We start from the raw sequence: 144,179 nt of genomic DNA, 5'->3' as shown, positions 1-144,179 counted from the left end.
CTGCAATTTAAAAGTGAACAAATATATACCATATTTAATCACAGTCCTTTCAGTGATATGTTTTGACCTATGGCCGGCCATATGGTCCACAAGGATCATGGTTGACCTATGGCCTTATGGTCCGCAAGGATCCTGGTAGACCTATGGCCATATGGTCCACAAGGATCATGGCTGACCTATGGCTATATGGTCCACAAGGAGCATGGTTGACCTATGGCCATATGGTCCACAAGGAGCATGGTTGACCTATGGCTATATGGTCCACAAGGAGCATGGTTAACCTATGGCCATATGGTCCACAAGGAGCATGGCTGACCTATGGCCAAATGGTCCACAAGGATCATGGCTGACCTATGGCTATATGGTCCACAAGGAGCATGGCTGACCTATGGCCATTTGGTCCACAAGGATCATGGTTAACCTATGGCCATATGGTCCACAAAGATCATCACTGACCTATGGCCAAATGGTCCACAAGGATCCTGGTAGACCTATGGCCATATGGTCCACAAGGAGCATGGTTGACCTATGGCCAAATGGTCCACAAGGATCCTGGCTGAACTATGGCCATATGGTTCACAAGGATCCTGGTAGACCTATGGCCATATGGTCCACAAGAAGCATGGTTGACCTATGGCTATATGGTCCACAAGGAGCATGGTTGACCTATGGCCATATGGTCCACAAGGAGCATTTGACCTATGGCCATATGGTCAACAAGGAGCATGGTTTTCTTGATGATGCTATTGATAATTTTGGAGGATTATTTACAAAAAATGTTGGATAAAAACCAACAGCTGCTGGATTCAAAGCTATCCACCTTAGGACCTATGTTTTAGATCACTTGGTCATGGATGCTTACACCATTGATAGAAGAAAATCTGCCCTCTTACTGGTGCAAAATACTCTGCACACACATTCATATCTATTGCAAATCTAGTTTCCTTACTAAATTCACAAAACTTGTATGCTAGCTATATTCTTTGACTTTTTTGGATCTGGATTTTTAAAAATAATGGAAACACTATTTCAGTGATATTTTAATTCATGTGCTAAAAATACACCCTCCATAGTCTGATCCTAAGAAAAACATTAGATAAGTCTCAGAGTAGCGATGGGCAACTTTTACTCTGACGATGATATTCCTCTGGGGTCAACCTTTCAAACAAATGTTCTCAGAATCAGCAATGCCTAATCACTTGAATCTTGTCAAACTGTCTGGATGTTTTTCATATGTTCTAGCACTTGTTCTGCTGATGCAAAAAATGTTCTTTTTTCTGATGTTTCAATAACCTCAAACAAAGGAACTTCTTCTAGTGCCTGGGGATAAAAGAAAATTAAAATATATTTCTAAACAATTTAATAAACAAAACAAATGCTACTGAACTGAATAACTAGAAGTGTGGAGCCATAACACTGATGGCATCCTTACATAAGTGCAAGTGAAGACAGCTTGGTTCAATATGTAAAGTACTATAACAAAAAGGAGCTATAATACACTTAAGTTTGTAAGAGTTGCAGCCCTTGCTTCACTTTTCAACCAATAACCCAGATGGAATTGAAAAATTTCAAATGAAACATGATCTATGTGTTACTAATATAAAGCTTCATAACTGTTTGGGCTTCAATTAAGTAAAGTTCTGCTCCTGCCTTTATCAATTTTGCACAGGATTAAAAATTTAAAGATAAAAAGTATCCCACTGATATTCAACAGTGGTAATCCTTTTCATGAAAAAAGAAACGTGTAATTATGGGTAGGTCTAAAGAAATTGCATTTTTCTTTATCTTGATATCTGAATGATGGGTTGATTTGGGTTAGAGAGTAGGCCTTACTTCTGATGTGCATCTCATAGAAAATTACTAGCTCTGCATGGTTATTTTCGCTTCCTGGACTTCTGATGTAAATTCTTTTCTTTATAAAAACAAGACCCAATAACTTTTGTTTAGATTTTAATATTTTAAAATTTCATAAGTGCTCTTTCAGAAAACAGTAATGATTACACTGTGAAAATAAGTTTCTGTATTTCAAGGACTGATCAAGTACTTGTACTTTGTGTTATTTCAAGGCCTGGCCAGGTTTGTGTACTTTGTGTTATTTCAAGGACTGGCCATGTGTGTGTACTTTGTCCTATTTCAGTGACTAGCCAAGTTAGTGTACTGTGTCTTATTTCAAGGACTGGCAAAGGTGATGTACTTTGTCTTATTTCAAGGACTGGCCAAGTTTGTGTATTTTGTCCTATATTTCATGGACTGGCCAACTTGGCATACATTTTCATATATTTCAAGGACTAGCCAAGTTGGTGTACTGTGTCCTATTTTAAGAACTGGCCAAGTTGGTGTACTTTGCCTGCTGACTGCAGTGAGGGCAGTTGGTCACATGTTTGGGTGGCATATGGAATTATCATAGTATCGACACGAACATCAAAAAATACTGATAATGAAACTTTATGGACAGTTATATTGATCATGAAAATATGTTTCAATTTCTGCTTGGCCTACTATTTTTTAGCTGTGGTTACTCCATCTGATGTTGAGTACTTGGCTGAAAATATTGTGTTAGGAACTGATATTGTTAAAAGTTTTATTTGTGCTCATACTGGCCACCACCACTGGCATAAATTTCATGTTGGACCAATTACTTACTGCAAGAAATGTTTTAGGGAAAAACCCATTTCAGTATTTGTTCAGGACAAGATGCGATAAAAGACTTTAGAGACGGCTCCAGTGGCAGCCATTTTGCAAAGTCATAACAACGCCACTTTCGTTTCTGAGAAGTTATATTTCATAAGAACAATTTGGATAGAAACCCCATCTTAATATGATCACCTTTTTGGGAGGTCAGCGATCACAACATTTTCAAAATGGCCTCCAATGCAGCTGTTTTGGTGAGGTCTGATCAACATCATTTTCAAATAGGACCCACTACATATAGCAAGAACTGTTACAGTGAAAAGAATGGTAGAAAAGATCATCTTAACTTAACCAAAGTGAAAGTTACTTTCTGCAGGATACCAATCTACTAGACTGCAAACATACCAAGCATACAATATGTCTCTATGGGAGTACATCAGCACTTCAATATAGCCCTTCCATGAAAACAATCATTAGAAGTCATGTCACAAACAACCCACACACAAAAAAACATTGGACTACCCCATTAATGAACACCAAAGAGCTAAGTGTTTACTAACTTCTAACCATTTACATCCCTTTATAAAATGACATAAGAAATCCTATCCAAATATGTCCAGTTACAAATGTAACTATTTCCAACAGTGCAGCCTTGATTCAAAACAGCATCTGGTTTTGAGATCAACTTGTACTCAAGGTTCACGAATTGCCCAGATTTAGAGTCCTTGTGTAACAATATTATACATGAAATTTGAAACTAATTAACCAGTCCATCTTTCACTTGCACACTTAACAGAGGCCTGAAAAACTCTAGGTTTCATGGTTAAATCATTTGCAAAAAAAGTAACACTATTTACAATAAAAAGCAAAAATCTAAAACTTGTACTAGCATTAAATGTACTTCCAAATTAACAGGATTTTTATATTTTATTTACTCACCTGTTACAGACTACATTTTATTTGCTTTTGTGAAAACCTCATGTTGATATAACCATTTATTCAGACAAAGTAGCAAAAACAAAATTTGCAAGATAGCCACAATGGTGGCCATGGTGGAGGCCAGAGCTGAAACATTTGCATTGAATACTTCATCACAGATCACTTGCGGTTTGAGTTACTAAAAGCACAGTATGCACAGGTATTTTACCCTGACTAATACTCACTCTCCTGTGGATTTAAGGCAAGTTCCGTTTCTAACTGACACACTAGTCTATGGATCTTGTCAAGGAGTGAACATTCTCCATTTGTGTTCTCCAGACACAGGGGTGTTACATTAGTATTTTATTTGATATGTGAAGCAAATTCAGTTTTTAATGTCATATTGTGAAATGATGCCTTTACTACTATGCAGATTTGAAACATTGTGAACTTTGGAATTACAAGTTGCTATTAGAGTTTAATTTAGTAGCATGTATCCCTAGATATTAATTCCAAACCTATTAATATGACCAGTTTGGTTTTATTGTAGCTGTTTAGGGATGTCCGTAGCTGTTTAGGGCTGACTGTAGCTGTCTGTATGTTTATACGCATGTCTGTGAGCATGGTGGATCCATGAAGGGTGGGCATGGCCAATACAAGTGTGCCAACCCAATTTAGGAGAACTGTGTGCTGTCGGTGCGTATGTGTATGCAGGTATCTCAGGCTATCTGTCTGTCACTCTGTGTGTAGATAAGGAAGATGATGTAACCATCAAGGCCAAATGAAGACGAAGCTGCTAGTTTGTAAACTTGTGCGCATGGTGGATCCATGAAGGGTGTGTACGGCCAATACAAGTGAGGGCCAACCCAAGAATTTGGGAGAGCTGTGTGGTTTGTCAGTGGAGACATTTGCAAGTTTTACAAATATTTATGAATCATACGGCTGTACAAATGACTGAGTCATGTTTGTTTCAAGTGGTTGTTGTTTCAGTTGAGTGCAATTGAGTCATCTTGATTACATAAGATTTTCTTAATCTTTATTTTGATTACATGAGATTATATGAATCTCACTTTCATTCCAGGAGATTATTTGAATCTCACTTTCATTTGAATCTTTATTTTCATTCCATGAGATTAGTTGAATCTCATTTTCATTACATGAGGTTACATAAGATTATTTGAATCTTAGTCATACATGAGAATACTTGGATAATTTTTGTTTGTTTTCCTATTTGTGAATGTTTGGATAGAGTATATGAATGAGATTATGTCTGGAGCATGAAAGAATCACTGTATTTGTAATATATATATATTTTTATTAATTCATTTTATAAATTTTCATCTTTCATCACACTGTGTTGTGTTGTCATTTGATCCAAGCATCCATTCAGGTCTATCCTGTTACAAGCATAGACGGAGATCTTCTTTTGTGTGAAGTGCTGGCAAATTATAGTATACACTTGATTATAAGTTGAGTCCATCTGCAAACTGCATTGACTCAGATCTGCCATTGTTTTAATTATTATTTCTAAAAATCTTCATTGACCCAGATCTGCGATAGCATTATGTGATGGCATATCGGGGTTTGTGCAAATTGTATTGAAGCCAACTTATAAGTGAGTATATATAGTACCTACTGAAAATAGGGACAATAAAGTTCAGAAATGTGGCAAGTCATCAATATGGTGAAGTGTCACATACAGGAGAGCTTAAAGATATTTTACCTTTCGTCCAACAACCACAATGTATGGAAGTCCCATCTCATTCGCCTTCTTTATTCTTTTGCCAACACTAAGTTGAGTTCGATCATCCAAGACAATTTCATCATGGAGATTTGGCAATGAGTCCAACTTATCATAAAGGTCATTTGCCATTGAGAAAAATTTATCAGCCATATAACCTTCCTGTAACAAATTAAAATGTGCTCAGTGTCAAGAAAATTGAGGTAAAGTATGCAAATAAAACTATTTACATTCCAAAGCACGAATATACTCAAAACGACAGATCACAAATATTCTTATTAAAATAATTTTTATAAATTGCAGCCTGTGTATATTCAAAAACAAGTCAACATTATAGAAATTGTTTTTATGTAAACACTCACTAATCTATATATAACTTACTCAATTTCATCAGGAAAACTACGTCTTTCAAATTTTTGCATTCACTGCATCATACATTGAATAGTTCTGCTCCCATGCTGAATGAAGGCAGGGCATAGGGGTCATCCTCAGTTAGCCAATTTTACCAACCAAAAGCTCCCTGAAACTGAATACCTCAATACAAGCAGAAACAAATAAAATTCCAGAGTACTCTTTGCTAGTAAATATGTAACCAGTAAGTATTTTTCATACATACAGTATAGTCTCCAACAACAGTAGCCTCCCTTCAACAGCCAAATAGCATATGTACTGAATCCCATCTTTTATTCTCCACTTTTATTTCCCTTGAACAGATATTTCCATTAAACAGCCAACTCCTTTAAACAGCCAAATTCTTAAGCAACAGCTAAAAAGAGACTTAACTGCAATCTACTTAATTTCCAATTAAAGTTTTTCGGATGAAACTATGTCTTTAGTAAAATGTTTATTCATAACACTTACCCTATCATCATACCTCACATGTATGTATGACCACTACTTCTCATATCCAGCACACCCAAGTTCATCCATGAAAAAGCTCAAATTTGTCTGCCCTCATCAGTGGGAGTAAAATTATATTGATCTCCCTTGGACATGGGGATTTGTACCAAATCCCACCTATACTTCAGTTACTGCTGAAGTGAAATGCATTCTCTATCAGTAGATGTAGATCGGGTGTGTATATATCACATATCAGTGGTTCCCCCCTCCCCCACAAGGGTGCTACACAAATCAGGGTAGCAAAAACGTTCTGGAGGTTTGTCAAGATTTTGTTGAGGGTGGCAAAAAAATATCAAAGTGTGGAAACAGTGTCATGAAACTCAGATTAACTACATTTTAGGGTTGCAGCCAAAAACTCTTGGAAACCACTTGTGTATGTATGTGCATGTGTGTATGTGTATCTATATATATATATATATATATATATATATAAAAACACACACACACACACACAGTGTGAACCATTATAGAATCCTCAAGACCCATTATAGAATCCTCAATTATAACATGAATTAGGATGAAACACGATTGTGGTCATGGCACCTGAAATTTCAAATGCATGTACTTTTCCCATACATGGAAAATAATTTTTTTCTTTTCCAAAAGTACAAAAAATAATGTGTTACAATTTTTTTTTAAAGGATTGCATTGGGCTTCACCAATTTTGCAAATTGCACTTTGTTCTCTTATTGGCAAAAATTTATACCAACTGGAGATTTTATGTTTTGCAAACATGTTTGGCTGTTTAAACTTTTGGAGTGGAGAAATTCAGAGGCACCATGAAAGCACACCTCAAACTTGATATAAAATGTACTGGAAACTATTTATTATTACATGCGGAAAATCTTTGCTCGTATTGACAAACCATCTTAACAATGCATTGTTAATAATCCACTTATGATGACATCTGGCCTGACTACTGTATATTGTGATAACACTCCAATTGTCATGCTACTGGGACAAGTTACAATCAACCAATCTTTGTAAGCAGGAACAATAACCGCTACAATCAACCAAACAATGACTAATTTTTTTCTTCTAATGTACCCAGAAAAAATAGTTGTGTTGAAACTGCAAGTATATTTTAGAATAGTTTGTCTTCATTTAATCAAAAACACATATTTTTGCACCCGCTTTTATTATCCACCTACACCCTTTCCGGCCATTCTTTTGATACATGCATCATTTTCTTCGGCTAACTGACCTGGTAGGTTATAACATGGGTCATATTTTTTTCATGCTTATAATAATAATGCTTTATTTATAGAGGGTGACTCATTAGTCAAAGACTATTCTCACTTGAGGCCCTCTTAAGGAGAGTATAACAATGCACATTATATGAAGATACCAATAATTAGTGTTTATTTTAACATGTTTAGTATTAAAATACTTAATTCCATTATCTATTAGAAACACATATATGCTCATGATATCTTTTCTTAAATACTCTAATATTTCCAGCAGATTTTACATGTAGTGGAAGCTTTTTCCACAGAAATGTATCAGAGTATTGAAAACTCTTTTTAAATTGCTGTTCTTGGTTTTGGTACTAGAAGGTTTCCATGTGATATTGTTCTCAATTGGTATTGTGTTGAAAAAGGCCTGAATAAGTCCTGAAGATACTCTGGTGCAGTTCCATGTAGACATTTATATCCTTATATTTTCACATGTGAAAAATACATCCTTATATTTTCAGATGTGAAAATACAAGATTTCCCATCATGCCGTGCATTGTATGGTGGTGTACTATAAAAGTTGTAACTGCAACAACAAAAAACACGAGCACATTGTCAATTAGAACAAATAAATAGAAAATGCCATATATTTCAGACATAGAAATTATTCTTCGATATAGAAATCTAACTCTATAGAAATCATGTCTCTCTTAAGTTATTTCTACTTATCTCCTTGACAACAATGAAAACAATGCTGTGCTGCATTGTTGAAGTCTTTTGGTGAAAACCTTCTTTTTCATATCTCCACCAATTCTGGAGGAGTAACATTAATAAGATTTTTCAAGATGGCCACCATAGTTTTCATTCAGGCTTGTCTTTGGCGTTGCTGGGTTTAATGCCATATTTCAACATATGATAGGCTATATATGGCAGCCAGGAGATGTGGTGGTGGAAAGACCTTGTTCGACCTCAGGAAGATCCAATCACCCTAGGGCATCTAATGGCAAGCTTTCTCATTGGTCAAACCAAGACTTAGACTCACCTGAATGAGGTGAGATGTGTGAGGGATGTGCAAAAAAGGGAGCTTAGACCAGGGGCCCTTTTTCATTCAGAACCAAATAGACACCATTAGATGTCTTCAGGTGGAAATCCCATGTCAATAGACTCCATCAAAAAGAAGTAGCAACAAGATTTTCAAAATGGCTGCCATATCTAACAGATTTGACTAAGATTGGCAACACTTTCCTTTGTGACCAACTAGAGACCATAAAAAGTGAAGACTCCATGTTCATAAGACTTTTAACTTTTGAGGAATGAGGACAAGACTTGCGTGATGACTGCCATGGTGCCATAACTTACTGACAGGTCAGCACCTATTTAATTTAGGACCAACTGGACATCATAAGAAGTGTTTTAGCAAAAACCCATGTTTTTATGACCATCCATTCAGGTGGAGTGGCAATACCAAAATGTTCATGCTGGCCATTATTGTGGCCATACTGAATGCCCAGGCAGAATCAAACATCACAAGAAGTCTTTAGGTGAGAACTCCATTATGATATGCCTATCTCTTCCGAAGAAATAAAACTTACACAATTTTCAAAAGTACTTACATAGCAGCCATACTGGACATTGGATTGGCAACCATTTTCATTTAGGACTCGGGGCCCCAGGTGGCTGAGTGGTTTCAGTTTGAGTCTTGGGCTCAGCCAATGTGGGTATGAGAGAAAGCCTGCCAGTAGCTTCCCATGGGTTAGTGGTTCCTACCAGGGTTTTCCTGAGTTATTTCTTCACCAGTTATATTGGCTGCCACGTATAGCCTATCATGTGCTGAAAAAGTGTTAAATCCAAAACAACAACAACAATTAGGATCAACTATATATATATATATATATGTTAATATGATATTCCATTCAGAAGTAATGATAACAAAACATTCAAGATTGCTCCCATGGTGGCCTTATTAGACATCAGATCAGCACCATTTTCATATCTGGCCAAACTAGACATCATAAAAGGTTTTTAAGTTAAAACATGTTGATAGGACCATCTTTTCTGGTGGTAGTGATAACAACATTTTCAAGATTGCTAATGTGGTGATCATATTGGATGTCTGTGCAGCATCGTTTTTCTTTTGACCAGTTAACACTGTTACGAATGTGTCAGATTTCATAGCAATCCTCCAAGTAATTTAGAAGGAGTAGTGATAACAAACTTGTGTTAACAGATGGAAGAAATTAATCAAACAGTGGATGACAGGCAACAGATAACAGGCCAACCCAAAGGTTCTCCTGGTCTATGACCAGTTGAAACAATAAAAATGGAAAGTTTGAAGAATGGACTGACCTTTTGTGGGATGATGCAGACATGATAAGGGGCAATAACCTCTGGCCACCTGATGTTGTCATCTACTGAAAGAACCTCTACGCTGGCCTGTATTATTCTGGTAACTCCCAAGCCAAAACAACCCATCTTTGTCACTCTAAAATGCATTAAATGCCAGCATTAGGAAAACAAATGCCTGACCAATTCTAACTTACCTTAATTTTTTCTGTAAACAGTCACATCACCTTGAATGTAATCGATCAAAAACTTAACAAGAGTCCATGATGCTCTACTGGGTAAAAGAATTTCTTCCTTTTCACTGCTGAGTGTTGAAACTATCTGATATTCTTAAATGATAACAAGATTTTCAAATTAACTGCTGTGGTGGACATATTGGATGTCAGATTAGCATCATTGTTATTTAGGACAAAGTAGACATCATTAGAAGTTTTTCGGTCAAAACTGCATGTCATACATATCATCCAGTTTTGGTGTTGGGGGGCTAGTGACAGATAGCTGCCATGGTGCTATACTGACTGAGAAGTCAGCAACAATTTCATTTATTCCCAACTAGACATCATAAGAAGTGTTTTAATAAAAACCCATGTTTTTATGACCATCCATTCATGTGGAGTGGCAATAACAAGATGTTAATGCTGGCCATTATTGTGGCCATATTAAATTCTATGACAAACAGGATGGATCTATGGCATCATTTAATTTAGAACCAATTAGGTATAATAACAAGTCTGTTGGTAAAAACCCCATCTTGATATACCTATCCATTTGAAAGGAGTAGAAACAACAATATTTTCAAGATGGTGGCCACACTGAGGGTTAGTCATTTTCATTTAGGACTTAGTAGACACCACAAGTCTTCTGATGAAAATCATTTTGTCAAAATGACTTTCCCGTTAAGAGGAGTATCATAAACAAGATTTTCAAGATGGACATACATTGGAAATCATATAACCACCATTTTAATTTAGGACCAACAAAACTTTATACAAAGATTTTTTAGTGCAAACACTATGATGATATGACCATTCTTTCAGGAGATGAGTTTCCAGCTGGCCACTGTCAGTCATATTAGACCCCAGATTAGCACCATTTTCATTCAGGACCAACTAGAAGAAGTCTTTTAAAGAACAATTTTCATTTAAGATCATACAGACATCGTAAGAAGTCATTTAGTGAAAACCCCATGCTGATATGACCATCCATGTAGCCGGAGTAGTAGTAACAAGATTTTCAAGATAACCTATGTGGCACCCACATTGGATGAAAGATTAGAACTATTTTTATTTAAGAATAACTAGACATCATAAAAGGTTTTTTAGTGAAAACCCCATGTTGATATGACCATCCATTCAGGTGGAGTAGCAATGAGATTTTCAAGATGGCCACTGTGGTGGCCATATTGGATGTCCAAGCAGCACCATTTTCATCTAGACCAACTAGACCATGGGATGAATGTGTGTGTACAGTTTCATGGCAATCCTCCAAACAGTTTAGGAGAAGCAGTGATAACAAATTTGTGCTAGCAAACAGACAGACAATGATGTCCATAAATCCTTTTGAATTACATACATTTACTTTGCAATAAACAATTGTGTATCAAGTTAGTTTAACAATAAAATTTTCACGACAACATTGTGGTTTTCAAAATGAATTCATGTTTTAATAACAATCATTATGATAATTGTCTCTGGAAAAGATGTTCTCTGAGAAAATTCTTGGATAGACTTTCACTAGAATTTATAGTGAATTCAAACCTGGAATTATATTACTGTGATTCAACAAAAGACTGGTGACACATCAACACTCTATAAACTACCACAAACACATCATCAACTTCAGTTTTTGGGTTTATTCTGGACTTCTACTTAATTTTATTCAGGACTTTAAATTATTAGGACTTGTGTCTGTAATTCTTGGATTATTTTGGGATTTAATTTGCATTACGTTAAGTTCTTTTTTCTCATTTTCACTTTGCATTCTAGGGAAATAAATTATTTGTTGAATTTTACCAAGCTTGTTGCCTTTCACTCTTTTCTGTTACTTATTTTAAGAGCACAGACTCATAACAGTATGTAAATGAAAGCCAATACAACAGATATATTTTCATGAATGCCTAATTTTCAATGCTTTGTCTGTAAATGAAAGCCAACAAAACATGCATATTTTTATGACATTCTAATTTTGAGAAGAAAGCCAACACAACAGTATATTTTCATGATTGTCTAACTTTCAAGGTTCAAAGCATAGTTTATGAAATGCCACAGTTATCTTCTTTATCACAGTTATCTTCTTTATCTACAGTGACAGTTTAAAATTCCATGTAAGATGACAATAAACAAAAATACCTTCAAATGAACTTCTCTTAACCAATATAGTTTTGCACCAAACCAAATGCCATCTGCTGGCTGAGTGGACATTTTATTGCAGAATTTACAATATCATAGCATAAAGCTCCCTAGGATGCCCTGATTTGTATGACCTTGTGTCCAGGTAAGCTAGACAAATATTTATAATAGTAACAGACAAAAGGTTATGTAGAGCATTCTGATACTTACTGTGTGTTTCCATCTTTGTCTACAAAACAAGCATCTAGAACCTCAGAATATTTGGTTCCCAGTAAAAAAGCATGGCCAACCTGTGAAAAACATGAATACCTTTTTTTTTTACTTACAGATGAACAGTGTACATTCTGATCTGCTGGCAGAGGTGTGTGTGTGTGTGTGTGTGATGGCACATCAGTACAATGATGGTTATATATTGCCAATTAAATGTTCTCCAAATGTAAAGATACCAAATTGCAAAAAAATAAACATAAACATACAGTACCATAAATTAAAAGACAAAAGGAAAAGACGTTACAATTCTTTAAAAGTACATAAAATAAAAAATGAATTATGAAAATATAAACTCCTTAAATATGCCCATGCTGTTCAAATTAAATCTTAACAATCAGAAATGTAAAACTTGATCTGTGGAACATTTTGTGATAGGTTTGGTTTGGTGTTTTATGGCACAGCAGTACATGGAAGTTATTTAGTGCCAATGCAATTCAAATAAACTGTCTTTCCAGAAACCATTCATAAAAGGAAGGATCAATTATACAAAACGGGATGAAAGGGATGATATTATAATGAAAAATAGTGTGAAGGTTTGTAAATTACATCTATATAAATTTTACCAACATCAGGCTCTTACATGCAAGCTGTCTCTTTAGTCCAGGTTGCCTCTATCTTCTTAAGATTTATATGATTACATCATGTATTATGGCACATGACTTCAAATAAGCAGAGTAGAAACTATAAATTTTAACAGACAGAGTGTCTAGATTAACTTAATTATAGTTACAAATAGGTACAACAAACTTAATTATATTTACAAATAGGTAAAATAAAATGTACTCAACTGCCACTACAACAGGCAATTTACTTTACTTCCAAGAACTTCATCTAAAACTGATCAAGACCAAAGTTTTGAATTGTCCTCTTAAACATCTAGACTAAGTATAAATTATGCCAGTGTTACTGCTATTTAATCTGAGGCCCTGACCTTTGTTGTTTGATCCAGAATAGACAATGTTTAAGATTTATCCCAAACCTGAGGAAACCTGTTCCGTGAATCGTATAGTAGCATTACTATCAAAGACTGCCTAAAAAGAAATGTTTTCTATTTCTGGTGTTTGACCTGTTCACTTGAAAATCCGCCAAGATTTTTCATGCTTTCTGATGAAACAATATGAAAATCCTCAGAAATGTTCTGTATTTCCTGACGAATTAAAATGTAAATCCCATGAAATGATCCATGTTTCCTTTTAAATAATAATGAAAATCCTCATAAATATTGTTTTCTGTTGAAATAATATGAAACTTCTCAAAAATGTCCCGCATCCTTTGATGAAAAAACATGAAACTGTATACTTAGAATTGGGGGAGTTATTCAAGAAATATGTACTTATATCTGGCCCAATGGGGAGTAGACACAAGTCTATTGAAAGACTGAAACAACATGAGAAAGATGTACTTAAATGTGACTGGAAAGGAGCAGGCATGGATCCACTGAAAGATTAAAACACAAGGAATATGTACTTAAATCTGACAGGCAAGGAGAAGACAGAAAATTGCATACATGTTTTGTTCTGAGTTGGTGGACAGAAGTTTGATGTGATGTCGAAATATGCCCAAGCTGTCAGGCCAAGGTATATTTATAAGCCACACTGAACAAGTTCTTTCCACTACTCAGACCAAAACACAAATGCAGTTTTGTATTTATTATACACTTGTCCTTTACATTTTCTAAATATTTTTAGCTTTACTGTACAAATTTTAGCTTTACTGTACAAATGCAATGCAGAACGAATTGAAATTTATAAATGTTTGATTCACCGTGTCTAAAACCATGTATGCATGGATGTAAAAGAAGAAATCCAAGTAGTTCAAATCTGGGCGTGCGATAAATACAGATTAAACAGCTTTATTGAATGCCAGACTAAACATGAAAGATTTAATTGGTTGTTGTTGTAGGGTTTAACGCCATTTTTCAGCACACGATAGGCTATACATGGCGGCCAATATTAATGGAGGAGGAAGAACCCAGGAAATCCCCGGAAAGAACCACCGACCCACGAGAAGCTACTGCCAAGCTTTCTCACATACCCAGATTGGCTGAATCCGAGACTCAAACCCACGCAGACAGAGGTGAGATGGCAGTGATCCATAATGGAGAGCACTTTAGACCACTTGGGGCCCCTGATTTAATTGGTATATAACAAAGTTTCAAATGGAACATGGAAAACATACATCAAAGTGATCAAACCTCAGGCCTGCATTTTAAAGAAAAAAGCAAACTATAATGTCATACTTATATAATGATTTGGAAACTTCAATAAAAGACTTAGAGTGGGAAGACAGTATGCCTAAACATGTAGCAGTGATAAGGGGAGATAATCTGTAAAAGGTACTTCCATTTGGCTTTATAAAAATATAGATAGACATTTTTTTATTTCATGAAGGGCTGGAGTCAGAGGTAGTGGAGATTATTTCCTATTGTTAATGTTATTGGATATCTATGGAGAAAGAACACAGTACAGTTATTACATATAACATGCAAATTTTCCATGAGGTGAGAATAAACCATCAAACTTAAAATTTGCCAAATATTTTTTCTAGTTGTCAGGTGTTATAAAAATTTAAGTTTATTTGTCCCAACTAAAATTAAACTTTAGTCCAATGTAATTTTTCCAAAATTTCTAATCATGCTTTAATTCCTAAGAAGCTTTCAAATCTGATACATCTTTTTGGGTTGGTTTCATCTTCTTTATGTTAGCATGGTGATATACAAGTATTTCTTTTAAAGGTAGTGATGGTATTAATGGTAAGATTCTATGTTAAACGTTCTGTGTTCAAGTTTCTGCATTTCAAACTATTACAAATGTATGATTTTAAGCTAAGTAACAGAAAAGAGCAAAAGCCATCAAGTTTTGTAAACTTGAACAAATAATTTATTTCCCCTGAAAATGAAAATGTAAAAAGAACCTACAGTGCTGTGAAATCAAAAATAGTACAAAAAGTTTTATCACAAATCTAAAGCTATGAAGTTTTAACTAAATTCCAGTGGTATTCAAAATATATTTCATTAAATGTGTTGATGTGTGTGTGCCTTTAGTCTTGAATGTGCCAGCAGCCTGTACTGTGGCAATGTGCTAAGAATCTTTTGATGCATCACAATAAAAATTAAAAAATGTCCTTGTCTGAATTCACTATAATTCCAAATTAGTATCTCTGTCTGAGAATATTATTGATAGGCACTTAGTATTTCCAGTGAATAATAATTTGAAGAAATAATTCCACCCAAATGAAATACTGAACACATTAATAAGACCAATTCTGCTAAAGATGTTAATGCAAGAATGATTAATTTCTCAAGTAAATAACATTATATAAAATGCTAAGACACACAAAAAAAGAACAAGAATAAGAGTCAGAAGTTCATTTCTATAATATTCTAAGTTGTCAACAAGATGTGTGTGTGATTTGGATTTTTAATGCAGCTTTTAACAATTTTTCAGTAATATCGCTACGATATCTGCTGTGTGACAGTTTATAGTGATGTCTAGGAACGGGACATCAAGCTGCAGACATGTAGCATGATGTCCCACCCAGTCACATTGTCCTGACATCAGGATGACCAGTCCTAACACTAACCTCTTAATGATGAACACCTAACAAGGCAGCTGTTAGTACCATTCTTATAAGTCTTTGGTATTACTTGGCTGGGGTTCGAACCTGCAAGCTTCCGCATCTGAAGCGGATGCTCTAACCACTAAGCCACATGAGCAGTCATCAACAAAATAATGTCTATTACTAAAATTATAATAAAGAACATAGCAAACATCAAGTACAAGGGGTTTTCCCATGGGGGAATTCCAATGTTCTAGAATCAGATTAAGATAAACATGTTTATCTCCACTGAGAATGATATAATGATCCTAATATTTAATAAATACTCACAGAGAAATATTAGTTATGTATTATGTTGTTTACAAAATCAATGTCCCTAGTCAGGTACAAAGTGGACTTTATTTTGGACTAAGATCAATTACAAATTACAAATATACAATGACAGCTCTGGTGGCCTAGTGGTTAGAGCGTCCGCCTCAGATGCGAGAGGTCACGGGTTCAATCCCCGGTCAAGTCATACCAAAGACTTACAAAAATGGTGCTAACAGATGCCTCGCTTGGCACTCAACATTAACAGGTTAGTGTTAGGACTGGTCAGCCTGGTGTCAGGATAATGTGACTGGGTGGGACATCATGCTACATGTCTGCGACATGATGCTCCAGTGTAAGACATCACTATAAACTGCCACACTGCAGACATCGTAGCAATATGACTGAAAAATTGTTAAAGCTACGTAAATTTGTTTTTAAAAAAAATAAAAAATAAATCCAAATATACAGAACATTTAATCATTAAGAAAAGACAAAAAGTAACACAAATTAAATATAAATAACAAAACTCCTTGACTGCATTCTAAATATTTATGTTATCTTGCAAATCAAATACAGTGGGATAATTGCATGGGATAAAGAGATGACATACTTCTGCATTCAATAAGTGTCAAGAAGTTGACAGAGTAATCAATAGCTGCAGCTGTGTATCATAAAACAAGAAACAAACAAAATTCCCAAAATAAATAATGCTAAAAATATTTCCTTTTTTATGACTAAAAAACCTGGATATTTTACACCCATGATAAATCCAACAACCTGATGAGACTATATGAATTTAAAGTTTGTTTACACTGAATTATGAATAATTATTATTATAAGCATCACATCAAACGCTTCCAATGTCCTTGTGGGCAACTGAATATATCTGCTAAATAACATTCATTTATTATTACCTCTATCCCATTAATTTCTTTGAGGTGGCAATGTTTTCCAAACTCATCATCACCTGTACCTGCAAACATCAGGCAAAATATGTTTGAAACAAGGCAAAGCACTTTCAGAATCTACCAATTTATTTTTCAATAGCACAAAGCACATAGGACAGTTATACAAATGAGATGAAAACAAAATCAAAATATATATTTACTTTACAGAAGCTAAATGATGTTAGGCTATGGATATTTACCAACATGATATAAGAAAATAAAATGAAAAGTGTGCAGCAATAATTGTTATGATATCTCTTAAGTGAGTGCTTGCAAGGAAACAGTACATGGTTGGAAGCAAGGTATTAGTGACATAAGCAAGAAGGTTAGTCATTAAAGTTGTCTGACACCTCTAGGCACAAACACAAACACTAAATATTTTGATTGTATTAATAGTTCAAAATAATAAGACAATTTACATGAATTTGGACAAAAAGAATCTGATTTTATTTTATTTTCAAGTTAAAGAAACTAACAAATGTGTGATACAAAATGGTATAAACATGACTCCTTATTAAAATTTGTGATGAAGATAATTCTAAATTTCCATGCAATGACAGCCATTTTTAAAAAAAAAATTAGAGATTTATCTATCTTTCACTTTCCAATTTTAATTATGACATGTTGAACAAGAGAAGCTATTTTTGTCCTTTTCTATCAGGAATATGGGATCCACACTTATGTCCGTGTCATAAGCAGACTTGTGATGTTAATCATGGGCATTAAATAAGGGAGAGGTGTGATGTTATTCATGGGCATTAAATAAGAGAGAGTTGTGATGTTATTCATGGCATTAAATAAGGAAGAGGTGTGATGTTATTCATGGGCATTAAATAAGGGAGAGGTGTGATGTTATTCATGGCATTAAATAAGGAAGAGGTGTGATGTTATTCATGGGCATTAAATAAGGGAGAGGTGTGATGTTATTTATGGCATTAAATAAGGGAGAGGTGTGATGTTATTTATGGCATTAAATAAGGAAGAGGTGTGATGTTATTCATGGGCATTAAATAAGGGAGAGGTATGATGTTATTTATGGCATTAAATAAGGAAGAGGTGTGATGTTATTTATGGGCATTAAATAAGAGAGAGTTGTGATATTTATGGCATTAAATAAGGGAGAGGTATGATGTTATTCATGGGCATTAAATAAGAGAGAGTAGTGATGTTATTCATGGGCATTAAATAAGAGAGAGTTGTGATGTTATTCATGGGCATTAAATAAGGGAGAGGTGTGATGTTATTCATGGGCATTAAATAAGGGAGAGGTGTGATGTTATTCATGGCATTAAATAAGGAAGAGGTGTGATGTTATTCATGGGCATTAAATAAGAGAGCGTTGTGATGTTATTCATGGGCATTAAATAAGGGAGAGGTGTGATGTTATTCATGGCATTAAATAAGGGAGAGGTGTGATGTTATTTATGGCATTAAATAAGGAAGAGGTGTGATGTTATTCATGGGCATTAAATAAGGGAGAGGTATAATGTTATTTATGGCATTAAATAAGGAAGAGATGTGATGTTATTTATGGGCATTAAATAAGAGAGAGTTGTGATATTTATGGCATTAAATAAGGGAGAGGTATGATGTTATTCATGGGCATTAAATAAGAGAGAGTTGTGATGTTATTCATGGCATTAAATAAGGAAGAGGTGTGATGTTATTCATGGGCATTAAATAAGGGAGAGGTGTGATGTTATTTATGGCATTAAATAAGGAAGAGGTGTGATGTTATTCATGGGCATTAAATAAGAGAGAGTTGTGATGTTATTCATGGGCATTAAATAAGAGAGAGTTGTGATGTTATTCATGGGCATTAAATAAGGGAGAGGTGTGATGTTATTCATGGGCATTAAATAAGGGAGAGGTGTGATGTTATTCATGGCATTAAATAAGGAAGAGGTGTGATGTTATTCATGGGCATTAAATAAGAGAGAGTTGTGATGTTATTCATGGGCATTAAATAAGGGAGAGGTGTGATGTTATTCATGGCATTAAATAAGGGAGAGGTGTGATGTTATTTATGGCATTAAATAAGGAAGAGGTGTGATGTTATTCATGGGCATTAAATAAGGGAGAGGTATGATGTTATTTATGGCATTAAATAAGGAAGAGGTGTGATGTTATTTATGGGCATTAAATAAGAGAGAGTTGTGATATTTATGGCATTAAATAAGGAAAGGTATGATGTTATTCATGGCATTAAATAAGGGAGAGGTATGATGTTATTCATGGGCATTAAATAAGAGAGAGTTGTGATGTTATTCATGGGCATTAAATAAGAGAGAGTTGTGATGTTATTCATGGGCATTAAATAAGGGAGAGGTGTGATGTTATTCATGGGCATTAAATAAGAGAGAGTTGTGATGTTATTCATGGGCATTAAATATGAGTTGTGATGTTATTCATGGGCATTAAATAAGGGAGAGGTGTGATGTTATTCATGGACATTAAATATGAGTTGTGATGTTATTCATGGGCATTAAATAAGAGAGTTGTGATGTTATTCATGGGCATTAAATAAGAGAGTTGTGATGTTATTTATGGCATTAAATAAGGAAGAGGTGTGATGTTATTCATGGACATTAAATACGAGTTGTGATGTTATTCATGGGCATTAAATAAGGGAGAGGTGTAATGTTATTCATGGGCATTAAATAAGAGAGTTGTGATGTTATTTATGGGCATTAAATAAGGGAGAGGTGTGATGTTATTCATGGGCATTAAATAAGGGAAAGGTGTGATGTTATTCATGGGCATTAAATAAGGGAGAGGTGTGATGTTATTCATGGGCATTAAATAAGGGAAAGGTGTGATGTTATTCATGGGCATTAAATAAGAGAGAGTTGTGATGTTATTCATGGGCATTAAATAAGGGAAAGGTGTGATGTTATTCATGGACATTAAATAAGGAAGAGGTGTGATGTTATTCATGGGCATTAAATAAGGGACAGGTGTGATGTTATTCATGGGCATTAAATAAGAGAGAGATGTGATGTTATTCAGGGGCATTAAATATGGGAGAGGAGTATGAACTCAATGCAGGAAAAGTATATAGCATACCTACTAACTCCTTATTTAGTCCAAAGTCACACCTGAAAGATATATCAAAATACTGTGAATTCTCATGGCACTGGAGGCTGAAATAATACAAATTTACCTAAGATCAAATGGAAAGACAAAACTTCAGACATATTGCTATTCAAGATCACTTTCACTATAGTGCATATACTGCTCTAAATAACCTAAATTTGTTTTATAACATACAAGGGAAATAACTTTAATAAGGTCCAACCAGTCAGCTACATTTGAGCTGCCTTCCTTGGCATAAAACTGACATGAGGATCTCTCTTGATCTCTCTCTCTTGATATATATATATATATATATATATATATATATATATATATATACATACACACACATTGTTACTAACTTAAGACTATTTTTTAGCAATACAAACTATAATTGGTATCACACAATGAATGCATCATTTAAATAAAAATCGACTTAAGTTCAAGTCTAATAATTCATATAATTTACCCATCCACAGAAAAATGTTAATTTTGTCCAGTAATTATTTTCAATGACTCATATAACATCACACATACTCTGGTTCTGTACATCATAAAGTAGCTACTTATATGTGACCTCATCATGCACAAGATTCAGAAATACTGATAAAGTCTATTTTTCCAAGCATGGAAAAGCAATGTTTCATGACTCGTGTCATCATCGCAATTTTACTATGGAACTGGTCAAAGAAAAAAATCCTATAAAAATAGAAGAAAGTAAGTTGTACAAACAGAATTTAACTGTGCAAATGTAATACATACTTTTTGCATATTAGAAGCTGATCTTGTCCTATATCAGCAGGTAGATGGTATTCATGAGATAATTTTCCTCCAATATTTCCAGTGGCCCCAGCAACTTAAAGACACACAAAAAAATATCAAACCTTGATGAATGTTCATGACTTTATAGTATTTTCTTACTTTTGAATAAATATTTTAAAATGTTTTCTTCAGTTTGTTGGCAACAGATTTGGGATTATGGCTATCATGTGATATAAAATTAGGCATATTCCCCATAAAAGGTATTAAAATTATGATGTGCAATCCTTCTTGCCATGAATCATCACAATTAAATTGTAATGCCTATAGTCAATTCAGCATGTCACAGGCACTAAAGGGGCCCTAACTGGGTGAGTGGTCTACACATTTGGCCAATTTGGGTTTCAGTCTCTGGCTTGATCAGGGTGGATATGAGAAAGCTTTGCCAGCAGTTTCCCATAGGTTGGTGGTTCTCACCAGGGATTTTGTGTATTCTTCCTCCACCAGTTTTACTTGCCACCATGTATAGTCTATAGCGTGCTGAAAATGGTATTAAATCCACAACAACAACAACAGGCATCAAATTTTTGCAAGTAACTGATGTTTGATACTTTCTGTACCATTTTTGGTATATAAAAAAATACTTTTGCAAATACAACTTCCTCATTACATATACTAAAACTGTTTTGCTCACAGCAAATTTGCAAGTAATGTTTTATTTTTTCCCCAAAGATGCCCAAGATTATCTGTATTTTTCTGAAATAGTATTTTAAAATAAAGGAGTTATTTTTAGCATAATTTTGAGCTAAAGTTGTTTAAGTTTGGTCAGCAAAATTATTGACAAACTGAACAATTTTGATCTGGCAAATTTACATCTATGCAGACTTTCAAAATTCTTGCTTCTGTACCTTTTACAAATGGCAGATTCAGTCTTTTGAAGATTTTATCATATGCATTACAAACAATCTCATAAGTCACTCTCGCATTTTCTTCTGTCGCATCAAATGTGTACATATCTGAAATAATAAATGCAAATATGAACTTTGTTGACATAGCACTGTAAGTAATAAAACTACATATTTAGAAAGAGAAAAATAACAATAATGTATGTAAGCTATCAAGGTTTTCTTCAACTGAAGCTTTAGGACTTACTTTTCTTCCAATCAGAAATTCAAACAATAAATGCATTCAAGGTCAAAGCTTACATGTCCGGCCCATGCTAAAAGCCACACTGATCCTACCGTGACCCCAGACCAAAGGGCAAGCAAATTTAATGCAGAATGAATTGAATTGTCTTTGCTTCATGAAGATTATTCCCAAGTATGAAAAGAATTCATCAAGACGTATCAGAAATATAAGCAAGTGAAAGATTTAAAGGTAGTAACACAAATATTCCAGGACTATGACCTTGACCTCAGGATACAAAGTGCAAATAAGTGTAATGTATAACCACACGACTTTAGTTCATATAATATTACGTACCCTCTAATTTTTCAGGTATCATCTATCCATAAACTATCATAATTAACTGCATATTTTTTCGAACATAGAACTTCATACTTACAGAATGTTTGGCTAAGAAGACTTACATTTATAAAAAAAAAGATGAAAGAGATTAAGAGATTAAACTCTTATACAATTAAGGTATTATTTGTTTGTCTTTCTATTATTGCTTAACCATGCATTTTGATGTGTTATATACGAATCAACAAGAAGCCCACATATCAAACAGCTTCAAAAAATACCCATATGCCATTTAGATACATCAAATGACCCATATGCCATTTAGATACATCAAATGACCCATATACCATTTAGATACATCAATAACAAATGCACTGTTTGATAGTATATTATTTCGATCCAGTCTAATATGAAAAACAAAAATATTTTTAACTTTGGGTAAGTATTTAATGGATGCATCAGACAATAAAACAAGAGATTAAGATATAAAAAATAAACATCCTTTATAATCATGAAGACTGGCCTCTGATCATATAATTTGTTAATTATTTTTAACCTTGTATTTTGATGTTTTAAATTAGAACCAAGAAAAGTTGACGTTTCAAATGGCTTAGAAATACTAATGTACAGCTGATATGTATTTTTTTTGCAGTGTTTAATCAAATCTGATGAAATTAAGAAATAAAGCAAATAATCACCATTGGTATATGTTCAGAAAGGCCTTTGATCATCTCATTTTGAAAGGATAATTGTTTTAGAAATGAGAATCAACTCTTGTTCTTCAACTGACACTTCTATTCTTATCTTTATAGGTGACAGAACAAAACAATTAATGCCCAATATCTCTTACTGTCATTACAATATCTACAGCTGTTCATTAACAGCTGGACAATGTCCTTACAGGCACAGACACCTTTTTTCTCATTAACAGCTGGACAATGTCCTTACAGGCACATACACCTTTTTTCTCATTAACAGCTGGACAATGTCCTTACAGGCACATACACCTTTTTTCTCATTAACAGCTGGACAATGTCCTTACAGGCACATACACCTTTTTTCTCATTAACAACTGGACAATGTCCTTACAGGCACATACACCTTTTTTCTCATTAACAGCTGGACAATGTCCTTACAGGCACAGACACCTTTTTTCTCATTAACAGCTGGACAATGTCCTTACAGGCACAGACACCTTTTTTCTCATTTGAGAAATGGAATTGCACCCAGAAGCAGAACCTCCATATCTTAGAAACTACTGAGACTCAAGGGAAAAGACAGATACTTTTACAAAATATCGGATGCTGTGAGAAGCAAGAATCTGGTGACTATTTATTGGAAACATGAATGAAACACTTATGTACTTTTACTTGGTTATCCAAGAAAATAACTGATAGTCATGATGAGAGAGGTTACAGGTCAGAGGTACTGGTAGTGACCAGCACCATTTAACTTGTCTATTTACATGCCTAGCAACTGGATAATTGTACACATGATTATCCTCTGGGGGAAAAAGAGAATAGAAAAAGGTATAGGTCCCAAAAGAAGTCCAAGTGAAGGTGCAAAAGCCTGGTGGATGTACACCTCATGTTGGATTATACTGATAAGGTGTGTAAAGATAACACAAAGCCCTTGTCTTCACTCCTAGTTTTAGACTCATTCCAAGGCCATTTTAATAATGCAGTTGTTTTTAAAAATCAAAATCAAAAATCAAGAACAATGGCAGTAATCCCCTGTAGATGCACAGCTGAACTGCAGCCATTAGATGTGTACTTGAATAAGTCATTCAAGTGACTGTTGCAGAGAAAATGGTCAGCTTGCTTGAAGGACCAGACTTCCAAAAGAGCTGCAGATCAGGAAACTGGGATGGAGATATAATGAGGAATTTCAGTCACTTATGAGCAGACAATCAAATGGAAATTTTGAAGACTAAAGAAGAAAACAGACATGATCATCAGCAGCTTCAGAATGAGGGACTTTGAAATGCAGTTCAATGACAGGAAGACCACTTTATAAGGAAAGATAATGAACTCCATTGGAAGTCTCTTCAGTGATGACAATCGTGAATGGTTTGAGGACTCTGTACCAGAAGATTTCTGATAAACATTCTAGAACTTTTAAAGATACATTTCTATACTGGAAACTTTGTTGTTAAATATCCAATGAATTCAATGCATATAGGTTTCTCATCATGCAAGGGTTTTCACTGTATGTAGGCTTATCAGCAATTATGGGTTATCATTGTAAATGGGCTTATCACCAAGCAAGGGTTATCACTGTATGTAGTCTTATCAGCAGGCATGGGTTATCATTGTATATAGGTTTATCAGCAGGCATGGGTTATCACTGCATATTTGCTTATCAATTGGCATGATTATTATTGTATGTAGGCTTATCATTAGGAATAAGTTATCACTGTATATAGGCTTATCATCAAGTATGGGTTATCATTGTATGTTGGGTTATCATTTTCTGTAGGCTTATCATCAGGCATGGGTAATCATTTTATTTAGGTTATCATCAAGCATGGGTTATCACTGTATATAGGTTTATCATAAAGCATGAGTTATCACTGTATGTAGGCTTATCATCAAGCATGGGTTTTTACTGTATATAGGCTTATCATCAGGCATGTGTTATCACTGTATATAGGTTTATCATGAAGCATGGGTTATCACTGTATGTAAGTTTATCATCAGGCATAGGTTATCATTTTATGTAGGCTTATCATCAAGCATGGGTTATCATTGTATGTAGGCTTATTATCAAGCATCAGTTATTACAAGATAAAGACAGTACCAGTAATTCGCTTTTATTTGGGGGTAGTTTGTGGATGTCATGGTTGCTATATACAATCAATATAAAGACCTAACCAAAAATAGTCATGTGAGTCATCTTTACACATTTAAAAAATCTTCTGAAAATAAATAAATTCTCAGTAATCCAAGATTATTATGGAAACAGTTCAAACAATCAACTATGTACCCTTACATGTAATTTGGAACATGCAATTAGACATGACAGCCCAGGTGCTAGGCAAGCATGTTACCACTATATTATCAAGGCTCTGTTGCACAGTGGACCTTGTGAAAACAGTCTTGATAAAATCAGTTTTCAACTCAACCCAGAAACTAATTATCTCTAATCAGTGGTAGATATTGTAATGGTACACAATCCTGATACCACATATTATCAACACTTCAAGGAGGGTATAAATCATTTTTTTCTTTTAATTTTTATTTTTTGCTATTATGACTAGTACTCTTTGACAGGAGTATCTGAACCCCAACCTATGGAAGAATCTACTTAAGTGTTGCTAAAATTAGTATAAACGCAATCAATTGACAAGTTATTAAATAAACATCTGTGAATTACAATTTTAAATAATCAATTATATTCCATTTCAATTTAGGAGTTTGCCTCAAAAAGGATGTTTTATTCAGTTACAGTTGTTCTCAATAATGAACAGAATTCTGGGTAACAAATGTAAGTATACACGTTTTATGTTACATTTTAGCTTTTGAAGTTAAGATAAGATAATAATCTAGAATGATTTAAACTGACTCTATAGTCACTAAGAGGCACAGTATAAAAAATTCGAAACTGCAAACACTGTTTACAGATCGATCTCTTTCACACCAGACAGTCACTGTGAAACCTAATTTCTAGATAAAATAGGAATAAATTGACAACACCAGTCAGCTGGTCAACTCTAAATAATTATGCAGTCCCAATCAAGGCCAGTCTTCTCAAGCAGCAATGCGTTCACCTTTCATTTCAAACTCCCTGCCTCTTAAAAGACCATATTTCGGTGCCATCTCATCTCTGAATTTTCTAGAGATCTGAAATACCAGAAGAAAAAAATTAATCACATAATATATCACTGGTATGATGATTCATAAATTCATCTCAAATTTGTTATAATAAGCAAGTTATGTAATGTAATGATACAAATGGGAAGAAATGCATTATAAGCATAACATCCAATAGTAATTAAAAATTTATATAGGTGGTCATGTGACAATAAATGGAATCTTACCTGTGCTCACTTCTTATGAAATTAATACAATTTACTGGAAAGCTTCAGTATTTACACATAAAACATAATTTCAATCAATGTTGCATGACAGGAATACTTCAGTAAGACCCTCTCAGTGTGTATTATCATTATATCAAATGTCCATACCAACCATGCTCCAAGGACATTTCTTTATGTTGACAAAGAAATTTCAAGTTGTAAAAGTAAACAAGGAATGTTTTAACCATACTTTAAAACAGGTGACTAAGTAGATGACCATTGTCAGACTCTGACACTCATGAATTACAGTGTATGTCAATGTGGTCACGTAGGCACATTTACTCATCTTTCAATTAAATATTAATTGTTATTCTAAAATAATAATATATCTAATAATTCCTGCCATGCTGACAGTACAACATTTACATCTGCACACAAATTATATGGACAACGTAAATAATTTTGTTAAAATGTCTTGAAAATGGGATAAATCTCGGATTCACATCAGACTATTATTATGGTAAGCTACATGCAATTTTTTATGTAAATATCATCATGCAAGAAAATTTTAAACTATATTTGACTTTAAAAACAATACTAGAGTTCATAACATCTGAAAAATATCTGCATACACAGACTTTTGACCTTTGAACTCACAGCTAAAACCTGAGGACTGCATCCAGTATCGTTGTTAATTAATTTTTGTGAAAGTCACACCAAATATGATTATCCTTTCTACACAAGTTAAGGAACAGTTCAAATTACAAGGAAAACCACCCACAGACATAAATGAAGAATGACAAAAACAATAATAATATATCTAATAAAAAATATACATTTGTGAGTGATATTGTCTTAACTTTATATATTTTACTAAAGACATATTTTATAAAAATGGTAGAAGCAGAAGACTGGGGATACATAGAAGACTGGGGATGCATTTAAATACCTGATATAACATCAGAGGCAACCTCTTGTAGGAAAGTGGGTGCAACTGTCGTACATAATCTGTAATCAGTTCTTCATGAGTCTGAAACATTAACACATAAATCTTTTAGAAATTATAAAGAAAGACTTCATGAATTTTACATATGGCAGCCCAAGCCAAGTTAAACATTTTGTAGGACAAGTAAAACTTCTGTCACTTGCCTAGAGTTTCATAATGGAGATTTAAGTTGCAGTTTACCATTTTTGAATTTTGGACAAGGAGACGATTTTCATATTTTTTTGCACCTCTAGATCTTGGTTTTATTATAGATCTCACAAGTAAAACTGAATAACAGATGAGACATTATAAAGAATGAATGAAACCTGAGTAACAGATGAGACATTCTAAAGACTGAATGAAAACCAACTAACAGACAAGACATTTTAAAGAAGGGATGAAAACTGAGTAACAGATGAGACATTACAAGAATGTTGAAGAAATAACCTACCATATTTCTGAACTTCCAGTTTTTTTTACAACTGTTCTTTAAAAATGATGTACAACATTAATAATCTTTAATCAACATCCATACATATTTGTTTGAACTGCACAACAGAAAATAGAATTCATTTAAAAACTGACAATTATAGTTGTATGTAACGTGCCCTTTTGAGAAGTATGCAATCATCGTATTCAAATGGAAACTATCACATATAATTCATTGCTGAATGTTTTTATAGTAAAAAGCTTTAATGCAATGGAAACAAAGTAAGCAGTGGAAATTTTTTATTTTATTTTCAAGTGATTTTTTTTAATTAAGGAAGGTAAACAGAAGGATTTCATCATCAGATGTGTATTCAAAGTGTTTTGCATAACAGAACATAATAATGAACAATGGCTCATAACTGACTTACTTAAATAAAATGCTACTTTTAACATTCAGTTTAACTGTAATTCATTTTTTGTTTTAATATGTTTGTGTTGTTATTGTTGTTGATTTGAAAAGAAATTATGTTCACTATTACTCCCAAATTATCTTCTTCTCTATGCTGTTTTTAAAACTTCAATTACAAGTATCTGCACATGGCTATACATATATGCTTTAATATATGATTGTATCCATTGTGTCTAACAATTATCTGTTAATTACTTTATCAAGCATTTTTTTAGGGGATTTAATTGGAAAGTTTGCCATTGGTGATAAATATAATTTTGTTTTGCATTCATTGAATGTTGACCAGTGGCAATACCTACCGGAACTGCTTCTAGTACAACCTCTATAAACTAAAAAGTTCTGAAAAAAAGGGTGGATAATGAGGTTACCAAAAGGAGCTATAGTGTTGATACCTACAGGCACAATCACAACAACAACAAATCTGTCAGAAAACTAATCCTTATGCCATGCCTACACTTCACAGACAACAAACAAAAATACATACTGGACCCAGGCAGTAGTCTACTTCGGCCCTGTCCTTCAGTTTGAATAGCTCAGGTGTGTTCCATCGCTCTGTTAATACAATGAACAAATTTACTCAAACACTACACTATATATCAACAGAAATGCACCATATGCCTACCAGTGCACTTTTTCTTAAGTTATTCATTACCTATCCTTTTGCTTTGGCTGTCGGTCCAAAATGATGCCTCAACCCACCACACTAAAAATTACATATTTTCAAATCTTCTCCAACCCAGTATTCTATAATCTTCTCTGGCTACCAACATTTTATGGAGTGAGAAAGTCAAACTCCATCTCAAAACCTCAATATCTGACTGTTTTTGGAATGATACCTATATGACTGAAATCTAGCATTTAGAAACAGGAACATAAGTTGCAGTAGCTAGTAATAAACAGCTTCAAGTTACAAAAGGTCAAAGTTTAGTACCCAACAGCTTCAAGTTACAGAAGGTCATAGTTTAGTACCTGACAGCTTCAAGTTGCAGAAGGTCATAGTTTAGTACCTGACAGCTTCAAGTTGCAGAAGGTCAAAGTTTAGTACCTGACAGCTTCAAGTTACAGAAGGTCATAGTTTTATTACTCTAGCATTTAGAAACAGGAACATAAGTTGCAGTAGCTAGTAATAAACAGCTTCAAGTTGCAGAAGGTCAAAGTTTAGTACCTGACAGCTTCAAGTTGCAGAAGGTCAAAGTTTAGTACCCAACAGCTTCAAGTGACAGAAGGTCATAATTTAGTACCTGACAGCTTCAAGTTGCAGAAGGTCATAGTTTAGTACCTGACAGCTTCAAGTTGCAGAAGGTCATAGTTTAGTACCTGACAGCTTCAAGTTGCAGAAGGTCAAAGTTTAGTACCTGACAGCTTCAAGTTGCAGAAGGTCAAAGTTTAGTATCCAACAGCTTCAAGTTACAGAAGGTCAAAGTTTAGTACCCAACAGCTTCAAGTTGCAGAAGGTCAAAGTTTAGTACCTGACAGCTTCAAGTTGCAGAAGGTCAAAGTTTAGTACCCAACAGCTTCAAGTTACAGAAGGTCATAGTTTAGTACCCAACAGCTTCAAGTTACAGAATGTCATAGTTTAGTACCTGACAGCTTCAAGTTACAGAAGGTCAAAGTTTAGTACCTGACAGCTTCAAGTTACAGAAGGTCATAGTTTTATTACTCTAACTACTCAAAGTTACATAGTTTTACAAACTACTTAATGTTACAGTAAGCTGAAGTTTTTGGGACTTTGGGCTTGAATCTTGTACTCAGTGTGTTTTGAAAATATGGTCACAAAATCAAATGCTTGAATTTTTAAATGATGGAAGAGGACATGTATGATTGCATATGTACATTAACCCGATCATATAGTCATTAAAATATCTCAGAGTCTTCAAGACCATTATTAAAAACAATAATTTATACTGGAACATGTTCAATGCCAGGGACAACAAAATTAGGCACAGATACTAAGGGAGAAAACTCAAGCATCATTAGTTGGTTAAGATGAACTTCATTTGAAGCTGTATGTAGATGGCAGAAGTTTACCTACTAAAAAACTCATTTTGACAGTTTTCACTGTTCTCCTTAAATTACATTACTTCCATTATTAGAACAGGGAAATGAAGATCTGAAACATGTTTCTTCAATAAACTCATGTAATATATGTAGTATAAACCCTGGTGTCACCCCTTCTAGGTGCAATAAACCTGCATAATATATACAGTGTAAATCATGGTGTCAACCTTTCTAGGTGCAATAAATTTGTATAATATATACAGTGTAATTCCTGGTGTCACCCTTTCTATGTGCAATAAACTTGCATACTAAATAAAGTGTAAACCATGGTGTCGCCCTTTCTAGGTGTAATAAACTTGCATACTAAATAAAGTGTAAACCGTGGTGTCACCCTATCTAGGTGCAATAAATTTGTACAATATATACAGTGTAAGCCCTGGTGTCAACCTTTCTAGGTGCAATAAACTTTTTAATAATTCAGTACTTTGAAGGATAAGATTAAACAATATGAACAAGAACTTGACATAAATTTCATGTTTGTAAATATAACAATTAAATATTATCATTGCCAATGCCCAGTTTCATTTGTCTGTGACAGCATCTATTCTTGATGGATTTGCAAGGATGAGATACTCAGTGGTGGTTACCAATCTTGCAAAGATATTTCTTCCAAATATGGTAATATTCATCAAATGTTTGTTGTTGAACATTCTATTCCAAATGCATGTAGTTCAAAGACCATTAGTGGAATGCACAAAACACCCAATTCTCATAAATTTAGGATATTTCTATGCAATGCTCAGTATACCCAATTCTCATAAATTTAGGAAATTTCTATACTTCAAGAAAATAATTCACAGGAAAAAAGGTCTACAAAACTGTCCTCTTAAACAGTCATTTGGAAACAAGTCACTTGATACATTTTTTAAATGTTTTTCCTGATTAGTTAGACACATTTCAAATATGGGAGTGCCCACATTAAAGGAAATTTTAAGAAGTTGAAACAAAAGGATGCCAACTATGTAGTGATGCCTAAATTACAATAATAATGGCTTCCTCCACCATTAATACTGGCTGCCATGTATAGCCTATCGTGCTGAAAAATGGCGTTAAACCCCACAACAACAACATCAACAACAACAACAATAATAATGGCAAGTACCTTGAAAACAATTTGCTACATGAAAGGATATAGAGATGGATATATCTTACACATCTGAAATGATCTGTTCTACTCCATGTGTCATTTGCTTCATGTAAGTACAGTGTATATTACCACTGCTTCTTTGATGCGTTTAGCATGGGTGATGTTTGTTGCTTTTTTTTCTTCTTCTAATTTAATGCAGAAGATCACTATTTTGTTATGTACATTTGATTTAATTTATATTTGATTTAATTTAATTGTTTTTAAGTTTTAAAATCTTTTTATTTTTATTTCATTAAAAGTTAAGTAATGTAATTTTGTTTACTGGAATTTGATACTTTCCAGAAATTAGTTTAACCTGATTGTTTTGTTGTAAACACTAGACTTTGTATATAAAAGCTGACCTAGTTCCTGGCCTCGATTGAGAATTAAGTAAACAACTACTTTTTTAAAATTTGTTTTTATTGTGGGATACATAGTGTGCAGTCGAATATGTACTGGAATATGTGACCATAGACATGTAAATAGCTTCTAAACTATTCGGAAATTCAAACACCGGAATATTATTGTCTGTGCAACAACAAAGAACTGTAGACACAACAGCACTATAATGGCTACAGTATACATCATTGCCTTCCATTTTCGATTTTTGCTGAGACTCAAACTCAAATTCATTAGAACATTTCATTACTAGGACTTGTAAATTTAATTAGTGGATTATTCTTGGATTATTTTTGGATTTTATTCTTAAAACAGTAAGTTTATTTCCCCATTTTTACCTTGATTTTGTAGAGAAACAGATTAATTGTTAAATTTTTCAAAGCTTATGTTTTCACTTTTCTTTGTTACTGTTTATGAGAGCCTAAGCATGTAACAATTTGACTTTGCTCATTATTATCTGACTATCATTTCCTGAACTTGAACCTTCTGATACATAGACAAAACGAATAGCTGAAAGCCTCAATAGAGATGAGATACCTTTGTATTCTAACTGAACTACCCTTATTAAATAAAGTAAAACAAAATTTCAACACATTTTGCATTTAGTAAAATCAGACTGTTACAATCAGTTCTTTTTCCATGGACCCTTGAAACAAAGCTATCCAAGGATGGCAATATAGATCTTCTTTAAATCCAGACACTAGACGTTCCCTTTCCTGTGAATATTAAACAAAACAAGTCTTCCATGGAATGCATGGTCTCATCTATGAATGGTGCTATCTTGAGACATCCAGAATGATGGTATTTCAGGGTACAAATAAGTCATCTGGAATCATGGTGTATCAGGGTACAAACAAGACATCTGGAATCATAGTATCTTGGTATATTCAGGTACAAACGAGACATCTGGAATCATGGTACGCCAGAATACAAACCAGACGTCAAGAATCATGGTATATCAGGGTTCAAATGAGACATATGCAATTGTGGTATGTCAGGGTACAAATAAGACATTTAGAATCATGGTATGTCAGTGTACAAATGAGACATCAGGAATCACAGTATATCAGAGTATAAATGAGACATCTGGAGTCACAGTATATCACAGTACAAATAAGGCACTGAATCACTGTATTTCAGGGTTGCAAATGAGACATCTGGAATCATGGTATATCACAATACAAATAAAGCACTGAATCATTATATTTCAGGGTGCAAATAAGACACCTGGAATCATGGTATATCAAGATGCAAATGAGACACTTTGAATCATGGTATATCAGGGTGCTAATGAGACACCTTGAATCATGGTATATCAGGGTGCAAATGAGACACCTTGAATCATGGTATATCAAGGTACAAATGAGACACCTTGAATATTGGTATATCAGGGTGCAAATGAGACACCTTGAATCATGGTATATCAGGGTGCAAAAGAGACATGTGGAATCATGGTATATCAAGGTACAAATGAGACAACCGGAATCACTGTATATAAGGGTAAAATGAAGACATCTGGAATCATGGTATATCAAGGTTCAAATGAGACATCTGGAATCATGGTAAATCAGGGTACAACGAGGCTTCTGGAATCATGGTATATCAAGGTTAAAATGCAACATCTCAAATCATGGTATATCAGGATACAAAAGAGACATCTGGAATCATGATATAAAAAAGTACAAATGAAACATTTAGAATCATGGGATATCAGGATACAAAAGAGACATCTGGAATCATGATATAAAAAAGTACAAATGAAACATTTAGAATCATGGGATATCAGGATACAAAAGAGACATCTGAATCATGATATAAAAAAGTACAAATGAAACATCTAGAATCATGGGATATCAGGATACAAAAGAGACATCTGGAATCATGATATAAAAAAGTACAAATGAAACATTTAGAATCATGGGATATCAGGATACAAAAGAGACATCTGGAATCATGATATAAAAAAGTACAAATGAAACATCTAGAATCATGGGATATCAGGATACAAAAGAGACATCTGGAATCATGATATAAAAAGTACAAATGAAACATTTAGAATCATGGGATATCAGGATACAAAAGAGACATCTGGAATCATGATATAAAAAAGTACAAATGAAACATCTAGAATCATGGGATATCAGGATACAAAAGAGACATCTGGAATCATGATATAAAAAAGTACAAATGAAACATCTAGAATCATGGGATATCAGGAAACAAAGAGACATCTGGAATCAGGACATAAATAAAGTACAAATGAAACATTTAGAATCATGATATATCAGGCTACAATGAGAAATCTGGAATCAAGGTATATCAGGGTATAAACTTTGAGTATATAGCAATACTGTAACTTTAACACAGAACTTTAACCTTGGTGATGATTACACTTCAGCTGTCATAAAAGTTATAACTATGGCTCATCATTTAGAAGCAAAATTATACATATATATATATATATATATATATATATATATATATATATTAAACTCAGTTCATTAATTCATCCAAGTGGTCTACCTAATAAATGAGGATGCTTTTTATATGTAGGTATTTCATTTATAAATCACTGACAAATAATGAAAATAATGAAATGGAATCAGTGACCATACCCATCCATAATAAAATGAGTCTTAATCTGAAATGCCTTATTGGGAGAGTACCATGTGTCTGTGAATATCCTCACAGTATCAATTTTGGAGCCCTTACGAACAAATCACAGAATAATTTGCAAACAATGCAAGTATTATTATAAGTTCTTTTTAACTTCGAATCATCATTATACCTGTACCAACATTCAAAACTTAAAACTATTCATTGCTGCAGGCATTTGTTGTGTGACAGTTTATTTATGAGTACTATGTTTTGCTTTCCTTGTTTATAATGTCATATGTTTCAGAGTGGTTGATCACAGCGCCACTTGCAGCCATTGCATAGATGAGAAAAAAATGTACGATCACAGGCAATGACAACAATGGCGATCATTATAATAAATAATCTTAATATGAATCAGTATTTTCTTCTCCTTAACATATATGTTTGTTTTGTTAAAACTTCTTGGTCATAATGATGCAGTTTTCTATCATTCTGAAAATCACAGAAATGGCATGTAATGCATTTACAACACAGATTGGAACATTTAATACTATTTTGTTTCTAAAATTACATAAATGTTAATGTACCAGAATAAAAATATTTATCTTTTTTTAAAAAAATATATATTGATTTCAAAATGTTCGATTACTTTTTTTTTCCTTATTCAATACTGGAAATAAGGAAAGAACAAAAAAAGAAAATGTCATTAAATTCAACAGCAAAAATTTATCTTATAATTATGTCACTAATGGGCTTCTATAAAGAAAACAAAATGTGAAAGGGACAAAGATAAGAAGTCACCTGATTATATTCATTAGACAGTTGAGTACGAACAAGTTGCATCAAGGGTTTCAATTCATGGACATTACCGATAAAGAAAGGCATTCTGAATAAGTATAAAAGTGAATTCGGCAATTTGATGTTTTTTTGGTCATTGTTATGTATAATGTGTACATTTAAGGGATTTAGACAAGCTTGAAGCATTTTTATACTTGCAGCAAAGTGTGACATATCTGTCAAGAAAACTTCTGAAAACTGAGTCATCAGTTTCACGTTATTGCATATCAAAGAAATAAAATAACCATTCCAAAATGCATGATGCTCCAAAACTGAGGTCATGAAAAAATATATATAAATGTCTTTAATATAACACTAACACCTACAATTAATTCTGGAGTCGACAAAGTAGAATTTATTGGATACAAATGAATGCAGTATTTGAATCTTTACATCTGTATTTTTCCAGCCATCTGTTCACCAACACATAACTGCTGCTTCTGTCTTACTTTGATACATTGTGCACCTGACTGGTCTTATTTCTGTTAACATTTTTCATTTCGTTTCCTACAGATTGTCATCATGACAAGAAAAGAATCACACAGATCTATTGAAAATAGGAATCCAGACTAACAGGTTCTGATACTGCAAATAAACTTCCATTCTGTCTTACCAGTCTTCTTCCAAAGTCTGGCTGCGGCCATGGTTGGCATGGAAATCTTTTGACCCCCTATGGCATGTAATTCATCATCAATTACTCTTGTAAGTTTCTCCAGCACCCTCTGTCCAAATGGGAGTAGGTAATATGACCCACTATGGCATGGATAGATGATGTCATTGTCCAACAACAACTATGGTTTAAAAGAGAGAAAAAAATATGCTATACCAGGTGTATTAATTACAAGGATGCTTTGCCTTGGATATTCCACTGCTGTTAGCTCCAAAAAGCTAAAATAGATTGGCTGGGCAAACCACACTTAGTTTACTTTGACAAATTATATTCCTAAATGCCACATTTTTAAAGGCAATTTAATGTGCACATATTTCAATTTCTTTCTTTGTTACTTTTCACCAATGAAAATCTCATGCAAGAATAGTCACTATTATATGAGCTATATTTAATAATAATAATAAATAATAACAATAATAATAATAATAATATTATTATTATTATTATTATTATTGCATGACTGCTGCCTTTCCAATCATTACATGTATTAGCAAACAGGATAATTTAAGTCCACAACATTAGCTGAATGAGGATCATATACCTGTACTGTGATTGGGTAAAGTGACATTAGATTGCTATTTGATGAAAAGATTCCTGTCATGTACCACTGAGAACTAGTTGGCTCTAGAATCTTTCCATCATCTTTCACGCTGCAAATCTCCCTAGCATCAATGCCTCTTTGTAAGATTGTCTCAGCAATGGTGTATCCATATATATTTATCAACCAATCAAACAAATTTCAATGCATGCATTAGAGGGGCCACACATTTCACCCAAAACCTGCCCAAACCCACCACAAACATTATGAAATCAAATGAAACATACCCAAAACCACAAGAAAACATTGGAAAGAGCACCATCTTGTTGAAACTGATGACAGATTATGCTGCATTTAGTATTTACAACAGACGGAAATGACAAAAGGGAGAAAAATGTTAATGGATTCATCCCCAATGCTGGTTATCAAGTCAAAGGCAGACCCAGTCAGTACATTCCAAGTATAAACGACCTCATTGTGAAGTAAATAATGAACCATCAGTGTGCCATACATATCGATGAGGATGACAACAATAACATATGCACGATATTATAAATATGTTTACATGTATTTGTTATTGTCTTTATTAACAATTTCTTGTCGCTAAGGGCTATAGCAATATATTATATTACTTCTTGACATTTTAAATAAAAATAAAATTTTAAAATCATGTAAAGGTACTGATTCTTTACTTTTAAACTGAAGTAAAAATAAGTGCTGATTCATTATTTTCTTTATACTTCACGTCACTGCATTTAAGAATATTATTGTCGTTGCTTAAAATTTAATGCTAATAAAACAGCAGTCTTTTGCGCATGTGATTCATCTGTACAAGGCAGATGGGAAGATCTATAAATACATACATAATAAAATGCTGATATTTATATTCTGCATATACCGTAACTAAAATTGGAGAATATTTTAGCTGCATATCTCTAACATTTTTCGAACTGTGATATCTGCCATCATTATTATTTTTTAAAATGCCATTTATGGCTGCATTAATTGTTATAAAAATACTATCAGAAATGTTTGAATATGTTGGTTCCTTTAAAAAATTACAGTTAGAGTACTTTAGAGGAATATTTGAGCCCTATAGCACCTTCAAATCATGAATGACTGAACTATATCGATTCATTATAACTGTAATTTTACTTGCATGATATATCATTTATAGGCTGCAAGATCAAAAGACAACAAATTACAAAACGCAAAATATAGTCTTCTGTATCGTCTGGCTGTGAGAGTGATTGCTTTCACGATGATGATGCAGCTGATGCCATCAATTATGATGATGGAGACACATAATCACACAAACAACTACCATTAAAAGTTCAACTATCGTGCAATGGGTCCGCAGATGGTGACACTACTTATTATGATGCTGATGGCGATGATGGTATCAGAGATGATGATGACAAATAAGATTAAGATAAATACATAGATACAATAGACAGTGATATTTCTAGCCATAATGGTCTTATGGAGAACAAGAATGATATACATTTTCATGAAAATAAAGTTTAATTATGAAAACATCAAATGTTGCATAAGCAATTGAAGCAAAATGACAGATTGTTAAGCAATGAATACATTTTATCAATTCTCACTAACACCAACAATTGCCCAACTGATGTTCCACAAGGGCCTACAAATAATGTTTATGTTGTAATAGACATAGCTGGTAATAACCATAAAGGCAAACATGAATTTCCCAACGACTGAGGTGTATGGGACACGCATGCGGGAACTACTGTCAACCAGACATTTTTGCTTGAATCGGAAAATAGACTGCGTCTGGTTTATACAAAAAACAATTTAATATGTACGAAACAAGTACAAAATAAGAATATTACATATATTCCAATTGAACCACGACCTGAAGATGTACTTTCATCCCACAGATATTACACAAAGCTTAAAAGAGATTTAAAGTTTAAAAAACGTGTAACAACTATAATTAAGGCACCCAGTCAAATCAATTTTATCTAAAAACATGCTGATGTAGAATACTATGGGGAAAGGTCTTCAAAAATTTACCAACCACATGGAAACAGTGAGCGTAATGAGCACTATCGGCAAACAAATCCAAACTTTCTAAGAGAAGCTGTAAATGGTATTGGGGAGACAAAGACTTCGGAATGATATATATAGATGAATAAGGAGGATTGCTTTACTAAGCCAAAATCTTCAAGGCAAATTCAAGACAAAATTTATAGAGAAAAGAAAATAAAAACATCTAAACCAGGAAATAAAAATCAAGCCGATGATCTAATAAAATTTTTAGGTGAATTTCAAACAAATGACTAGGTCCAGAAAGTGATTCTGACAGAAAGAAAAACCCCAGTCATTGTACTGTTTTCTACAGAACAAATTTCTGACTTGTTCAAAAATTGTTCAGGACAGGATGAAAGCATTATTGGAATAAACCGAACCTTTTACTTGGGTAGGGTTTTTGTAACTGCAATGTCATACAAAAATAGAAGCATTGTAAACAGGATAACTGATCAATACCCTATTTTCTTCGGCCCGCTATGTCTTCATTGGGTGTCAGATGAAAACACCTATTACAAATTCTTTCTGCATATTTGCGAAAAAATTGGATATAAGTTTATATTTGGTACAGACGATGAAAAAGCTCTGTCAAATGCTCTAAGATCCAATTTTTGTAACGCAGAATTTTTATATTGCACTAAGCATATTAAAGACAAAATCTGGCACTCTTGCATAAACATGGATGTGACGATCTTGTCACAAAATCAATACTTCGTATATTCTTCAATGAAGACAGTGGCCTAAAATATTCAGTCAAGATGCCGATGAGTTTGTGAAATGTGAAGACAATCTGGCAATGTATTTTAAATAACATCCCAATTTCGCACAGTACTTCAAAAAGTTTATATGTCAAAAAATTTAAATGTTTTTGTATAAACCACTAAAAACAAAAATATCATGAGTCTTTGGACCAATAGCAACTCAGAATCTATAAATAATAAACTTAAGCAGTATGCTGATTGGAAACAACACAAGATTCCCAAATTAATCAACAGGTTATATAGTGTAACTCAAGCTTAGTTCACAGATTTGTGTCTATATTGCTCTGGCAATATAAATTATTTGGCCCTTCCTCTACATATGTAATAAAGTAAACCATTTGGCACACAAAAACATCAGCAAAAAAGACAAGAATCTTTACAAAACTTTTACAAAAGCAACTAAATTCCAATACTTCAAAGTACATACATTCATCAAATGGAAAATTCCAATGCATCTGGTCAAAAATAGATGGGGGACGAAACCTGGGCAAAGACAGCGTGCAAAGGCAGGATGAACACTGCAAATGAATTGGCAATAATAGTGATCAATGACCTAGGATGTGCAAAATGAACTAGAAATGCACTTGTTTAATGTCGAGAAATGGCTATGCAATTCCACTGTTCCAGTTTTTGAACTGGTTTTATGTGAAAATCTTTGCAATGTTTATAATTTTTGTACAATTTTATGAATTTTTAGTTACCTACAACACAGGTTGCAAACATTACATGTATTATGTTGGTTGTATTAATGCTTTGCCTTAAAATATGCAAAATACAATTGAGTTGAACTTCATTAGTTTACTGTTGATACACTTTATTTCATGTTTTAAAACTGTGATAAGACTTTGAACAATAATCTTAGTACATATTTATACATTTTTACTTAGCGATGAGACATGCCATATTTGATACAAATCTGAAATTGATTATAAAGAAATTATTTGTTACTTTCAGTTGTTTGTTGTATGGTAATGTTGTGTTAATTGCATTGGACAGTTATGCCACTGATAGGCAATTATTTACTTCAGATGATTCTAAAAAGGAGAATTTAAAAACAACGCAACAAAGAAATACAATATATCTCTATTGCCCGTAGTGATAATAAGGACAAGAACATGTACAGTATGGTGTACATATTATTGTTTTCATCCTCTGTTATGTATAATTAATTTAATTGCTGGTCTGATAGTTTGAAATTTTTTTATTACATTACATGCTACTGTGATATAATTTTGTTTACTGTATTTGATTTTGTCCAGAAGAGTTCAGTTCTGACTGGTGATGAATATAGTAACATTTCTCTCCCTTGTTTCAGTGTTTACTTCCAATCTAAAAAAAATAAATGCAACATATTTTGTTGTCTGCTTCTACATAATAACACTGTTTCCAATGTTTTCTTGTGGTTTTGAGTATGCTTAGTTTAATTTGCATCATGTTTGTAGTAGATTTGGGCAGGTTCTATGTGGTTTTGGGCAAGTTTTGGGCAGGATTTTGACGGTTTTGAGTGAACTGTGCGGCCGCGTCAGAGTAAACATTCAAACAGAACAAAAATTGGTCTATACTATGTCGGTTTCATAAGTTGTGTCAGGCATGTTTTTTCCTTCTCCATAATTGCAATAATACGGTTTTGGAATTAACAATCTGAATACCAGAAGTGCTGCAAAAGTCACTCGTTTTAATACAAAATACATTTTAAAAAATCAACTTTTTTAATGAGTATCGTCATATTTCAAAATAATGAACATGATGTTACATAAGATAATATATTTATGGGTTACTACTTTGCGTTTAAATAGTTTTTCTAATTTTTATTGGTTTGTCTGATAATACACATTGACCGATAATACCCCGACTATAGTCTGATAATACAAACCCATTTGTTTGTACCTAACCCACCGATTTAAATAATGGAAACCTTTAATGTGATAAAAAGTGCAAGGAACTTAGTCAATTCATTGATTGATTTATAGTTTCTAACCTGACTCTGAGTAGAGTGGCACTAACACCGTCATCTTATGCGCGTTTCATTCTTAACGGAAGTTTTCAGTGTAATAGGCAGACATGCTCAGATCCATTTCCAGTTTCTTGACAAGTCCATTTTCAGCAAAGGGGTGTATCATGACAGGGCTGAGTGAATTTGTTTTTAAACCACTAGTCCAGGACAAGTGGTTTCAGAAAATTCACTAGTCCCACCTTTCTCTTCACTAGTCCCACCTTATTTTTCATTGGTCACAAAATGGTAATCACTTGCCGAGATATGATGAGACATATGTGCTTAATCCATAGAAAAAACAAACAAAACGATATACAACATAATTATTTCTTAAAAGAATTTAATTTTTCAAAAACATTGTTGTTATACATTTGGCTTCTTCAGGTTCATGTATATCTGTTTTAGCTGATGGATTTGAAAATATGTCCATGTATATGTCTGCCACCTGCACCAGCACTAAGCCAGCAGTTGATAGTTGTGTCTGAGTTAAAGTCTTCAAGCTCTGGTCCATTTGCAGAAATGTTCATTAGCATCTGTAAACTCTTTTGGTTTAAGAAATTTCTTAAAGAAGTCTTGATTAAGTTCATTTAACTAAATCCTCGTTTCACACTCAGAAATAGCTACCGCACACTCAGTATCCGTCTTACGTTTTATCCCTCCATTTTCAAACAAATTTACCTTCGCCGAATCACCGTTATTACCTTACTTGCGAAAATAATTGAGCAAACTCATTTCATCCACAGACTATCAGCTTGCTTGACAACTACTTCTAAAGTGATCATAACATCAATTTTCTCTTTTAAATATGAACTGAAACAGCTCATTAATTAGCGTAATTGTTTCGCTTCAAACACAATATCGCACGTGGAAGTTAATCATCTGTATAATCAATTATAAATTAAAGAATCATTACTGTCATTTAATCAGTTCATAAAGGAAACCAACACTGGTGTCGGTAAAGTACATTTCATTAATTTAATTACACTGACTCGCTGGATTAAAATCATAGTGAGCCGCTCATTATGATCTAGATTGAGTAAACTCATTGCAACAAAACCGCTTACAACACTGCTAATTGATCATACTGGCTTTCTTTTATTTGATGTGTTTTGATTTGCCGATTATTTGGTTGCTTAGCCCAATATGCAGTCAAGCGGTAAAAGGATGTAAATGTATACACGAAGAGGGGTAGAATCAAGTATTCAGTATGCCCAGAGGGCATGATTGGCCAAATAAAGGCAGGTATAGTGATTAAAGCACGAAAATAAGGACTAGCCCGACTTCTTTAAAAAGCACTTGTTCTGGACTAGTGACTTGGAAAATTTTACTTGCCAGTTATCTAAACTTCAATAACTTCAAAAAATTACTAGTCCGGGACGTCGGTCTATGGGATTTGCTCAGCCCTGCATGACTACAGATGTACATATGCTTCCGATATTTACAATGTCGAATCAAGCAAAAAGAAAAATAATGACAACTACAAATTTGCTTTTCATGTGGATTTAACAAGCAGTTTAATTTCTATGTTCATGTATGCAGAGAGATATAATTCCAAACGCTCAACGTTATGTAATTTACGCAATTATTCAGCAGTTGCCAAACAGGATGAACTATGTCATCAAGTTGTCTGATGGAAATAAACTAACCTATAGTATACACAATATGGCGTCGTGTTAGTATGGAAAGTCCGTTCAGCATGAAATGGTGCTGGGGATGCCAGCATTAGTGCCATTCTGGTAACAGTCAGGTTAGAAATTATAAATCAATGATTCAATTGACTTAGTTCTGTGCACTTTTAATCACATTAAACGTTCGCGTTTTTGAAATCCGTAAAGGGTTTAAATAAACGGGTTTGTATTATTAGACTATAACTTTATATATAATATAATGGAAATATTGTTTAAATCGGGCAAGGTACCCTGTGACTCTTGCAGCTATACTCTTCCTTCTGGCTGCTTTTGGCAGGGCTATAATACATGTCACTCAAATATTTTCGCCTCCCGGTGCAATTATGATGCCGTCTGACAACTTGCCTCATGCATGCAGGTAACATTTTCGATTTTAAAAAAGTCTTGCTTACACACCAAGTCATCTTCCTGACCGGTGTGTGTAGTTGTTTCCCTTCACGCCGGCAACGATGGTTTAGGAAAAAGATAAAGATATTCCTAATATGATCAAAGACGGGTAAATAACATAACTGGAAGAAAGGTTTTTACCGGAATAAATACCGGAATACATGTATTAACCGAATAATCGTGTAATACTATAATTTAAAAAAAAAAAAAAAAAAAAAACGAAGATATTTTCTCTTTTCAAGCAGATTTTGGATTAGTTTTATTGCTGCAATGTAAGCGTACAGACGATGTAAATTTAACTAACGATTAAATATACTCTTGGTTTATTTTAATCAAAAGTTACTTATTTCACGGTTACACGAATTATGTGTAGTGTTCGAGATCAGATACCAATCTGTGTTAATTTTATCTAACTTTTGTACACAAAGTTGGAGATAACTTACAAGATTTTAAATCACCAAATGCACATTTAATGAATTTAGATAACTTGTGAAGATGAACATTTTTTCCTTATCCCAGACATACTTTGTAGAAGTTTATATTTGCATTCATTAAAAGACAGAAAGTATTTATTTTCCATCTAATGCTTGGTATAGCGACTTTGTTTTTGTATTGTTATTTCACACCGTTCAACCGATGCTTACTTAGATTGGTACTTTGTTGATATTTCTGAAATTCTCATCTCAAACTTTAAAGGAATTATTGTAGCTACATTTAGTAAAATTTGTCTCAAAATTAGGTTAATAGCCGTACGTGTTACAATATCTCATTACGGACACTTACATGTTTAGAGTATACAAAAAAATCGTATTTTGCTGGGGAAAAAAATCACTTACATGGTACTAATTTATTAAAACAAATAATTTATGTCATAAATATATATAAATTTATATGTTCTTAGCAAAAATATACCTTATTTTATGTGGAATGTTATATCAAAAGCATATGGTGTCTGAAGATTCTTTAAATATTTAGTATACCTATAGTACAGTATGTTGCCCACTTGACAGGTTAGTTCTGTTTGTGGTGTGTGTATTTTTTAATGGTGTATGCCCGTTTATATTTTTCTTATATTTATTGATATTCAGTATAATCTCACATGCCCTAATCCTTCAATGTGTCAACTTAGGGTTGTTTCAATGTAGGCATGTCAAACCGAGACAATAATTGCTTTGACAATAATTTAGAATCACCTTTTTTCACACAAATGTTTTAACGTATTGAGTATGTTTCATAAATATTTGTTAAAGTAATTAACTACAAGCTGAAAAAAAAAGAAATAAGTTTTGTCGCTGTCACGAGAAGAATTATATTCCGCTTAGGCTGTATGCAGTCATATAAGTAAAATTAAATCGACGATTTAACATGAAAAGAAATATTGATCTGATTCAGGATTATACAGCGACTTGTAGGTGATACACTTACCTTGTGTACTTACAAATTAATTCAATTTTACGCGCTTGGTCCTTATTTAAACATAGGTCTTACTATTCCCCACAGTTCAATGCAGAAATGTCCCCTGACGCTTTCAACAGGAAAGTGGTGGTTAGGAATGTAAAAAAAAATAACGGAAAGTATAACAATCATGTGGACGTATAGAACTTCCGCAAAACGATTTCAGACAAACCACTTTGTCTAATGAAAAATATCGACAACACAGGTGTACTAGGCTTGATTAGATTGGACATCGGATACTATTTCAGATGTAGTGGACATTGAATTCCTACCGAACACTAACGTAACCTCCAAAGACGACATCAAATATCGCGTTGCAGCTGAATGCTCTCCGAACAGTACGGCAGTCTTTTCATCCTTCGACGGCGACGGCGAACGTACCTTGAAAACGGGCTGTCCGACAAAAATTACAGCAGTCTCTGTCGATGAATCGAATTCCCAGTCCATTTCAACCGATAATCTAGAGATCGGATATTCAAACAGAGATTTTGTCAAAACTAGCGTCGCTTTTCATATTCTTCAATCTTGCGAAACCCCACTTGGCAAAGTTCTTAATAGTCGCATGGAAAACGTTTGCTACGTCTTTAAAAAAATTATCACAATGCAATAAAATGTCATACAAACGTAGAAGCGATTTTGTTGATGATTGCGGTGTGTTGAAGTGTTCAAGGGTACATCGCCTAAAACGCACTTTCTAATTTTGACTAATGGGAAGTTTAAGCACATTGTTTAAAAATTGAGTTGTAAGGAATGTTCATTAAAAAGGTTAATTTTCCTTTGACTGTTCAACCATTTGAGGAAAAGCGTTACTATGCCACACTTAAAGGTGACCCAGGGTACAATAAACACGTGACGTGGTTGTCATCAGATTCATCTGTTGTTCTTGTTGAATATACTAGGGAGTTTCCTGGACTTTATCGTAATGGGAATGCTAAACATATTCCAGAGGGATGCATTAGGCAGCAGACTAAAATGTTGAAATGACCGAATTTCTAAAAGCAAATTAGCCCAGAAAAGAATTTAGCATACTTGAACTAAAACACTGTGATCTTTCGGACCACACATGTAAGCAACAAATATATGACAAGAAATTCAGAAGTGAAAAGAAAACAGATGATTACTTACACGGGCCATATTTCTCATTTAGAAAGATCAGTAATGCAAAGATATTCATTTATTAAATCGTCTTAACAGCTTTCGGTAAGCCACTGTGTGTGATTTTGCACATTTATGAACGACTACTGGACTCGAAAAGTTGTGCTGTACCGGACAGGCAGACGTTTTTGGAAATGACAAGACATCCATCTTATACGGAACGCATACAGTTGTTACATGCTATATTCAAGTAACAGTGATCAAAACAGAGACAGGAGATTGTCACTTTTCACAGGTCCACTGTTATACATGCCAAGGATGATTATTTAAACATTCATTTCTTTAATGTATTTAAAACTTCAGTTACACAACGTGAACACATGTGACCTATTAATTGGAAGTGACGATGATTAGGCTATAGTGGAAGCCATTACATTTGCATTTCTTGGCTCAGACCATGTACTTTGCACTCGTCATATCCGATAAAACGCAAAACAGATAATGACGGATGAAAATGTCAACACATATTTGTATCAATGTTCGACAGTGTTAAGCTATTGTAATTTTTACATACGAGAACTGAATTATTTTTTAACTGAGCTTACCTTTTGATATATTTAATATTCTTAAGGACTTTTTTACTGAAATGTTTTCTTTTCTTCAATTGTGAGAGACAGCATGAATTAATCTTTCACATACAATATTCCTTTCAGCATCGATGATTCGATGTGAATTTATATTGTGTTATATTGTTTTATATTTAAAGTAAGATGTACAGTTTTTTCTTCTTTTTATAAACGAATTAATATGGTGCAGTGTCTAACATCAAATAATCATGTGTTTGTTTTTTTTTTTTGTTTTTTTTTTCCAGCGGAATTTTGGTGGTAAAATGCGATTAACGTTTTATACTGATGTCTATATAAGATTTAATTTTGGCGGTGAACTAATTTAAAAAAAATAGCGCGTAAATGTATCTGAATCTTTACTGACCAAAGGGTACTTATTCTAGAAATCAGCTTCTTTAAGCTACCTTCTCGATCGTCATTACTGAACACGAAGGTGTAAACAAAATTGGATCGCAATTAAATTAAGCCCACATGACAGATGCATATAATACGACTACTCTTTCTGTGAACAGTTCCGGTTGCGTTTTGATTTTCTTTTCATAGCGCATATAATTTTCTTGCAGAATTTATTTTTTCCGTCAAATACACACAATGCCCGATTTTTGTAAAGCAAGTCTTTATACTGTTACATATCGTAATCAATATCTAACTTACGTTAAATATCGATGCCACCATTGCTGCAAAGTTTTCAGTTTCAAACAAAACCCCGGTTTTGCGTACAAATGCAGAAAATGTAACTCTTAAACCTTCGTTCTATTTTGGTATTACACAATTATTCCGGTAAATACCTTTATTCCAGTATTTATTCCGGTAAATATCATTATTCCGGATAATTTAGTAACCGATTAAAGTCTATTAGACGCGAGTATCTCCTGCTAGAATGGAAGGTCAATATCAGCGGTTTATAAAGCTTGCTTGTTTATAAGCTGTCATCTCTATAGATTTTTTTTTGCATATGATTTAAAGTTGTTCTTGAAATTACACGTTTAATCAGATAATCGGATCATTCCCTCATGCTCTTTTTGGCATGCTTACAACCAGACAACAACTTGTCGGAAGCTTTATATTTTATCACTTAATTTAAAGCAGTTTCCCTCAAGCTAGTACGAGTTTCCTCTGACCCTTGTCACCCCATTTTTGATATTTGGATATTTATGTTGGGGTAGTCACATAACTATGAATGCAATTGGCCAGATACAGGTCAAATTTCAGTAACGATGTACTTTCGTCTCGTCTGTCGGCAGAATAACGACATGAGTGCTATGCTCACAATTTGTTTAGAAAATAAATCGTATTCCTATAGATTTCATGCAGATATATCTCGATGAAAAGTCGTTCAAGTTTGCTGGGCCGTCTAGTAAGCGGCTACCCAATGCCGACGCCAAATGGTGTCGGCGAATTCCAACTTTTCGATAGGGAATGGACTCGGACCCTACACCCCAAAATAAATATCCAAATATTAAAAATGGGGTGGCAAGGGTCAGAGGAAACTCGGACTACCCTCAAGCTACTAATGTCTATTCCTTTAATGTACACATAATGAATGACAGCATTAGAAAACAAAGGCTTTTAAAAAGAAGAGGGTTCTGTCAACCATTCCACACCTTTTCCTGGTCTTAACAGCAAGTAATTCTCTGTCTGGTCATTGGCCTAAGCACCCTCAATCCATTCATTCACACCCCATGGTTCCCACTGGAAACACCACAGTGCATTTTGAATGCTGTCCATGAGAGAGACTTTGACATCACTGTGGACTTGGACACTGCATACTTTCATGTCTCTATTTACAAGGCTCCCAGGACTTTCCTGTGATTCACCTACAACATTGTATACTAATTTGGGGCATTCCAATTGGGGCTCAACATTGGCCCCTGGGTCTTCACTTGTCTAACAAATCTTGTAATGGCACATGTCTGGACCATTTCTATGAAGGCAACATCAAGTTACCTGGATGATATCCTGCAGCAGCATCAGTGAGTTAGCTCTAACAAGACATGATAACCCTTGTTACCAATCTGGACTTCTTATCAGTAAGGAAAGTTCTGACCTAGTACGATCTCAATGATTTGTTCACCTAGGTATGGAGTTCAATACATGGGCAACATATTTAATCTCCCTCTGGATTGGGCATTGAAACCCATGGTAGTACATTACTTTCGAGGAAATTCTATCTGCATTGAAATCCCTTTGCCTACTAGGCTTACTCTATGCAGCATTTGACCTCATAGTCCTATGTTGCCATCTATTGCATTGCTACTGTTTCCTCTGCATGAATGGTTTACAAGTTTGCCCACTGGAGCCTCCTCCCACTGTCGACACCCAGAATTGGGAGCAACCTAATTTGGCTCACGGCAGGTATACATCTGTACGTCCACCTGCTCAAGATTGTAGTCTGTACCAATGCAATTACAGAAGGCTGTGGAGCCCGCATACTACCATCCTTCCAGGACACCAACGGTGCATGCTTTCCCTAGGAATGACTTCTTTATATCAATGATTTTGGAGAGGAAACTCTAAACCTTTGTGTCATGGCGTTCGACTTTCTGAAGCGGTGTGTCATGAACAAAGCCACGTTCATGTTTGCCATATCACAGAATGCCTCAATACTGGCTGATTCTTTGTCACAGGACAATCAACTAGTACAGAAGGAATGGTCTTTCCATCCCTGGGTTCTTACTCAGATCTGTACCCAATGGGACTGACTGTTGGTGGGCCTGTTTGTGACAAGGTGGAATGCCAAACTCCCTTATCTCTCATGGCCTGGACTCAACAGCTTGGGCAGTTGATGCCTATCGTTCAGTTGGACTAGCCTGAAAGCATACACTTACCCTCCAACACCTCTGATTCCAAAAGGGATACAAAAAGCAAGGGAATCAGCCTGTCAACTCATCCTCAATGCACCACTCCGATGGGAGGTGTTGTGGATCTACAATCTCATCAATCTTGCATTACTAGTATTTTTCTCCACATTCTCAAACAGCCACAATGGCAGATGTTTTATCCTTGTCCGGAGCTCTTGAAACTGCACGTCTGGATCATCTCAAACAGGCCTCAGATTTAAACAATTTTCACAACCAGTCGCAGAGAGAAATGCTCAGGCATGACGGCCCTCCACTCTGAAAGCATATAAAGTCAAATGGCACAGTTTCACCCAGTGGTGTGCAAATGAACATATCTTGTCTCTCCAGGCATTGATAACACAGATAGCTAATTTCCTCCTCTGGTTTCTTTGAAGAGAGCAAGTTAGCACCAAGTACATTCGAAGGTTAATGCTTCATGATTGCCGACACCTTTTGTCATCATGGGAGGGTGGATATTGTATAGACCCAGAACTTATCTGACCTCGCCAACTTTGTGCATATATGGCCAAAAATGTTAACCTAATGCCCAAAGAAGAAACTGACTTGGGTATTAACATGGCTTGATAAGACACCTTTTGAACCAATTTCAGGGGCATCTCTGGTGCTCGTTTTTGCTACAGGATCTGCTTCCAGGCATTAGCAACTGCAGGCATAACTTGCAAAATACATGCCCTATCAGCAGACTCGAATTACATGCAAGTTCCAACAAGACAGGTCAGTCTTACTCATAATGGCATCCTTTTTCATCACTGAGAACTGTCTTCCGTCCATGGGTAACTAAACTTTTGTTATGAACACTCTATCTCATCTGGACACATAACTAAAGGCCACCTATAAGACCCAGTCTGGGCTTTCAGGTGATACTTTAATAAGAACAGATCTGTTGCATCGAAGGAAATCATGCCTCTTTCTTCTTCTCATAAAATTACAAGAGGATCTATCCGAAAACACAATTGCATCCTGGAGTAAGGGGGGTTATTCACTCAGCATATAGGGAAATAACCCCAGCTCAATTCAATGAACTTATTGTGCACTTTGTCTCATGAGGTTCAAGTAGTTGCCACCAACCTTGCATCAGACTGGAACTGTTCACTAATCGACATCATTCAGGCTGTGGGATGGAGATCGGAGTCCACATTCTCTAGCTTTTATCTCCGAGATCTGCCATCCCAGAGGGCCCTTTTCGATCTGGAAGAACCTATATCCACAGCTCAACAGGTCACCCTTCCAGATCGATTAACAGCTTCTTAAGAAGTGGCTTCATGACTTCCACTGGATTTACAGGGGTGAGGGGTGGAGTGGGATTTTTCTCTTTTGAAGCTGTGCCCTGACTGAAGAAGTCCTCTCCAGTTTTTTACCTAGAATCTGTCTCAATACCTGGGGACTGGAGATATCTCCAGGGTAAGGGGATGTACCTCCTTTCACCTCTTACCTATTCTCCTATGGTATTATTACTGGTTAATGTATTTGAAGAAGAAACCAATTTTTCCTAGTAAAATATGTTTCTTCAAGAAAACTTACCTGATCATAATACACATACATGCTCCCAGCCTCCCTGCAGTTACATCCATAGGGAGAATGCCTTCCGTGCCATTAGTAATTGAGCTCTTTTTAGCCTTTGGTGCCAAGTCTTGTACCTAAAGGGAGATCACTCTGCCTGATTGCCACATAGGCCAGTAAACAACTTCAAGCTCCCATTAGCTAAACTATTATATGGGAGGGCTGGATTTGCAAGGTAGTAGTAGTTCTCCTAAGGTATTATGATTGGGTAAGTATTCTTGAAGAAACATATTTTACTAGGAAAAATTGGTTTCTTGAGAACTGAGAGTTTATGACACTACATCAAATTAGCATCAAAACAGGACAATACTTATAATTTTGATTTTGATAATTTTCTTTTTAACAGTACAAAAAATCAAATTGGCAAAAATCATAATAGTATTATAGAGACAATACATTAGATAAAGACATATTAGATTTAGGTTATTAATTATGTTTTAAAAATTAATTGACAATGTGGGTATGCAGAACATTTATCTCTTGAGTGCCACCACTACTGCGATAATTCATGGGGGCAGCATGCTAGCTACTTTTGTTGATATACATCAGTTATTATAATCTCATTTGTCCTATGGATGATGGATTATAATGATAATGGATGCCAGAACCTAAGATGCCTAGAAAGTTAATTAATTGATGATAGATTTTTAACTTAAATCAAGTTGACATGCAGTACTTGCAAGTTTGTACATGAGTAAGGTCAGAGTCTCAAATTCATATTCTACTGAGATTCAAGCAACAGTTGTTTGTGCAGTCTTACAACTGCAGTTGTTTGTGCAGTCAAACAGTTGTTTGTGCAGTCTAAGTTGTCTGACCCAGATATTTATGATGTGGGGGTGCAATATCTTACTGGTAGCACAAATGGTGCTGTGTAGCCTGCTCACCTGTCAACTGACCAGGAAACTCGTGGCCAAATTTAGAAGAATATCTAATATACTTGGCAGCCGAAGTTGACACTGTCATAATGGTATATATGCCCAATATATGTACCAGGATTATGTGATATTCATGAGATCCCAGACTCCATGTTTTCAGGCAAAGACTTACTCTGTGTATATGTTTTATAATCTAATTTGCATTATTCTATGTTGGCATTTTCTTTATATATGTTATTGATATTCTGAGTTGCATCTTTACCTCTGCCAATATTTGTTTCTGAATTTGATATTTATGATACTGGAACACAGCAATTCCAGATCTATAATTCAAATAGATTGTGTTCGGAAGTTTTGATTGCTTCAACAGTTTTGGCAATCATTTCCACTAACACAGAAATGAGATAAATGAAAGTAGGATAAAGTTAAGTAGAAAATATGTAATGATCTAGTTTCTTTAAATTGTGATGTTAGCATAAACTTGTAGATTTATTTGGGATTGATGATTTTCTTTGGTCCAGGTAGCCATGGACCAAGTGAGGTGAAAAGGAAGCAGTCAGAGATTGAAACGACCTCAGATTCAGGATCATCATGTGACCTGAATAATTCTACAACTCAGACGGCTAACAAGTGCAGGACAAAGGAAGGCTTCTCATGGTGGACTTGTTTAATGTATGATATGAGTATGGAGAACACAAAACCCCAAAGAATTCCAAATAGCCCAACAACAGAAAACTACATTCCTAAGCAATAGCTCTTTGAAAATTTTTTGGTGATTTTTTAATGTTTTGTGTACTGTTTTAAATTATGAACTTTAAAATATATAAACTAAGTTAATTGCAAGGTTTATTCCTAATATTTAACAATGTTGACTAATTTGCTGAACTTATAATTTTACACCCAAGTCATTGTATATCATTTATTTTCTGACATTATATATGCAATGCATTTTACAATCAAGACAAATTTTTATCCAGTTTTTTACTTAGGCTGATGCATATTTACTTTTAATTTGATTTATACTTACTATATATTCAACAAATGTCAAATGCATTTTCATTGCTTTAAGTGGACTATATTATATCATTAACAAAACATAGCAGATTGTATACATGATATCATTTTATGCATTGTGTCCTTAGAAACAGAAATTTTGATAATAACAAGGTTGTTCAGCAGATGCACCTGATGTAGGATGCAGTGATGGATGGGAACTTTATGAATAATGTGATAGACTTTGAGGATAAGAGTTTGATGAAACCAGTCAAGCCATCACAGAGTGATTGCTGTGGACAGGGTTGTATGCCTTGTGTGTTTGACATCTATGAGCAGGAATTAAAAATATGGGAAGAGGAGTGCAGAAAAATAGCATCAGGGAGAGATTCTGAAAATTCTGAGGTATTTAATTATGTAACTTTCTTCATCGGTTAAAAAATTTAGTGCAGTTTTTATATGCCACTGTTACCTCATTTTAGCATGCCTGTAGAATTTGTGAACCCAACTGTAAAATGGAGAGGCATGTGTGGATCCCAAATTTGCTTCTAGAAAATACCACTGGTTACTGAACTCAAAAAAAATGGCAGTTGAAGTTGGTGAATGAAATCATGATGCTCATTTTACCATTTAAAAAAGACAGTCAATGCATGGAAATATGGATTCAAAGTCATGAAATTCACAACTTTTGATAACAATATGTATGTTAGTTTTTCTTCATAAAAGAACAAAAATCTAAATTCACTCTTAAAAAAAAACGTGGCAAAATATTGATTGATTGATGAAAATATTGATATTTGTGTTAGCACTTTTAAGAATAAATATTAATTAAACAAGTCTTGTCAAGTGAATTCATGCTTCATTTTCATCTTTGGATTTGGTTTCATGGTAAACATAAATATGATATGCTGTATTCCATTAAAAATAAAAAGTATCAAAGTGATGTATGTGAGCCGTTCCATGAGAATAATTTGAGTTTGCTACTTATAGAAATATACGTTTTATATCAAATGTACTGAAAAGAGCATATTATCAGCAAATAAAAGTATTTGTGTTTTAGTGCCAACTGTGTTTTGATCTGTGACTAGCAGAAGTGTTTCTTATATTGTTACAATCAGTTAAAAGTAGTTCTGCTTTGTAATATCATGTTAATTACATATTTTGTGTCAAATCAAGTAAATGGGATAAAGTATATAAAGGTTGAAAGGCTTTCAGATTCTGCCTACATAGTAGCTGGTGGTCATGTGTCAGATCAAATAATTTTGATTGAACAAGTAATACTTTTACATATTTTATTAATATTAACATCATTAAAGTATATAACATTAATCTGTGGTTAATCCCAATCATTTGATTATAGAAAAGAAACCAAGCTTAAGATATGTCTTGATGCATGAAAAGCTTAGAATCATAGATAGGATTCACAATTGAGAAGCAGAATCCAATGTTTGTAGTGATCTCAAAATGTCAAAGTTGGCACTTGAAGGTTTGCTAAAGTGTTAGCAGAATTTTGCTATTATTTGCAATGAAATCATGGCATTAATATTTTACTGACATAGCAATAAAAATAAGAAATAGGAAACAACATAGTTGTGATGTTGATATTTATTGAAATGGAATAAAAGCCCATTTTGTATATAAAAAAGGGATCTGGCTATGTTCGTAACCAACAATAAAAATAGAATGTACTCAAATTTACATGGAAAAACAATAACATAATACACTGTTGTTTGCTGGTACACTTGTAAGGTTTATTGAGACATCTTCGAGAGTAATGTTTTTCTTGAAAATAAAGGTAATTTATGAATAAAGGAGACAAGCATCATTAGAAAAAGCTATTTATTTGACATTTATTCCCATTGTGGTTTTAAAGTGAGTATTTAGTCCTTTAAGCCCCCCACCACAACCTGCTCCCATTTATCTGTCGATTTTTATCCCTTTCTAAAATTTTCAGAGGTACCTTGATAACTCATACCCACACTTTTGCTGCTGTCTTTATTTGTGGACCCCGTTGTGTGCGAGCTAAAAAGGAAAGGTTTGTTATGTTACAATATATGTTTGTCTGGTTTTTGTCCATCCATCTCTGTTACCAAGTTTGTTTCTGCACATTAACTTGACTTGTCCACCATCTACAAATTAGCAAACTTTGGTCAATGGCAAGCACATGGGGTAAGGAAGAAGCCTTTTGATTTCAGATTGAAAAGGTCAGAAGTAAAGATAACAGTGACTGAAAGACAAACAAATAATTTGTCCAACATAATCTAACTTCTCCACCATCAAAACTGTTAATGATTTTCACCTGGGGTAAGGAAGAAGCCAATTTAATTGGCAGTGAAAAAGTCGGAGGCCAAGGTAACATTAGTTCTACATCACAGACCTAAACATTGTGAATGCAGGCCACAGCTTTGGTGATGGCATGTGAATGGGTAAGGAAGTAACCTATTGTTTTGGGGGTTGAAGATTAATGTCACTGTTTCTGAAGAAAAATGTTTTCTGTATGAAAGTTTCAGTCATCAACCATGTACATGTATCTTGACCCAACTTTGTGGGAATGACTCACATGTTGGGTAAGAAAGTAGCCTGCTGGTTTGGAGTCATAATTTGAATGGTCAGGGTCAGTAACTGAATGAGAAAAATGGTTTCTGTGCAATAACTGTTGTCCTTGACCTTGTGGAAGGCTTGTATTTCAGGATACAGAAGAGGCCTACTGAATTTGGAGTCAAAAGATTTAACATCAGGGTCATTGTTGCTCTAAGAAAAAAATGGGTCTTGCAGAACAACTTTTGTTTTTGAGTACTTTCCTTAACCCAACTTTGTGGCTGGCTGATCTTAAAATAGTAAAAAAGACATAGATTATGGAGTCTAATGGTACAGGTCATGATCGTAGTAAAGCTTAAAAGAAAATAGTTTCTGTAAACTAGGTTTAGTTCAGTACTACAAACCTTGACCAAAATGTCGAGGTTATGGGGACCGGTTGGTCAGTAATCACCAAGTCAAACATATCCAAATAGGACTGACACAGATAACAATTAAACATGTGGTAGGCATATAATGTACAGTTCATGATACTCTTGTTATAGTTAATGGATACATTCTTGTCATTAGAAAAGAAAGAGCATTCTATTTTTAACTCACTGGACAGTAAGGCCAAGGAGCTTTATATATGGCACTGCATCAGTGCTGTGTTGTTCATCATCCATCCACCAGCAGTTGCTTTGCTTATTATCAGTGTGGAGGCATATTTCTGATTCAGTTTTGATCAAACTTGAAATGTAATCTTATATCAACAAGCTCTTAGATGTATGTGAAAATGAGAGCCATGTATCCTAATGAAATCTTGCATCTGATTGGTTGACCTTATTACCACTTTGGAGGCCATATTTCTAATCTGATTCTGATGAACCACTGACTAAAGGCTTATATCAACATCAGGGCTTTCAACAGAATTTCAGGATGAGGAGTCCTGGACTCTTCACTTGTGGAACTCAGGAGTCCAAAGCCAAAATCTGAGAGTTCCTGTCATACTCTCAGGAGCCCCTCTCTATCAAAAGGATAGAAATGAAAATGAAAAGCGCATATTCACTATTTTAAATATCAGGATTGAATTCTTAGTCATTTATAATAGCACACTAAAAGTAGAATGTTATGTTTAAACATTATACAGATAAATTTACACTTTCTTACGCTTACAATGATAATAAAAACAAAAAATAAACCACAGCAATAAGATTGTCATCAGTTAGTTTCAATCCTACAAATGATCGTTTAAAATGCTTTGTAATAAAATAGCATCTGCATTCTCACCAAAGAAACTTACAGGAGCCAACACCTGGCATTACAGTCTGAAGAAAAAAAAAACAGCAACAGCATATGTGCAAAAGACAACTAATTCAGAATAAATCTGTTAATTAGTAAATAGTGTTAAATACCTTATGAGTTGACCCAAAGGAATAAAGTGGGATATAATGTGGGTGTCTACAGAAAAAGATGAATAAATCTTGGCACCTGTATGGTACATAAATAAATGTAGCTTGAGACCTTAATTGTTGTTAGGCTTTAGGTACTAAAACTCAAATATCGCCATCTTTTTCACCTTCCATTTGTTGGCTCATTTTAATCTAAAGTCCATTTACCAAAAAATGAAAACATATCTTGCCAACTCATTTTTACAAGTCAATGTACTTTCTTGCACTCTTTTAAAAAGGTTTTATTGATACTGTAATGACTTATAGAAGTCACAGGTACTTAAATAGCAGTTACTATTATTATTATTATTGCATACTGATGATGTGACAATATCATCCAAATCAGACTATGATAAAATGTTGATTATATTCATGATTTATATTCATGTTGTCACCAGTTGAATTTAAACACAGTTACAACAAAATGCAGGTGCTTACATATACATTAATTAGAATATGGTTTCTATGAAGTATGTCAGAGTGGCAATCAGAGGGGCAGTCATTTCCACAAGATAATTGCAGTGATAAGGATTGGTTGTTAATTAGTCACACTAGCATTCGAGGGTACTCTGAGCTGATCCCAGCTTAATGTATGCTATGCACTAAGCTGATCTCAGCATAATAGTGTATTCTGGTGGGCTGATCTCATCTTCAAGTAAATTAATGCTATGCTGATCCCAGCATTATAGTGTATTCTAGCCTGAACCGGGCTCAAGTATAATTGGTGCTAAGCTGATCCCAGCATTAAAGTGTATTCTGGGCTGATCCCAGCTTCCAGAGACTGCTAGGCTGATCCCAGCGTAAGTAGACTATGTGTTAGACTGATTCCATCATTCATGTGTATTATGGGCTGGTCCTATCTCAACTAAATCTATGCAAGGCTTATCCCTGCTTAGTGGAATAGATCTAGGCTGATCCCAGCATGAAGAAAGTATTCTTATTTTTTTCCTATTTAAAACTGTAAAAGAAATGTATTAAATGATCGTGACCTTTACATTCTTAGTATAGCATATGAGTAATGGATTGGGGGAAAATGCCAAATTGAATTTCATATTAAAATATATCAAATGAGAGCCCTCAGGAGGATGCCAGTTCGAATGTGACAGTCCATTTGGAAGGAATGGTGTCCAATGCACCTGACACTAAATGTATGTACACAACTGTTCTTGCGCAGAAAGAAGTCTGCTGACTCCAATACTGCTCCATACAGGATACGGGACACACCACGAGTTCTGAAAGAATGAAATGTTAACACAAGCATGAAATGGGTCCATTGTTTAAGATAATCAAGGTGAGTATAAACATAGATTTGTCCATTGGAAATGTCACATCTTGAATTCTCAGGTAGTTGCTGTAGGAAATGTTCTGCAATGATTGAACCATGAATTCAGCACATCACAAGAATCAAAACAATTCCACCAGACATGTGCACTGCAGCAATAAGTCCACAGCCAGTGAAAAACTCCTTCATGTAACATAACAGATAACTGCACCACCATATGGTATGTAAAAGGAAATATGGGCCTCCTGTTTGGAATGTTGTTCCTTTTTATCCCACGAAGTATACACTGTAGCTTCTCAGACTCCTGAAAATGGTTACTATGACTAGCCTGTTGGTCATGAAATCTAATTCCTGCAAGGTACAGCTTAATTATGGAGTACTGCAGCTGCAGCTTGGTGTGACAGTATGTGACGAAATAAATCAAAATATCTTCTGAGAGTACAGGTAAAGAGGAAGCATGAGCAACAATGCCTGACATGACCAAAACTTCAACAAACACTGGAAGCCAGTTCTGTATACTGACCTAGTATTATTGGACACAGATAAACACAGCAGTTCTGCATGTGTCAAAATGGCACACAATATCAGAAATATTTTTGTATTCCATTCCACAGAAGGCAGTGGAAGAATGATGTGTTGTAAGATGGTCACACCTTTAATGAACTCATATGAAGTTCTCTACAATAAACTATATGAAGTGCAGTGCCATATGATGTGGATGGCTGTATCGGTCTGTGCACCCACGAAACTGCTAAGCTGTGCACACACTGTCCAAAAATGTTTGCATTCCATGTCACAGAATGCCAGTGAAAAAATGATGTGTTGTAAGATGGTCACGTCTTCCATGAACCCATATGGAGTGAAGTGCTCTCCAATGAATCCATATGAAGTGCAGTATCCAGATGATGTGGACAGCTGTATCGGTCTGTGCACCCGCGAGATCTGAAAGAAGAAAAATTGGAAAGCAGAACCAGGCAGTAGGAAGTATGGTGATGTGCAAAATGACCGAAGTCAGCACAAAATTACAAACTGGAAATCCTATAGCTCAGAGGGTTATATTTCTTAAAGGGATATGACTGCCACCTACCCAAGATCACCCCATTGCCCTCATTAACATATTTTGTCTTAATGCATAGTATAAACAAAAGCATGTGGCTCAAGATGCTCAGCACAATACTTCCAACACAAAACAATTATAACTTTTTTCTCGATTTTTTTCTCCCCATTTCTAAGAGTGGCATATATAGCTAGATTCCACTTAGTTAAATTTTCAGATTTTCATAGAAGAGTACAAGACATGATGTCTTTTAGTCTTTTACAGAGAGTAAGGGAAAATAATAGTTCTTGATGAATACTGTGTTTCGAAACTGCTATCTAAATTGCAGGGGTGCAGGGTATTTTTAATTTAGTTGGAAAAAATTGGGTGAGAAAAATAATCTATGTCGTTGTTTTTACCTAGACAAGGAAATTCCAAGTCACAGGGTTACATTATTTGCCTCCCCACTTAGCATAGCCTCGTGGGCAGACATATAATATATCCCCTAGACTGTGATTTCCTTGTCTTGGTCCAAACCCTTAAATAGATTCTGTTAATATTATTGAGGTGATCTTGCATCTCATTTGCTGAGCTAGTGATCATTCTTGCCCTTTTGTTTCTGAACTGATTTTAACTACATTTGGTAAATAGGCTTATGTCATCAAGATGTAAAATACCAGTAAGCATAATTGCAAGGAAGATATATGCATATTAATGAGTGATCATGCATCTGATTGACCAGGCTTCTTACCACACGAGAGACAGTATTTCTCACCTGATTTTGATCAAATGTGGTAAATAGGCTGATATTCTCAAGATGTTGGAGGAGTCTTAATACAAGTGAGACCTATATGTATTAATGAAGTGATAAAACTGAGTTTGTTATCACCCTAGAATGTGTATTTTTAATAGGATTTTGATAATACTACAGGCATATATCTTCAAGATGTTGAATAAATTTGAATATGTGCAAGATCTTTCCATATTTATGACATAGTCTTGTATTTGATTGGCTAAGCTTGTTACTGTTCTGGAGACCAAATTCCAGTTGGACTTTGTTCAAGTTTGTTAATTAAGAGGGCAGTATTCCATTCTGCAAGTTGCACTTGCATATTAAGTGGGTGTGATCATGGCAATGTTGAGTTGTAGCATGGGAAAATGGTCTGGCATTCCTTAAAGGTATGATATAGTAAGCCCAAATTTGGACAGGCCTACAAGGTCGAATGCCTGAGCTAAGCATCAGTACCAAATTTATTACACAGTTGCAGGACGTGAGCTTGAAGTTGAAGAAAAAGCAATAATCTGAAGGAAAAATTAATATCGAGTGATAAAATTACCTCAGATTAGCCCCATGATCCATTCTGACATAAAACCCTGTGATTTATTACACTATGCCATGCAAAATCTAGTTTGAAATATCAGTGATGATTCTTAAATAGGTTGCATGATAAAGGAGAGAAGTTTCCTCCCTGGTATTGTTATACAGTATAGTACATGTTTGACAGATAAATTGTAAGCAATGATATGAGCCCCTGTGACAAGGAATAAATGCGCACATGACACAAGCCTTGAAATGTAATTGTTATTCTGTGTCTCGATCTGAACTTGGAAACATTTTTTAATAGGAGTACACAGTTGTCTATTTTATTACCCATGTTATTATCAGGGGGTGAGTACCTGGGTACCCGTTGGTATCTTTAATGATCTTCCATTAATAAAGAGCTGTTTAAGTGGGAATGGTACATGCACCATCTGACAGTGGCCTGGTATAAGTGCTGTCAATCATACAAGTTTAGGAAAACAGCTTCATTTCAGAAATGTTAGTCACATAAATGGCAAGAAATTTATGTAACACATGTCAAGCTAATGAACAAATGGCAAAACTTCAGTGATGCTAATAATCTGAATTTACTGAAATCACTAAAATTTTATCACACGAAAATATTATGACTTAAAGTAGATCATTCTTACTCAAGAGATTTCTCCCTTTGCCATTTTTTAGTTAACATTATGATGGTATGATCTGTAAAACTAAGGAAAAAAAAGTAGCATTTAGTGACAGAATCAGAATTTCAACTTTGACACCATTATGACATAAGAAAACTGCATTTTATTAAAATAATCGAAAACTCTCATAGCCAGAAATTTTACAAAATAAGCAAACACTCTTATAGTGACAAATCTTGCATAAGAATCACATGTATTGACTTGAGCATTAGTGGGTAAACAAAACAACATACTGCAATATATATTTCAGGAGCTGAATCAGATATGTTAGTATACTTGCACAGGCCCAGGTTTTAAAAACATTGTCATGCTTTTCTTTCAGATTCAGACCTTATATTATTTAGCTTATGATACTCAGAAGGAGATACAATTTCTTCAGAGGCATTGTTTGTTAAACAGAAGAAAATTAACCTCAGAACAGCTGATCATAATGTGCCTATTAAATTTCCCTCTTGACCCCTGCCAAAAATTAAACCTACAGACTTTGCTCAACTGCAAAAACCAGTTGACTATCATTTGAGGCCAGTCGACCACCATTAACATAATGTCACACTGAACACAATAGAAAATGATGCTACGCTGAGTGCAGTGTGGTTTTATATCACAATTGCCACAATATAGAATTATGTTACTCTGAGCAGTGTTACAGTGAGCACAATGTGGCATGATGTTTCACTGAATATAGAGTAGAATGATGTCACGCTGAGCACAGTAATCATGATGTTACACTGAATATAGAGTGAATGCCACACTGAGCACAAAAATCATGATGTTAGACTGAGTTCATTGTGGCATAATGTCACACTGAGCACAGCCATGTTACAGTGACATGATTTAGTACCAATCACAAAGTGTTATGCTTACAAGAGTATTAACATTTCACATTGAAAACTGCCAGATGTAAAATAAATTGTTCTTATGCTGCTACTTTTCTATAATATTCACATATTTTATCCTTTCTATCAGGTGATAGAAGTTGGTCCAGTCCTAAAGCAAATGGAATACAGTGTATTTGTGGTTCAGAGTATAAAGCAGGAAACAATGGATAGTTATAGGTTCAGAATTAGCCTTCCTCCTGGTGCAACACTTGGCATGGCCATAGGGCAGCATCTCGTCATCAGGTTGGTACATCATTAATTGCATTTGTAGCAGTTAAAACATGTGAGATTGACCACAAGCCTATTAGAGTTGGAAGTTTTAGTGTTTTGCTCCTTTTTTACCTTTGGATGTTACATAAAAATAATTTTCAGTTTATTTACTTTTGACATCAAGTCTTTGAATTTTATTATGTAGGGATCTGCAATTTTTGCTTGTGCAAGGATAGAGCTGCATGATGGGTACCAGAAAGAACAAAATGAGCAACAACAATACATGTACTGCTTAAAACAGATATGCAGCAGTTTTGTAGTTTCAAGTGTAGATCGAAACACTCAGTTAACTTTAATCAATGATGGTGTTGGTTAACTACATTATGTGAGTGAATATTCATTGTAGAAGTAACTGTTATATGACAAGATAGAGACAAGATGGCCGCTATCACTTAACAGGCTTAAAGCAGCTGTTCCGTTTTTTAGTGCCGTTTTCATGATATTTGTGCTTGTTGCCTGTTTTCATCTTCGTTATTGTGTTCAGTATGTATTGGCTGTTAAATTCGTATGTGTTTCTTCATCAACTTGTTTTGGAAATGAGAACAATTAGACTTTTTCTCAGCTGTCTTGCTCCACTGTTTTTGAACAAACCGCCATCACGTGATACTAGCCAGTCAACCCGTTTATGCTACGATGGACCCTCATTAATTGCTTTAAAGGATCACTCCTTGGCTCTCCACACTACATTGTGCTCTAGACTAAACAAACTGGGACTACATTCATCATTACCTAAATGTAAACAGAAGCGAAAAAAGAAACGTTGTTTCAGAGCTGGCCAGCGTAGAACAGGAAGAAGAATCCCAGTTATCTCCCTTATTTCGGCACAACCATTTAAAAAAAATTTCGACCATTAATTTTGATAACCTAATTCAAATCCCTATTAATTTGTCAACCTTTGTGTCAACTATCCAAGAAATACCTCTGTGCATTGCATTATTCAATGCCCAGTCAGTAGGACCACCGGAAAAGTGCACAGAAATAGTTAATTTTATCAAGGACCAGAATGTTTACATATTTTTCCTGACAGAAACATGGCTAAAAACATCAGGCAATGAGCCCAAGTGTGCAGATCTAATACCCACTGGTTACTCCATTAAGTCATTCCCCCGTAATTCTCAGGGAGGTGGAATTGCTGTCATCACAAAGAACTCCATGATAAAACGTCTTAACCACACCACAACATTCAATTTCGACCACACATCGTTTGAACTAGTCCAAACCACACTCACACTGGAGCATAGGTCAATCCATTTTTTCTGCCTATACTGCCATCCTCCTAGTAGAAAAAAACAAGCTGGCTGACTCTCTCTTTTTGGAGCAGTTTCCGAATCTCCTGGACTATGGAAATTTGATAGGTGGAAACCTGATTATTCTTGGAGATTTCAACTTTCACTTTGACTGTCCCTGAAACTCAAATACATCAAAACTCAGATCATGTTTTCAACCTCAAACAGTCAGTTAACCAACCCGCCCATAAACATGGTCACATTTTAGACTGGATTCTTCATAGACCTGATGATAACATTCTACAGTCCTCCCTGCTATCCCATGACCTTGCATCAGATCACCTCTGCATTATATGCCATCTTGACGTATCAGTCCCTATTGTTGACACATCTTAGCTCCTTCCCAGCATATATAGCTGGTTAGAACTTAGAAGTGACACCCTGATTATATCTAAAAGTGTATTTTATTGTGGGTTGACCCTGTCCTCCCATAAATTATCTGTGTATGTTCATTGTATAAAAACAATAATGTTGATTTTGAATTTTGCAGGGTTAATTTCTTTTTTATCATCATATTTGTAAGTTTTTTTAAATCCCATGAAGTCCAAATTGTATGTACTTTCCGACCCCGTTAGGACTTTTTGGGGTCTGAGTTCCATAAGTTTGGACTTCCGATTTAGGGTCGTACTATTGTCCCAGTGACGTATTAACGTCATGGGCCAAATTCCTCCCCCTTGTTTTCTTTATATTGTTTTCCTATATAGTTGACTTTGCCATAGTCATTTATTCCCTGTTATTCATATATTTATTTTGTGCATATATGTACCTATATATGTACATGGGTACATATATATACATATATCCTTTTTTTTTTTTTTAAGTATGTTCACGTATGTTTTTTTTTTTTTTGTATTGGCTTATCTATGTCAAACGGTTCCAGTCTTCCTCTTAGGTAAGTAAATAAGAATAATAAAGTGTGTATATATGTTTGTGTGTTTGTGTATCTTGTGGGGGGTTGTATTGCGTCTTCGCATATTATATAGATTTTAGCAGGTTGTTGGTTTTTCGTATAGTTTAATTTTGCCACTTTTTAGTGCGTATATCTTAATTCGGTGTAGTTCTCTTTCCCTGTTTGTTAAACAGGGAGATGAGAGCTTTATTAGGTTTTAATTGATGTACCGTGGTATTCTTGTATTTCTAATCATTATGTGGACTTAGTTTCTTATTTGGCTGGGTCAAATTGTTTATTTTGTAGGTCTTATGTACCTTTGGTAGATCTTAATGTGTTACTCGAGTGTGTATATTATTTGCTCAAAGCTGGTTTCATGACATCTCGCTGAAGAATTTGCCCGGGGTCATTCTTCATGAAATGATCCGTGGGCAAATTGACCTCCTGGCGCTCTATGTCAATTGGGTGTTGAGGCAAGCATTTTCCTGCCATCAAGCAGCGGGATGCTCTGTAGTGGGTATTTCTGGGTCTGTCTGGAGGTTTTTCTGCTCGTCCATTAGGCTTGTTCATGTATATATAATTATTTCCTTATTCTTTAATTTCGAATAAGATGGTTATATGACTGTGGCATAGATTCCAGCGTCAGCAACTTTAATAACCGTCTGAGGTGGAACCCCTGCCACATTCATCGTTCATCTAGTAAGTTACGTCCGAAATTTTAATGTTCAGTTAGTACTGTATTATTTCTTTATTAAAGTATAATTCTTATTTTGGTGTTCAATTTTATTTGAATTGTTTATAAAGAAGAGGTTTGCGAAAAAATCCCGCCCCGTCTTTATTTGATAGATATCTTCATATTGACCTAAATATTTACTAGTTTATATTTATGAAAAGAGAAACATAAGGGAGGGTGAGCCGATGTGAGTCCCTTTTCGGGTGTCAATTATGATTTCTCACATGGCATCCCGCCCTTATTTGTAGATGGATTTTTTGAATTTTGAATATTGATTTGAATTATCACATCTTTTAATTTATTATATATATTGGTAGGGTCATTTGTTTTGTTGGGTCATATTTGTATTGCTTGGTTTTGATGTGGAGGAGCTCTGTGGGGTCTTGTTAAAGAATCAAGTATGATCTGTCCCTCATGGAGCCCCGCCACAGCTTGTTGGTTGTGGGTCAAATCCGTTATACATGGTTGTTTATTTATTCTGTGCTGGTCAATGAAGCTACAATGGCGGACAGATTTTATCAGTCCCTAACCCTCCACCTTTATCTGCTACTAAGAGAAACCTTCGTATGATAAATAGAACCAAACTAATGCACAACATCCAAGCTAACCTGACAACTTGCTTACCACCTACCGCAGAACAACTCGATAACTGTCTGCATTCATTGCTTGACAAACATGCCCCAACTACCAAGTGCAGAGTATCAATTCAAAAGTGTTCTTCATGGTATAGCAGTATTAGGGACCAGCTTCGCACTGCTAAAAGAGACTGCCGTAAAGCTGAGAGGCTCTGGCTTTCCACCAGACTCAATATTCATAAGCAAATCTATGAAGTCGCTAAGAAGAATGTCACAAATATAGTCCATTCAGCGAAATCAGCCCACTACACTACTAAGGTCATGGAAAGTTCCAGCTGCAAAGAGCTCTTCGAGATTACTAACAAGCTAATGTCAAGGAACAAATCAACACCACTTCCAACTACCTTCTCTCCAGTCGACCTTCCGGACATGTTTGCAGATTTCTTCCATGACAAAGCACAAACCATTAGAGATAAGCTTGACACCACAATTTCAATTGACTCATCGTCACCACACAGTTGGGATACAAAATTTGAGTGGCAACCATTAGCAGCATTTGAACCTGTCTCTATGGATTTTGTACATACAATCCTGATGAAGAGTGCACCAAAGTCATGTGAACTTGATCCAATTCCAACATCACTGCTCCTTGAGTGCTTAGATCCAGTATTGCCTTCACTAACTGATGTTATTAATACCTCTCTCTCATCCGGGGAATTCCCATCATTTTTCAAAACTGCCATTGTAAAGCCTCTGCTGAAGAAACCAACACTAGACCATAACGATTTAAAGAACTACCGCCCAGTTTCTAATCTCCCATTCATATAAAAAATCTTAGAAAAGATTGTTCTATCCCAACTTGTATCTCATTTAAATTCAAACAGTCTTTTTAGCAATGTACAATCTGCATATCGCCCTTGCCACAGTACTGAAACTACTCTTCTAAAAGTAGTTAATGACATTCTTTCTGCATTGGATAGCGGAAAGATTACAGTCCTCACCCTCCTTGATTTGTCTGCAGCATTTGACACAATAGACCATGATATATTACTTCACCATCTCCAGCATGTATTTGGCATTCATGATACAGCCTTACTGTGGTTCAAGTCCTACTTGGTCTACAGGACACAAATTGTATCTGCAAAGGGAATACAATCCAGCCCAGTTGATCTATGTTGTGGTGTTCCACAGGGGTCTGTTCTTGGACTTGTTCTCTACATTCTGTACACTCAGTCGCTCTTAAGTGAATAGATCATCCTCCAGTGTCTCACCAAATGTACGCTGATGACACCCAAATATACAAGTCTAGCCACCCAACTGAAGTTGATGCTACCATCCAAGGTGTAGAGAGGTGCTTTTCTGATGTGAAATCATGGATGACATGTAACAAGCTGCAGATGAATGATGATAAAACTGAGGCCATTCTGATCACAACACAAAGACTTTCTCATTCACATCCTTTACCTAAAACAATAAATACCAGCAACGCCAACATTAAATTCACACAATCAGTACGAAACCTAGGTGTTACTCTGGACAGTACTCTCACATTGCACCAACATGTCATGAACATATGCTAGGCTGCATATCTTGAGCTGAGATGCATCAGCTCCATTCACAAATATCTTTCAGTTGATACCACTAAAACACTTGTGTGTTCATTAGTACTTTCAAGACTGGACTATTGTAACTCAATTTTGTCTGGTTCATCTCAGTATCTACTCCACTAACTTCAAAAAGTTAAAAAAAACAATGCTCGGATCATACTTAGAGTACCACGATCAGAGCACACCTTCCCGCTGCTCTGTACCCTACACTGGCTATCCATTCGATCCAGAATCAAACACGAAATTTGTTCTCTGTGCTACGTTTCACTGTCGGACTCCATTCCAACATACCTATCTGACCTCACCCATGTGTACACACAAGCAAGATACTTATGCTCCTCTTCTGACAATCGTATGCTCATTATTCCCACAATGAAAACAAAGTCATATGGTGTAATAATATTATTATATGTTTTTTATCTTACAGGTGTTGTCTAATGTAAAGCACTTAGAGCTTCTAAAGATTAGGTGCTATACAAAGTCCTCATTATTATTATTATTATTATTATTATTATTATTATTATTATGTAGTTGTTTTATATGTTGTTGTTTTAGATAGAGTAACAGTATAGTATAGTTGTATGCAGTTTCTTCACCCCATTTTGAATTATGATGCAATTTATTTTGATTTTTTTAGAGGTATGGTTGGTGGAGAACTTGTGACTAGACAGTATACTCCAGTCACAAATGTAAATCAGAAGTCATACTTTGACCTTCTTATCAAGGTATGATACACTTTCACATATTTTTAACATAGCTTCTAAAAAGGGTGCCATACTTGTTTGTTTATTATTTTCTAATATTCAGGGTTCAGGAAAACCACTAATCTTTTTGTCCTGAGCAGTTAGTGATTTTTGGGGCTTAGTAAAACTTAACTACATACTTGTCCCAGAGCAGAGGATATGCAGATTTGCACTTTGAGAATGCATTCTTTACCCATAACAAGTACCGGAGTTCAGCATCGCTTAACATTTGGCATGCATCAATTATAAAAAACAACTTTGCTTATATTTGCCTATTTTTGTTGGTTTAGAATATGTCACAAAGGAAAAGACTTCATTTTATTGTTATTACGCAAATATCCATTGTAAGCTTGAAACTGAAATGGATAAATATTAGGAACATATTATGTTGCAGTTTAATGTCTAGCCCTTGATTTCTTAATGCTGTAATGCATGTATTATGACGCTTTTAAGTAATTTAGGCATCATTTTAATGTGGAGAAAGTTTATCGTTCAACAAATTGTACACATCTTTCTAAGTCAGATATATGAAAAGTTAACAGACACAGAATGTCAAAATTATTTTTAATTTTTTATCTGGTCAGGCACTGTTATGTTTGCCCCAGGACAGCAGTATTTCCAGGACTGAATCTTTACTGATACATTGTCATGTCAAAGGGAAAATGCAGGCAGATGTTTCTACAAGTATGTAATTACTTTTCAAAAGAAAATTTTGCCAATTTACATTCAAAATTAATATTTTAATTGTATCAGCCGATTCCCACCAATTTTCACACAATATATACCATTATAATCTATTTTCAAAGCAGGCAATTTCAAGATAACAGCTGATTGGTCAAAATCTAGTTGGGATACTGACCTAGAAATGATTTTGGCAAATAATCAGTTTTCTTTTTATGGCACTCATGTGTATCTCAATAGAATTGAGGTTGAACTAAAATGGATCATTTAGTACACAAGTTGGTAGAAATTGAGATGGAATTCGTCATTAATATGCTTATTAGTAACAATTTTTCTTGTGAAAAATACAAACATAATTATATAAATATCTGCTAGTGACATTACTCTCATTAACAAAGTTAACACAGTTTTGAAAACAGAGGTGATCTGGGATAAGCATAACAATTTCTGACCAAATGGAAGTCATAAGATTTTTATATTTTCCCATATGAAACTCAAAATAATGGGCAATAGCTCATTAAAAAGTGAAATTATGACACCTAGGTTAATGTAGGGTTTCACTGTAAATGTGAATATCAATAAAAAAAACAATCAAAAGTTATGTGTGCAAAAGCAATTTCTTGAGCTACAAGCTTTGCCTCTTATTATGTTTATCTAAGGAGCCATGTATTAAAAAATAATATTTTCATGGTTGTGACCCATTTTAGTATCCAACTTGCAAGAGATGCATGTGGTTCTGTAGCTGTATTGTGTATAATAAGGACATGGACATGTAGCTCTTGCAACTCGTCCCAAGGATGAGTGCTGGAGAATTTTTTTCCGAGCCCTGATATTGTATACTTCTAAGAAAGAAATGAGTGTCTTTAATTAACAAGGATTATAGGATGATATTGATTGATGTACCCATAGTGTTTCCTTTCATATTATTTTATGATCATGCAGCACCATGCAGTTCTCTCCAAGCCTGGTCTTTTTTCAGAATAGCTTGCCCTTTATTCAGCTTCAGAATACTCCTTTTCATTTCTCAGCTTAATGTCAGCATGGTAATAAGTGTCAGTCTACTTCAAGGGAGATTAGACTAGATAGACTTGTCTAGGCTAGATATGATCTGATGAGATAAATATTCAAGGGAGATTAGATTAGACAGACAGACTTGTCTAGACTAGATATGATTTGATGAGAAAAATATTCAAGGGAGATTAGATTAGATAGACAGACTTGTCTAGGCTAGATATGATGTGATTAGATTAATATTCAATTTTTTTTCTAGATTTGACCAGTTGTAATAGAAATTCATGAATTATTATTCTTCAAATTTAAAATTCTGCTGCATCTCAAATGGCAGTTGCATATATAATTTGTTGTAACTCTGTGGTCTTAAACTAAGTAAAAGAAAAAAAAAACTCAACAAGTTTTTTAAAATTCAACACATAATTTTTTTCTTCTAGAATACAAAGTGAAAATTTTAAAATATTGAGAACTTAGGATTGGCATGGTTTATCACATTCAGGTGTTCATTCCAGGTGAGCGTGCAGTGTTGTAATTATTTGATCAAATTATTAACTTCCTGGTCATATTAGTTGGGTAGAACATAAGCTAAAATCATCAGATGAGTATACAGTTACAGGTTGTAATCTATAATAACAGAGCAATCTTTGGTTTAGTAGGTTGTGAAACATGGGAATACAAAAGTAAATGATGGTTTCTCTAGATTTATAATCAGTAGAATGGGATGCTTGTTGGACTTGATTTTACTGCCTGTGTTTTGTTTTATAAGGAAGTACCATTTCCAGTAAGCAGTTTGTAACCTGTTTATAACAAACTTATTGTAAATAAAATCATATCAATCAAAATAGCATTAAATCCAAGCAATTATTTTAATCACTCATTATAAAAATTATTGTAAAAGTGTGTTGCAGGATTACAGTTTGAGCAAGGCTTTTTAATTATAGTATTTTACATTTAAAAAAATAAGATAATGTATTTTTTGTTATAGGTAATTATATTAACTTATAATTAACCAAAAACTAAATATAGGTGATGTATTATATTCAGTAGCAATTTTTTGCCCCACTTTCAGTGTGAATAGGCATCCAGTGTTATGTTTGTCCATTCTACTGTCTGCCCATTTGGTTGAGTTTTGTGTTTGGGTCAGTTTTCAGTTTTATGTCTAGGTAATTTTTTCAGTTTTGTGTTAGTGTTTCCATGTTGCATAAAAACATTTATTGAGTTTGAAAAATATTCCCAATAGAATCGATTCCATATACATATTTTACTTAGGTGTTCTGTTGTGTCAGTCATAAACTGTATGGTCTTCCTTTATCCCAAGCTATCACCATAAATAGGATTTGTTTTCTTTCACTTGCAAAACTAAATAATGGGAGACAGCTATCATTTTTCTGGCAAGGACAGCAGTGTCGTTACTGTCTTTGTTAATGTTAACATTTGTTAGTTAGAATTTCATGTTTAAGTGTCTGAAAATCACATAATACCTGTGCTTTTTCTGCAGTATGCTGGTGAAAGTGTTTGTCGAACCTTGGCATTGTATATCATTTCTGCATTTTCCAGGTGTACGCAAAAGGGAAGATGTCCAGGTATGTTAACACCTGGCAGGTGGGCACAAAGGTGGAAATGAGAGGTCCTTATGGTAACTTTACCTACAGACCAAACCAGGTATGATCTTTATGGTTCACTGGGAAAATAAAATATTTTTTCACGGAACAAGTATCTTTTCTAAAAGGCTTGTCTTTTGGAAAAGTGGCTTATAAAATGACAAGATGAATCCATAATAAACATGAATGCTCAGAACTGTCATTTCTAAACTGAATATATTACCTGATCGTATTAAAATCAGAAATTTAATGTCTGCTAATCCCTACTCAACCCACTGTATCAAATCCAGCCCACTATAAATAGATGAAAATTTTGATTTTCCTGTGGTCACACCCAATAAAAGTTAAACATTATACCTTTATACCTTTAGGACAGAACTCGTCCAATATACCATTATAATTAACACACTCCCCCCCACCTTTTTCTTTTAGGTGGCTACCTGTATACTAGATGTTGATTAGTTTAAACTCTAGCTTTGTGCTGCTATGCTTTACGATGTCAAATAAACCTTGAACAAGTAACTTTGTATCTGTTGGCCCAAAATTGGCTGGATTTCTTTAGCTTTTCATAGCCACCTATTCTCAGACTATATTTATCATTTTTTATATATTTTCTTGGCTTCGACTGCCTCATATTCTTCTAATTTTCCAAAAAGGTGGATATACTATATGAGAAATTTTTAGATAAGGTACTTTATTTAACATGTGTTCAGGTAGGTAGTTTTGACCTCATTTTGCAGACTGAGGAAAGTTTCACTTTAACAAAATAATGATGAACATTCTTAATGGACATCTGTCATGACAAGGATATTCATTCTTAAAGAATGGTCTCCATGCCAGTTGGTAACAGATAGTCTTTTTCAGCTGCGGGGAAGGTCATTGGTAGATTTGTTTACAATGATGCCCAACAGCAAACCACCGCTGTATATCTCCTCATTGCCATATCAGAATGCATGAGCAATGGAAAATTTCAGTCTGTTGAACTGTTTGCCTACACCTTTCTGCCATTTGGAATACTGTGGTTTCATGTTTTGCTTTGGGTACAAAACTTTACTGTTTAAAATATTTTAAAAGAAATGACATTTTTGTGGGTACTTAAATTCATGTTTTTGCCTCTGTCAGGGCTTGCATACTTGTATTTCATTTTATGAGTTAACCCCTACAAATGCCCCCAAATAGAACAAAAAGAAAAGAAATATGCCAACAGCAAATGGAGGTTACTGGAATGGTTAAAATAATCCTGCTATCAGTATGAGCACAAATTAAATACCAGTCAAGATCAGTCTATTACACAATATTATTTTTGTCAGAGAGCATTGCAATAAATATAAATCATCACAGCTAACAGCACTAAGCCAAGTACTGCAGTTATTAAAACACAGCTATATATTATATTTTACTTAAACAAATGTCAGTGAAGTTGTATGGTATGTTCTGATGATCATTTTCTGTGAATAATGTCATCAATCCATACGTGAACTGAACTTGTAACCAATAATCCCTTGTTCAGTGCAGTCAGTGGGCTGTGGCAACCTTTGATGTGTAGTGGAGGAAAGTGGTTCATCATAAATGCATGAGATTGGTCCTTATTATCAGTGACTTTCAGAAAGCTGGACTTATTTGTGTGTTCCTCTATATTAAAAATGTATCAATGAATGATATATACTTTCAAGAAATTTAAATTTTAACATAAATATTTTCTACCTGTAATTTAAAGATTGCTTGTTTCCGTTTATTTATGCATTATGTAGATCATTAATTCAGATAGATTATGTGTTAAATCTTAAATCACAGAGAATAGCAGAGAATAATGTAAGTGCAGTTTTGTCATAAATGTATTTTCAACAAATTTCATTTGAATGATGGATTGATGTTAATAAGTATTCAATCTAATTTTTGTAAATGATTTTGTTGTTCTTTCTTTCATTTTTGGTAATACTAGTTCAGTGGTCCCCCTTCTTGTATGGCCACCCCTTCTGCACCTAGAAAGTGGCCGTATAAGATGGGTGACCTTTCCAGAGGGGGGCTATATTTGTGAGATGTTTATGTATGTGTGTGTGTATATATATATATATATATATATATATATATATATATATATATATATATATATATATCTGTGTGTGTGTGTGTGTGTGTGTAGTAAGAAAAACTTTATAAAACTTCAAGTAGTTAATAGCTTCATTTAACAGTAGCATTAATTATTAACATGTTCTTCTTGTCTTAAAAACCGAGATATTTCAAGTAACATAAATTAATAACTCTTATTCTTAGGCATGAATTGTGAGTGGGGTAGTATTGGCTTGCCCATTGCAAGGGCATTGAGAAATGTTATTTAAATCTTGTTACATACATTGCTTCAGATATAAATTAATTCTCTTTACATTTACTTCATTTTCCCACTGCTACAGAATATTATCCTTATCTGTTATGATTTTGTTTATTTGAGTCTTCCCAACATAACATTTTCAGCAAGTGAACTCACCCCATTTTCATCAAGTCGAATAACTTTTACTTTTGTTCTAAAGTATTATTTCTTTGTTTACATTATGGCATATTAAAGTTTTTTAACGATTTATTCCTATGTTGCTAATTGTACAGAACTACAGTTTAATTATGCGGCCAAAACTTTTGTAGAATTAACGAAATGCCTTGTTTATAAAGGAGGTGATGCATGTACTGTCACATGACTTTTCGGTCTTTGTCTGGTACTCTGTTTTTTTTCAAGGTTAATTCCTTTGTGTGTTAATCCACAAAATCTATATTTAGCCTATGCTGACTATGTTATGATCCTGATAAATTATGTCCAGTCATAATCATCTAAAAAAAATAAAATCTGCTATGTAAAGTCCAAAACTCTATCAACACATTGCTGATCCCGTTGTCTGTAAATGTCGGTCTTAATGATATAATACCATAACCTTTGAAGTAAATCATACTTTATCCAACACTTTTTTCGGTAACGAAAACCTGATATCTGGAAACAGACATCAGGAAAGATAATCAGATTACTTACCTTACCGTAATTAAATACTGGTTCTGATAAAATGTGGCCGCTTGTTAGGGGTAAATTTTATATTTATGCACTAATTTTGTTGGCGACTGGTCGTATTAGAGGGGTAACCTTTCTTGTGGGGTACTTTTGGACACAAACTCATTGGTGCCAAGGGATTCTGGCTGTAAAAAGGGTATGGCCTTTTGTCGGGGGTGGGGGCCATTCATGGGGGGACCACTGTATTTTGTCTTTTCTCTCTATCCTTGCTGATCTTACATCACATATCAGTTTAAAACAGTGATTGGAAAAAACAGCTTACCTATACAAACATGTGCACTGAAACTGCTTTTTTTCTCAAAATGGATTCAAACCACAAAAACACTTGTAATAGACAATATTTCTGTCCAGTATTGAAGTTTAATCATCATATAGCTAGACATTCTTGATCACTAGTGAATGTATCAGATGGGGAGTTTGGGGGGGGGGGCTTTCTGCATCACTTGGAGCACATTTTTCATTGGGCATTTAAATTCTTAGTTTGGAGCAACCATGAAATTCAGGAAATCCTTATAATGGCTCACTCTAATAGCCCGACCCAGCTCTCCCTCCCTCCCCCCCACCCCCCGTGCCAACAGTAGTGCAGTAGTGGTTCAGTGGTTTTCTTGATATTTGGTGAACGTTCACAGCGAGTTCCAAATGGATATTCTGTCACAACAGAGAGGATCCCTCTGTCACAACAATCCACAGATCCTACACCTTCACACATGAAATGATTTATCTGGCAGACTGTATTGCTCAGTCTAGGAGGCGGTGGACATCCACATTAATAGTGACAAATGGAGAGTCGTCAAGAACTGGTGCATTTGGTAGAGCATTGATCTGCCCCTCTTTAACTAAGGTTGTAGTTTTTCTTCTCTTTTTAATGAAAATGATTGTTCATTTTCCATGATTAATACTCTCAAGTTTTCCATGGATTCCACCATTGTGTTAGATCCTCATGTCTAAAAGCTTATTAGGTCTTTTGAGATCCAGAGACAAGTTTTATGCTCATTCATACTTTAGTGGAACTTTTCTTGTGTTCTTTGGTAATTGTCTAAACCTTCTTATGATGTTTTGAGTGTGGTTTCTTTTGAGAATCTCACATTAAAGATAGTTTTCATTCTTTCATTTGCATTGTCTAGTGAATTTTGTGTCTGTGGAACAAGCTTGCCTTTTCAATGGCAACTACAATTTTGTCTATCTTCCATGCCAACCCTGTCTTTGGTAGCTTTTGAACCTACTCAAGTCCCAAGTTTCAGTTGCATTTATGTTAGGGATGATTGAGATACCTTGTGTTTCTATTTGGCTAAATCAAAATGAAAAGAATGATAGGAGACATCTGTTTATCCCTCTCAAAAATACTTCTGACATCTCGGTGACCATATCTAGGTGGATTAATTTGACTATCAATCTCTTTGGATGATTTTGTGAAAGCCACTTTATGGCATATACATTTTACTTCCTCCTCATTCTACCTTTGTTTGATTTCACACCAGAACAAGGTTATGTATACTTTAGGCCCAATTGTGTCAACACAGCAAATTGTCCACAAGTCATATTCCAGTCAGCAGTAGAATTTGATTGAATGAAAAAGGTAAGTTTGCATGACAGCTATTTTTTAAGCCATCAGCCTTTCTAGTCTCTAACAAATTTATTGAAGTGACAATGGCAGGTATACTAATGTAGTACTGCTATTAAAATGTACCTATTAATTGGAGGAGGAAACTTTCTGGGGGCTAAAACTAATTTTAATTAGGTAATATACCTACTTTATTCATGGATTTCCTCCTGCCTCGGAGTCCCCACTCTGATATCCTGTAGTCTTGTAGTCAGGTTTAAAAAACGATATTTCAAATGAATGGAAGTGATTAAGACATATTTATAGTACTGTGTTGTTTTTTAGTTTTACAACTCAAGTTACTAATTGGAGGAGGAAACTTTCATCTTAAACTGGGGACTGTTGCCAGGATGAAAGGTAATGAAATAGCAGGTAGATATTGACTAACTATAATCAGTTTTATGCCCTAAATGTTTTTGTTTATTAAATATATTAACCCAGAGAGAGTGGCTGTAGAGATGAAAATAGCCATGTCACTTCTTACAGAATATTTCACATCTATTTTACAGCATAGACACCTGTTCATGCTGGCTGCAGGGACAGGAATTACACCAATGGCCCAAGTTGTGCAAGGAATTCTTGATAATCCAGATGATGAGACCTTTATCCATCTGTTGTACTCCTGTGTCACCTACAGTAGTGTCCTGCTCAAGCCGGAGATTGATGAGTGGGAAAAATTTTGGAATTTCTCTGTACTGTTTTGTTTGAGCCATGTAAGTTGCAACTGAGTTGGGTAAAGTGGTTCCCGGTTATGAGGTCACTCTTTCATTGTTACAAAGTTAGTATAATAAGAGGGGTATTCTTTAATAAAGAAGACATAATGATAAAGATTTACATGTGATAGTCAAACCAGCATATAACAACCACTTTGGACCATCAAGAAGTGGTCTTTAAAAGCAGAAGCTCTCTATATACAGATAAATCTGTATACATTTATTATAATTGGGAAATATAAAACTTGGCCTTGATATTCAGATGGTTCTTATAAGCAGGCAGTCATTATAACAGCTTTGTCTGCATCGACAGGACCGATTTAGCGTCACATAACTGAGCTTTTAGGTAAAAACCAGTTTAAGCTAGATAAAGTACTATTGTTTAGCATTTGTTTGTAGAAACATGTAAGCTAAAGACTTTTTAACTGTATTGCCTAGTACAATAGTCTATATCAAGCATATCTATATCTATTTTTGTGTTCATTACAGCCCAGTACAGAATCTCAAATCACTGATTTTCATAATTAAAAAAATCATAAAATAAAAGTCTCTTAACACAAGCAAACATTAGCACTGAAATTGCAGTAATTATAGAGGTCCAGCTTTATCAAACCTGCGGATAATTAGGTCCTCTCTTGCTGAGTTTCTCATGGGGAATCTAACTTGAATGCTGCGACTCCTATTGTATTAAACATGCTGATGATACAACTTTATCAACAAGGTCATATGTATATGTGCTTCAATAACCACATAAACAGGTGTTTTGCTTAGTTGGCTCCCTTTGATATTGAGCACTCAGACAATAATACAGTGTAAGGGATTGATTTTGACAGGTGTTTGATTTGTGCTTATACTGGTTGAAGTATTGTTTTAACTATGCAAGCAGCCATCCATTTTTCATGATTTTATGTGCATTGTGTGGTGCACCATAAAATTGGTAAACTCTTGCATGGGTTTTGTTGCCAGTACTTGACATCATTATTAGCTCACTTGTACAAAGCGGATTGTACCACAGATTGGGTGGGTTTCATAGCACCTTCCCTCAGGGGGTTGGGGCTTGGAGGCATATGTACATTATGTACATTAGTTTTAGGTTCTTTGTTCAGTTTTTGTGTTCAACTGAGAATTTTGCACACTGTTAACTTACTTTTTTAGCTGGAATTATATAATTTTGTGAGAGGATGCATCTAGATGAGTAGTACAGTGTTATAATCAAAGTAGGTCACTGCAGCCTGCTTTTCTTTCTTTGGTAAATTTTTTAAGTTATTTTCTCATATACTGTTCATACTAAGAGTAAAAAACTGGATTATAGTTTATATATGTTAGTACCTTACTTCCCAACGGAGACCTAAATTTCACATCCTGTTTTCTTCTGTTCAATTTTTATATTTAGCTCATTATTAAAGTTTTGTAATGAGTACTACTCTTATAGCAAAAGTAGGTCACTGTGACCGATATTTCATGCTTCATTGACTTTGCTTACATTTTTTAAAGCTGTTTATGCTTGACTCATTGAACTAGATGATTCTATATATATATATATATATATATATATACTATTATTTAAGGTGGGTCGTGGGCAGTTTTGTCGTCCTCAGACGGTTTCGTGGGCAGATAAAAGTTCGTGGGCAGATTTCCATCTGCCCACGAAGCACGTCGTCCTTTTCTGCACTCTTGCCACAAATATCAATAAAATAAATGCATATTTATGCTGCTGAATGTTAAATATTCGATAAATATTCACCTGCAAAATAAATAATTGCCTTTTTACCTATTTATTTCCATTTTTTCATTAATGAATTGAATTGAATAGCACAACTTGAGTTACCTCCCATTATGTACTAGTATATATTGCACCTTAAAAATAGATTGACCCGGAAGTAGTATGTTTCAAATTTACTGCCCATGATGACAGGGGGTCGTTACAAAGAAAATCAAGGGATGGGGTTCTAACCTGTAACAATATAATATGTTAATAGTGTTACAGGTTAGAACCCAAATCTGTTGATTTTCTTTGTAACGAGCCACTATGCCCGTGATTATTATTGTGAGAGATCAAAACTGCCCGGGAACCAGGATGTGGAGTGAATAATCTGCCAATGTCGCCAACAAGCACCATACATATATACTATTTATTTTGATATCTAAGAAGTTTTCAATAATGCTAATTAGTAACATTATAATGAGTGAGCTGTTATATGTCTTTCGAAATACCTCTATTCACTATTGCTGGTCTTGAGCCCAAACTAAGAGGATTGTGGCTGTCATTAGAAATACAAGTGATACCATTTATTTAAATCCAGGCTTAGTAAGTTCATAACTTCACTTAAGTTCATATTATATGCTGCTGCATTTTCTTCTCTCAGTCTACCATTAACAACGACAACAAAAGAAAAATGGTGTTTACTCAGAATTTGTTCCTATATTTATCAAAAAATTTGTTTTGGAACAGATATTTTGTTGGAAAAGCTGAAAGAATAAAATTGGGGGAAAATCATGATGGTATAATAATACAATTGTTTACTTATAATAAAAGAATACTGGATTTAGTGTACAACATCCTTGCAATAATTAAATGGCATTGTGAATATGCAGAACCCCAATTCTTTAATGTACATGTACTGTTTAAGGTACAAAACTGTTTTGCATACTTCATAACTTATTTCTCTAATAGTGCAAATAATAGGAGACAGAAGACATTTAGAAAGAATTAATTTGTCAAAATAAGTTAAATATCAAGATTAGTTTAATGGACGTTTGAAAATTTACTATTAAAGTAAAATTGCCTATTTTTGAGAGAAACATCCTAATAGTAATACACGTAATTTTATTTAAATTAGCAGTAATGTAGAGGATGCTGATTTATTTATGAAATATACCATAAACGTGTGTTTCATGTTCATTACTCCAAAGTAAAATACCCAAGAACCACCTCAGAAAATCAGTAATGACATATTCACGTAAAACACAAAACACAATTCTAAAAAGGTGATGGAGATGCAGTTATCAGCTGTGAGTCACATAGCTAACACATGTTGAGTAGCAGACTGGATGATTGGTATGGAACGAATTGTATTTGCCTTGTCAGAATAGTTGGTAAAGATTTTAAGAGGACTTCCTGGTTGGAAAAAAGTGAATTGGAGAAATGTATTATTTTTTTCATCGTATGTGTCCTTGTTTCACTTCATTAATAATAATGATATGACTTTTGACAAATCTTTTTGTCCGAGTGACTCAATGCTGATAAGTGTAAAAAAATGTCGAGGCTGCGACAGATGTGTCCTCTGTAGAAATGGGTGTTTATTAAACTAGGTCAAAATTAGGTAGTGTAAAAATAGGAAGTGGAACAATACACAATATGGAAAACGCTCGCTGTGGAAGACATTGGGCGGACATACAGACACATCAAGATGTATTTAATAAGATTCATACACATATTATATACTGTTGTATAGCTCTCCTTGTATGCTTCAGATTTGTACTATAAACATTGAAGTGTGTGATACCGAGACAAACGGCAATGGAAGATGCACGTATCAAGGTTATGAAGATTGTTAAATTCACAAGCGATACAGAGTCAAATATACCAAAACTTTCATATTGCATTTTCTTACATTTCTACTATCACAGATCGATTTAGACTGATGCGAAACCTATCAATTTATATCAAATTTGTCAAAATCGGGGTTTATTTACTATTGTTATGAGTTATTCACCTGTATGGAAAACGATCGTATAGGAAGACATTAGGCGAAATGACAGACAAAGGAAGATATACTTAATAAGATACATACACATACTATTTACAGTTGTACGGCTTTAATTATATGCTTTAGATATATAGCAATAGCATCGAAATATGTAGTACGATCGCAAAACGGCAATGGTAGATTCACGTAGCAAGGATATGCAGATCGGTAAAGTCGCACCCGATATTCAGTAAAAAGAACAAAACCTTCTATTTTGCATTTTCACACATGTCTATTGGCACAGATCGATTTAGTATGATTAGAAACATATCAATTAAAATCAAATTTGTCATCTGATATCAAATGTGTCAAAACCGTTGTTTTTGCGATTGTTATGACTTATTCGCCCATATGAAAAACTTTCGTATAGGTCGGATCTAGGCGCACGGACAGACAAATAAAGACGTGCTTATTAAGATATATACACACATTTTATAATATTGTATAGTTTTAATTCTATACTTCAGATCTCTAATATTAGCATCGAAGTATGTGCTACAATCACAAAACGGGAAGGGTGTATTAAAGTAGCAAGCATATGAAGATCGGTAAAGTCGCACCCGATATTCCGTAAAAAGTGGAACTTTTTTATTTTGTATTTTCACACACGTCTATTGGCACAAATCGATTTAGGCAGATGAGAACCTATATATTAATATGAAATTTGTCAAAAGCTGTGTTTGTTTACTATTGGTATAAATTATTCACCTATATGGAAACCGTTCGGATAGGAAGGCATCGGGTGCACAAACAGACATATGAAACCGTACTTAATAAGATACATACACATATTATTTAATGTTGTACATCTTAAATTATATGCTTCAAATCTATAGTATTAGCATCCAAGTATGTGCTACTATCGCAAAACGGGAAGGGTAGATCAAGGATATGAAGATCGGTAAAGTCGCAAGCAATAATGAGTCATAAATACCAACTTTTTTATTATTAATTTTCTCGACTTTTTTTGGCACAGATCGATTTAAACTGATGAGGAACCTATACATTGATATTATATATGTCGAAATATATGGTTGTTTAAGATTGGTACAACTAATTTACCTATATGGAAAATCTTTGTGTTGGAAGGTATTTGGCGCACGGAAAGACAAATGAAGACGTACTTAATAATATATGTAAACATGTTATATGCTGTTGTTTAGCTTTAATTTTATGCTTGAAATCAGTAGTATTAGCATCGAAGTATGTTGTAACCCCCCTCCCCTTAGTACGCTACTGCAAGCAGACTTTGTTAAATGCTAAGAGACACTAATTGCTCGAAAATTATAATTTAAAAATATTTATGTATTTATGGACTCGTATATTATAACCTTATAATGCGCCTTCATTTTCCATCAGGTAGGTCTCCAGGTCGAGTTGTCATGAAAAACAGGAACCAGTATCGTACATTCTTTACTAAGCAACTTCTCCGATGGTGCAATGTGTCTATAGAGCGTCCGCCTCGGATGCGAGGGGTCGCGTATTCAAACCCCGGCTGAATCATACTAAAGACATAAAAATGGTACTAGCAGCTGCCTCTTTTGGTGCCGATCATTAAGAGGTTAGTGTTCGGATTAGTCGACCTGGTGTCAGGATAGTGTGACTGGGTGGGACAAGTTTGTCTTATGTCCGCTAAAATGCAAAAGCCTACTGAACCAAGTCGAACAGGTTACGTATTATACAACTTATTTTCGAGGTTTCAGCGCCCCCCCCCCCTTAAATGCGTACATATATTATCAGTATACCTCCATGCTCAAGCCTATGCATTTGGGTTACCCCCCCACCCCCCACCCCTCTATGCGTACATACTAAATGGACGGCCCCTAACCATTCATGAGATGGTATTGATTCAAATTTACGAGTGCGATTGTGATGTACGCATTTCCCTACACAAACACGGGATGGTATTATTCAACCGTACATGTCCACAAAACTATATATATTTATAGATATATGTATACAACCATGGTACATCAATTAGGTATCTAATTACATAATGACAGTGTAGTGGTTAGCAAATTTGAGAAATATACTTTTTTATTCAGACACCATGCCAAAAGGAAAGAACTAACTTACAGTTTACGCTGAACTAAATTAAATTTACTATTTTTGTTTCCAGCATGGTCGGAATATGTTTACATGTTTCATATTAGGAAACAATTTGCATTATGGCTAAGTATATCTAAGAAGGAAATAAGATGTTCTTACAAACTCTTATTTTGTTGGTGTATTGGTTACCTCTCAACATATGAACCATTCTTTGCCATCTCACGATTATAATCCGTATGTACTTAAGCGTTGTCTCATTTGTAGTGTTAATTTTTAAATGTATACTTTGCTTGTAAAATGATCCCACTTTATATAAATGTACAAACACCGCAATCGTGATGTGCTTACAGGAATACATTCTTCTGAGTTCTACTGAAGTCAGTTATTCAGTATAATTTGTAAAACGATATGGACTGATTGATAAAAGTGACTGTTTTCTTTACTTTGGTTTGTCGCAATATTTTTCTAACACAGTACTAATATACACTGGTCACACATGACGCCCCAAAGAAGCAGTTGTAGTTAATTCTTTTTTACCTGTAGTAATGGGATTTTTACAATATATGGCTGTGGCAGATGTACGTCGATTATCAGACAATGGTCGGCTTTTGCACTATTCGCTTATTTCCCTACTTCGAGTGCGGACTGATTGACCGTTAAGCAAAATCTCAATTAATCTCTGCGATTTATGTGCAACGTACGATATTGTCCCCAGTGTTTATTTAATTCCATCATCGTTTAACAAAACTTCTTTTCTTATCCTCTCTAAATCAACTTTTGTTGACCAAAGACAATACATTTTATAAGCAAGGCAGAACGCAAAATCACATTACCCATCCACGAGTACAATGAAAATATGTAAACAAAAATAGTTAATAAAATTCCAAGGTATGTATAATATTGTAATATATTTTGGAGTATGCGCATTTGTTTACCGCTCTCCATTTTAAGGATTCCTTATATACTTGCTTGAATATGGGAAGTCGGTGCTGGGATTATAGTCTTTAGACCAAAATAATTAGCCAATTACTAGGGGCAAACGTTACGGAGTGAAGTGTAAGTGAGTTTCAAGATGACATGGTTTACTTTTGGTGAATTCAGGTAAGAGCCGCATGAGTATCCCTGTCACTCAGTAGTCCCTATTCAAATCTAATTGCGTGAATTGATCGTGTGACTCCAGGTGCAGTATTTATGACTGGAGATTGGTAAATTATACAATGGAATCAACAGAAAAGGACTGTTCCGCCGTCGGCGGGCGCCATTTATTGTTGCTGTGGTGGTAAATATGTTACAAAGTTACAGGCGAAATGAAGCTAAAAATCATGATTTAAAAGGCCTAAGGTGGCGTAGTAAAAACGGTTCCCTGTATTAGGTTGTTGAGTTGTATAGTTTCACGGCGTGAAATACTGGCGGTAAGTTACGGAAAGTTAACGAAGAGAAGCTTTGCAGTTGTGACATTGACATACAATTGGGAAGTTGGGATTTGTGGTCATGTATTAATTAGAGTAACATTACTGATAGATTGGACGCGTTGGACTTTCCAGTTTGCAGAAGTAGTTGTACAGGATTCCTTTGAATCGGGGAAACCTATGACTCGTAGCGGGATTCGCGCAAGGGCTTGACATCGCTCGGTCAAGAAACCCATTTGGTTGATACAATATTTCTTGCGTGAGCATAATGCAAATGTGTATATTGGCTTGCACTGTTTGCAGCTATGATGTACGATGTTAAGATCTCAGTCGGTCAGGATATTCTTTAACAACGGTATCTTTTATCCTAACACGTCTTTCAATACGGTACCATTTACCCCTTGCAATAAAGTATATCAGTTGGAGGTTGAGGATGAACTAATCGATATTGAATTTCTCTAAGTACTGTTTGGTCAATGTTCGGATCTCATTATCTTGTTATTGCAAAAAATATATATTGGTTATAATCAATTACACCTTTAGTTTTATGATTATTTAGACATTCTATATAAATCCAGCATGGTATCAGTTAATATTTCGACGATATTGTTATATGTGACCAGTACATTTGAACATGTATGATTATAAACAGTAAAATTAGGCATTTAAACTGTAGGAAAAAAAATTCTACTGAAAAATGTTTCATCAGCATAAAAAACTAAGGCTTGTCAAATCCGAGACTAGCAATATTTTATAGTACCTATATTTGCTCTTTTCAGGCCAAGTTCTCACGTAATGGCTTGTTTTAGTAAATTGCTTGTTTTTGTGTGGGTTTTTTTTTTGGTGCTCCCACACAAAATGCGCATGCGCGGAATTTATTTTCCGTTGCCATGACGTATAAAAGTTACCGGCCATGCACCAACATTTTTCTTTATACATCAGATTTGCATAACATGATTAAAAGTAGTTATACTTGAACAAAAAGAACCAAAAAAAACCTATAAAGTGTACAGAAAAAATAATTTAATTTCTCGAAATAAAAGTATACATCACTGTTACTTAGATACGATTTTCCACCTATAGAGGACGCCAGCAGGAAATGACGTACATTTATCCCCACAAGACGAAGTACTGGGGGGGGGGGGGCCGGCACCAGACAGACCCCCCACTCCACTTTTCCAAAAAATTATAGTGTTTTATGTGTATTTATCCCCCCCCCCCATGTGTTGTATGTTTTATATTATGCAAAAGAATTTAGGTCAAAAAAATTTAATTCTCCTTTTTAACGGGGTATTTCTTTTAAAACCTAGTTTTATCTATAGGGTTGTTTTTCCGAATAGGTTTCCATCTTTCCATCACCTGACTTGAAATCCCTTCCCTATACTCTTGGTTGACCTTGGCTAGAGGTCGCCTATATCCCGTGTGTGCTATATATATATATATGCTATAGTTTGTGTATGCTATATTTTGCTTCCATGTTGGGATAGCCTTTATTTTTTCCCAAATCTCCCCAGTAATCTTAGGACCTTATAATCGGATCAAGAAAAGGTTTATTTTTATTTATTTAATATATTTTTGAATTTTGGCTAAGTAACGGTGTATTATAATTTAATTAAGAAAAAAAAACTTAATGTGTTCTGTGTGCAAATATATTGTGTCATTATTCACATATTGGATTTGTAAATTGAAATCCGCTGTACTCGAGTTGGAGTCCATACACTTTTTTATTTGCTTGTATTTCTCCCACCTAGAGTTAGGCCGTCTCAAATTATTTATTGGATTTCTGCCAAAATCTCTAAAAATGGTTGTTCTTCCCACACACACACACACACACACACACATACACACACATAGTGGGGATTTACCGTGCAGTGCGACAGCTGCACATTTTGAGCAAATAGAATTAGAAGAGAGACTTATTAGATCCTTTGTTTTCGTGTATGTATGTAAAGTTTCCTATATGAGGTGTTTTTCCCGACTCTTTCATAGCCCCATGACGTCATTATCTCGTTCTTTTCCCATATAGTTTCTCTGTCCCGATAATTAGGATTTGTGATAGTTTACGTAATATAATTAAAGTCTATTTAATTATTTAATTTTAATTGTAATGGATAATAAAAAGAAACTGAAGCTGTTTAGGAAAATTTATAAGAATCTAAAAGGGTGGCGGCTACAGCAGATTCCAATCCGGGGTGGGGGTATGAGGGCAAGGGTTCACTTTGTGATGGTCCCCTTTAAGGGGAGATTATCCATTGCCCCATCTCCCTCCCCTTCTTTTCACCCTTTGCAGCCCCGTCCCTCCCATTCACAAATCTTCCTAGAAGTTCTTTTTTCTAATTAATTTGAAAGGATTACAAAAAAATTTGCCTATTCGTTTTTTTTATGTTTATGACTTGGTCACACGCCATCATGGTTTTAGTTATGTTATCTGTTATTTTTCCTATTAAAGTTTTGTTAAAGTTGCCGTCTTGATATAAAACTTGGTTTCTTCTGTATTTTTATTTCTTGGATATCTCCATAATTAATTGTATCCTGTCTTGTTTCCTAAACTCGCACTGTGCCATCGCATGATATTTTGTGAAGTTCGCACATTTGCACATGAGATAATTTACATGTATGCATATGTCGTGTAGATATTTGAATATCAAGTTTTGTATTTTTGGAGAGCCGATGTTGGTCCAGTACCTCTAAGGTCTGTCCCAATTAACCGAGATATTTCCTCCTCTACTTTATTTTTAATTTTAGAGGTTAAATTTTCCCTTATCCAATTATATGTTTCCTTAGTTTCAATTCCCCAAAGTTCCTCATTTTCCCTATATTTACATAAAAGTTCCTTTATACTTCTAAAGGTCCTTGTTGTTTCTAGTCTTTTTACCAGTTTATTATTTTTGTAGATGTCACTTATGTTTTTCATGCTAAAACCAAACCAGTAAATGTATAAAGCTTCCTAAGGGGTTTTGGGTTGGATATTTACTTCTTTTACATTATAAATTAAATACTAGAGAGGAGGCCTAACTCGAATCGGGAGAAACACAAATAAATAAAGAAAGAAAGTGCGGACCCTGACTCGAATACAGCCTACCTCATTTTGAAAATAGACTTTAATGTGAGAAACACCACACCATAGTCAATCACATAAAACAAAAGGTTTTATTTTAATTTCAAATGGTAGTATACCGTTCATCTCGCCGGAATTCTAAATTGCAAATTAATTCAAAAGCAACTAAATTTATACCAGGACAAACAAATAAATTTGAAAAGTCCATAGAAAAATATATATTAAGACAACAGAGACAAATTTGACATAGTATTGCTGTCCCTACACACAGACTATATAGCATACACACACCATAGCATTGATACACATAGCATACACGGAACATAGAAAATTCTTGACAAAGATCACTAAAAATCAAGGATATGAAATCTGAAAATGGGAATAAGACCCATGTTTCAGACTACTACCCTTTAGAAAACACTAGGACTAATTATAAACTAAAAGTTTGATCAAAATTCCTTTTTTAAACTTTAAACAAGCACACACATCTTGGGGTATACAAGAGTACATGAAAACACTTTATTTTTTATGTGGTGGGGGTCATCTGTCTGGTGCCCCCCCCCCCCATGATACTTTCGTAACTCATACCTGCGAAAGATTATCATTTGCACTCACATTGTATGTTCTTTAAAATAATGATTTTTTTTTTTTTTGCGAGATATCGTCGTATAGTTAACCTGGATACAATATAATCTTGGTCCGTTTGCACCTTGAAACTTATCATGCGTTAATGGCAGGCGCCTTCAAGCAATCTGGTGATATTTTCGTCTCTTTTGCGATATTTTTTTTATCTGACATTAGCGATACACACACAGTAAGGATGCATACGCATGCCGGCATCCGCTACATTTACGGAGTTCGTTGATATATTTTGTTCTGTAAATTTCGCATGATGAAAAAAGAAGGAATACATTATAACAATGCAAGGTTAGTTTCTTTTATTTTATTTTCAATCAAGTGTTTGTTTATTGTACCGTGCCGGGGCGGGGTGGGATGGGGGGGGGGGGCACAAATTCAACACAAAATTAGTTCCTTTCTTATCTGCATGGAATAATGGAGCAAATATGATTGACGATATTGACTGGTAATAACAAGCTTTCAATTTACGCGCGCACACACGAAGACAACTTGAAAAATAGAAACAAACAATAAAATTAACTGGTAACTTCGCACTTGCTCAAGGCTTTGTAGTTACAATGGGGGGGGGGGGTCTGTGCTATTATCTGGTTAGGCATGACTATTTCGCAGAAATACAAACAAATCTTTTGAGATGAGCATAAAATACAATTATTTCTTTTCCTCCATACATTTACGATGCTCTCAAAGGACCCACATATTTAGGTAAAAGTATGACCGTTACCAGGCGTTACCGAGTTGAAAATATGCAGAGTAAACTTACGAATTACGCCACGTACAATGTATAAACAACACTTGGCAACTTTTAATGATAAAAGATGGTGTTTTTATTTATTTACTTATTTATTTAGTTATCAGAACTCTTTCAGAATAACAATGTAACTGCCGATTATACAGCTCGCCTCTAAGAAGATTTTCGTAGTTTCCAACTGCCATGCATAAAATAAGTTTATGCCAAAGTGATCGTGACCTACAAAATGTTGGCCATTGTCACAGGGCATAAAATTCATAAAACAATAAAGAACATTCCTTTTTGTTCTACCAAAGCAGCGGAACCATAATGAGTTGATAAAACACAAGGATATTTGTTGTTATTTTGCAAACCATTGCTAATAAAATCAGCTTCAGAAACTATTATTATTGTCCGCCCTAGAGGAAAGATTTTACAAGGTGGAAATCACTGACTGTCAGTATCCCTGGAATGACAACCAGTATGACAACTATAACTAGTTTGTGCATCAGTAAATAATCTTGAGTAGCCACTGCACCTGAAATGCGTGCAGTCCATTCATCGAATACCTCCTATTCATTCATTGTATAATACACATTTTACTTACTAAGAATACCCTATCACAGTATAAATGTTTAGTCATAAATCGGGAAAGTTTACAACTGTATATGCATATTTATTTCTATTTTAACCGTACTGTCATAAAGGTACTTCTGTGGAGGCTAGTGTGTATATGTCATGATGAAAGCTTATGTCATTAATAGTTTTCTTTCTTTGCTCTTTACAAAAAATCAAAATAATAAGACTTTCGTTATCTTTTGTCAGATTTCATATTTTCTTGAGAATTTTTTTAAAAATGTATCTGGAAAGTAAACATAAAAAATACGATAATTTAAAAAATGAAATTTGGGTCTCCATCTAAAGAATTTATATATTCTTAGTTACTACTCAGTAATTTTTAATTATTCATAAATGATTGTAAGATAAATTAGTTTTACAGTGTAAAAGTGCGAGTTTGCTCCATTTACAGAAGGGTTTACTTGCTATTCTCTTTGTATAATTCTCCCAGCTTTAAACTACAGATACAGAACATTACATAAGACAGCGAATTTCAGTCTTAACCTAAAGCTCGAGGCTGGAGAAGAGGTCACTAAATTACCGTTTCCATAGTTACACACTGGTCAGATAGAGCAGTCTCCCGCAGGTATCATTCCCTATAGATGAATTAGAGGCCAAGTAAACTGCCTTCATTTCATGAGCTATACTAGTGTAGTATAGATGAAATAAGTTTTAAATTGCAAAAGTTGTCTCTTTTGTAACCAAAGTGCAAATCAATAAAGAAATATAATGACATGTAAAATTACATGAACAGCAATGAAGGATCTTTTCACGAGAGTCGCAAAAGATTGAAACTATTTAACGAATTTCATAAATTTCATTTTAAATAAACTTAAATGTAAGATTATGTTATGTGTATCACATGACAGAAATGATATTCAATAAAAAGCATAAAAATAGGTTACATAATTGACTTTAAATTGCATTCGTCATTACACCTTCAATTCATATGTCGTCATGCCGGCATTTGCTGAGTTACTGGGTGTTATTAAACGTATCATATAGTTACGTATGATACTGGAAAATATCATATGGGTATATTAATCTTAAGAGGAGCAACATTGGCTCAGTGGTTAGCGTCTCAGACCTGCGACCGAAAGGATGCAGGTTCAACCCCTGCCATCGGATCAAATCCTCGACCTTATTGGAAAATAATGAGATAACAAGTACATTCTACAAAGACATGGAACCTATTACCTCCACTGAAACGTACGAAATGATCATCTAAATTTGCAACAAGTGATCAGGAGAAGTGCGACCTGTTGAACTCGGAAGTTTGATATGTTACACGTTTAAAAAATTATGATAAACAGTTACCGCATTTTGAAGTTAGAAATGAAACTTTTATTTCTGCCATCATTATATATAAACAAGAAATTATAGATGTAGTAACTAGTCTTGACCTAAACAAAACCGCTGGAACCAATCCAATAAGTAATAAACTTGTACAAGTATAGTTGAAGAAATGTATGTTCCATTGCAAATACATTTAAATAAATCACTCCCAGCCAGCGTGTTCCTAACACAGTGCAAGCTAGCGTATGACATACCGATGTATAAGAAAGGAGATAAAACACTACCGTCTAAATGCAGACTAATTGTTGACTTCAGCTAAATTATATACACTATTCATAAGTCCAACCTTAGAATATACTTCTGGAGTCTGGGATAATTGTTCTATTGAAGATTCGGAAAGATCAGAATAAAGGGGGGAAAATCAGATGGAAGATGCACGGATCGTTCCAGATCTATACCCATTAATTCTTCTAGATAGTCTCTTTATGTGGAAACTGCTTAGTTTGCACAACGAAGGAAAAGGAAGAGATTATGCATTATGTATTCGATTATAAATACTCAAGTACCTAACTATTTAAACGAACTTCTTCCACAAAGGAGATATGAGGCATCTAATTATCGTCTACGTTACTCTCAAAGTATCACACCAATCTCAACCAAACTTTATATTTTCACACGACCTTTTACCATATACGATTCGTCTTTAGAACTCTCTGCCTGATGATATCCGAAATCCTCCAAATCTTTCTATTTTTAAGAAACGTTTCTCTAATTTAACTAACGGGTCATCACACAAGCAGAAAGACATCTTATTGTAGGTGAGTAGTCACGTCACTTTTCAATGATAAATCTAGACTTAACCAAGAAGTGTATTGAAAGGTAGAGCGAAAGAGCTGGGATCTTTGGCATTAGGTAAGGGGCAATAGACAAAGTGTTCAACTTCTTCATTATCATAAGCACATGCACACGTGAAAGAGTTAACTAAATTCACCATGTAAAGGTCGGATTTCAGGAGACTACCTGCTTGTCTAAGTTTAGTATGTAGGATATTAAGGTGACATTTGTCAGTAGCGTAATTTTAGCGTGATGACCCGTTAGTTGAATTAGAAAAACGTTTCTTAAAAACAGAAAGATTTGGAGGATGAGAAACCTATAAACTAATATCAAATGTGTTAACATCGGTGGTTCTTTACAATTGGCATGACTTATTTGGTTATATACAAACCATCAAAAAACGGCAAGGGTAGAAGCGGGTAGCAAAGATATGAAGATCGGTAAGTCGCAAGCAATACCGAGACAAAAAAGGCAACTTTCAAGGTAGCATTTTCACACATTTATATTGACACGGGTCGTTTTAGACTAATGAGAAACCAATGACTGGATATCAAATAGGTCCAAATCTTTGTAGCTTTTTTTACGATTAACATGACATATTTAGCCTTATAGAAAACGATCATGTTGCAAGGATATAGGCGCACGGACAGAGAAATGAAGATGTACTTAATAAGATACATACACATAATTTTTTACTGTTTTATTGCTTAAGTATATGCTTCATATCACTAGTATCAGCATCGAGGTATGTGATACCATCGCAAAACAGCAATACTAGAGGCACGTAACAAGGATATGAAGATTGGTAATGGTAAAGTCGCAAAGGATACTGGGTAAAATATATAAACTTTTCTAGGTTGCATTTTCACACATTTCTGTAGGCATAGATCAATTTAGACTGATGAGAAACCTACCAAATAATACCAGATTTGTCAAAATCTGTGTGTGCTTACGATTGGTATGACTTATTCGACTCTAAGATAAACGTTCGTGTTGTAAAGATCTAGGAGCACTAACATTCAAATGATTATCATCGAATTATATGGTACCATCTCAAAGCGGCAAGGGTAGAGGCACGTAGGTAGAATATAGAATATGATGATCCGTTGATGATCCGTAATATCGTAAGCGACACCAAGTAAAAAATATCAACTTTTTTACTTGCATTTTCACACATTTATATATTTCACAGATCAATTTAGACTGATGAGAAACCTATCAATTGATATCAAATTCGTCTAAATCGCGTTTTTAAAAAATTACTAATGTTATAACTTATTTGCCTATATGGAAAACGCTCATTGAGGAAGACATTGAGCGGACATACAGACACACAAAGATGTACTTTATAAGATGCATACACATATTATATATTGTTGTATAGCTTTCCTTATATGTTTGAGATCTATAATATTAAAATTGAAATATGTGGTACCGTGGCAAACTGCAATGGTAGAGGCACGTATAAGTCGCAACCGATATCGAGTCAAAAATACAAACTATTTTGTTTTCATTTTCACACATTTCTGTTGGCACATATCGATTTAGACTGACGAGAAACCTAACAATTGATATCAAATTTTGCTAAATCGGTGTTTATTACTATTGTAATGACTTATTCACCTGTTTGTTAAACGATCGTATAGAAGACATTAGGAGAAAAGACAGACAAATGAAGACGTACTTAATAAGATACACACACATATTATTTACTGTTGTACAGCTTTAATTATATTCTTCAAATTTGTAGTATTAGTATCGAAATATGTGGTACAATCGCAAAACGGCAATGGTAGTTTCACGTACCAAGGATATGAAGATCGGTAATGTCGCACCCGATATTCAGTAAAAAGAACAATCTTTTTTATTTTGCATTTTCACACATGTCTATTGGCAGAGATCGACTTAGAATCATGAGAAACGTATCAATTGATATCAAACTTGTCAACATCGTTGGTTGTTTGCGATTGGTATGACTTATTCGTCTATATGGAAAATATTCGGTTAGGAAGGCACTAAACGCAAGGACGTACAAATGAAGACGTACTTCATAAGACGCATACACATTATTTACCGTTGAACAGCTTTTATTATATGTGTCAGGTTTATAGAATTAGCATCGAAAAAATGTGATACGATCGCAAAACGGGAATGGCAGATGGACGTAGCAAGGATACGATGATCGGTAACGTTGCAAGCGATACTGAGTGAAAAATACCAACTTTTCTATTTTGCATTTTCACCCATTTATATTGGCACAGATCTATTTAGACTGATAAAAATTTATCAACTGATATCAAACGTGTCAAAATCGTTCTTTGCGATTGGTATGACTTATTCGCCCATATGGAAAACTTTCGTATAGGTCAGATGTAGGCACACGGAAAGACAGATAAAGACGTGCTTAATAAGATACATACACATATTTTATAATTATGTACAGCTTTAATTCTATGCTTCAGATCTATAGTATTAGCATGGACGTATGTGCTACCATCGCAGAACGGGAACGGTATATGAACGTAGCAAGGATATGAAGATCAGTAAAGTCGAACCCAATATTCAGTAAAAAGTACACTTTTTTGTATTCTGCATGTTCACACATGTCTGTTGGCACAGATCGAGTTAGACAGATGAGAAACCTATATATTAATATGAAATTTGTCAAAATCGGTGTTTATTTACTATTGGTATGACTTATTCGTGTATATCGAAACCGTTTGTAGAGGAAGGCATTGGGCGCACGAACATACATTATGAAGACGTACTTAATAAGAAGATACATAAACATATTATTTACTGTTGTACAGCTTTAATTATATGCTTCAAATCTATAGTATTAGCATCCAAGTAGGTGCTACCATCCCTAAACGGGAAGGATGGAAGCATCAAGGATACGAAGATCGGTAAAGTCGCAAGCGACAATGAGTCGCAAATAGCAACTTTTTTATTATTCATTTTCACACATTTTTTTTAATTATTTTTTTTTTTTTTTTTTTTTTTGCACAGATCGATTTAAACTGATGAGAAACCTATAAATTGATATCATATATGTCGAAATCGGTGGTTGTTTACGATTGGTACAACTTATTTACCTATATGGAACATGTTCGTGTAGGAAGGCATTTTGGCGCACGGAAAGACAAATGAAGACGTATTTAATAAGATATATAAACATGTTATGCTGTTGTTTAGTTTTAATTTTATGCTTCAAATCAGTAGTCAGCATCGAAGTATGTTGTAAACTCCCCCTCCCCTTAGTATGCAACTGCAAGCACACTTTGTCAAATGCTAAAAGGCACTAACTTTCTTGAAAATTATAATAATCAAAAAAAATTCCGGATTCATATATTATAACGTTATAATGCGCTTTCATTTTCCGTCAGGTGGGTCTCCAGGTCGAGTTGTTATGAACAACAGGAAACAGTATCGTACATTCTTTGCTAAGCGATCGCTCAGGTGGTGCAGTGTCTGTACAGAACGTCCGCCTTGGATGCGAGAGGTCGCGGATTCAAACCCCTGCCGAATCACACTAAAGACATAAAAATGGTACTAGCAGCTGCCTCTTTTGGCGCCCATCATTAAGATATTGGTGTGAGGATAATGTGACTGGGTGGGACAAAATGCTGTATGTTTGTGGCATGATGCCACATTGCTAGACATCATTATAAACTGTCACAATGCAGACATGGTAGCGATATGATTGCATCTTTTTTTAAAGCTACGTTAAAAATTACACACACACACACACACACTTTGCTTAGTTATTTGCTATTTGAAGAGATGGAATATTGTTCATATTTCAACCGCTTTTTATTAATGATCATCGATGTGACCAACATATACGATAATAATACTCCCGATGATGATGATGATGGTTGTTGTTCTGATTTCTGTATTACTACTGCTCCATGGGTATATTATATATCGAACTTGAAAACAGAAGCACTACCAGCAATAAAGCAGCTTTGAAAACAAATCGCACTTAATCGATATCAATATATATTGACATCAAAATGAACGTCAAATGCTCTGTGCAACTGTATCGAAATGAACTATTACATGCTGGGTTTTTTTCTTTTTTTTTTTTGGGACAGTTTTAGACCGAAAAAAGTAGTACTTCAAGGCTCTGTCTATGGTATAAATATGTTCATGTACACTTTTCCATTGTAACTTTAAGTGTATAGACTGCAAATACGATGAAGCACAAATCGAGGACGTCGAGTGTTAGCATTGGAACAATGTTACTACTTCGGTCGAGAAGGATAACGACCTATATATGTATTCCTGCCCACTACCATGTAGGATGTATCAAACTGTATATTACTCAAGCGCTCTTTGTCGAGCGTGCTGGTGTGTGTGTACAAAAACAAATGGAATATAATAACTTTAACTGAAATATATACAATTAAATTCTTTATAAAAGTGATGCGGCACCTGGGAGTAAAGCAAAAATGGAAGAAACAAATTTCCGGATCGCTACTATCAACAGCAATGGGATAGACAAAGCGAAAGCAGACAAAGTAGCCAAAGAAACAAACTTTGGTGTAATAATGATACAAGAAACACACTATAGAATTAAGCCAGAGTTCGAAATTTTAGTAGAAGACAAACTTAACGCAATAAAGATATGCAACAATTTTGCAAATAATGATATTAGAGTTGGTTGCAACAATAATATTTTTAAAAAGCTGGGAAAGGTTTGAGGAGGGGGGAATTTTTTAAGGGACGGTTGCTACGTGTTAAAATGTTTAATTGGCATATTATAAATGTGTACATGCCAGCTAATAGAAATAAGAAACTAATTTAAAAGAAAACTTATACACCTACCTACAACAATATTCGATGGAAAATCTAATCATAGGGGGAGATTTCAACTGGGTAACTATAAATTAAACCAGTCTAGCAGGATTGATAAATTTTACGGAAATTTTTATGATCCATTAATATATATTAATACTGCAATAACCAACCAAAAGCTATCAGACCATTTCATGCTCACTATTGACCTAAAAATGAAAAAAATAGAAAAATGTGGGTCAGGACTATGGAAACTAAATAATAAGATTTTAAATGACAAAGAATATGTCGAAATAATAATTAAAAAAAGAAATTGAAACCGTCAAAAATGAAGAAAATATTAATATAATAATTGATTGGGATGTTTTAAAAAACAAAATAAAAGGAATAAATATTCAGTACTCAAATAGAGGGCGGAAAAACCCCAGAAAAAAAAGACAAACACGAACTCAAATTAGAACTAAGCAAAACAACAAACGACGATGGAGAAAGAAAAAAAAAAACGATTGACAGACAAAATTAAAATCGTTGAAGAAGACGAAAATCAGGGGAGAATAATAAGGGCGGGAAAATTTACAGAGATCTACAACGAGGCAAAAAACGTATATAAGCGAGAAGAATTTAGAAAAGGGGGTGATACACTTTTAAACAATATCAAAATAAACAATGTAACCCATACTGTAAAAGAAGATATCCTAAATAATATTTCCAAATATTATAAAGAACTATACACCACACACCACACAGAACATATACTTCAGCACAATCGACAGCTACTTAAAAAATGTCGACTGTGAGATGACATCAGCAGTACATAGAGACCAATGTGATGATGTCATCTCAGATGAAGAAATCACAAAAAGTATATCAACACTCACAAAAGTCACCAGGGAAAGATGGACTCATCGTGGAATTCTACCAAAAGTTCCACGGTGAACTGACGCCGATCTTAAACGCTTTGTATAATAATATAGTTTTAAGTAAAAATAAAATGACTAAATCTATGAGGGAGGGAGTTATCACAATTATATACAAAGGGAAAGGGAATAGAGACGAGATTAAAAACTGGAGGCCTATATCACTTTTAAACACGGACTATAAGATTTTAAGTAGGATTTTAACAAATACAGTAAAGGGTAGGATAAACAAGATAATTAATGTAAATCAAACTTGTGGGGGAGGGATATACAAAACAATATTTTAAACATTAAAACTATAATTAACTACATAAATGAAACTGGTATGATGAGTGCTATGGTACTCTTCGACCAGGAGAAAGCTTTCGACTGATTTGAACAAAACTGTATAAAGAATGTTTTTAAAAAATTTGATTTCGGACCCAATTTCCAAAATGGACCAAAATCCTACACACTGGGATAATTAAACGGGAAATGCACGAAAGAATTTGAAATACAACGATCAGTGATACAAGGATGTCCACTATCAATGCTAGAATACGTAATGGCAATATAAATCCTACGTCACACGATAAGAAACAACCCAGATGTGCAAGCAGGGGCGTATTAACCATTAAGCAGACTAAGCACGTGCATAGGACACCAGGGCCAAAGGGGGCACCACAAAGTTGAGAAAAGGGTGAAAAGAAAGAAAGAAAAAAGAATGAAGATTTGTAAAAAAAAACTGATACAACTAGTGCAAATTGATCATGATGTTCTGTTTCTTGATCATGGTACACCCTAGGGTTATCTTCTCAGGTGTACGTGGAAAAGAGGGGCGCGCCAAGATTTGTCAGTGCTTAGGGCACCAGTGAGCCTTAATCCGCCCCTGATTATACAAGGCATACAAATACCAAACCTAAAAAAGAATTAAAAAATGCTCTAACATGCATATGATTGCAACATCTTTATAAGAGAGGGGAAATGCTATAAGCGTCGGGTTCCAAAATAAACCACAACAAGCACGAAATCTTAAAAATAGTTAACTGGAGGGGCAACCACCCTGGATTATCGCCCCCCCACACACACACACACACTTACTGAGAGACACTGTAAAGGCTCTAGGGGTTTACTTTGGTAATAAAAAAAAGAAGCTGTAGAAAATTATGAACATATTATCAATAAAATAAGAGAAAATGTGAAAATCTGGCCATGGCGCCATTACCTATCATGGAGCGGGCCCAAGTGGCCAAGACTTATTTATACTCAAATATTAACTACATAATTAAATCCATAGATATGGATAATACAATTTTAAACAAAACAGACAACGAAATAATAGATTATATATGGAATCATAAAATGCATCATGTAAAAAAAGAGACATTATATAGGGCCAAAAGTAGAGGGGGCTTGGGGTTGCCGAGCCCTCTACTACTATAATTAACTAACATAATCAATAGATTAAAAAAAAAATGCACTCAGACCCGGCTACAGCGTGAGAAGCACCGTACATCTACTGGTTCGGCTTCACCTTGAGAAACCGACCAGAGATATACAAAAATAACAAATTAATATAAAAAAATCGAAGTGCCACGCAAACATATGAGAACTAATTTTAAAATATAGAGACAAAACAGATTTATGCAAAATTTAATAAGTAAAAGTCACGCTTGGATTAGGGAGGAGGTAACCAAAAATATAAAATGTAGAGTAGAGCAGGACAACTGAGGGGGTAAATTGGACAAAAAATTGGAAATATTGGGGAAAATAAGATCTGTCAAAACACAAAGTATAATTTTTAAATACCTGCACAACACCTGGCTAACAGGCGAAGAAACAATCAAACATCGTATGCTGAGGATAATGCCGAAATGCCCTTTATGTAAAACAGCGAACTTCACCAAACTACATACGATTGTCCAATGTGATAAAACTAAACATAATAGGATAAAGTTAATAATGAAAATTTGCAAAAAATATAAGTATAACAAAAATAACATTTTATTCATAGATTTAGACTACGAAAACAAAATCGTTCTAAAATGTATAGACTATATAGCAACTACGATGATATCCTGTGGACAGGTGATAAAGATTTTTAAATAAGATACGTGGTAAAAATAAGAATATTAACCACAACAAGAACTCAATACGTCTTACGACGAATAGATACTTACCGTCAGGTTGATATAACGCAATTGATGTTGGAATTGGGGGAGAGAGGGGGAGGGAGGAATAGGTATTACAGACCGAAGGGTCGCGTAGCGCAATTGCAAGCTGATGCCATACCCATACCCCCTCCTTGCACCCCACAACAGCCATATTTCAAAGAAAATTTCAAATTCTATTTCAAATATTTCAAAGAAACCCATATAACTTTTTTTTTTAAAAGAGAAAAGGGAAGAAAGGAAGAAAGAAAAAAATAAAAGAATTTTGTAATTTAATTTTTTTTTCTTCTTTCTCTGAAAGAAAATTCTAAAGACATATATAGGAAGGGATACAGGGAAAATATAAGGGGGAAGTAAATGGCGATGACATCATGGGGCTAAGTCACAGGGCTCAGTGAAGTGCACAGGCCCATCATGAGTCTTTGAAAACACCCAATGTAGAACATAAACAGACAAAATAAAGACACAAATACATACTGTATAACACTTAGTTTAAAACCCTACTAACTTCTCCCGCACTGCATGGTTGACCACTATAGAATAATGTGGTCTCATAAATACGTTTGGATCTTTCAATAAAGCATAATCAGATAAACTAAATAAAGGAGGCCTAACGCGACCCAGGAAAAACACATAGAGAATAAAGAAGCGTGAACCTTGGATCGAGCGTAACCTACCTATCAACATCTTTAAAGACTATTATGAGGAACGACACATATTATCACTCGAATAATAAAATAGGAAATTATTTTTTTTAAACAAAGTCTAAATAGTACACCATTCCATCGTCAAAATTAGAAAACCATAAAACAAATTAAAATATACAATATAACATCATAAAGGAAGAAATACAACTGGGAAAGATATTTGATCTATACTTGCTGTCTCAAACATAAAGAAAATATAGCATACACACAATATAACACCATTACATATAGCAAACACTGAGACCTAGGCGACATATAGCAAAGGTTACAAAACATTTCAAGGGAATGAACTTCGAGCAAGGTGAGGGAAACCAGACTCGGACGAACAACCCTTTAGATAACACTATGGAAACATAAATACCCCATCAAAAATTCTAAAAACTAAATTTTTTATATAAAATTTTGTTTTAATAAAACGTAGAACACATCTGAGGGGGAAATACACAAATATAAAATACTTTTTATTTTTTTTGGGAAATGGGGGCATCTGTCCGTTGCCCCCCCCCCACTCCCAAAAAAGTGTGTGTGTGTGTGTGTGTGTGTGTGTGTTATTATACCCATTACATTACTTGCAAAATATATATGGTGCTGACATTTTCGGCAAGAGGGAGACCTACCGATATTCTGCATATAATTATTTTAATGTTTTTCAGAGCGAGAGTATTGGGGCCTGATCTGTTCAATATATTTCTCAACTGATACAGCAGGTATAATCAGAGGCGTAGCGGGGGGGGGGGGGGGGGGAAGGGGAGTACATATGTCCCCGGGCGCCAAGGTACAGGGGCGCCAAAATGAGGCTTACAACGTTACATTATAATAAGTAAACAAGGGTAATATTCAAAAATGTGATTAAACGGGGAGGGGGCTGGGGCGCCAATTTTATAGTTCGTCCCCGGGCGCAAAATATCATAGCTACGCCTCTGGGTATAATAGAGACCCCCCCCCCCGAGTTTGCCACAGAGCGCTCGTGTAATATACGGTTTAATACAAAATACATGATTGTGGGCAGGAATATACAAAATTTGGTCGATATACATGATCGTTGGTATCTATTCAAACGAGGGCCATGAAATACATTAGCAAATTCCTACAGTATTTTAAGGCAGGCGATTACGAATTATTTAAACCACGTTTTTCATCTGTCACAGATTTTATAATCATTTTGAAGTGGCTGCTTTATCTCGAGGAAAACGAGCGGTAAGTGTTATACAAAACAAAATCTTAATAGCAATTTGATCACTTTTGCGTCATTTGACAGTAAGAATAGTAATAAATATAGGATAATTTCTTTTCCTACGTTAGGCCTAATACCTGGTATGTTTTTTAGTGTGGTACACACACAAAAAACAACCCCAAAACAACACTAACAACATTTTAAAAAACCCACAAAAACGAGTGCCGTGCCGAAGCCACGGGCTAAAATGCTTTATTATCATTTTTTTTTATTTATAGCATCAATCACAAATTGAAATATATACAGTATTAGCGTTGGAAAAGAAAGTTTTCTTTTTGTTATATTTTTTTTTCTCACCCTAGCGAAACACTTTCTGCAAATGACCTTAATAAAGAAAAATAATAAATTAACCTAAACCACTTTGAATGTCGACCGTATCTTTTATTTACACGGCATCATGCGCGGAAGAAAATACCAACTGAACCGGGATTTCAGACAGCAGATGAATTGAAGTTGATTCATTGAACATCATTAGCAATTGTACAATCAAACAGATGCAACAATGAAAAGCGGAACTATGAAAAATCGAGAATGTTAGATTTGCGAAGGATTTATTCCGAATCATTGTCTGCTAATAGAGAATTCATGTCAGTTGCTGTGTCGGCGATGCCCACACAGCGCGCCGTCCAAATGTGAAGTTGCGTTTTGCTGACAGACATAACACTGTGCCATAATTTATCTGATGGCATGTAAAGAAGCTGCTTAAATTATAGTATTTAAAAGTTTCTTCATTTTGTAAGAGCTCAAGAAATTAATTCTGGTTTGAAAGACAAGATGACGGTAAAACTCAGAAGACGTAGCTGTACAGTACCGTTGGCGTTGGAGACGTCATAATAAAGGTAACTGCGTTAACTTCGCTTTTTGTTTGTAATTTGTTGGATATTATCTTTTGCTGATCTTCTTTGAGCTTGGAGTAAATTTTACATTCTGAACATTTTTATTTGCACTTATCTGCTTAATATGTATTGCTGGGATATCATATAGAATATGAAGTCAGTATAATGGTACTATATTACATATTTGAATGATAAAAGACTGGTAAATGATATAATGATAAACTACAAAATAAATAATTTGCCCAATATCCCAAATATGTTAATTAAAACAAACATTGAATGTAAATTCAGATATAATGAGCAGTTGTAAGAAGTAAGAAATAACATTTTATCCATTGAACCTGTTATGTGTTATCATCATCAGTTTTAAAATAAACACATGGAGACAAGTTTGCTTAAATTCTAAAATTAACACACACACACACACACACACACACATATGGTATTTTAATCTAATACAGAAATGGTGACATTGATATATGCAGACCAATAGTTTTTTTCTTCTACAGATATAAATTAAAAAGCCTAATTCTGAGAGTTTCACCTACAACATTCATGATGGGAAAGGGCCACTAATTAAGAGCTGACATATGTGGAAGAAAAATACCATCCATGTTGAAAAGGGCTAGAGGTAATGTGAGAAAACATAATTTATCAATCTTATTTAACATTATTGTTGATATTTTATCTCAACTGGTCAAAAGGCTAAGTGGGTTTATGTAATGGTCCAGAGTGTTATTTATTTCACATCCCCTTCTGTCTTTCAACAGTAAGAAATTAGCTACTTTGGAGTCCATAGTTCTGATCAATTTGTTTATATAAAACTTGGTTTTGGGCTTAAATCAACATCTTGGATAAATCTAATAATGAGCAAAATCCAAGTATATACATGTGATCATGTATAAGATTAGTTGAGTTTTTTAACCAGCCTAAAAGCCATACTTCCACAATATAGGCTAAAATCATTAAGTTGTCCTTGAAGTTTGATGAGTGTTAACCATTAATAATAATAAGGTGATCTTTCATCTGAGTATGTTACCACCGCATGCAATATTTATACATGTAGTGCAGTTTTTACTAAACGTAGAATACATGCTTATATAAATGAGATCTAGATTGAAGAAGTGAAGATGCATACAAATACATGAGGTTATAACCACTACTGCTGATTCAAGTTTGATCATGCTTGGCCATTGGGCTTATAGAGTCAAGTTTCACAATGATGCTTATTATGAGTGTGATAAAGGTATGGTAGTGAAGTGACCTTGCATCTGATTGGCAGAGTTTCTTATGATTTGCACAACAGTGTTTATGATCCAATTTAGATCTGACTTGTTTAATTATTTGCTTGTATGTCTGAGGCTATAAGCAAAATCTATGCATATAATGTGGTGGTTCTACATCTCACTAGCCATTCTTGCTACTGCTCTTAAAACTATTTCTCATTAATTTCATCAGACTTGGTGAATAGATTTATCTCATCAAGATATAGCAAAAGAGCAATTTTGTAAAAAAAATATTCATTCATATTAAACTCAAATTCTGCATCTGATTGGTTGACCTTGCAAATACTATAAGGGCTCTATTTCTGACAAAAAGATTATTTTGATCTAATGTAGCAGAAATGCTTATATGATCAAAACATTGAACATATTTGATGACAAATAAGAAATAGTTTTTCATGCAAATTTGATAAACATTGATAAATCGGTTCATATCATTAAAAGCTTGGAAGAGTTTGATTACATGTGAGACCATCACATATTAATCATTCTTTATTTAGAGAATTATTTTTGTCAGGATTTAGTAAAATATGTAAAATCAATATGGACTGGTTTTGTTATGTACAGCAACACTAGTTGTTTACTGAGTACTGAGGGAATTGGAGTAAGGCAAGGGTACATTGCAGTAGGTAACCTGGTTGACTTGATAACAGGATTTTAACACAAACATTTTTATCAGGAGTCTAGCATACTAACCATTGATTCACTGCAGATCCTGCCCCCATTAGTTACCTTTTAATACATAAAGCATTTGGGTTTTTTATGTCACAAATCCCATAGGGATTAAAATTAACATCATAGGTCTCACTGGATAGTTTCGTATTTTGACATCCCTCTAATTTTTAAGGTAGAAGGCATGAACCTAATTATCACAAGCCTAGCATTTATAAATTTACACATAAGCTAAATCTATAATGTGGTTCAGATTTACTTTGAGTTAGGCAGCGAAATAGGTTGGCTTGTTGGTGACTGCCTGTCACAGTTAGATGAGCATTGGAGATCATATGCGTAACTTAGTCTGCAAATGAGCTGCCGACTTTTATTTGTGTCTGCTACAGAGGTAAATATAAAAAAATCTTGATGGTAGAGGGGTGATGAAAAGTATGCTAATTTGTTATAGTACTAGTGAACTTTATTCATGCATAAGGCGCATACTGATTCTTTTAGTTGCCTTGTCACAGAAAAATATTGAAAATAGCTATTTCTAGTAAAAAATGAATGTAAAATGTACCTGCATCCTTTGACCCTACCAGAACCAAACTAAAAGCTCAAATTTGTGCAGCTGCTTTTGCTCATCACAAACATAATTGGGAGTATAACTGCTAACCCTACCCTCTAGCACACATTTCATTCATTCATTGGATTAAAGTCACGTGCACCTTTCGGTATGTGCGACTGTTTAGTTTGTACACGTTTGTGTACTTTTTGAATTTAGCGATTAACTTATACAATGCCCCCAAGCAAGCAAGCCGAAGCCCAGGTGCCCCAAAAGGTCCCGCCCAGGCTCTCATCGCTGCAACCTTCTCCATCGTTGTACTCCGTTGGTGGTCTGTTTCTGCATCCTGCATCTCCTTCCTCTCTCATTTCAGGCAGTAACCGAAGCACACCAGCAGCAGTATTATGAAATTTTCGTTGCAATCAATGCCCAGTTCCCTATATTTATTGGGCTATTCCTGTACTATCTTGCCAAACATGTGATTGTCACATACGCTTCAGATATTCCTGAGTTGTGAATTTTCCTATCTTTTGTAAGGTCTATTAAATTTTGTGTACTTTGCGTACTTGAATTTTCCGAAAATTTTTTCACATCTAGTAGGCTTTTAGTAGCCCTTTATTTTGTTTTGGAGATCTCAATTTGGTTAAGTATTTCGTACGTGTGGCTTTAAACCAATCAGTGTGTTTCAGGGCCAGTAAGTTGTTGGTCAAAAGAGGGCTTTCGTGGGTCAGAATGAAAGCCCTATGTGGTAAAATTTGTTTGTAAAAAAGAAAAAAAAAAAGAAAAGAAAAGAAAAAAAAGGTGGGTAGGGAGTGTGTATGCTATATTTGTGTGATGGCTATAGACATTTTTGTTCGTTTTTCTGCTTTTCCCACATATCCCGACAACACACATTCACGCTCACTTTCTCATTCACACTTATAAGTAGATGTGGGGGGCGTGGCCTTATTTCTTTTGTTTGATTTCGGGAAGGCAATTCTTTTCATACTGGGGGGTGGGGGTGGTTTGATTATTTGAGGCATACTCTTTTCATTGTTTCTGCCTTCATTCCCCAAGGTCTGCAAGTGTCCTGTTCTTTCTTCTTTTACTGCCTTAGGACGTTTAACTTCATCCTGTGCCTTTTCCTGCTCTTCTTTATTTCAGCTCTTTCTGCCTTATCCCGTGTCCGTTTCTATTTTGGTCTTCTCGTCCTTTTGATACTGCCATGTTCGCCGTGAGATGTTTTCTTCGAGGGAGGTGGTTTGATTGCCTTTGTTTCCCTTCGCTTTGACCACTTGGCTATTTACCTGTTATTTTTGTTTAGCTTAGCTATTTGTGATTTATTTTAATGTATATTTTTTTTATTTTTATTTTTTTATATTTTTTTAAATTTTTTTTGATCCTACGGGACCTAGCATGCCGTTATAATTCCGAAACAGTGATTTTGTAATATTTTGTCCTTATCTGGTTTTTATTGTTCGGGTTATGATCGGCTGTGCCAGTCTGTGAACCCACGATACCGAGCCGGCCGTCACAATTCCCAAACAGTGATTTGTAATATTTTGACTGGTCTTTGATTTACTTTTTAATATTTTTTTTTTGTTTTATTGTTTTTTTTTTTTTTTTTCCTTTTTTTTTTTTGTTTTTTTTTTGAACCTACGGGGCCTAGCATGCCATTATAATTCCAAAACAGTGATTTTGTAATATTCGTCCTTATCTGGTTTTTATTGTTCGGGTTATGAGCGGCGGTGTCAGTCTGTGAACCCACTAGCCCGAGCCGGCCGTCACAATTCCCAAACAGTGATTTGTAATATTTTGATTGGTTTTTTTCTTTTTTGGTTCGATCTTTTAGGTTTATTGGTTTTAATTTCTTTACATGGTCTCTCTTTATACCCAACCCTTCATTCGGTTTAGATTTGTCCCCTTTTGCCTATTTTGTTAATGAATGTCATGATGTTATTATAGGTCATTCCTATGTTATTGTTTTTTGCCACAAGTAACTCCGGGTATGTCCACCGTTCTCCTATTTGTTCCTGTTGAGATTTTAGTTCGGCCCTTTCCTGGTTGTATTTGGGGCATATATTTATTAAGTGTGCGATTGTTTCTGGAGTTGGGCAATAGGGGCAGTTTTCGGTTGGTCCCCTTTTTATGTGTTTCCCTGCGCATCCTGCCAATAGTGTTTTACCTGTTCTTATTCTATTTATTATTGTTATATCGTATGGATTTTTGAAGGTCGGACTTTCGACTTTTCTACTTACTTTTTTCATCATCATGTGTATTAGACTGTTTGCATCCGATTTTTCCCATAGCTCTTGCCACATGTCATTGATCTTGTCCCATGTTATTGATTTCAGTGACGCTGTATGCTATATTTTGGGCTTTTGGTTCGTTTGTGGCGTTTTTTGCTTCTGCATCTGCTTTGTCATTGCCTGGGATTATGGATGTGAGAGGGTATCCATACGAATTCAACGTGTTTGTTGTTTTTTTCAATCTCTTTAAGTAGCGATCTTGCATGATTAATCATATTAGGTCTGCTCTTGGATTGGTCTGTTGCTAATGATTGTAGTACACTGTAAGAGTCGCTTAGAATGACTGCCTTAGTTGTGGGGTATGTTTTGACGTATGTTAATGCCATTAGTATTGCCATGAATTCTACCGTGTATATAGCGCATTGGTCTGGGAGTCTTTTTCCAACGGCGACATCTAATTTTGGGATCACTATCCCTGCTGCAGTTTTATTTGGATTTTTGGTTTTTGATCCATCTGCGAAGATTTGCGTGTATGTCTCGTATTTGTTGTCAATGTACGTTAGTATTGATGCTCTTAGTCCTATCGGGTCATTTTGTTTTTGTCCTAGTTTACGTAAGCTAAGATCTATTTGTGGTGTGGGACAGGTCCACGGGGGGTCTGGGTAGTACCTTATTTTTTCTGGGTTGATATTTGCGATTTGAAATTTCCTTTTTAATTCTATAATTATTTTCCCACTAGGTATTTTTTTATTTTTTCCTTTTGTATCGAATGGTTTGTCGCATGCTAAGAGGGCTTGTAGCGTGAGGTGGTTGGGTTGGTGTATTGATATTCGAGTCGAGTATCGCAGCATCAATTCCTTCCGCCTTAGGTCTAGCGGGGGTTCTCCTACTATTATTAAGATATCTTGTGTGGGGGTACCATTTAGGATGCCGGTGCATACCCTTAGCGCTTTTGATTGGACTGTGTCTAGTTTCTTTAGTAACGTGGCGTTCGCCGCTCCATATACCTGGCAACCGTAGTCCAATTTTGCTCTTATAAGTGCTCTATATAGGGTAACGAGTGTTTTTTGATCAACCCCCCAATTCACCCCTCTGAGGTTTCTGTGGAGGTTGATGTCTCGTTTGCACTTCGTTACGAGTTCTTGGATATGAGCTGCCCACGTGAGTTCGTGGTCGAATACCATACCTAGGAGTGTCGCTTGTTTTTCGAATTTGATGGGTACCCCCTTTAGGGTTAAGTTTGGAGTGGGTGGGGGGTGGCCACCTCCCGGATTGAAAACTATGCCTACTGTTTTTAGAGGTGACAATTTAAATCCCCATTTATCTGTCCAATTTCCTATATCGTTTAGTCCTTTTTGTAAGTGCTTGGTCGTTTCTCTGCTGGCTGGGTTGCCAGTTTTCCATATGGCGCTGTCATCGGCGAATTGGGATAAGTCAAGGTGGTTGGGTTTTACCGCTGTTTCCAGGTCGTTTATCATTATATTAAATAAAGTTGGGCTGATTACGCTTCATTGTGGCGTGCCATTTTCCAGTTTGTATTGTTCGGAGTAGTCTTGTCCTAGTCTGACTTGTATCTTTCTATCGGTTAGGAAGTTAGCAATAAATTTGTATATATTGCCAGTTATTCCGTATGGTTTAAGTTTACTTATCAGTCCCTTAGTCCACATTAGATCATATGCTTTTTCCATGTCTAAGAAGATGGCTGTAACATATCTGGATTTTTAAAATTTTTCTCTAGATGCTAATTTGACAGCGGTTTCTAGTCTCATGAGTTGGTCTATTGTGCTTCGGTAGTTGTTTACCATAGTTTCCATTATTTTACATATATTGTCTGTTAGTGATATGGGCCTGTATGATTTTATATCGCTTGAGGGTTTTCCAGGCTTAAGAATCGGGACCACTACTGCCTTTTTCCATCTTATAGGTATGGTACCGGTTTCCCATATTTTATTAATGAGGTTAAGTGCAATTGTGACAAGTTTTTTGGGTAGGTTCTTGTACATTTCATACCCCAAAGTATCCTCCCCGGGGGATGTGGTCTTTTTGCCGGCGAGGGCCTTTCTCCATTCGGCTTCTGTAAACGGAAGGTTTAGTGGGCCGTCATTATTTCCTGCTTCCTTTATGTTGTCAGAGTTGCTTTCCTCAAATTGCCTTTTATGATTTTTAAACTTATCCTCTAAGTTGGTATTGCTACACATGTTGGCGAAATAGTTTGCGAATAATTCTGCCTTATGTTTGTTGTTTTGTCCAGGTATGTTGGGGGTTATTGATTTAGTTTTGCCTCTCATTTTTTTAATTCTTTGCCACACCTCCTTCGATTTTGTGTTAATATCTAGTTTTGAGCAGAATTCTCTCCATGAGTTTTGTTTAGCTGTCATAATAGTTTGTTTGGCAGTTTTTTCCTTTTCCTTGTAGTAGTTAAAGTCCCTATTATTTTTAGTTCTTTTGAATTTGTTTAGAGCTCTTTTTTTCTCTTTAATTGCTATTTTACATTCATTATTCCACCAGGGCACCGTGGGTTTGGGTGCTACTCCTTTAGTTTTAGGAATTGTTTCTTGGGCCATTGTGTTAATGGTTTCTATTAATTTGTCATTAAAGGTGTCAATGTCCCGGTGATATATGGTTTCTGGGTCGATTGAGTCACCTATCTGTTTGAACCTAATCCAGTTGGCCTGTTCGTATTTCCATCTTGGTGTGAAGGACGCTTTATTTTGAGGTATTCTAATTTGTATTTCTATATTTATAAGGTAATGGTCACTTCCCATAGGGTCGCTTTCATCAACTTGCCAATCAGAAATGCATGTTAATCTTGGTGTGCATAGAGATAGGTCTATTGCTGATGTGTGGCCTGTTCTGTCATCTATCCGGGTGTGCATTCCGTTGTTTAGAAAAACTAAGTTGCATTTTTGTGCCCATTTTTCTACAATTTTTCCTTTAATGTCCGTCTTTTGACTCCCCCATAGTTCATTGTGCGCATTGAAGTCCCCGCATATTACCACCCATTCTCCACAGTCTTTAATCATTTTGATTGTTTCGTCTGCACTTAAATTGCGCTGCTCATTTGTTTCATAGAGGTTAACGATTAGTACCTGCTTAGTTTGAGCGGTTATTTTGACTATCTGTATTTCGAAGTCATTGGGCGGTCTACTATCTGTTAATTTATGCATTTCTGATGTAATTCCATCTCTAACAAAGGTTGCTAACCCCCCTCCTCTTGCTGTGGGGGATCGATGCTTTAGGTATTTGGTGTTGTAGCCTATGATGTTTGGGATACGTGAGGTATCATTTAGGTGGGTTTCCTGTATGCATATAACATCTGGTTTTCTTTCCTGTTCAAGTATTTTGTTATTTAGTTGGTCAGCGTGGGCCCTAAGGCCGCGTGCATTCCATTGCCATATTTTGATTTCTGCTCTGGAATCCATCTCTAGTGCAAAAAGTCTTAATAGTTTGTTTAATTTACTGTTGTTTTCGTTTTATGCGTGTTTCCTACCAGTGAGGGTGCTACCTATTTATTTTGTTTTTGGTATCCTGATTTTTGTTTTGGCCTGCTTATAGTTTACCCCATGGGAGATCATATATTCGACTATTAGGGCTTCTCTAAGAGCCCTGGGGCATTCTGCGTGGTTTGGTTTGTGGTTACCACTACAGTTAGCGCAGTGCTGATTGGTGGCGCTACATGTTTTCCGGTCTGGGTGGTGAAGACCACATTGATTGCACCGGAATAGGTTTCCGCAACTCTTAGAGTAATGCACCCAATTGTTGCAGTTGCCACAGAACCGTGGTTTGTTTTTGAAAGCAAAAATTTTTTTAGCCTCGAGTTTTTCGGCTATTTTGATAGTTTCTGGGGTGGCGCCCTTAAAAAAGAGTACCACTGCAGTGCTATCCTTTCCCCTTCTTGTTTTTAGGCGGATTGCTTTCTCTACTTCCTGTCCTTTACTCCTTATGTAGTCTACTATTTCATTGGTTTTATTTTGAGTTGATACGTATATGACTCCTTTGTTGTGTGTTTTTGTGGGGTTTGGGTCTATGTGTTGTTTTGTTCTGTTGTGTCTAGTGACCTGAACATTTATTTGGTCTATTCTTTCAATTTCCATATATTTGGCAATCTGTTGTTCAGTGGTGCATTTGATTATCAGCAAGTCGTCTCTAGTGCTTTTAAGCGTGAATTCTCCTTGGTGATGTTTGTTCAATTGCCATGCTATGGTTTTAAAGGCTAACTTCGTTATTTTGGAATTTACTCCCTTGACGAAGAGAGTCAGTTCAGCGGGGTGTTTCTTGTTTTGGATATTTTGCAGACTGGTCTTTTTTCCCCTGGTGTTTGTCTCTTTAGCTGACTTTGTTTCGTTGTCCATAACCGGCTTGCTGGGTCTTGTATTCTGACAGTTAGTGTGTTCCTTATTCTTTCTAACTGGTATTTGGGATTTGGTTTTCCTATTATTCTTACCTTTTGTTGAGTCGTGTGTGACTGCTTTATTTGTGGTAGGGTGAGGGCGTTCTGTTTCATCTAGTAGGTTCTCAGTTTGAGTCCCCTGGCTGCTAGTGTTTTTAACCAGCGTGGTCTGGGTTGTTTTTGTGCTTGTTGAGTATTGTTCCTCAGTTTGGGTACTCATGTCGGATGTAGTTTTGCGGTTACTCGGTAGATTGTCCACATTCTCGTTTACGCTTGGTGACAGGTAGAGTCTACTCATCGAGTCAGTTGGGGTCGAGTTGAAAATTGGCGTTAAGAACTGTATCTGTCGTTTTTCTCTTAGGGGGGATGAGACTGCTTCGGAGTAAGTTTGCCTTAGTTTATCTGCCTTGAGGTTGACCAGGCAGCTGAGATAACTATTTGATGATGTGACATTAATTTTGTTGTTATCCATCTTGAGTTTCTTTATTTGATGTAAGGTATATATGACAGGATATTTCTTTAGTTTTAATCCTGGGTTTGTTTTGATTTCTTGCAATTTATTTGAGTTTAATTCTAGCTTAAAGCTATCTGTCTTAACTATACTTTATTCTACTTAGTACTATGAAAAAGCAACAGCTGTAAGGGGATATGCAAATAGCTTTTATTCTGATTTGTGTAATTAATTATTATATTACTATTATCCAATTTAAACTTATTGAAAATTATTTTCTAGCCAAATGGTCAAAGTAAAAGGTTTTACTTACCCTGATCCGATTTTCTTTTTAAGATCTTTAGAGTTTTTAAATACAGCCTTCTAATTATACAAGTTTCATTACATTGGTCAATAATTAGTCACATGTGATGACACTTGTAACTAATCAAACCACAGCAACTGAGAGCAGACTAAGCACTGATATTTATATGGTACAGTGGCAATATACAGTCTGTCTGCCGCAACACATGAAACAAACTGGACAAATCTGAAAGCCTTGAATTTGACTTTATTTATCTGTATGGTAGAACAGAACCTGAGTTGAAAAGCTTTTAAAGAAAGACCTTGATATCAAACCTAATAATAACTGCAGGAGTTATATTATGGATAATTAACCATTCTCTCAGTTTCAAACTGGGCATTCCATCCCATGGGGTTCTAAATGTAAACCAAGTGTAACTGATATCCTAATGAACTGTAAAGACCATAGCAGCACAACAGCAGGGGACCAGGTATGTCCAGATCCAGAAATCACAGACCAGTTTCAAACTGATGATGAACCACATAAAAATTACACATCTGCTAGAACTTATGTTATGAAGATAACTTAAATTGCATTATTATTAATCCTCCTCCTCACATTCATCATAATTGAGATGCATCATATATGTTTTATTGTAAAATAGTTTATGCAACATAATTCAGTGAAGACCTTTGCTGCCAATTTACCAGTGAACCATTTGTTTCAATGAACATATTTTATGTTGTAACAAGGAGCATCATTTAAACATTATGATACACTTATCATACCTGTATATGAAATCTTAATACTAACACTTATACTTGCAATACTACTACTAATAAAAACACCTGCATTGATAATTTGATTATGTTCAATTGGACTTGTATCTAAATGATCACCAGCTGTATGAAAAGACATATTTTAATATATAGATATTGGATGGAATACTAGTTACCACAATTGAATAGTCATATGATAAATGATATATTATTTTAAACAATTTATATTTGCAGTGAAACATACTTTTACATTATTTTCACTTAAATTTCATTTATAGAGCAGTATACTCTGCATTCATTAAATTACTGAAATGGTTATAATACAACAACAAATACTGCAACTTCCAGAATCACAAAAATCAAAAGATATAAACAAAAACTTCCCTACATGTATCAACAGTTGTCACTCAATAGACAGAACTCTGAAGATTTAGAATAGGATGTTAACAAATTAGGTATTCAAGTTAAAAAGAAAAAAATACCAAGTAAGCTTACTACCAAAAAATCAAACAATAACAGTGAATTTTAGTACATTCCCAGGAAACAGAATATATGATTTTTCTTAACTTGATCTGATACATCTTAAATCTATAGAAAATGATTCATATTGTATGACTAAAATATTATGTAAACAAAAATTCCATCACTTTTTTCAGATGCAACATGCATACCCCAACCCATCCTTCTTGATCATAAAGTATACCAGCATTCCACTATAAGATGGGGAGCTGTAGTGGCTCAGTGGTTAGCTTTCTGGACCTGTGAAATAAGGTAGGTTCAAATTCTACCATCAGACCAACCTGGGTTAGCTACCATGGTGTGTCCTTGGGCAAGGCACTATACTTAAAGTGCCTTGGCACTAAATAACTTACTTGTGTTGGTTTACCATAAAAGGCCAAACCAAACACAAAAAAACAACAACTTTAAAATATGAGTTTTGTCAATACTAAGTAATTGAAAATCATACTGAAGAAATGTTTTTGTTAATACAGATTAATGGATCTAAAAAATCTCTTTCTTCTGCAGGAGTTTAAAATGTTAAATTAAAAAGGTCATGGTACACATTGCTTTGTTCGTACACATCAGGCTCCGTAACCCATATCCAACTAAAAATTTTAGTAGAGTCTGAATAAAACATATTTTAATCTGGATGATAATATTCTTTCTCCATTCATATATTACACCACCAAGATTGATCCAAATAAGATTACATTTTACTATAACACTGAGGATGAGTATGCCTCTTAACAACTTACAAATGTGGAGAGAATGGAGTTAAACTGAACTTTGATTTCTTTTCAACCATAGCACAAGATGATCATTTATTATGAAAAAACCTGAATAAAGTTGGAGTTCATAACCATGACAGTCTTGATACAATATAAATTCAATATATTATTGTTGTCTTGAGGTATAGTTCTGTATATTACAATCTCACACAAGATCAGGGTATATTTTAGTACCATACAGTTAATTCGGGATTGTATTAATACCTATTCTGGTGAATGAACATTAAATAAGATTTACTATTTTGGAACCAGTTGCAATAAAGTTTACTAAACAAGAGAAAATATGACTTTACTATAATATCTAAAATGTAAAATCTGCAAACAGAATACTTGCTTGACTTTACACTTCAACTATATCATAATATTTATTTGAAATGAATTTATACAAATGGCATTAAATTTGGTTTCAGGCTGGTAATGACAATGGTAGTAGTGAATAGGGACGGTCTAGGGACTAGGGAACTTCCATGTTAAAAAGGGTATATCCACTCTGGGGACTATGTAATTTAACATGGGAGAAAAAAAAAAAATATCCATTCTAGGGACAAGGGGAATTTAACATGGGAGAAAGAAAAAAAACTATTCACTCTAGGGACAAGGGAAATTGAACATGGGGAATAAATCGTGGGACTGTCTTGGGACTAGGGGAAATGGAACAGGGTCGGGACCCTATTTTAATAAGGTCCCGACCTGATGGGTCTATGAAAATGGAACAGGCAAAAATTGAAACAGGGAGGGGTCTCTATTTTTTTATTATTTTTTTAAACAAAAAAATAAAAAAAGGGGTAGGCAATTGAAAGTCAAGATCTTTTCGAGAGATAGGAATGGCCCTGAAAAGGGCCTTTGGTTTTATGTTAATATACCCTTAACATAAAGGGCATCTGTGACATCTTCTTCTTGACCTTAGGCTATGCCTGACTGCAGGACCATAGATTAAGACTCTTTTGAGGCATCCTTGATGCTCCACATAAGATTCTTCGCATCCACAGGCTGGTGTCTGTCCTGTGGATAACTGTCCAGTTGGATCGGACATACATTGATATGTCCGTCCGGAACATCATCGAAGACACAAGCGTTGAAGATTGTACATCGGTCCACATGTTGGGGTGCTGAGTAACAGGTGAAGGAATGCAGTGAACTGTACTTATTTATAGGGGGAGGAAGGATTGAAACGGATTGAGTTTGTTGACCAATCCAAACACGCGTTACAAAATTCAGTCAGCCCACGTCCAATCCGAAGAGAGCAGTCTGTGACGTCACATAGTCTATATAGATTCGCTAGCGCCTGTGCGTAGTCAATCTAAGCGACAGTTTTTCAACATGACGGAAACTCAGAAAACGATCAGTTTGGGTGCACTGATGGTGGAGACTACCCAAGGGAACCCAGACTTACTTTCAGAAGAGGTGAATTGGGATTTTGTGGATTTTTTTACCTTGCAAGAATTTGTTCCTGAACCTTCGTCACCTTCTCCTTCATTACCGCACATGGAAAATTTTAGACAGAGACAGAAAGAAGAATTGGAGAAATTTATACAACAGCAAAAGGAAGCGGAACAAGCTTTTCTCCTACAGCAACAGCAGCAAGAAGAAGAGGTAAGAAAAAAACAAGAAGAAGAAGACGCAGCAGCAAAGAAACAAGGGTGTCAAAATCAAACGGTCACGGTACTGTTAGACATTTTAGTTAAGAAGTCTGAAACAGATGTATCAGACTTCTTTATTACGGCTGAAGAGAATACGACCTTCCCAAGCTAAACACTCCAACCCTGTGACTACGCCTACTGCACCATCCTTAGTGATTTCAACGAAATCATCATCAACAGTACGCAGTCCAGAAGTAGGCCTTGGCCATGGCAAAGGCTTAAGACAGTTAAAGTTGATTGTTTAAACTCACCCCTTACACCAAAAAAGGCCCTTTTCAGGGCCATCCACGTCTCTCGAAAAGAGATAGGCTTTCAATTGCCAATAACTAAAAAAAAACATTTTACCCAATAGTACCTGTCTGTGTATGAGTGTGCGTGAGTGTAGGTTCTTATTTTAAAATCAAAACCCAAAGACACTTACCTTTTATAATTAATTTATTCTTTTATAAATATTTACAATTCACAATTCACAACAGAGCACTTTAAAAAGTTCATAGACTTATTCTGTCTCATTGTTCACTCTCTGTTTTTTTAATTTCTTCACCGTCATAGTCTTTTCCTCCTCTTCCTCCTCACTTTCTTCCCTTCTTTTCTTCTCCTGTTTCTTTTTCTTCACCTGTCTGTTTTCTTCCTCTTCTTCTTCCTCTTCCTCTGAAGAATCCCTCTCTTCTTCTGACTCCTCTTGTTTCTTTTTTGGGCAGTCTGGTGACCAATGTCCTTTTTCTTGACAATAATAACAGGTATCTTGACTTTTGTCTCTTCTAACCCCTTTTTTTTCTTTTTTGACGGTCTGGACACTCTGAAGACCAATGCCCTTTCTTCTGACAGATATAGCAAGTATCTTGACTTTTATCTTGAAAGGAAGGAGAGTAGTCCCTCGGCTGGTCTGAAGAGAATTTTCTAATGACCCCTCGCAAAGCTCTGATGAAACGTTCAATCTTGGTAGTCTCTTCCATTGTTGTGCTCAGTTTGAGAGTGAAATGAATAGTGAAAGGACAAGACACATACCCTTTATATACGCTGGTCTGCTATGACTATAAATTAATCCATGGTGTTTAAACTTTAGTCATTTGACTTTTTGCTATCGAGATGAAATGATCCAATTCATTTGAGAAGAAAGAAGAAGAAAGTAAGAGGCAGAAACGTGATCTATCGCCTCGTACTAGGGCTGAAGTCTTGGCACAAATTCATGCCAGTGATTTTGAAGAGGACATGAGTGAACCAGAATCCAAACCCTCTAAACAAAGTTTACCACCCTTAGTCAACCCTGAAAAGTACTATGACATTCGAGAGACGGAAAAGCGTCCCTCTAGAAAATTTAGAACTACGGCTTACAAATACACAGTGAAGTTTAAAGATTTCAAGTCTGAAGTACTGTTAGAGAAAGCAAAAGGGTTCATCACCGACATGTGGGATTCTTTGCTCACCACACTCAAGCGACAATGTCAACCCAAAGAAGATGATCGCTTGAGACTTTCCATACAACATGACGGCTTGAAATCCCCTGTTTGGATCGAGTTTAGCAGCCCTGCAGAATTGACCACATCCAAAGTCATGGACAAGATTCAACACGTGCAACAATCTAATGACCAGTTTGACATCACCGATGGAAAAGCCACACTGGACATGACCCACGTCTCTCCTCCTCAAGGGACCGGACAATGCAGAAAGACCTTATTGGTCAACAACCTTCGCATTACCAAAACAAGTCTTGTCCAAATTAACAATTTTCAAGACCACATGTGTTTAGCCCGAGCCATCGTGGTGGGATGAACCTATGCCGACAAGAACGACACGGTAGAATGGAAAAGAGCCTGGGAGAACATTCGAAAATCGAACCGAGCCAAACAACGAAATGAAGCAGAACTTCTGTTACAACAAGCATGCCTGTCCAAAGACACATCCTGTGGCATTCCTGAGATGCAAAAATTGCAAGATGCCCTAGCTCCACGATACACCTTGAAAGTGTACCCTCAAGAAGTGCGCGGGTCTCTGTTGTTTCGAGGGAAAGACTTTAAGGATGGAAAATACATTCACCTCTATCATCACGATGACCATTTCGATACCATTACCACTATCACTGGATTCCTGGGATACAAATATTACTGTGAGAAATGTGACTTATGATGGTTATAATAATCGAGAGCAACACAAACATTGTGGATCGAAATGCTCAGGATGTTTGGCCTCTCAACCCTGTCTGAGCGAAGGGCAAGAACCAGTGCATTGTCCTGCTTGTCTGCGCACATTTGTCAGCCCTGCCTGTTACCAACAACATCTGAAGATGCAAGGTTCACAGAAGAAATGTGCTTGTCAACTCCTGAGATTGTGCCCAATGTGTGGACAAGGTCTATGTATCAACAGTACCAAGGCACACGTATGTTCAGGAAAGAAAAAATGTCACATTTGTCACTGCATTGTGGACTTGGAACACCAATGCTACATACAAAAATACCAATCCCAACCAGAGAAAGAGGATGGTCACAAGAAGAAGAAAGGCAATTTCATCTTTTTCGATTTCGAATGCATGCAAGAGATCAGTATTCACATTCCTAATTTCTGCGTGGCTCATCGAGCGTGCGAGAAGTGATTCAAGAACCTATCTTGAGTTATTGCCCTCACTGCAGTAAGATTCCTGGAGGGCGTGAAAAAATCTTTCAAGGACCGAACACACTAGCCGATTTCACACAATGGGTCTTAGACCCCATCGACAAGACGTGGAGCCAAGAGGACATCGAACATTATTATAGAGATTGTCATTGTCATGCCACGGTGATGGCTCACAATTTCTCCGGATATGATGGACAGTTTCTTTTGAGATGTTATACGGAACGTGGCATCGAGCGTCCTAAAATCACTTTGAACGGAGCCAAAATCATTTTCATGCAAGTGGGACAAGTGCAGTTTAAAGATTCGATGAGCTACTTAGCCATGCCTTTGAGTCGAATGCCTAAAATGTTTGGAATGACAGAAATGGCTAAAGGGTACTTTCCACACTTTTTCAATACAGAAGCCAATCAACACGCCGTTCTACCCCATTTGCCTCAGGCTCACTATTACGACCCTGACAACATGCGTACCGAACGAGAAACTTTCTACGCTTGGTACCAGGCTCACGCCTCCGACCCTTTCGACTTTCAGGAAGAAATGCTAAAGTATCGTCGTTCCGACATGGACATTTTACGGCGATGCTGTGGAAAATTTCGAGAACTGTTCATGGAACACGGAGGGGTTGATCATTTAAAAGAGGCTTGCACCATTGCCAAAGCGTGTTCCTTAGTCTACCGACAACGATTCATGCTTGAAAACACTGTGGCTGTCATCAGTCCTCAAACGACCAACTATGTCAAACGTCAATACTCGGTCAAAGCCCCATGCTGGTTGCATTACTTGTGCGACAAGGAAGACAAATGGATTCAGCATGCCCGCAACGGACAGGGCGAAAGATCATCGGAATGCATTCGGTCAATGGCTGGGACTTAGAAAACCCCAAGATCATGTACGAGTTTAACGGTTGCTTATTTCACGGATGTCCCGTCTGTTACCCTGACCGCGGCACTAAAAATCAGTTCTTACAACGAACCATGGAAGACTTGTACCAGGCCATTTGTCAGCCATGCCTAAAGTTAGAACAGGAAGGATACCAAGTGGTGGAAATGTGGGAACACAAATACAATCACCGTTTGAACACCGATCCCGAGTTTAAACGCCTCATGGAAAGTTACCAGTTCATGGACCCCCTGAACCCAAGTAATAGTTTGTACGGAGGAAGGACCAATGCCACCTGTTTGCTGTACCAAGCTGACGAAGAGAAAGGAGAAGAAATCATATACTTGGACGTGTGTTCACTGTATCCCTACGTGTGCAAATATTGTTGCTTTCCTGCAGGGCACCCACAATTGTTCACCGAACACATCGACCTAAAAAACATTCGACAATACGAAGGCTTGATCAAGTGCAAAGTTTTGCCTCCCACGAACCTATACCATCCCGTCTTACCTCGCCATTGCCAAAGCAAACTTGTGCTGAAACGTGCAACCAAGATCAACCTTGTCATCACACCCAGGAAGAACGGGCCTTGACAGGGACATGGGTCAGCGTAGAATTGTTCAAAGCTCTGAACATGGGATACCAACTGTTAGAAGTGTACGAAATTTGCCACTTTCCCAAGACACAATAATTCCACAAGGGTGACCCCACGCAGAAAGGCATTTTCGCAGACTACGTGGATGCCTTTTTGAAACTGAGCAAGAAGCCAGTGGCTATCTGTCCTGGTGTCACACTCCCGAAGACCAAAAGACATTCAGAGAGAAATTCTGGGCACAAGAAGGCATTACTTCAGATCACATTGAGAAAAACGAAGGCAGGCGATCGTTTGCCAAAGTGATGTTAAATTGCTTGTGGGGTAAAATGGCACAATGACCGTGTTTACCCAAGACGGAGTATTTGACCGAACCTTCCCGCTACTTTCAGATGATTCACGACAAAGCCAAATTCATGAAACACGTGGACGTCGTTCGTGAGGATTTGATCTTGGTGAATTACGAAGAAGATCTGAACTTTGTAGAAGATGACCCCTTTGGAAATGTCATCATTGCAGCTTACATGACAGCTCATGCTCGCTTAAAATTGTACGAAGCTTTAGAACTGTTAGGGGAACGTGTCTTGTACTTTGACATGGACAGTTGCATTTATATCGATCACCCGAGTCAACAGCACCCTGACATCGAAGGAGACCGTTTAGGAGCCTGGACAGACAAGCACCCCGATGACAAGATTCTAAGTTTCGTTAGTGGTGGTCCCAAAAATTACGGCTACGAATACTGGGCCAAACAAGGAGAAGTGCACACGAAATGTAAAGTGAAAGGACTTACTCTGAATTATCGTACCAGTCGAGTGGTCAACTTTGGCATATTGAAAGAAGCCTTGCAGTCTAGAGATAGTGACCACCTATCAACCCAACAAGATTGTACGTTTACCCACACACCACATCGTCAGTCGACCCTTGGAAAAAGTCTATCAAATCGTGTAGCAGAAGCGAGTGCGGCTTCCCACCCACTTTACTTTGCCGTATGGACATGTCGGTATAAAACATTGGTTGTAAGAGGATAGCCACCCACCAGAAGGATGACTTCGCCGCAGCAAGAATCGAGTGAGAAATCCAGTGAGAACTCCAAGTTCAAACCCTACCATTTTCCAGTCTTCTTACCTGACTATTGTGATTGTGCCCGTCGATTGGACATGTTTCAAAAATGGCCTACGGATAGGGAAGGATTACCTTCTTCGTATGTTTTAGCTAGAACAGGATTTGTCTACTTCGGACCCGAGTCAGGATTGGGATACGAAGTACAGTGTTTCGCTTGCGGACTGAAGTTACGAATGGATCTATGTATCTACAAAGATTCAGCTATTCTGGAACATACTCGATGGTCTCCGCACTGCCCTTACCTTTCAATGGCCTTTCCACCCATTAAACTACGGTACAATTATGACGGTACCTTAGAGACGGTACCTTCCAAAACTAGACGTAAACACATTGCATCCTATTTCATTGTTGTTTCTTTTCCACATAATAGCTTATTTTTTATAAAATGTTAAACTTTACTAATCTTTTTTCAAGATCACTTTAGTTTGCAAAAATACATCTTGTCATTTATTGGCATTCTACATTGAATTTTGTAAACTAGCTATAAACCTGACCTAATTACTCAACTTAACTGCTGACAGAAACAGTCTACAGTAAATGTATTTCATCTATAGCTCGATGGATAAACATTACATCTTTTAAAGCTGTGCACAGAATAGGCCGACATATCACGAGTCAGGAAAACATGGGGGTGGTATCCCCTGTGTCCAAAATTAATATCATTTTGAATAGAATATTCTAGTGACAATTGCCTCTTTTCAAATGGTAAGCATTGCTTTTTTTTATTTTCATCAATCTGTCAAATTCGGTATGCATTTTGCTTTAATATTTGAGATGGAAACCTTAGGTGCATAGAAATGTCAGACAGCATTGTACATCATGGATGGTGTCCAACATACTTTTATGATCATAAAACAAAATCCCATTTTTTAGTTATGGCCACTGATTTAAAAAATATTCATCCAAGCTAAATATAATAATAATAATAATGAGGACTTTGTATAGCGCCTAATCTTTAGAAGCTCTAAGCGCTTTGCAACATTAGACAACATAAAAACATACACAATGATATGATTACAAAAACAAACACCATGAAATTAGAAAACATAAAAAACATGCTGAGAATATTTAAGGTAGTTAACATTATTAAGTCATTAAGTTTGTTTTTGTAGTCAGAATAAGTAGTTTTGAGAGCACTCTTGAATGGGATCACTGCGTCTTTGTGTCTAAGTTCAGTGGGCAATTCATTCCATGTTGCTGGGCCCTGGTATGCAAAAGAATGCTGTCCATGTGACTTTGTTTTCATAGTGAGAATAATGAGTATATGATTGTCGGAAGAGGAGTGTAAGTATCTTGCTTGTGTGTACACATAGGTGAGGTCAGATAGGTATGTTGGACTAGAGTCTGTCAGTGAAACGTAGCACAGAGAACTAATGTTGTGTTTGATTCTGGATCGAATGGATAGCCAGTGTTGGGTACAGAGCAGCGGGGAGGTGTACTCTGATTGTGGTACTCTAAGTATGATCCAAGCAGCTATGTTTTGAACTTTTTGAAGTCTCTGCAGTAGATATTAAGATGAACCAGACAGAATTGAGTTACCATAGTCCAGTCTTGAAAGCAGTAATGAACACACAAGTGTTTTAGTGGCATCAACTGAAAGATATCTGAGAATGGAGCTGATGCGTCTCAGCTCAAGATACGCAGCCTTGCATATGTTCATGACATGTTGGTGCAATGTGAGAGTACTGTCCAGAGTAACACCTAGGTTTTGTACTGATTGTGTGAATTTAATGTTGGTGTTGCTGATATTTATTGTGTGAGGTAAAGGATGTGAATGAGAAAGTCTTTGATAAGTAAGTATGGCTTGATTTAAATTGTGTTTTTCATGTGACTTGCCAGAGATTTTTAAATAAATTGATAAAGTAACTTGAGACACATTTCAAAGTACATGTTTTAAAAATATTCCATTGATTATTGCTGGCATTTAGAAAAATGCAATGCATCCTTTGTTGTGAAACTTATTTTAAAACATTGTATTACTCATGCAGAAGCCTGCTTGAAAACTAATGGCAAAGCAAAGGCAAATGGAATGGAAGAGACCATATCAGAGACCCTCAAATATGCACCCAACCAACGCAGAATGATAAAAAACAAGGTAATCCAAATGACTCTTATTTCATCAATATTGGATTCAGTTTCGTCTTTTAAAGCATAGTATTTGCAAAGCGGATGCATTTCTAAACTGATAACAAAATCAGCTTATCCTATTGCCCAGGACTATCAGAGCTAGAGTCCAGCTAACTACAATATGCATATATCTTGTCTGATCGGACAAGTGCCTCCATTTGGAATTTTTATTCACATGAAATATTTGGATGAAATAAATTCATCTTTGTGCAAATTGATTGCACCATCCACTTGCCAGAAATGACAAGTAAGTGCAAAGTTATCTTGTATCATGGCTTAACGATAGTAAGGGAAGCACAAGTGCAGTGAAGAAAATTTCATACATTTTTATAATGCTGATTAACATGACTTCTGCATATGTAACTAGTGCTGAGATGATATGACTTTATTTAAGCATTACAATTTTGTTTTAATTTGCAGGTGCCTGAGCAGAAGAAGTAATAGATAAACTTTACAGTGGAGTTGGAGACTGATTCTGATTCATAATCTTAATTAAATCTAGAAAATAAACATTAAAGTCATATTAAAATATCTGTTGTATTGTTTCCTTCTTTCATTTTTTCTTAAAAACAAATGTCTGAACCTTTAGTCTGTAAATTCAGTGGATTCCTTATCAGCCCATCTACTTTTACTTTACACCATGCTACTTTAAAAAAAAAATGAATTATCCCCATTGGGGTAGGTCCCCCCAACCCCCCACCCTACTTTGTCAACTTACCTGCCACATTTAAATCTAATGGAAGGCCCTGCTGTAAAGCCTGTTAGTAAAACTACCCAACAAGAGGATTTCATACATTTGCAACTCCTAGATGGATGGTAATGTTTTCATTTTTGTAATGTAGATTTGGACATTCTTGCCACCAGTATGGAATATGTGTTTCAGAAACACAAGCAGCTTTCATCAGATTTGCATATAGGTTTTATATGTTGTGAGTATGTTGTAGGAAGTTTTTTTAAATAACATCATATGAGATGATGCCAGTGGAAATGGCAGAAAAGTGTCTGTATTGTTCACCAACTACACCTTGTTCTTACAAAATGTGGCTGTTACACATTCCCATGATGATGTCACTGACAGCCATCAGTGAGGAATGCCCCAACAAGCATAATACAAATTGCTTCCATTGTAATTGTTACAATTCCATTCTGACCACTCCGGTGTCCTAGTGGTTAGAGCGTCCGCCTCAGAAGCGGGAGGTCATGGGTTCAAACCCCAGCCAAGTCATACCAAAGACTTACAAAAATGGTATTAACAGCTACCTCGCTAGACGCTCAGCATTAAGAGGTTAGTGTTAGGACTGATCGGCCTGGTGTCAGGATAATGTGACTGGGTGCAACATCATACTACATGTTTGCAGCATGATGCCCCAGTGCTATACATCACTATAAACTGCCACACTGCAGACATCGTAGCAATATGACTGAAAAATTATTCAAGCTACGTTAAAAATCCAATCACACACACACAATTCCATTCTACGATCCAGAACCAACACTAATTCCGTACTACAGTTCTTGCATTTCAATCCAATTTTGCTTTTGAAATGTAGTGCCACTCAATTCATAATGAACCCATTCATTTCAAACACTCGCAAATACTTATTATTCCTGTCTACAACTGAAAAATATCTATATAAAAAAACGTGTAACTGTGTTTTATGCAAGGGCATGGAGATGCACAAAAACTTGCACCTGAAGCTTGAATAAAACCCCGACTGTGGATAAGACTTTACCCATCGATTACCCCAGCTTGGGGATAAATTCCGACCGTGGCGATTTATTATATATCCTATGACTGCTCCAGCTTGAGGGCAAAATCCAAGCACATCCCTAAAAAGATAACAAGTATAGCGGCTCTTTACCTTCTGTAAATGCCACTTGAGCTTCCTGATGCTGTTGTATCTGCCATTTGACAGAATCACGAATGTGGATATATTTCTTAATTGCCTCTAGTTGTTGAGCTAGTTTAGCTGTATGAAATTCCTTTGTGCAGACTCACTCATTATTAATATTACAACAGTGATTTAATTACACATCACCTGTCAGCACACCGATGATAAGTCAGTTATTTTATAACACACCAACAAGCTTGCCCCTTGCACCCCCCCCCCTTTTTTTTTTATTTGGGCACCTGTGGACATGAATCTGCAAGGCTCAAATTGTCATTTTTAATATAAGATCTCAACATTTTTAAGGCCTTAATTTTAAAGACATCCTTAAAACCCCCAAAAGGTTATCAACTGGATCACCAGCCTTCGTTTAGAGTAACAGCAAGTATATATATATATTTAGGTCTAAGGAAACACGATAAAAATGTTTGATTTAACAATGACATATTTGCCTCAGGTCTGTGATCCTGAAGTGAATATTAACTGTCCATTTATTTTCTTGGCTTTTCTTTACTAAGAAATTGATTATAGAGATTTCTGCAATGGTGAAGGCAATGTAAAAATTGGTTACTATAACATACTTTTTACGCCATGTTTGAAAAAATAAATCCAATGGAAAGGTTATAGTCTGAAAATCTTCATTAAATTAAGTTAATATAGGGGAAAAAACTTTAAGAGTTCATAAATATTTTTCAGTGCTGAATAAAGATATAACATAACACTTTCTGCTGTGATTTTAATAGTTTCTGAGAGCATGAAAAATTTCTAGAACTATAATGTATAAATGTTTTCAAAAGATTATATTAATATGAGGGAAAAATCTGTTATGAAATAAACTGACAAGATCTTGTATGAATTCATGTTATCTTTAAATATGATATTTGTGTGAAAATATCTGGAAGAAAAAACAAGATGGTGCCACTCACACATACAATGTGGTTGCCACAGTAGCCATATTAAGAAACTTTTTATCGCTACTTCTGAATGGATAATTGTGTCAGCGTGTCAACATGTGTACAAAATACTTATGTTGATGTCTAGCAGGTCCTGAATGAGAATTATGGTGCTGTACAGACATCCTATAAGGCCACCAATGTGGCCATCCTGAAAATCTTGGTGTAACTACTTCTCCTGAATGAATCGTCATATCAGTGAAAGACTTCTTATGTCTAGTTGGACGTAAATGAAAATAGTGCCAATCTAACCTCCAATATGGCTGTTTTAATGGGCATCTGGAAAACCCCTTCCTTGCTACTTCTCCTAGATGGCTGGTCATTTTGACATTGTGCTTTCACTAGATGACCTATTTGATGTCTGGTTGGCCGTAAATGGAACTATGCATATGGTTTTGATGTCTAGTTGGTCCTAAATGTGGTTTTTGCTGCTCATAAACTTCTAATGGTATTATAGTTGGTTCCTTAATGAAACTGCTGTACAAAATTAAAAGGCCTTCTCACTTTCTGTCAAGTTGGATACAATTATCTTTACCAGCTAGGATTTCTTGATCCTCTTTTTTATACATCAACCCTTCGCATATGTAGTTAGCTAAAACAGTATTTTGAACAATTAATTGCCCTCTTGCAAATACAATCCCAATTGCATGCTTTTACCAGTGTGAGAGCTCCTTATATAAGTAGCTAAGTATTCAGTAACTGAATTTCCACATCCACATGCATCAACTCAGAATTAAAAGTTGCAAAACATATACAAATTTGAAAATCTTGAGACATGTGTCACTTTGCATGGTGGGTGTTATGATTTAAATGCAACAAGGAAATTGAATTAGGGTTAATTTCTTTAAGCTGTATTCAATCATGGGGCCCTGGATTATAGAATGGTCTAGGCATACACATCACTAATCAACTCTCTCTAGTCCAACCAATGTGTGTATATGAGAAAGCTTGCCAGTAGCGTTATGTGTGTTGATTTCTTCCAATAAATATGTTGGCTGCCATGTAAAGTCTATGATGTCCTGAAAAATGGTGTTAAGCTCCATACAAGCAAGCTAAACAATCAATGATATAATGGAACAGTAGACACCATTTTAGCTAAATATGCCAAGAATTGATTTAGAGACTTGGTTAGTGATGATGACTTAAAATTGGCAAGGGATTAAAAAGATAAAAGAAATGACCTATCATGGCACTGTAATATAACAAATGAGGAAAAACAAAAGTTTATTGCATTTGAACCTTTTGTTTTTTCACAGTTTCAATTTAAGTCATAAGGCCCCTTATTTTGCCTTACCAAACATATAGCAAGTTATTACCTCAAGCCCTAGCACTAATAATGCCTCACAAGTAAGCAGTCTTTTATGAAGTCTCAGGTCTGAGTATATGTCTAGCAATACTTATGTCCAGTTTGTTTATAAAATTCTTTCTCACATGGTACAGTTTTCAGAGAGACACGATAAATTCAACAAGTGTGGTAATGAAGGGACAGGCATTCTTTATTTATGCACACATCCCAAAGGGACATTGCTATGTTTGAATCAACACTGAACTGAAGAATGGAGCATCAGCTGCATCAATTAAAATATTGTGGCCCACACAAAATACTGCAAGGACTATAATCAATTTATGAGTGCAATGGGCATGAATTACTGTAGCAGACTGGAGGAAGTAATCCGAATTTATTAATATCTTGAAGCTAAATATAGTAAAGTTTTCATCTATAATCTGTGGAATCATTTTTGCACACAGTTTGCAGGATTTGTCTTTGGGTCATCGTTTTTCTTTTTCTTCATCTTTCTAGCTTATGGTATCTTGATAAGTCTTATGGTGCCGTGCAACTGCACTTGATGATTACCACAGCCAGTGACATTGTATCAAATCTTCTGGGATCAGATGATTCAATGCAAATTCCACATAACCTATCACCATCCTCATGTTTGCCATCTGACTTACTAAGTTATTTTGCCTAAATAATAATAAAAACAATCTGGTCTGATGTATTGATAGCGTTCTGAATGACCATAATATATTCTCTGTATCTATCCTAGAAAATCCTGAGTGGATTGCTGTTTGGTTTTAATAAACCAAAGTAATCCAATGAAAGGCATTTTACAGACACAAGTGTCTGTTTCCTGTATGCAGTGATTAAATGATAGTATTATGTCTTTATTTTTTTAAAACTGATGATACATATGATCACCTTCAATGTGCAATATTAGTTATGTTAATTAACGAGTGGGCAATATTTGAATTTCAAAGATAAAAGTGTATGCCATGATCACTTTAGTAGGATGATTTGTCAAGTGAGGTTATCTTTTCTGTTTGAATAAATATTGTTAACTAAACTATTTTCGCAAGTTATGACATAAGAATGATTCAAAGAAAGAAAATTCATTAAATTGAACATATAAAATGTAATACTGCAACAGAGTCTAGATGAACTATTTCTTCAGAGACACAATCCAGACTCTGTGGCAGCAAAATTATCAAATAGGACACAACTAAGAGACAATCACATTTTCAGTCACAATGGTTTGACAATTATCAATGGCTTGAATTCATTGACTGTGAAGGCAAAGTGATTTGCAGTTACTGCAAAAAAAGTTCCCAAACTGTCACAGATTTTAAATTCTACCAGTGGACTTGTAAGTGTAACTGACAAATTCAGGATTTAATCAAGCAAGTCTCATGATAGTATTATACCTAATAAAGCAAAATGTAGCACAGTATATTCATGACACTTAGGCCAGCATGTACAAAATATTCCTCAAGTTACAGTTGCTAGCACTCCACTAAGAAATGTCATTTTATAATAAATAAAAATGTAATGGAAAAAAAAATCGATAAAGTGATTGCACTCTTTAACATAGCCTACTACCTAACTCAATAATGAAAATGATTTGGTTCATTATATCTTTGTGTTTTATGGAATAAATGCATACATCTGATTAAAGTTTAGGCAAGAGACTGAACTTTTGGGTTAAGTTAAAATGTATGTGGAACAAATGCATTTTCTAAAACTACTTGTATCAGTGTGCATTGTGACTTTTCTTTAAGATAACTCTAAATGGTACTGGGTATATATCATTTTCTTCAACTGCACACTGTTGTCTTCCATTTGATTTGATGACTTACAGCTATACTGTCTACACAGTAGGCCTCAACGTCAGGAAAAATTCTGTATACTTCAGTTACAGCTGAAATAAGTTTTGCATTAGTACCTGAATCAGACAAAAAAGGTTGTGTTCTGGTGTGTGAATAGAAATGGCTAAAAGTAATATAGACAAAAGCCATAAAAGTACACAAGTTACATATGAAAACCACCAATTCACTTGCATGTGTGGCATACAAGTTCAAAGATTTGCTTCATGTTTATTTCTGTACACACATTGTTCAACTCATAAGATATTTTAAGAGCTATTTCTCTATTGTATGCATAATTCATTTACAAATGTGATTAGTGGGCCACACCGAAGGCCATACTATTAGTTCACTTGGCAATATGGTAACGTCAGCTGAAAAGCATAATCATCCATTAAAAGAGCATTATGATATGAACATTAGGTATTTAGGACATATAGATTTTTCTTTTCCAAATGGAGTCCAAGTAATTATTGCCCAATCCAGGTATAATTTTGTACACAAGTAAAGAACAAAATAAGATAAATCTTCATTTATTTGCAATTGACAATACACTTCTTAATGAATATACACTTTTGCATCTATTTTGTATCACTTGAATAAACAATATTTCTTTCAGTTCATTTTAAACTTTTATTTTATATCACTTGAGTAAACAATATCTCTTTCGTTTCATTTAACACTTAGAAACAGGTTCTTCCAGTTACAATAATCAACTCTGGAAACAATAAACAAACTGGAACTTTTGACCTAATTATATTACATTTACTAGGGTTAAAACAATAAATTCCTTAACATAATAAATTAACAGTTCCAGTTAATCAAACACAAAATCACCTTTTATACAGGGTGTGAACTGTTAATATTTACAGGATAAAGCTTATAGTTTCCAAATTGATTGAAGCTTACATGTTGCAGTTGCTGGCACATATCTATTTCCAGCATGGTTTGCATACATTCCACCTTTAATAATTTTGTTACTTCCCTACCCCACCCCATTCAGTAACAAGTATCAAAAATCAGGCTCATTCTAAGGCAAAGTCTGTAACTTGTGTACCACAGTCATCAGAGAGACAAAGATGCAAAACTTTATGATGCCTGTCAAAGGAAGAAAACAGTTTGTTGTTTACCCAAGTTTTGAACCAGTTAACTTGAATTCTCAGACCATCAATTGCTACAGCCCCACTAATTACAATTGTTAGGGAATAATGAGAACTCACCTTCAGTTATCTGTGTATATATATAATTTTAATAACCAAGAATACCGGATGTCTGGGAACATTATAGCATTCAATGGTAACGTCAGAACTGAGATGAGAGAATTAAACAAGCATAGTACATGACATAATATATCCATAAACTATTGACTGGGAAAAATACTACAGAACACCATTTCTGCTGGCAGTAAGATGTTGAACCTATATGTCATAAATATCAGGTTGGACATCTAGGACCAGTAATATTCATAATGGGCAGTACCACCCCCCACCCCCCCAAGTGAGAAGGGCCTGATTTGTAATCTAAGCCACCCAACCTATCACAGCCTTTATAGTACTTGAAACAAATATTGAGTAATAGTAAAACAAACTCTGAAAGTTATTAAAACCAATTTGTTATATTTCCATAACTCTGCATAGTTAACTGTGCAAGCAGACTTAAACATATCAGTGTATGACAGTTAAATTGAGCTATAGCATCGATTAACAGAAGCTACGAATTCATCAACAAGCAGTGAACAATCATCTTCACAATAAATGTCAAACATCAGCATCCATAAGCTGTCAAGACAAGTTGTTACACTGGATATATAATCATCCATTTATTTCAAACAAGCTGTGAAAAACGAACCTCACGTCCGCTATATGTACGCTGGCCATTGCAAAGGATGCTTTAATAGATTAATGTTTATCGTCGTGTCTTGACAACCATTTTGCGCGCGCACACCGGAAAGTCATGCTATATATTTGTTACTTGTGAACGTATTCGTGGGCAGTACGCTATATATTGTTCCCGTGACCGTATTCACGGGCAGAATGCTATATGTTTGTTCTTCGTGAACGTATTTTTGGGCAGTTACTTTGTCATCTTCAACCTAAAGGTCAAAACTGCCCATGAAATATATATATCTGCCCACGAACCGAAAACATGAATAGGACTATAACATAAGTGTATATACTTATTTTCAACATATACATAATTACTATGTAAGAAATACAACCTATGTATATGTATTTTGATTTGAAATGTAAACTATATCATGTCCTTCCCGTAAACCCACTTTCGGGATGACTGCCCACAACGCACCTAAAACGTGTATATATATATATATATATATATATATATATATATATATATATATATATATATATCTATCTATCTATCTTAGTACCACACCAAGTCATTGTACCATACATTTCACATTTTACTGGCTTGGGTGAAGTTAAGGAATTTAGCTAATGACCACATGGGTTTTGGTTTACCGTGTTCGTAATATCCTAACTAGAGTCAATAATCATGGGGAGAGGATGCATTTTCATGAGCATAACTTCCTTATTTCAGTAGTAGGTCATTATGGCCCATATTTTATACCTCACTGACTTGGGTTAAATTTTGTGTTTGATGTTCATTTCTGAGGAACAGTTCATGCCTATAATCATGAAATTGATGATATGCATCTCAGTACCACACCCTTACAACAAATACTTAATCAGGGTTTGGTTAAGTTTTTGCATTTAGCATGGGACCACATGAGTTTGGGGGCATGCTGTCCTACCTAGAATCTTGAAACTCAGTCCTTGTCCTTGTATGTTCACAAATTTTAAGCATTTGGATCAATCCCTTTGTATTTATAGTTTGTCAGATTCAAGTCCTCTTGAAGGCATCTACTGTAATTTGAGTCGACCCTCTGTTACACGGACTGGTTCTATTTATGCCAGGTACCTTTAGTTACACATTATTAGCAATTATTATGTTTTATCTAGAAATGTAGTACTTGTCAAATTGTTTGGTTTCTGAATGAATGAATTTTCTCATTTGTTGCTGATGGCAGGATTACACATCAGACAGTATATAGCGATTTCATGGAAGGTCATTTAGGACTTTTGGAAGATGAAGTTGCATGGTGGGTGGGTTGGTGTTAATGGGAGGACATTCATTAGTAGTTCAGAAAAGCATTAGGATACAATTCTTAGTTGCAGTATTATAGATTCCATTGTGTTGATCATTTGTTTCAGAATTGGTGACATTTTTGGCACAGGAGACAATTATGGATTTTTAGCACAAGTAGCTTTTAATTTGAACTATTGGACTATTTTATTTCTTATTAAAGAATGAATTAAACTTAGTTCTTTGTTAATAATGATAAAACTAAGGCCATTCTGATCACAACACAAAGACTTTCTCATTCACATCCTTTACCTCAAACAATAAATATCAGCAACACCAACATTAAATTCACACAGTCAGTACGAAATCTAGGTGTTACACTGGTAACTGCTCTCACATTGCTAGACATGTCATGAACATATGCAAGGCTGCATATCTTGAGCTGAGATGCATCAGCTCTATTTGCAAATATCTTTCAGTTGATGCCACTAAAACACTTGTGTGTTCACTAGTACTTTCAAGACTGGAATATTGTAACTCAATTCTGTCTGGTTCATCTCAATATCTGCTCCAGAAACTTCAAAAAGTTCAAAACACAGCTGCTCGGATCATACTTAGAGTACCACGATCAGAGCACACCTCTCCGCTGCTCTGTACCCTACACTGGCTATCCATTTGATCCAGAATCAAACATAAAATGTGTTTTGTTCTGTGCTATGTTTCACTGTCGGACTCCAGTCCAATATACCTATCCGACCTCACCCATGTGTACACACCGGCAAGATACTTATGCTCCTCTTCTGACAATCGTATACTCATTATTCCCACTATGAAAATGAAGTCATATGGACAACGTTCTTTTGCATACCAGGGCCCAGCAACATGGAATGAATTGCCCACTGAACTTAGACACAAAGACACAGTGATCCCATTCAAGAGTGCTCTTAAAACTCACTTATTTTGACTGCAAGAACAAACTTAAAGACCTAATAATGTTTCCTACCCTAAATATTTTCAGCATGTTTTTTTATGTTTTCTAATTTCGTGGTGTTTGTTTTTTGTAATCATATTATTATATATGTTTCTGATGTTATAGGTGTTGTCTAATGTTGTAAAGTGCTAGAGCTTCTAAAGATTAGGCTCTATACAAAGTCCTCATTATTATTATTATTTCGACTAATAAATGTCACTAGAGATTGACCAATTCACTTTTTTTGTCATGATTTTCATCATGCCAGTAATAAATACAGTAAACTTTACAAATTCATTTAAGCTTGAATAAAGTCAACATAAATATTATATTACTGAAATAAATCAATGTCAGTTCTAAGCCTATTTCCATATGTATTTGGATTATTCATAGTTGATTGTATTTTTTAGTTTATGTATCCAGATACTGATGACATTTAATGGCAATCAATGCATTCTAATACCATACTTAACAGGCAGTAGCAACCCAGATTTAAAAAAATAATGTACAACCAGATCGAGGTCTACAAGATCAAGGTCTACAATGATCATTCTGCAAATGATTTCAAGTAAAGCAGATTGACACAGACCTGCTAGTACATTGTGTGACAGTAGATCTGGGTATACACAGATTGCAATATGATGTCTATTATATACCAGTATGCTTAAGTATGGTAGGTTTTACATCGTATTATTTGATTATTTTTTACAGGAGCAGGACACAGGCAATTACAAATACAAGTATGGAGAAAGAATTCACCAGGGCAGACTGGACCTTCCTTGTATTCAGAAAGAAATGGGACAGTTTGTTGACCACTGTTTTGTACTCATATGTGGCACACAGTCATTTGAAGAAGACATGATCAGACATGTCACTAATTTGAAAGTTCCAAAAAGTAATATTTTTACATTTTAAAGCTGTGATATAAGTTTCCATGACAGGGAAGGTTTTAATATAAAACGTATGGTTTTAATTTTTCTTCTCAGTAATTGATTGATATCCAAACAGATAATCGTTTTGTTCTCTTACCTGGGGTACACATGTGTTGCATTTACTTTACCTCTGGTTTACATGGGGTTGTCTCCTTTCCTTCTGTTGCAATACCAGATATATATTATGTCATGACAACCTATGAAATATCCTCAGAATCACTTATAATACCAGAGAAGAAAAAAAATATGATAGACCACACAACATCAAATGACCATCCCTTGAGTGTTTAAACATAGGAAGATACAGGCATATTCATTTTCATTTGATAAGGACCAGTAGAACTGAACCCATTATTAGCAATCAAAGAATGTTGTGTAGTAATCCTTAACAAGCTAGCAGTTAATTTATTAACTGTTCAGGGAAGTTTGTATTTGATTTCTGTCAGCAGAACATAAACTGCAGTGGCACCAGGTAATCTGAGCAAGGGTTCAATTTCCTACCAGAATAAATAAGCATCGTTGGTGTATATGTCTAGTTGTGAACACATCAAGGTACCATGTAAAATGGCAGATGCAACTGTTGATTTAGGTGATGTGTATTTGAATTTTTTAACTGCTGTTGGGGCCTTGTCTTTTACTGAGGAATGAAAAGAATGAAAATGGTTGTAGATGAAGGTAGAAAAGAGGGCAATACCATTGAAATGAAGGAAGAAAAAGACAGAAGATTTTAAAAAATTCACAGTGGATCAAATTGAAAGTATTGAAGTCCAGAGAGCTGCTTAAAAAGACACAGAAGAAAAAAAGGGGCGTAAGAGTCTTCAAGGTACTCAGCTCAGTTATGTAGGAAAAGTCTACAGTACAAGTATTTTATTTTGAATTATATCTGATAATTTTTATTATTTTGTATTTGCACAAAATATGAAAAACTCAATAAAAAAGAAAGAAAAAAATTAATTTTAGCACATAAAACAATCATATTTTCCTTTTTTTATTATTATTGAGCTATATTGGGGTTTTATAGATTGTTTATGTGCTATTTAATTTTTTAAATAAAATTTTTCTTTTGTTCCAATACAGAGTTGATATATAGATAATGTTTTTATTGAGTGAATAAAGGATATATTTTATTGTTTGGGTGAAAAAATACTGCAATATAAGCTGTTTATATTCTTCTGTATTTTGTGTTTGTTCATCAGAAAATAAGTATTATAATTTTCCTTCCTAATTCAAGGAAAATAAATCACATTAAAAACACACACTCCAAAAAGAGCTTTTTTGCGGGACTAGAACCTTGTGTTCCTTCATGCCAGGTTATCATACTTATCACTAGACCATGCAGTTGTCAATAAGATATATGAAATTCTTTGGTCATACACTTATTGATGTCCATTGGATTGAAACAAGTGAATTATCAAAATAATTCCTCGTGGAAAATCCAACAATTATGTACCAACATAAAATATAAACACATAAATTAATATTATTATTGTATTATGATGGCTTATGATTATTGGTTTTAATTCTTTAGTTGACTTCAGAATTTATGATATAAATTAAATGTAAACAGCTATAAATAATAAACAAAGAAATTAATTACTTCTCAGAAAGAATGTTAGAAAATGATAGAAAGAAGTTGATTTTTTTTCTACCAAAATGGCTGAGCCTCTTAGCGAAAAACTGCAAAGGTTTGATACCAAAGAGCATCCTAGGAAACATGGAGAAAAGGGTCCAGGTAATAACCACTAGACAGGCAGCCTAGGTAACATGGAAAAAAGGGTCCAGGTAATACCCACTAGACAGGCAGCCTAGGTAACATGGAGAAAAGGGTCCAGGTAATACCCACTAGACAGGCAGCCTAGGAAACGTGGAGAAAAGGGTCCAGGTAATAACCACTAGATAGGCAGCTTAGGTAACATGGAGAAAAGGGTCCAGGTAATGCCCACTAGTCAGGCAGTCTAAGTAACATGGAGAAAAGGGTCCAGGTAATACCTACTATACAGGCAGCCTAGGAAATTTGGAGAAAAGGGTCCAGGTAATACCCACTAGCCAGGCAGCTTTGGAAACATGGAGAAAAGGGTCCAGGTAATACCCACTAGACAGGCAGCTTTGGAAACATGGAGAAAAGGGTCCAGGTAATACCCACTAGACAGGCAGCCTAGGAAACATGGAGAAAAGGGTCCAGGTAATACCCACTAGACAGGCAGCCTTGGAAACATGGAGAAAATGGTCCAGATAGTACTCACTAGACACGCAGCCAAGTATCATAAAACACTTTCGGAAATGTTACATCCACAATCAACAGATATTTGCAATACCTTGAAGAGATGCGGACATTAACAGAAACAAAATATTCAGATTGGCAAATAATATGTTAGGTGTAAAATTAAAATGTAGTCTGTATGAGAGGTTATCAAGACTGACTAAAACCAAAGAAATTATAGAACTATGTGACTTGGTAAAATCTATACTTACCTTCATTCTACAAATAATCCTGTAATCCTAAGATTTAGAGTGTGGTATGACCTCTCAATCCACTTTGTTAGTCATGGTCTAGAGTTTAATATGCAACTGAATCCTAGTTCCAGTTTTGAAAACATCATTGAAAATGAATCACTTAGACATAGAAGAGCAAACAACTGGGCAGGGGGTTCTTGATAGTCAAGATGTACCTTCAGTGAAGCATATATGTGCCACAAATAATGAGTGCTATCCATTGTTAGTTGAAAAAACTGATCCCAGTGCACAAGCACTTTTAACTCACTGATCAAAACATGCTCTGGCTTGTCATGGAACGGAACAATATTTGATACACTTCAAAATCTGTACAGGACTATTGCTTTATCCAGCTCATGTCAGCATCAGTTGCAATTCAAAATATAGCATCTACCAGCTTCCAGCATCAAACCAACTTGTGTACTGATGACACCCAGCAAACTTTAATTTGATACATATATCAATTAGGTGGAAAATTATTAATAATAATAATTAACATTAATTATGTTAATATATATATATATATATATATATATATATATATATATATATATATATATATATACCACAGCCTCGATAACTCAGTCTGATAACTCGTGAACCAACTTAAAATGTGGGGTCAAGTGTGGATCCAATTTTCTTCACCAGAAAATACCCAAATATTCATCAATATTTGTTGAAGACAATAGCAATCAAAATTGGTAACTGAAATGTTTATATATCGCTTGTTTTATGGTTAAAAATGGTAGATAGGGCCTGTAAATTTTAATCAGCATTATGAAATTATCAGCTTTTAATAAGAAATCATATAATTTGTCACATTTTCTTTCCAAGCCACATTCTTAGTACACCATAATTTAAGATATTCAAGGAAATTTTGATCAATGAAAATGTCATGTCTAGTGTAGGCAGTAGTTTAATATTTAAATACCAAATAAATAATTTTTTATTAAGTAAAATTTGTGTTTTAGTTCTATCTTTTAGTTCCTTTTAAGTGAAATCATCATAAATGCATCATGTATTTAAACGTAAAATCTGTCAATCTACCTTAGCAGCTATGTCCATGAGCGTTTGCCAGACGTGTTTTGATAACTGACTTGCATAAGTAGTTTTTGTAATGTTTCATTGAATTAAAAGCTGGCCTCCTTTGTATTATCACATCTAAAGGTGGTGGAATAAAAGAAAAGTTAAAAGTCATGTAAATCCTACATGCTTAAAATCTAGCAGCTCTAGTCATATGTCGGATGAAGTCACTTCATTTGATCAATCAAACACTGTCATAAATGTTAATATAATTAAACTACCTTAAATCAACTGAATCATAACTGATCAAAGATAGCAAGGCAACCAAGCAAAATGACTAGTTTGTAAAATAAAGAGCTTGGTTTCACAGAATGATGCAGACCATTGTGGGCAAATGAGTTTCAGAGAATTCCTGAACTGGAGATATCCTCAAGGATGATAAGTTTCAATAATATTTTCACTATTACTTCCAGTGAAAACCTGACATCAGTATTGTGCTAATTGAACAATAAAAAAATCAAGTTTCAGTGTAGACGATTGTTTCATGAAATCAATGTCGCTAGTTTTTTATAAAAAGGAGTCTTGTTTGGTGGTCTATCAACAGTTAATCTGGTTCCCTGCTTCATTTACATCCTACTTAGCACTATACTATTAATTACCACTCCAGGAACCAGACTAATCAACAAAACAAAAAGCAGTGACATAATACACAGATGTTTTCACATACATGTGATGGTTGTTGAAATCAGTTGGAATAATGTTAATGATCTTTCTCACGTGGGACATTTTTTAAAAATAAATATAATTTATAAAGTATAATGAACAACTTCATTAGAAAAGTGTGTTATTGACAATTACTGTTGATGTGATTGTAAAACAAGGATTCGGTCATTAAACAGCCCAGTGGGCCCCCCCCCTCCCCCGTGGTTTTCTTGATGTCTAGAGGATTTTTTGGAGGTCCCTTGGTTACTTGTGCCTCCGCTTATTGTTCGGTCTATGTTTGTGGACCCCATTGTGCATGAAAAATCGAGGAAGAAGATATATATATATTGTGTGATTCAAAGTTTTATATTGTGTGCTATTTAATGAAATTCAAAATATTATTAAATTGAATGTTAATAAACTAAGAGTTTTATTTCATTATTCATGTGTTGAGTTTTATTTTAAGGATTGACTGTTTATTTTATTTTGTTCATTGTATGAACTGAAAAAGCATGAGTGTTTTAGTATGATCCTCTTTGCAGATGCATTTTATGCTTCACTGAATTTAAAATACATACATACATACATACACACACACACACACAAATACATGCATACATACATGGTACATACATGGGACCTCTCTGATGGCCTAATGGTTAGAATGTCTGCCCTGGATGCGGGAGGTTGTGGGTTTGAACCCCAGCTGAGTCATACCAAAGACTTCTAAAAATGGTACTAACAGCTGCCTCGCTAGGTGCTCAGCATTACGAGGTTAGTGTTAGGACTAGTTGGCCTGATGTCAGGATAATGTGACTGGGTGGGACATCATGCTACATGTCTGTGGCATGATGCCCCAGTGCTAGACATCACTTTAAACTGCCACACTGCAGACATCATAGCAATATGACTGGAAAATTGTTAAAGCTACGTTAAAAATCTAAATCACACACGCACACATGCATGCATGCATACATAACAGTCATTTCTCATTACAGTGACATTCTTTACACAGAAATATTTGGATATGAATAGAACATTGATGGGAACAAACATGTTCAGTAATAAATTTTCATCTTCATAAATTCTTCCTAATTTCCCTGTAACAACTATTCTTATTTGACATTGTCATTCTTTGTGATTTTACTTTTTGAAAATATGGTTGAAGATTTAAATATTTTATTTCAGAAAAATGAGTTTGAAATGTAGGAAAATATTACAAGACTTTAAAGATAATTACAATAAGATTAGGAATGACATATAGATATGTATATTTCTGACTTTTCTCATTGATACAAGCTGGTTTAATAAAAATAAAACAAGAATAATAATCCTAAAGTTAGGCATGATGTTTGCAAGAACAGTTTTGTTACTTCTACAAGGCATCTGGAAACTATATATATATATATATATATATATATATATATATTACATAATATACATCACATAATCTGAGCTACCAGAGATCAGTCATTAGAGTTCTCAAAAGTCATTTATAAACTTGTTTTTAATTTTTGTATCCATTATTCACGGCTGCGCTTTTCATTTCACTCAAGCACTGTGGAGAAATGTTCAAGAAAAAGGACTTATGGTACTAATCAGGTACTATTTTATATTATGTAATGTTAATCAACATTTCATAAGAAAAAATGAATTTATGACTTTTTAAAAATAATAATATATATTAAATGTTTTAATTTATCCACATTCTAAATTTACTTTTACTCAGTGACTTGCTTGCTTGCACATGCTTATGTTATGCATTTGTTTTGTCCAATGTGTATTTATGTATGGTCTTTTTATGTCTTACTAATCATGTTTTATTGTAATGCATCGTTTTATGTAATGTTGGTAAAAAGCACATTATAACTTGTTAAATTTGTTTTATAAATCATGCCAACATTAAATTTTATATTTGTCTTAGGTGCATTATACCCTAGTACATTAATAAATAATTTCGAAATAAGTAACATGGCAATAAAGTTCATCTTTAACTAGATATTATTTTTTTTCTTTTGAAAACAAAAACAGACAATTCATGTTGATATTTTTCAGGTGGCGTACAAGAGGGGGGATGATGTCCACAAGTTCCTGAGGAAAGTATTTGGATTACCATTCCTTCCGGCGGAGGATATTGCACCGCTTTTGACCAGCTACTTCAGAATGGAACTGTATCAGAGGACCTTGTGAAGTAAATGGACTATGTGCATGATCAGTGAATCACCAGCAGCATATGGGATGTGACATCGTTGAGTGTTTATGGTCGAAGCATCAGAACCAGCAATGATGTTAGGGGGTGGCAACACCATATTAACAGGCGTGCCAAGAAAGGCAACTTGCCTTTCTACGTGCTGATACTGCTTTTGTACAAGGAAGCCACCCTTCTGCCTCTGCAAGTTAAGATGATATCCAAGGGTAAACTAAGGAGATGACAACGTAAGCAAACTATCAAATGCCAGGGACAGTTGATGGCACTGTGCAAGTCCTATGATGAGAAACGGATCTCCTCCAGTCAGCTACTACTAACAAAAATAGTACTAACAGCTGCCTCGTTTGGCGCTCAGCATTAAGAGGTTAGTGTTAGGACTGGTCGGCCCGGTGTCAGGATAATGTGACTGGGTGGGACATCATGCTACATGTCTGCGGCATGATGCCCCAGTGCTAGACGTCACTATAAACTGCCACATTGCAGACATCGTAGCAATATGACCAAAAAAAATTGTTAAAGCTACGTTAAAAATCAAAATCACATCACATCACATCCAGTCAGCTACTGAAACAATGTGCCATCATTTATGGACTATGTTATTTCTCCATTGCCATGTTCTGTAAATAAAATTCATTTAAATAATATTACGATTCTTCTTAGCTTTGCGCTTGTACCGTATACGGTAAACACTTTCAGTAGTAATTTTCATACAGTAAAATGATTCATAATAAATGTAGCTAATGAAAATCACTTATGGTGCTCGTTGTTTTAGTAAATATGAATTATTTAGGATAAAGAAATATTCCACATAAATCTTGCTTTTAAAAAAATTATTAACAGACTTGTACCAGTATATGTAGATGAAAACAAATCATCTGCATTAATTTTTTCTGTGTTAATAATTTGCATAACATTATATGATAGATTATGAATTCAGAAAAACATTAACAGATATTGCTTAAAACAAATATTAAAATATAATTCGTCTTACGAGGTCCACAGAATTAGAAGAATATAAACGTATGATATTGACGTGTGATATTTTATCGAACTGAATCAAAAATTGTACAGCACTTCACTTTCTCCTTTAGGATACAAGTTTTATGTAGTAGTATTAGTATATAGCAAAAGAGACAGTTATAAATAAATTCTAAAAAAATCTTAGAAGGCATAAACCTACACAGACCTGTATGTGTGGAAAAAATAATGAAAACTCAGCTCAGTATGTATGAATAAATGTTGCTGCATGGACCATCTTTTTGCGATTTTTGTCCCCAACAATCTGCGTACAGTTTAATGATAGATTCCTTAAATGCATAGTTGATCTGCTCAACGTACCCGGGAAAAATTGAGAAATAAATGTAAGTGTCACTTTTAAATCTCAGACGAAACTTATTGATATTTCACATGGTCCGAATCAGCCAGAAATCTGGTCCGAATCATCCTGTAATTTGGACCGAATAAACCTGGGCCGAATCAGCCATGCAAGAACCTATATTTAATTTGTCACTGTATCAGTTGTAGTAAGATTCCAGGACGCCGTGAACAAATCTTTTGAGGCTCTAGTACTCTCCTCGATTTTGCCGAATGTATTTCAGATTGTACCGACAACACATGGAGCATTGAGATGCAAAAGTTATGGCTCACAATTTCTCAGGATATGAAGGACAAATTCTTTTGATAGCCAAGGAACCGAATGTCCCACAGTCACCATGAGCGGAGCCAAACGTATTTACATGAAAGTGGGAAACGTACAGTTTAAAGATTCCACGAGTTATTTGTCCTTACCTGTGAGTAGAATCCGGAAAATGTTTGGAATGACAGAAATTGCCAAAGGCTATTTTCCACACTTTTTCAATAGATTTTCACTATTACGACCCTGAAGGCATCATTCGAGCATCATTCTACGCTTGGTACCAAACTTACTCTACAAGCCCGTTTGACTCTGAAGAAGAAATGTTGATATGTTTGACGATACTATGTGGTCATTTTACACTGTTGCTGTGGACAATTTTGGTAATTATTTCTTGATCATGGAGATATTGAGCATATTTGAAGAAAGCTTCTAAAATCGATTAAGCGTTTGGAGAAGTCATTCGGAAAAAGTTCGTGCCTAAGAACATACTCCTTCAGTCCTATCTCTCAGTCGGCCGTCTCTACTCTGCAAAAGCTTTGCCCAAGCTCCATTACTTGTATGAAAGTGAAGACAAATGGATATAACATGCTAGAAACGGTGGGGAATATAAAATTAGAAGTAATTCTGTGCATGACAGCGATTTAGCGCCCCCACCCCCATTTCCTGATTTGAATTCCAATAGTGTTTATTTCACAGATGCCGTGTAATGTTCCTTATAACCTTGGGTGTGCAAATATCAGCAATTTCCTACTGTGCACCCTGAAATGTTGACAGAACACACTGATGTGGAACACATTTCTCAATACGAAGGGTTGATCAGGTGCAGTGTCTTACCTATAAACCCACTTGTACCATCCTATCTTATCACATCATTGCCAAGGAAAACATGTTTCTTTGATGCCGCACGCGTGCTGAAACATGTAATCAAGATCAACCTTGTTGCCACACGGATGAAGAATGCTCTTTGAGACGAACATAAAACTGGAGCAACGCCCGATATTGCCAAAGCTGGAATAATTGGCTGGTACAAGTCGCTACTTTCATCAGGTGGACGACAAAGGAAAACACATGAAACGTGTAGAAATTGTCAGTGAAGATTTGATCTTGGCAAATTATTAAGAAGATACAAATTTTGCACACACCCTATCCCTTTTTCGTTTCCAATATGTTAACCATATTTGCACTTTGGAGGATCGATTACATATTTCATTGCTTTGTCCAATGGACATTTATTGATTTCATAGTTGCCTCCTTTTGTATGTAATACCAACTAACCAAGAGCATGTAATAGAGATGCTTTGTACATCGGCCAAAAATGGTGGAAGCAAATGACTTCAAAAGGATTTTTGTAAGTTTAACATAGAAAGTTTGACTACATACCAGAGGCCATTGCAGGTGTATTTGAGGGAAATTAATTATTTGCAAAAATACGGACCGGCAGTGGAAAATTACTTACTTATGAGTCTATTCCATTTGTGTGCTCCTCTTCTCCCGATCATGTAGGAACAATGTTAAAGTGTCAGCAACTTGATTTTGATTGGATGCACTGAAATATCTGATCAATCTGCCCAGGGGTAGATAGGGTTAACGTATCGGAACCTCGGTTAACGAAAATAACCACCCCCACCACCCCCGGACAAATTTGGCAATGTCGGAATTAAAGTGTACGTGACAGCCAATGCCAATTTAAAATTATTGCATATTGCCTTAGAACTTTTACTTTGGCATCAACAGTTGTATGTACATCCGTCACCATCACAGCCATCACTCAACTTCGAAGCGGACCGTTTAGGTGCATGGACGAAATAACACCCAGAAGACATTATTGTAAGTATTGTTATCGGTGGCTCCAGAGACCGACAGGAACAAGTCCATACAAATTGCATAGTCAAAGGACTGATGCCAAGCTATTGATCGAATCAAGTAGTCAACTGTGATATCCAACACCATCTTCCTCTTCCTCCATAATATGGTTAGAGCGGAGATCGAACGAGAAAGAAAACAATTCATTAGTCCCTAAAGATTATTTGCACATCCAAATCACCCACAAAATTATTTCCAGAAAATTTAGAACCGCCTCTAATGCTAATAGGTACACAATGAAATTGAAAGACTTCACCTCGAAGGTTTCAACAGAGAAATCAGCTGGTTTCATTACGGACATGTCTAACTCATTGTTAGAAGACCTATCAAAGGTCAAAATCGTGTTTAGTACACCTGCAGAGTTAACTTCTTCCAAATGCTTGGAGAAAATTGATGATGCTCAAAAAATGAGAGCTGAGTTTGATATCACCAATGAAAAGCGATTATTCACGTGGCTCATGCTTCACATTCAAGTGAGGAAGACAACCGTTACATTTGATCT

At 35.1% G+C, this 144,179-nt stretch overlaps 2 protein-coding genes and 1 long non-coding RNA gene across 10 annotated transcripts; 2 read left to right on the top strand and 1 right to left on the bottom strand.

The window, feature by feature from the left end:
• Nucleotides 1-1,027: 1,027 nt before the first annotated feature.
• On the bottom strand, nt 1,028-43,511 carry LOC149806863 (putative proline--tRNA ligase, mitochondrial). Its single transcript, XM_089958836.1, has 13 exons — nt 43,296-43,511; nt 35,974-36,151; nt 28,827-28,894; nt 27,409-27,489; nt 26,211-26,283; nt 21,886-21,993; nt 20,981-21,074; nt 20,210-20,241; nt 17,111-17,169; nt 12,267-12,346; nt 9,712-9,847; nt 5,273-5,452; nt 1,028-1,320 (listed from the first exon to the last, which is right to left on the bottom strand). Exons 1-13 carry the CDS (start codon nt 43,467-43,469, stop codon nt 1,210-1,212), a joined length of 1,374 nt encoding a protein of 457 aa, XP_089814962.1. The 5' UTR covers nt 43,470-43,511; the 3' UTR covers nt 1,028-1,209.
• A 3,956-nt stretch (nt 43,512-47,467) lies between these two features.
• LOC149806861 (NADH-cytochrome b5 reductase-like) lies at nt 47,468-138,410 on the top strand. Of its 8 annotated transcripts, none has more exons than XM_089958773.1 (7): nt 47,468-47,515; nt 52,450-53,322; nt 62,174-62,328; nt 68,083-68,170; nt 71,438-71,542; nt 76,643-76,846; nt 133,531-138,410. In XM_089958773.1, the coding sequence occupies exons 2-7, from the start codon at nt 53,128-53,130 to the stop codon at nt 133,732-133,734; spliced, it is 951 nt and encodes a 316-aa protein (XP_089814899.1). In that variant the 5' UTR covers nt 47,468-47,515; nt 52,450-53,127; the 3' UTR covers nt 133,735-138,410. The 8 variants fall into 8 exon arrangements, with proteins under 8 accessions (XP_089814899.1, XP_089814891.1, XP_089814908.1 ...); XM_089958765.1 differs by having other exon boundaries at nt 52,446-53,322; XM_089958782.1 differs by lacking the exon at nt 47,468-47,515 and adding an exon at nt 47,538-50,890 and having other exon boundaries at nt 52,446-53,322.
• On the top strand, nt 101,463-123,292 carry LOC149806862 (uncharacterized). The gene is made up of 5 exons (XR_016421180.1): nt 101,463-101,872; nt 102,379-102,500; nt 113,156-113,270; nt 122,623-122,729; nt 123,182-123,292. It is a non-coding gene; the product is annotated as an uncharacterized LOC149806862 (long non-coding RNA).
• Nucleotides 138,411-144,179: the final 5,769 nt, after the last annotated feature.

The sequence above is a fragment of the Sinohyriopsis cumingii genome, chromosome 1 (assembly GCF_028554795.1).
Source record: "Sinohyriopsis cumingii isolate HCF-2022 chromosome 1, ASM2855479v2, whole genome shotgun sequence".
NCBI classification, from domain to species: Eukaryota; Metazoa; Mollusca; class Bivalvia; order Unionida; family Unionidae; genus Sinohyriopsis; species Sinohyriopsis cumingii.
Note: the sequence above shows the minus strand (reverse complement) of the source record. Positions and strands in the feature narration are given on the sequence as shown.

Bases quoted from the DNA above. Each gene is read 5' to 3' on its own strand.
- LOC149806863 (XM_089958836.1), bottom strand. From the start codon at position 43,469: ATGACTTGGTGTGTAAGCAAGACTTTTTTAAAATCGAAAATGTTACCT. The intron at 20,242-20,980 runs GTATGTATTACA...TATATCTTTCAG, and splicing joins CAGCTTCTAATATGCAAAAA to GTGTGACTTTGGACTAAATA. The intron at 17,170-20,209 runs GTATGCTATATA...TGATGTTTGCAG, and splicing joins ACTAAATAAGGAGTTAGTAG to GTACAGGTGATGATGAGTTT.
- LOC149806861 (XM_089958773.1), top strand. From the start codon at position 53,128: ATGGATGGGAACTTTATGAATAATGTGATAGACTTTGAGGATAAGAGT. The intron at 62,329-68,082 runs GTTGGTACATCA...TGATTTTTTTAG, and splicing joins GGGCAGCATCTCGTCATCAG to AGGTATGGTTGGTGGAGAAC. The intron at 71,543-76,642 runs GTATGATCTTTA...TCTATTTTACAG, and splicing joins TTACCTACAGACCAAACCAG to CATAGACACCTGTTCATGCT.